At 41.2% G+C, this 144179-nt stretch overlaps 1 long non-coding RNA gene and 4 other non-coding genes across 5 annotated transcripts; 3 read left to right on the top strand and 2 right to left on the bottom strand.

Annotated features, from left to right (window-relative positions):
- Positions 1–40485: 40485 nt before the first annotated feature.
- Positions 40486–101602, top strand: LOC141633297 (uncharacterized). Its single transcript, XR_012538078.1, has 3 exons — positions 40486–40572; positions 41008–41156; positions 101520–101602. It is a non-coding gene; the product is annotated as an uncharacterized LOC141633297 (long non-coding RNA).
- On the top strand, positions 81372–81480 carry LOC141635386 (small nucleolar RNA R71). Its single transcript, XR_012540079.1, has one exon. It is a non-coding gene; the product is annotated as a small nucleolar RNA R71 (small nucleolar RNA).
- Positions 89794–89897, bottom strand: LOC141636395 (small nucleolar RNA R71). Its single transcript, XR_012541011.1, has one exon. It is a non-coding gene; the product is annotated as a small nucleolar RNA R71 (small nucleolar RNA).
- A 10677-nt stretch (positions 101603–112279) lies between the features above and the next one.
- On the top strand, positions 112280–112386 carry LOC141636299 (small nucleolar RNA R71). Its single transcript, XR_012540920.1, has one exon. It is a non-coding gene; the product is annotated as a small nucleolar RNA R71 (small nucleolar RNA).
- A 27659-nt stretch (positions 112387–140045) lies between these two features.
- Positions 140046–140152, bottom strand: LOC141636824 (small nucleolar RNA R71). The gene has a single exon (XR_012541406.1). It is a non-coding gene; the product is annotated as a small nucleolar RNA R71 (small nucleolar RNA).
- Between the last annotated feature and the right edge of the window lie 4027 nt (positions 140153–144179).

Genomic DNA, 144179 nt, shown 5'->3' with positions numbered 1-144179 from the left:
GTGCCCAAACTTACCAAATAAAACACGGGAGCGCGCACTCCGTGCTATTAAAACAAGAGATGTGACCACTAGTCCCTTAGAATAAACTTAAGATGTGAGTCCAACTATCAATACAAGCTCAAAAATACTCACACCAAAGACTCTCATAAGTCAACCAAAATTCCAGTCAAAGTTGCAATCAACTCTAGAGACAGAAGTCTCAAAAAGTCAAAGACAAAAAAAATATGATCTCTAATAGATACAACTCCAGGGATAAAAGTCTAAAAAAAAAGTCAAAGAAAAAAAATTATGATCTCAAATAGATACAATATCAAAAGTCTTAAAGCTTTCCAAAATTTCACAAGACAAAACAATTCCAGTCAAGTTGCAATTCAAATTTCAGAGAAGTCAATTTCCATTACTCAGATGAGTCAATCCACAGTTACATCGTCTCCATTCCTCTTGGGACGATCCTTTCATTCATTTAGGTGAGTGAGTGAGGCACACAGGTCTCCAGTGTCTTCTAACACCATAAAACCTTCTACTCCACTCCATTTATCACCCTCATTTAGCATCTAAGACTTCGGGGGATGTACACTAAGTTTATACGGTCATATAATTATTTTGTTTCTATGGTATTAGTTTTGCGTAAATGGTAGAGCTTGTTACTTTAAAAAGGGCAGAACTCGTCAAAGTATAACTCAAATTAACAAGTCAAATAAAAATGAAACATATTCTCCACATTAGAGAATTTGTTAGAAGTTACTTCTAGAGTAACAGTGTCCAGTCTATGTCCAGTCTTTCTACTTGGATCACATTTGGGTCAGACCCCATCTTTTTCAAAATATTTTCAAAAAATAAAAATAAAAAACTTTTTCAATACTCATTTTAAATGTTTTCAGAAAATAACATTTTTTTGCGTCATATCTAGGGCATGCATTTGCATTTTATGTGTCATATATTGTCACTAACTGCTCCGGTTGACTACTTTGTCGTTTATCTTCCAGATTCATCTAAAGTGGGGGCTTTCTCATAAAGTCTCATCTTCTCGTAAAATAAAATTTTGCGAATTTCAAAATCAATGATTGTCAAAAATTCAAGTCTAATCTTTTTGCGAAATAAAATTTTGCAATTTTCAAATCCTTTGGTCTGCAGGCCCTGACATGCATTTTAAGTTCTTAAAATAAATTTTTTTGAACTTGTCCTTTTTGCGAAATAAAATTTTGCAATTTTCAAACTTATCGGTCGGCAGGCTCTAACACGCATCTAAGTTTGTAAAATAAAATTTTACGATCTTATTCATCCTTTTCCAAAATAAAATTTTGAAATTCATCTTGGTCGGCAGGCCCTGACATGCATTTTGAGTTCTTAAAATAAAATTTTCTGCACTTGCCTTTTTGCGAAATAAAATTTTGCAAATCCTAGTTTGTAAAATCAAATTTTACATTCTAATCCCTTTTCAAAATAAAATTTTGAATTCCTCGGTCGGCGGACCCTGACACGCATTCGAGCTTGTGAAATCAAATTTTGCAGGTTCACTTTTAAGCGAAACCAAGTTTTGCTTTACCAGATTCCAGTCCAGCTAAACAAAGTTTGGCTATTCCAGATTCCAGAACAGCTAAGCCAAGCTTGGCTATACCAGATTCCAGACCGGCGAAACAAAATTTTGCCATGCCAGTTTCCAGATTGGTGAAACAAAGTTTTACCAACTCCATTCCAGTTTGACAAAACGAAGTTTTGTCATGCCAATTCCAGACCAGCTGAACAAAGTTTGGCTATACCAGTTCCAGACCGGTGAAACAAAGTTTCACTATGCCAGTTTCAAACCAACAAACCAAAGTTTCGTTGCGCCAGTTCCAGTTTCATTCCAGATTAGTAAAACAAAGTTTTGATAAGCAGTTCCAGTTTCCACCTACTCCAGACAGGTAATATAAGAGGCCCAGGTACGTTTCTTATCCTTTATCTGTCCCGACCGGACTACTTTGACCTTCGTCTTACTCAGACTCGGTCAAAGTGCGGGCTTCTGTAGACACCTCAAAATGTCTACCAGCCTTTGAACACCCGATGATGAGGCCCTTATTTAATTCGGAATGAAACTTACTTGATTTGATATAAGGTTATTTATGCTGAATATTGTCCCTAAAACAACCATTTTATCACCCGGTCCAATTCGACCACTTACTACATTCATAGCCCATTTGCTTAATTTTAATAACTTTTCAATCGACATATTAACGGCACAAAACTGTAAATATTCTTGAAAAATTATATATTTTACGGGTTATTATGTTAAAGACGACATCTAATAAAGCTAAATGGATAAGTAAATCCATGAATTACGCCCGCCTATAACATTGCATGGCTAGTAGTCAACTTTACATTATGAATAACCCAATTAAGCATATAGGCCGAAGACGAGAATATCAAACAAATCCTATTGACTAATTCATGGACATGGATTAGGATAGTGGAATTTGTTGACAATATCAAGAGTTGTTAATATGAATATTAGTGGCAAAAATACCACTTGTATTACAATTCCAACAGTAAACAATTTGGCAAAAGATAGGACGTCCGGACGAAAATTCGATCTTACCAAAATTTCGGTTCTCGTCAAATACTCTTGTCTTAACTAGTATAAATACTCCCCTCTATACTCTTATTCAACACAGAAAATTCATAAAAATATACTACCTTTTAAGAAATACTATTCCATACAAAATACTACCTTCCCATCATACTTTCACAATACATACATCCATCCTATTTTGAGCATAAAGACGCCCTAAAGTCAGTTCGAGTAAGCTAATTGTCGAAATGCCGTATCCAGGTAGGCCTGAGGGTGTCAAATTTATTCTTTACTTCTTATATTGTCATAATTTAGCTTTCGTTGTTTGTAAATAATTTGTATAAAATTGTTTTAAAAATGTTTTCTTTTATTAAAATCGTCAAATATATAATATTACAAATAAATAGTAGAGGCCGTCAGTTTGATGGGCGATCCGGGTGCCTAACACCTTCCCTGATCGTACCTTTACCCCCGAATCCGCAATCTTTGGTTCAAGCCGGAGTGACGGATCAGTCCCCATTCCAGGGATCAAAAGGGCCTTTTCCGTTAACTTTGTTTTTGTATGTTTTTTTTTATAAAACCTACTGGCGACTACATATTATTTACTAATTTTAAAAAGGAGATTTTTTCTGGGATCTCACAATGGCACGTGTGAATCATGTCTCATTGGCAAAATGACTCGAATTTCCTTCAAAGGTGTTGTAATGCATACTAGTGACCTATTAGGACTCATACATACTGATGTTTGTGGACCTATGTCAATTACCGCTAGAGATGGCTATAGATATTTTATCACTTTCACGGACGATTTGAGTAGATACGGATATGTCTACTTAATGAAGCATAAAAGTGAGTCCTTTGAGAAATTCAAGGAATACCAGAACAGGGTTAAAAACCAACTGGGTAGAAAGGTTAAGCACTCCGTTTAGATCGGGGTGGCAAATATCTTTCAAATGAGTTTGATCAACACCTTAAAGACTGTGGAATCGTTCTACAGTAAATCCACCTGGAACACCTCAATTAAATGGTGTATCCGAACGTAGAAATCGAACCTTACTTGATGTGGTTTGATCCATGATGAGTCACACGGTAGTGCCCGATTCATTATGGGGTTTTGCTCTTTTGTCAGCTGCTCTTATACTTAACCGAAGTCCGACTAAAGCTGTTGACAAGACTCCATATGAAATGTGGAAGGGAACGGTCCCTAATTTGTCCTTTATTCGGGTTTGGGGCTGCGAGGCTTATGTCAAGTGGAGACACGAGGATAAGCTCGGCCCGCGATCGGTCAAGACATACTTTATAGGTTATCCAAAAGGAATGTTTGGTCATTACTTCTATTTGCCTACCGAACATCGAGTTTTTGTTGCGGCTAGTGCGACGTTCTTAGAGAAAGAATTTCTCGAGAACAAGACAAGTAATAGAACCTTCGAGCGGTCGGAGATTCCAGAACCAACAACCGAGGAACAGATGGAGGAAGTTATTCCTCCAACTGATGATACGGTTAATATTCCTGAGGAACCTAGGAGGTCGTAGAGTCTCTAATCCTCCGGACAGATACATTGGTATGGTCGAGGAGAATGACGTTTTACTCCTAGAGAGTAATGAACCCGCTACCTATAAAGGTGCTATGGCCTGTTCCGACTCAAAGCTATGGCTCGAAGCCATGCAATCCGAGATGGACTCCATGTATGAGAATGACGTATGGGATCTTGTTGATTTACCTAATAAGGTAAAACCTCTACAGTGCAAATGGCTTTACAAAATAAAGCATTCTGTAGACGCGCAACCAGATACCTATAAGGCACGACTAGTGGCAAAAGGTTTCACTCAAGTGCACGGATTGCATTATGATGAAATTTTTGCACCTGTAGTCATGTTACGTTCCATGCGGATAATATTAGCGATTGCCGCATTTCATGACTATGAAATTTGGCAAATGGATGTGAAAACCGCCTTCTTAAACGGTTACTTGGAGGAAGAGTTGTACATGGTGCAACCCGAAGGTTTCATAGATCCTGAACATCCTAAGAAAGTATGCAAGCTTAAACGCTCCATTTATGGACTTACGCAAGCTTCTCGGAGTTGGAATCATCGTTTCGATCAAGTCGAGTGGGAGCAAGATTTTATTCTTGATATTGTATGTCGATGACATACTCTTGTTTGGGAATGACATTCCTCTCCTATCTTCGGTTAAACAATGGTTGAAGAACCATTTCCAGATGAAAGATCTGGGTGAGGCACAACGTATTTTGGGAATCCGTATCTACCGAGATAGATCACGATGGACGTTATCAGTTAGTCAGGAGTCTTATTTGGATAAGATTCTTGAGAAGTTCAGCATGACCAACTCCAAGAAGGGGAACCTTCCAATGACGTCTGGGATTCAGTTGAGCAAGTCTCAGTCACCCACGACGCCTGAAGGGATTGAGCACATTAGTCGTGTTTCTTATGCATCTGCAATAGGATCAATCATGTATGCCATGATATGCACACGTCCAGACGTGGCATATGCATTGAGTATGACGAGTCGGTACCAAAAGACTCCAGGTGACACACACTGGATAGCTGTTAAAAACATCCTCAAGTACCTACGGAGGACTAAGGATGGGGTATTGACTTATAGAGTAGATACTAAGCTATGCGCAATCTATTACGCAGATGCTAGCTTCCAAACGGATCGAGATGACTCAAAATCTCAGTCCGGGTTCGTCTTTACTCTTAATGGTGCTGCGGTCAGCTAGAAGAGTTCCAAACAGAGTGTTGTAGCAGATTCTACCACTGAATCCGAGTACTATGCCACTTCGGCGGCAGCAAAGGAAGCGATATGGATGCGTCAATTCTTACAAGGACTTACAGTAGTTCCTAGTTCGAATGACCCGATCACCATCTATTGTGACAATAGAGGTGCCATCTTCCAGGCTAAGGAGCCAAAGTCTAGCAGCAAATCTAGACATGTACATCGGAGGCTCACCTGATCCGTGATTACGTGGAGCAAGAAGATATAATGATTGACAAGATTGCGACGGTTGATAACAACGCGGATCCTCTCACTAAACCGTTGAATTATGATAAGCATGTAGGGCATGTTATTTCCATGGGAATTAAACGTGTTCCTGAGTTGTAGTAGTTGATTATGGATTCGATACATTATCTTTTTCATATACTATTTATAACTTCATCGTTTTATATATAATATTTTGTTTTTCATGTGGATTGTACTGACAACATTGATCGCCACAAAGTGAACTGATTTACATTATATTTGTTTTGGTCCGTAATCGCCAATGTGAGCTGATAACTCCGGCTATTATATTGTGCAGTCGATTGATGGTGGGTTCAACGAGCCATAAGTCAAACGGTTGACTGATCGATCACAGATGCGAGATTATGACGATACCTCGTAGGACAAATTTTTGTGACAACGTAATGGAGTCCTAAATGTTTAAAAACATTCGGTGCCAAGTCGTGAATAGGACATCCATTGTGTTCCTAGAGTCGATTCTTTTGACTATCGACTGTCTCTTGAGATTAAGGCAGTTTTTGGGTGACTTTGGTTTCTTTCTCACGGTCTGTCGTAACTGGAGGCTAAGTAGATTTTTTCTGGGTCATTTCATACTGTGCTTACATCTGCAGGATTCGAGTTGAGGAAAATATCCAACCTTTATCAGGTATAGTTATTTCTCAGGGCCACTCGAGGAGTAGTAACTGAAATGCATGGCCATGCTCGAATGATGATTCGTTTATCAGTTAAGTTACTCTCTAGTCGGGGAAACCACTCTTGATACATATCACTTGTAAAATACGACCTTTGTGAATACAGATTTTGCAAATTGTTTTACATTGAGTGGGAGAAATTTTAGGATATGAGAATCGGTTATCGCACATACACTTGTGAGGATAAGTGGGAGTTTGTTGGAGCTTGTGTCCTCCACAAATTAGTGTGAAAACATTTGTAAATCTCTTAAAGGTTCACAAGGGTATACTTCGTATTTTATCAGTTGATTAACGATTACCTAATAACGGTTGGCTTGCTAGAAAGTTTGACGTTATTATCATACAGATGGCGGCGATCAACTGGTCCCTAAAAGTCACACCTAAAGGATGTGTTTGAGAGATGTGGTTATGGAAATGTAATCACATTGATGCCTTATATGACTAAACAGTTAGTCAATGTGTTGATGAGACAATTATTTAATGTCGATTAAATAATATTAGCTGAGACAATTAATCACAAATTCGTAAAATTGAATATAATATGTTATATTTAATTAATGTATATAATGTTAGCTTGGACGAATTAATATGTTAATTCGTAATTAAATGTAATCGGTTATATTTAATCAGCGAATGATAACTATACGATATTGTCATTATTGACCCGTATTAATAAAACGGAATAATATTAATGACAATTTATATTTAACACATTTTATACATTTTTAAAATAACCGAAAATAAGGATTTTTATCCTCATTTTCGGTAGTTGCCAAAACCGAAATAAGGAAATAATACTCCTTATTAATTCGGTATATGGGCCGAAAATAGGAAGAAAAAAATAACCCTATTGCTCTTCCTCTTTCACGGTTTAAGAGGGAGGAGAGGGAGTAATTTTCTAACCTAATTCTAACCTATTCTTGCCTCTCATCTAAAAACACAAAAACGAAAAACCCTAAGCAATTTTACAGAAATTGAGGGGTCCATTCTAGCAACAAGTTAAGGGCATATCTTATATCATCTTGGGTGCAACTGATAGGCGAATATCATTGCGATATTGTTCTTAGGCCGATTTTGCTAGGACCAAAGGTTATTCCTTAATTCTCTACCTTTTGTTTATGTAATTCATTTTATGACTCGCATTCGTCATTATAATTCGTTATAATCCTTAAAATTAAAGGGATGCATACAAATAAATCCCACAGTTCGCAACATACCATCAACCATAGAATAGCCCACCTCATTCCATAGTATTATCGAATACCAACAACACCAGCGCCGCTAACTTCGTCTTACTTCCATACCGCTCACTAGCAAATCCAATACCAACCCAATCCACCAAGCGAGATGTTACATTATACCACCCTTAAAAGAACTTCGTCCTCGAAGTTTACTCACACTCATAAATGTCAACACCAAAACCATCAACACTATCGCAACCATACTTACCTACAACCTTAGTCCATAACCATACATATAAAATACATACTACTACAAACATAACCTTTACTTTTTATAATATCAACCCCAAGTCCATCCTCATTTTAAACCAAGACTAAAACTTCCAAATACACTACAAGATGCATAACCATCAAACTTCCTCTGTCGCATTCTACCACTCTTAAGATAAACGTTACATCCTCGTAACCCAACTAGTACTATATCCTTAGCTATTTCTTCCCATTATCACCATTTCATGTCACCGATCACTGACTACAACCTCAACACGGATAACCATTCTCATATCCAAGGCTCTGTTTCTCTAACAGTTCTATACCTCTACCCACTCCGCACACCACCTAACATATACCACAAAACCCTCAGCATAACCACTACCTCAACTCTTCCACATTACCGCACAACCATATTCTTCCCTATTCACGTACCTAACCCTACAACATCACCCACGATCTATATGCTAATACTAGACTGACATTTAGTTTTAGAAGTTCGTCTCCCAAGTATCCCGCCTGCTCTACCACAACCGATGACGACATCGCAACACCGCCACCAACAGCCGTACCGCAGCATGAAAGTAACCGCATCGCAACACGGAGTACCGTGACCGAATCGTATCCGGGAATACAATAACCACATTAGTAATAAACAGTGTCCCGACACTACGATCATCTCGCGACTCATCCAACCACGCAACATGTTACACGGAATAACCAGTAAAACAACTTTATGAATATCGTACCATACCACTACCCATGAGGTCAGAACCTCACACAATTACTTACACATATCATAGACCCATAATCAAATCTAACTAGCTAATCCTGATCATGTAAGTTACCACTAGATAATGGATATCTCTCGCCCGAGCTTAACTCAAATGCCCTTCATAACATATCCTCCCATCCCCACAATTATCACCACCCGGTAAACGTAACCATATCATAAGTACCCAACTACTAGCAAACGCCTCCTATATCTACATCTTATACTCCTTCACAACCATACATACCAATCAGGCCTCCACAAAATCAACCTCTTTAGAACGACTAACTTTCCTATTTAACATCATCCTTAACCACTAGTGATAATACTACGACACCACCATCTTTCATATAACTACTCTCTTACCATCACCTCTAAATGTAATAATTCATTTCCTCTCTTTGGTTATCATCCCAAATAACGAACATTAAATCCATCAAAAAAATAACCTCAACAACTATTCAAAATTTATCCTTGATTATATCGTCACCTAGATCACTACCATAGTCTCATACCATGCAAATGCTCTATCAACTTCTTACTCCTTTTATTACTCAAAACTCATGACTAACAAGTCATCCTAAAATTTATAAATATTCCTTAACTCGCACCCTCATGATAGTATCACACAACTCCCTGATTCCTAACTTTCGTATCCCCTAATTCTTGTGAACATTCACTCAACTTACCATCATCCTTCTCTTCCCATTACTTCAAAAAAAAATCAAATTCCATTAGCCTATATCATTATCTTTCATCCATTTCTTATCAACAATCCCTCTCATCATGCTTCTTATTCATACTCCCCTACCGATAGATCCACCCACTCAATGATTTCTCCTTAATTGATTGCATCTTCTTTTAATAATTCTAGAAAACAAAGATTCAATTCATCCCGTGGCCTCCCAAATTATTATACACAAGGCTCACCTTCTAGTAATATAAATCTACGTAACGACTACTACATACAATTACTAATTGCGGCATCCCTCGATCTAAGCTCACTAGGCACCAACCATTTCTATTTTTTTTTCACAACCTTCCATTACACATCTCCTCACCCAACATCGTCATAATCATCTCCCTCCACAAATCACTATATATCCCAAATTACAATAATTTTTACATCCCCCATTTCAAACTTTTCTTTCTCACATTCCTCGAATTTACATTACCACTCTCATCATCACTCGACCATATACGGTCATCACCACACCACTTAAGCCAACGACTAATTCACTCACCATAGCTCACAGAATGTGCTTTTTATCTCAATAACTCATCAAATTTGCTTATTCTTCCACTATCCATCACAATCACGTGTACCCATGCCCTTCCTACCAAACACATATCCTTTATAACCTGGTATTCTCCACATCATAGTATCTGGTAACTTATATATCAAGACCGTCACATATGTAAAACAATGCTTTCAGACCAAAGATATACGTTTGCACATAACCTACGACTCAAAACAAATGTAAGAACATAGCCGTTGACTCAAAACAACCGCCCAAAGAAGTACTCGGTTGAGTACATGACGTACTCGGTCGAGTACAGGACACTCGGTCGAGTAACTATACAGCTCGGCCGAGTTCTCGACTCCAGAAGCTGACCCAATTTATCAAAGAAAAATTATTCGACCGAATAACGGTTACTCGGCCGAATAGGCAAGTTAGTAGGCCGAGTAGACCCTACTCGGCCGACTTCCTGCAAAGTTCTCAATAACGTCCAGCTTTCATAAAACAGTCATATCTCACTCGTTACTTGGTCCTTGTGGGCGTGTGACCTATCGTTAGAATCTTAAGAAGATAAGCTATCACCTCAAACTCGAATCACAACAATATCATTCCTAAAACTCGTCTTATGACAGTTTAAGACAAGCCTTCCACAATCGGTCTTCATACAAATCAATTTTTCTTAACAAAACAACTTAAACATGAAAAAGGCAAACAATAGCAACTCAATACTTCTAAAAACAGGTACATAGGTGACCCTTTTATCATACCCCCATGTAAATTAAACACAACATTCATATACTACACATGCTAGAAGTCATGTTCCTCCTTTCTTACCACATTCATGCTCATACTTCCAAACTGAATAATACGCATCGCATCTCATCAAAATGAAATTAAAACCAAACATATCACAATCCGGTACTATGTACATTGTTCCTCCACTCACCCATGACAATCATATTACTCGTCAAAATCACCACATTAGTCCACGTACCCATATTAAGACTACCACATAGAATTTCCACATCACTTCCAACAAAGATGCACAAACCCCACTCTATTCACACACACACACACACACACACACACACACACACACACACACACACACACACACACACACACACACACACACACACACACACACACACACACACACACACACACACAAACACAAACACGCAACGATCCCTTGGCACACCCCGTAATGACGACTTGAAGTTGTAAGGGCAATATTGCGGTTTCGAGACGCCTCTCAAACATTTGTGGTAGCTCCAAACAATTCTTAACCGGGTTCATTTTAATTAGACACCCTAAGTTCATTTAGTTCATTGGTTTTAGGTTCCAAACCGTCGCTCTGATACCACTTTGTAACACCCCCACATATCAAGGCGCCTTACCAAGGACTACGCTAGTATATAAAGGTGCTACCATCTCGGTTGCCCGAGGTAAAGTATATCACAAGTGACCATAAAAGACCAAAATTAAAAGTTCAAATGTTTAAGTGTATACAACCGGAAAACTAAAACCAAAGTACTACAACTCGCAAAACCATAATATCCAAAACTATAACAATTGTCAGCGGAAGACTAAAGACTCCAAAATAAGTGGTGACTCCAACCCAGCTAGATCCCGCGAGCTATCCATAGAAGTACCTGCTAATCAACTGCTCACCATCCCCAAATGGATCACCACAGTTTTTTAAAATATGAACGGGGTCATTCAACTGATTAACCAAAATAAGAATGCAACAAAACAACATCCAAGCAACTTATTACACATTCCTCCAAACTCCAAAAGTAACCAGTAACCGACTACACACCAAAGTGTATAGCCCTCCTAGTTTCCCATCACAATAGGAGACCCTCACCCCAGTGGGGGACCGCAGCCTTGCCCACATAAGACCCGCTCATCGCAACGAGTAATAACCCATGTACATTAATGTGCACATCCCCCTTGTGACGGGAACCACAAGGGGTGAATCAAGAGCGTGAAGCCATTCCTGATGATGACTCCACTCAGCCAAGGACGCACCTCAAGAACCACAGACAATCAAACAACTAAGCCAAATCATCCAATATATCACAATCACTATCGATCACCCTTGGCTTAGAAAATGATTAAGATGATTAGAGGAGTTTAGAATGTCGTTAGCTTTTGTAAAATAATGTTTTAGAAACTGATTAGAAACTACTCAACACGCTATTTATACTTCTCTTATCATTTTAATTAAACCGAGGAATTAACGTGTCAGACCAAGTACTCGGTCGAGTACCTGATGTACTCGACCGAGAACGCCCTACTTGGCCGAGTATCTTACTACTCGACCGAGTGCACCTGGATAGTAACCTGAACAGAAAACACCCGATACCCGACTCGGCCGAGTTCCCCCTATTCGACCGAGTAGACTAAACTCAGAAAACCGTGGTGTTATAGACTATGCATGAAGTCATCAATTCGGGTTGTCGCCGGCGTGGGCATCGGTACGCGTCTCAAGGTGAGTTTGTGAATAATTGTTATCTTTTAATAGATATTGAATAGCTTAGTGATAAAGTACGGTTGTTAATTGTAGGATTCGATGTGGAATCTTGCTTGGCGTAATATGATGGACGCATTTTCATGGAATAACAAAAAGGTAGGGTATCTCTACTCAGTCGATTGTGTAATTAATTTGAGATTGTTGTGATTGATTGATTAATTGATTAATATGTTGGATTAGATTGATATTGCTTGAATAACATTTGATTGGTATTGTTGTGATGCGACCATGTTAGGGAGATGATTCCAACCCCATGTTCGCCTCTTATGGCTTCCATCACTAGCGGGATATGCACATTAATGATCTGGGTGAGCTCGTTGCAATGAGCGGGGCTTAGGTGGGAACTGCTGCGATCCCCAGCTAGCGGTGAGGGTTACCTGTTGCGATGGGTAATCTGGCAGGACTACACGTTTAGGTGTGTAGTCGGTTATTGATTGCTATTGGAATTGGAGGATGGCTACATCGGTCTGATTGTGTTTGTGTATTGATTGTATTTTTGTATTCTCTTATCTTGGTTATGCAGTTCACTGACCCCGTTTATTATTTTCAAAACTATGATGATCCATTCGGGGATGGTGAGGAGTTGGTTTAGCAGGTTTTGGTTAATATATTGCTAGCGGGATATGGAGGAGATCGAGTCTTCACGCAGTCTAGCTAGTTGCCGCTGACACTTATGCTTAGTACTTCTCTTAGTTGTTTCGGAGTTGTTTCCTTTCGTTATGATTGTATAAACTATAAGGTTACATTTAATAAAGGTTCTATTATTGTGTATTTGATATACTTACCTCGGGAAACCGAGATGGTAATGTCCTTACTTATTGGGGAAGGTCTTGTCAAGGCTCCTTGGTAAGTAGGGGTGTTACATCCGCTTGATGCTTGGTCGTTAAATGTCTCCATTTAGCTCCGAAATGCTCCATTTATACAAAGTTGCCGCTTTTTCCTATGAATGGCACAAAGCCTTATAGAATAGCAAATAGGAAGTTAAAGATATACGAAACGACCCTAATTGTTACAAAAAGCATGTGAAATGAGGCTAGTTACGGAACTAAAAGTGCATAAATATGAACCACATTACCTTGACCAACAATTCCTGAAAATTCTTTAAGGAAAATTCAGCCACATGATTGATATTCTCAATATCACTAATATTGTTTGTATTCAACTTTTTAAACCTCTGCTTCAGCATCTTCAATTTCTGTACCACCTGATACATAGGTGATTCAACAATGGGTATATGCCAAATTTTCTTCACACTATCATCAAACTCTTCCACTAAAGCCCACATGTTGAAATACTAGCGGGCGAAGGGTCCAAACCAAACCCCACATGTTGAAATACTTAAAAGGAGCCCCTCTCCTGGGTCCCTCAGGTTGGAAGTAAATTACACAAGGACAATGGTCAAAGAGCGAGTCCTTCAAGTAGGAAGTTTGCATAGCATTCAGGAAAGGAGGTTAGCCATTCTCCATTGAATAAAACCCTATCAATCTTTTTTTTTTTTATTAAATGTGAGCTTTTCATTAAAAAAATTAAGAGAATATAGTCAATCATTACATCTTTCATACATTTTCCTACATGCAAAGGCTATAAAAAATTACAAAGCCAAAGCGTAATAGCCATTATTTAACACTTCGTGCAATCGGTCGTATAATCAGCTGCTTCATCCGAGCATCCAACAATTTTTGCACCTCTTTGACAACCACTTCAGGTCTTCTAATCATCAAATTCAATCGACAAGTATTTCTCTCAAACCAAATGCTATACCAGGCTGCCACTTTTGCCATTCTACAAATTTTAATCTGCAACTTTGAATAATGGTTGTTGCTGCCATCGAGCTTTAGATGCAGCCAATCTTCCACGTTTGCTACAATTTGAGAACTGTACTCATAATCTGCAAATAAATGAGCATGCATTTCCTCTTCCTTTTCACACAGAACACACAAATTACTGCTGTTAGTTCTTGTTATCACTGGCTTAGGGGACCACACCCCCTTGTCCAGTGGTATAAAGTTGTTTGGGATAGATGGAATGTTCCTAAGCAGGCTTTTATTGGCTGACTGATTCAGAAGGAAGCACTTAATACTAGAGCTAAATTTTTTTATCTGGGATTAAGTGAGAATGATCTTGTGTGCTATGTGAAATGGGAGTGGAATCTCATGGTCATCTTTTTGCAGATTGTGTATACAACTCCCAGATTATAGAAGGAGTTGAGCAGTGGCTTCAGTTGAAGCTAGCAGCTCAGAACAGTAGATGCTCAAAACTGAAGAAGAAAACTTGCAGAATGGTAACACTCGTTGTTGGTACAATATATGGCTTGAAAGGAATAGATGTCGATTAGAATTAAATTTGAGGAAGCCTATGCTGATTGTTAATGAAGTGAAGAGGCAGGCGCAGGGAAGAATGACGCAGATGATTACTCAACCTGTTTTGAGTACTGATAGAAGATGGCTAAATTATCTGAATATTGATATTATATGATGTACTTGTTTTAATCATTTTGAGAACTCGTAAAATGTAAAACTCATGCTGATGTGTATAGTTTGTTTAATGGAATGAAAAATGCTCACATTTTACCCAAAAAAAAAAGGCATTCGTACTGTTCCGGGTGTAATTCCGGAGCAGGATTTGTGACCACGTAAGCTTGTAGAATGACGTCTTTGCTTGTCTCTTCCTTTCGCTCTCTCCTGTAAAGATGAACAAACTGAGGGCTCGGCTTGGTACCGAGCGTACTCACTCCGACGCTCAAGTCAGTAAACTTAAAGAGATTAAGTTGTGTGTTAACTTGGCCAAGTATATTGTAGAGAGATAAGGGAGTTTATACCAGATTTTCGGTTAGTTTTGGATCCTTTTCTCAATGAGAGAAGTGGAGTATTTATAGACTTTCACCTTTTGTCACGTAGTGGCCAAGGGGCCAAGTGGTTAGCAGGTGGAAAGACTGTTCTACCCTCGGCCGAGGGACCCATGGCAGGTCGGCTGGCCTGGTTGACTCCATGCCGAGGGGACTGGATGTGAGTACGCGGATATGCCTCTCGGTCGGCAAGTTGCCGAGACCGAGACCCAAGTGACAGGCCGACAGGCTGCATCGGTTAGGCTGTCTAATACATTGACTTGCTGTCTTTTGGCTTTGACCTTGCTCGATATGTTGACTCGGTCAGTGGGTGCAGAATATGCCCCATCAATTTGCCCCCAGCGTAGTCTATGCCGTGGTATGGACCTTCGATGAGTGTTAAGCGTATTCTGCGCATGTTGAGCTTCTTCCTCGGCTGTTTTTTCCTCGGCTTGGTTCTGTTCAGGCCGTACCATATCCCCCCTCCACATGGTTGTGTAATGGACATCCAATGTGGAAAAGAAAAATGGCGCTGGCCGAGACCAAGGTTGAGAGTGCCGTGTGCTTTTGATTGCCCCCGGCCGGTGCTGCCAAGCTTAGTTGATCAGCTGGCCGTTAGCAAGTAGATACCAAGGAGCGTATCGAATAAGATTTGTTACCGTATGTCGATTGACATTCCGTGGCTGCATGCTTGACACGTGGCTTGGTGCTGATTGGTGGACGGTTCATGGGCTTTGCTCTGATTGGTCCACTGAATGGGTTTTGCTCTATAAATAGAGCAGTTATCCCCTCATTTTGGCCATCAAACTTCATTTTCTCAAAAAAATTCCTCTCTCTTAGCTTTTTCGAAGAAATTTCTCTCTAGTCTTCAAAGCGTTACTCGGCGTAACACTTTCTTCCAAGGTAAACAAACAAATTTTTCCCAACTTTTTACTTGTTTAAATAATTGTTGTCACCATGTCTTCTGCTGATGCTATGCCTAGTACCTTTGCGCCGGGGGGCGAACCGTCGCATCCTGATGAGCAGGAGCCACTAGTTGTCACCCCGATAGGGTTCGGGGGCCCCAAGTCTCCTTCTCCTGAAATTGATGAGAGATTTTTGGAGGGTATTGATGATGATGATGACGAAGAGAGGCCGCGTTATTCGTGGCACGGCTGATAAGTGCCTAATGTATAGTCTTTTTGGCCTATTTTAGCACGTATTTCTATGCATTTATCTACTATTTTTATAGTATTTTGCCCCGAATTGGCTACTTTGGTGTATTTTGTCCTTTTTATAGGAATGATCGCGAAAGTGGTGGAACCATGCTCCTTTTCGTCCTTTTTGCATGCATTTAGAGGAGACGGGATTGTCCCAGAGTGAGATGTTGCACCTGGAAGCGTCGTTGCACGCATTACGAGGCACTTGGGTGAAGACGTGAGCTGAATTAAAGATCCAAGTGGTCTATCGAGCTGTTTGGTGGTCGATCGAGTTGTCCCTAAGCTCCCCAAGGCTCGATCGAGCTATTCCTTACTCGATCGAGTAAGATGCACATGATCTAGGCCTCGATCGAGTGACCTGTTGGTCGATCGAGGGCCTTCTGTTGAGACATTGGTCGATCAAGTGGTGTTGCCTACTCGATCGAGAGGATTTCGACTTCGTGGGCTTAATCAGTCCATGTTTTATTTCCGCATAAACACTTAGGGGTTTTGGCTATTTAACCTATGTTTTACTAGGTTATTAGATCCATTATTACTATTCCTTTTACTATCTCTTTTACTATCCTTCACATTAGAACTACTGCTACCTTCCTACGTTACTTTTTCTCCTTCTACTGTTGCTTGCATTTTGGGATTATTTTCACTCGGACTCAGTTGTTCTTTACGCCGGAATCGCTTAGATTGTAATCTCCTTTTTTCTCTTAATAATAATTAACCTTTTGTTGCATTGTTTTCTTGTTTTGTTATCATTCTTTCTGCCCTAATTTATATTATTGCATTTTATTGTTTTTCGTCATGTCTTCTGCTGGAATCTTGTTTGCTGCTAGTTTCATTAATAATATGAGTAGCTAAACCCTTTCATGTTGGGATTAGGGGATCTGCGGTAGAATAATGACGACGCAGTGAATGAATTAGACGAATTGACATAAGAGACTCTGTCACTATAGCAATATAACTGTAATTCTCGACCTAGTTGAGTGCACGCTTCTATGTCACCCATTAATCTAGCTACAATTAATCCTGGATCGAAAGATTGGACTAAATAGGCCTGCTATAAACAGTAGACTACCCTAATGAGGACGAAAGCTAAGTTAGTGGTATTTTAGGGTGGGAAGTGGACCGAAAGGACCTTCTAATATCCGTCTCGCATTAGTTAAATCGAGTCATTTACTTGCTAAGTTGTTGTACTACCGTAGTGAACCGAGTTCCCGACATGTCCCCCTCTTATTGATAGTTTTAAATCATTTTTCACCTTATCCTGTTCTTCTCTTTATTTCTCTTCCTTCAACTCCGTAGTTAGAACCAAAAATTCAATCAACCCCAATTGTTACTATAGGATTAGAAATAGATAGTCAGTAGTTGCATTACCTCCCGAGGATTCGATACTCGATTGCCTCTACTACATTTTTAGTTGAGACCGTTAGGTTTATTTTTGACAGTCTGCGCGACGAGGACGTGTCAAATTTTGGCGCCGTTCTTGGGAGGCAATTGTTTAATTTACTAGTTTGTTTATCTTTAATTCTTCTTTTAGTTTAAGGAACATCGTTCCTTAGACTATTCTCATATCTTGTCTGTAGTTTCGTCTTATGCGCAGGTCGCAAGGTGGGCCACTACTACCTTTTGATCCCGAGATTGAGAGATCTCTGCGCGTAAAACGGAGACTATTTCAAGAGCAACAGGCCGAGGAAGAGCCTAGTTCTCGTGGTAACTTTTACGAGAACAAGCTTTTCGAAGACAATCCACCATCTTCTCCAGTTTCCAATTCATCACTTGAGTCTGTCACTTTCCCAGAATTTCCCGAAATGGCTGAGGAAGCAACCATTGCTAGTCACTCCGAGCCCACGGTGACAATCTCTATAAAGGGTTCGAATCACGGAGATGCCGGGAAGTTCGAGCCTAAGCCTTCTTACATTAGCATGGTCGAGAAAAATCGGTTCGGGGAGCCGCGAAGGAAGATGCGGCTCAAAGATATGGAGACCTTCATTGATTACTGCTGCTCCATACCCCCTCCAGTGGCGTGACACCGATCGAGATCAAAGAAACTATGTTCATCTTCTCACTCCGCGATGCTGCAAGGGAGTGGTATAGGGATTTGGACCGAGCTGCTCACGGCATAACAGATTGGAATTCGCTAGAATTAGCGTTTTATAAGAAGTATTTCTCTGCTTCGAGAACCATAGCCATCAGAGCTCAGATAACAAGTTTCAAACAAGGGCCCGACGAGAATTTCCACGAGGCATGGCTTCGATTTAAGAAACTGGTGCGGACCATACCGCATCACGGTTTCGAAAAGTGGAGCCTGTGTAACCATTTTTACAATGGTTTATATGATGATCAGAGGGCTATACTAGATGCGGCAGCCAACGGTCGATTTTCTGACAACTTGGGGCCGACGAAGGGATGGAAAATCATAGATGATTTAGCCACTCACGAAATGAATACGGGAATTCAAGGGGAAACCAAAGGAGAGCCGTTGAATCTTCTTCGATGGCCGCATTAGAAGCCCTTACCGCTAGGTTCGACAAGTATGAACTAGGGGGAGCTCTCAAGCCAGGGATGTACCAGGTTAATGCTATGACGACGGGTCCTTTCGTGCTGTACAAGGTGCGGGGTAGATGGACATGTCGCTGATTATTGTCCTAGTCCTTATGAGAAATGTCTTTGCCTTTCAACACTACCGGCAAAACAACACTCATTACGAGCCGAATATCCACCCCAATTTGAGGTGGAGTAACCGAGAACAACGTACTCAATCCCACCGCCCCTCCAAATCGGTCCGCAACAACCATACATCCCTCCACATCAGAAGCAACAAGGCTATCAGAAGCCTCCGTCCTTTAACCCTCCTAACCACGGTTCATCTTCAAGTGGGGTGAGTGAAATGGGCGAGTTAAAGTCTATGATGCAAGCCATTACAAAGCGACTTCATGCGAGTGATCAACTAAGAAGCACAAGTGATCAACAGCGAGACGCGTCCATAAAGGCACTTGAGACTCAAGTTGCCCAACTCGCCGCGAATCAATCCTCGAGGAAGCCGGGTCATTTACCGACTCAAAATGAGAAGAACCCAAACGAGACGGTACATTTGATAGAGTTGAGAAGCGGTCTTTCTTATGAAGGACCGAAAGGAAGAAATCGGACACGAAATAGTCAGAATCGATGATGAACGAATGTTACTCGTTAAGAAAAAGGGCTCACGACGAAGCGATTACTCGATCGATGAAATCGGTGTTCGATCGAGTGGGAATGGTGAAGAATACAATTCGATCGAGTAGTCTTTCTACTCGATCGAGTGAACTGAAGTCGAAGATGGTCGATCGAGTGGGAATGTTGCTCGATCGACAAGTTGCTTGAAGAAGGTGCTCGATCGAGTGAACACATTGCTCGATCGAGTGATATTGATGATGGGAAGCTTATTCGAGAGCCTGCTAGTGCTCGTTTAAGCGAGGAATTACCGAAAGGCCTCGTTCGAGAGGTAAGAAGCGCCAAAGGATACTTGAACTTGCTCGGAAGACACTTTAGAAGCGAGAAATAAGGGACTCGAGATTCCAATTCATCGTTCCCTTCCCGAGGCGGCTGCAGAATACCAAGATTAATCAACAGTTTGGCAAATTTGTTGAGCTTTTGAAGAGTTTGGAAGTTTCCGTGCCGTTCACTGAATTGCTGACCAAGGTACCCTCTTATTTAAAATTTATGAAAGAGATTTTAGCACGTAAGAGGACCATTAATGATAATGAGACCGTAGCTTTGGTCGAGATGGGGTCAACCCTATCTCAAAATAAGCTACCTCTAAAGCAATCAGACCGGGTAGTTTTTCGATCCCTTGTCACATAGGAATGCAATTGATTGATAATGCGCTATGCGATTTAGGCGCTAGCGTAAGTGTTTTACCATTGTCTCTAGCTAGGAGACTTGGTGTGACAAAACTGAGTTGCACCAACATGACTGTCCAGATGGCCGACCGTAGTTTATCACGGCCACTAGGTGTAGCGGAAGACGTACCTGTTCGGATCGGGAAGTTCTTTATTCCCGTCGATTTTGTCGTCTTAGATATCCCCGAAGATGTGCACACCCCTATCATTTTAGGGAGACCATTTTTGTCCACTGCCCGTGCAGTGATAGATGTCGGGGGGAAGACTTTGACCTTCCAGGTAGGGGATGAGGAGCTGACTTTTCATCAGTCCAAGTTCCGGAGGGCTCCCATGCAAGCTCAGCCTTGCAATGCCCTTTCTTCTGTTGACCCTATTATTGACACTCCAGATGAAAATTTGGAGAATATTGCTGTTATTGCTAACCCTCCGCCTCATACTGAGAGCAAAAAGGAGAAAAAATCGTCTGTTTCCCTTACTGCAGGTACAGATGAAGGCAAGGAAGGAGTTGTCAAAGGACGTGGTACAACCATTATCAATGGAACTGGAGCAAAGGATGCCAAGGAAGATGACAGAGGGGCGAGGACGAAGACAGTTCGCACCTACATAGATGGGAACTACATTCCTCCTACTGTCGCAAACAGTAATTCAAGCTCATGGAAATCAAAGAGGACGGTCAGTATCGCTGAAGTGACGTCCTCCAGTCAGAAGCCCACGAAGGGGCTACTGAGAGCTGATGGGAATTAAACGGGGAAATGCCCCGTGTAACAAAGTGTAATAGATATTCGTTTGAATTTCTTTTGAATTTATTTATTACGCTTTTAATTAGGACAATTAGTTTAGACATTTTTTTAGCGTGATGAGACTATAGACCGTGTTTCTGCATTTTTGGTATTTTGGGATGTGTTTGGACGTGTTTTATGCAGGTTTGGGAAATGTCACGCATTTCGAGGAAATAAAGACGGAAATTCGAAGAAGTCTACACGAGGAAGTCCTCGATCGAGTACTTTTTGTACTCGATCGAGTGAAAAATGGTTCGATCGAGCTCGCTGGTTACTCGATCGAGGAAGGCCACAGAGGAATTGATCGATCGAGAGGACTGTTACTCGATCGAGCAAAAGGGACAGCAAAAGTCCTCGATCGAGTGATTAAAACCACTCGATCGAGTGAGATGAACAGGGACAACGGGAGTTTTCTTTCTTAACCTCTTTATTTCCCTAATCTTATTTCATTTCACTTATATTTCCGTCTAACCCCTCTCTAATGTGCGATTGATTTATCCCCAAATCCCCAATTTTTGCCCAAAATCATCAAATCCACCACCTACATTCTATCACTAGCACTTAATTCTTCAATAGCCCCTTATATTCACCCTCTTTTGTGCTCGTTTTTGCGGATTTTAAGAGGGATTAGGGTTTGCGGTTTTTCAATCGAAAATCCGCCTTGGTTGATTGTTTCTTTTGAAGTTTAATTGCTTTGTAGGTTAATCATCATCAAGTAAGTGTTTTCTTTCACACTCTTTGCATATTTTCTTCATTTAATTCAAATTTCTTTGAGGTGATTGAATTAGGGTTCGAAAATTCCTTGTCTAGTCGAATTTATTCGATTTAATTGTGTTTAATTGCCCTTGATTAGCTTGTTGATGATATTTTCGCAATTCCTCCCTGTTTCTACATATTAAATTCGAATTTCGCGCGATTTCCGCGATTAGGGTCCCCAATGAGTCGAATGTGTCGATTGTCAGGACGGTTTTCATTGCCTTGCTTGCTTAACTTCATCCATGCTTACTTAACGCAGTTGTTGTTAAGCTGCCGTTACCGTCCCCTATCGCCTTTATATGCTGTGAATTATTAGGAATCTCGCGCTGTGAGTGGTTATTCTCGACTGCCCAGAGTCATACATGCCACCATTTCTGGTTTTCATCTTTGTAGATAGCCCTTTTGCGATCAACGCTTTATCATATTATAACCACTCACTTGCTTTTTCGAAATTTTTGAGGAATTGTTTGGTTTTGATTCTTTGTCGTCGATTGTTTCGACCAATAGGGCCATCCTTTTTGCTGTCACATGTTGGTTAGCGGTTGTTTTAGCCACGGTTAGCAGCATCTTCTCTTATTCGTGCCCTTTGATACCTTGCAGGATGGACGCGAGTTCTTTGCCTTCTACTAGTACGTCCTCCAGCTCGTCCGTGAGCGAGTCAGTGGTCCCTGCTTTGTTGCCACTAGCTCCGCCTTGGTCACCACTGCAGCACCAGTTCTACTTGTCTCAATTTCTTTGGGACAGTTTACTCATGGCTAGCTCGGCCGAGCTCGATTCGAGCTACACCCCACCACTCCTCACAGGGCCTTTCTCCTTCTTTGGGATCATGGACGCACTCCTCGTCTCCCGCGGCCTGGTATCTTTGCCACCGAGGCCACATCAGCAGGCTAGCCAGTTAGCCATCACTTCCAGCCCTTCTGAGGCTGTTGCTACGGGAGAGGGCACTCTCACACCTTTACCGAAGATGCCCACGGTACGTTTCACTTTTGACGCTCACCGGAAACGGTTAATTGCTTTACTTCGTTGCCCTCTCTCCCCCACCCGTTTCCTTGCGCAGACTGACCTAGAGACCTTAGGCATTTATGAGGAGGTCTGTAGTTTGTTGAACGGGACGGGTATGTCGGGTCTGATTACCATGCATGAGGCTACTATTCGTACCCTTACGTACGAATTCTTTAGCTCCTATTCCTTCGACACCGAGTCTTATGATGCTGACCACTCCAGTTCCTGCATTTCCTTTCGACTCCGCAATGAGTCGCACCACTGGACTTTGGCCAAGTTTGGCCAAGTTTTAGGCCTAGTTAGTGACGGTCCCACCGCCCCACCTCGAGACCTCCTTCAGCCACTCTGGGCTGCTCTTTCTCACACTCCCTTCCACTCACGGAAGGGAGCTCACATTCACTTACCTGCGCCCCGTTACTACTTGCGTGCATTAGGAGAGACCATTTTTGGGCGCCCTGAGTCCAATAACGTGACCAACACTGAGCTAGCGATTCTCGCGGGGTACCTCAACATTGACTACGGTACCCCGTTTGTTCTCAACATTGCCTATCTGGTAGCTCAGCATTGGAACGGAATTGGGACTCGGGTCAAGACCGCTGTTGTCTGTGGCGGGCTAGTGACTAGGATTGCCCGCCACCTTTACCCCACTGACCCTTCACTTGCTGCACCCGATAGGGATGCTTCTTACCTTGACCTGGGTGCCATGGCTGACTTCGCCTGGTTCCCAAAGGCGAAGGGGAGTGCGAGGACGTGGAAGATTTGTGGTTCCACGTCTGTTACCTTGCCGTGCTCTACCCTTCCGCCACTTTTACCGCTCCCTACTGCTGCTGAGGGAGCGAGGCCACCTCCACCTACCTACCACCTTACCTTCACCCCTCCTTCTTCTTCTAGGAAGAGGAAGCGGGAGGCCGGAGCATCCTCTAGCTCTCAGGCTCCGACCCAGGCCCAGGCTGGACCAACTCCCACGCCTCAGCCTACACACACACAGCCTACACCTCCACCTTCACTCACTCCACCTCCCTCTGACCCGGCCTTTCCGGCCAACTTTGTCTGCCCTCCTGTTTTAGAGGCGCCCGAGGTCATGGACCAAGGGCGTCGTGATGCCGTGCTTTCGGATATGTGCGGGTACATTGCGAGATGAGACGGGATATGGCTTTGGCTGTATTCCCGCTCTACGAGTTCCATATCCGAGCCCGGCGACCGATTCCAGAGGGGTGGCCGCATCCTTCCTTCTACCGATACCCAGCGGACGGGTACCCTCCACTTTCTTCTGACTCGGAGGAGGAGCCGGAGGAGACAATGTAGCACGAGAGGTGCGATTCTGAGCGAGCGGCGGCACGAGCTGCCGAGAGAGGAGCGAGTGACCCTCCGTTCGTGCCCGGTCCGGAGGATCGGCTGGAGATGACGACGAGTCTCCCCCTTGTTTGTTGCTGGTTTGGGAGACCGTTTTGTTGAGTCGGAGTACGAGAGACGGCGGTGCCGACGACGAGAGTAGCTCTTGGTCTACTCACTTCCCCGATTTTATGGCTGGTTTGGGGAAGTTCGTGTTTTGTATGTTCTCTTACTCTTTTTATTTCGTCTCCTTTATTTTTATTTTATTGGTTGTATACTCCCATCCCCCATTTTTCTGCTGGTGTATGTTGGAGGACAACGAGGGCGTTGTCCGTTTTGGTTTGGGGAGGGTATTGCATCCTTTTGAGTCTGCATCTGCATTTGTTTTGCATTCACGTTTAATTTTTCAGTTTGCATTTGTTGTTTATTTTCAAAAAAATCAAAAATCCAAAAAATTAGAAAATTTCAAAAAAAAACTCAAAAATATTCACGTTTAATTTTGCATATAGGTTGAGTCGGAACGGTAGATTTCCGTGATGAAATTGCACTTAACTTGTCATACCACTTGAGCCTTGCACTTTATTGATGGTTTTTAGCTTTGTCAATACGCATATCTACGAATTTCTGTTCAAATAATAGCTGACTGTTTAGACTTGACCTAATAAACTGGCAAACTACTTAAAAATTCTGAGTTTTAGAGCTATAACTGGTGCCATTCATGACCAGTTCATTAGGAATTTTGAGAGTAGTACTCCTTGCATAGCATGTTCGTCTCATTTGCACATTTATGACATTCAATTTCTCGTCAAATGCACATATTCGGGTCTGCGGTTGGTGTCACATGCAGGGAGGGTCTTGCAAATTCCCCCTTCTTTACATCTTTCACCCATTTAGCTCCACATTGACCAAAACTTGCCTTTTTGACCCATTAGCCACATTCCAAACTGAGCCTGCCTAGTCAAGCTAGTTAGTCTGTCCTTTTGTGGTATGTTTTCCGTTGCAGTTTGGTCCGTAATCCCCGTTTGGAGTTGGTGTTTGTATTAAGGAAGGAGGAAGAGAAAAAAAAAAAGTATTGAAAAAAGAAAAAAAAAAGGACAGAGAAACGTGAAAGAAAAGAAAAAAAAAAAAAAAAAAAAAAAAAGAGAAAAATGAAAAAAAAAAAACATGATGAGATTCACGTACAAAAAGAAGAAAGAAATAGAGATTGTGTAAAAAGTTGTCCCCTCTTGTCAGAGTTGAGAAGATGTTTGAAGACGTACAATCGACAAGAGGGTTGGTTGTTCCAGTTAGTTGTCTCAGACGGTGTTTAAAAAAGGGAACTTTGTGACCGTCTAGCTCCTCCACTCTTATTCTATATTTTTTTTGAGGAGATTGTGCTTTCAGTCTAGTGAGTTTTGTGCCAAGTGAAGGGCACCTGTGTTAGTCTTTCAGTCAGTTTGAGATCCGGATGGTTTATTATGGTCCTGTTAGGAACAAGCTTGACGCTTTTACCTCCACATTTCCATAACTTGTTTTGCCTTTTCTCACCTGAACCTCACTATTCCCATATTAATTGCAAATCCTCGGCTGTGACGGACATTATTTGGTTGGAGTGTGTGCATTAGTACTTGAATTGTCTTTCATTTTTGTTGCATGCATGCTATGTAGGTCGCAGTTAGGCGAGTGACTGTCTTTTCTTCTCTCTTTTACATATTACATTTGCCCTTTGCTTCATGAGAGAAGAGTGACCACGTGAGAGTCGATTTTGTTGGTCTTGCAAGGTCGATAGGTCGACTTTATTTATGAACGACTTATAATTCGTTTGCATATTGTTGCCTAGCTTTAACTATTGATTTACATTGCATTAAATTGGTTCAAGTAGACAAGTTAAGCTAGCTCTGAGTTATCATTTCCGTTCCATTAGTTTTGTTTTGAGCTTACTCGAGGGCGAGTAAAGGTTTGGTTTGGGGAGATTTGATACGTGCCTAATGTATAGTCTTTTTGGCCTATTTTAGCACGTATTTCTATGCATTTATCTACTATTTTTATAGTATTTTGCCCCGAATTGGCTACTTTGGTGTATTTTGTCCTTTTTATAGGAATGATCGCGAAAGTGGTGGAACCATGCTCCTTTTCGTCCTTTTTGCATGCATTTAGAGGAGACGGGATTGTCCTAGAGTGAGATGTTGCACCTGGAAGCGTCGTTGCACGCATTACGAGGCACTTGGGTGAAGACGTGAGCTGAATTGAAGATCCAAGTGGTCTATCGAGCTGTTTGGTGGTCGATCGAGTGGTCCCTAAGCTCCCCAAGGCTCGATCGAGCTATTCCTTACTCGATCGAGTAAGATGCACATGATCTAGGCCTCGATCGAGTGACCTGTTGGTCGATCGAGGGCCTTCTGTTGAGACATTGGTCGATCGAGTGGTGTTGCCTACTCGATCGAGAGGATTTCGACTTCGTGGGCTTAATCAGTCCATGTTTTATTTCCGCATAAACACTTAGGGGTTTTGGCTATTTAACCTATGTTTTACTAGGTTATTAGATCCATTATTACTATTCCTTTTACTATCTCTTTTACTATCCTTCACATTAGAACTACTGCTACCTTCCTACGTTACTTTTTCTCCTTTTACTGTTGCTTGCATTTTGGGATTATTTTCACTCGGACTCAGTTGTTCTTTACGCCGGAATCGCTTAGATTGTAATCTCCTTTTTTCTCTTAATAATAATTAACCTTTTGTTGCATTGTTTTCTTGTTTTGTTATCATTCTTTCTGCCCTAATTTATATTATTGCATTTTATTGTTTTTCGTCATGTCTTCTGCTGGAATCTTGTTTGCTGCTAGTTTCATTAATAATATGAGTAGCTAAACCCTTTCATGTTGGGATTAGGGGATCTGCGGTAGAATAATGACGACGCAGTGAATGAATTAGACGAATTGACATAAGAGACTCTGTCACTATAGCAATATAACTGTAATTCTCGACCTAGTTGAGTGCACGCTTCTATGTCACCCATTAATCTGGCTACAATTAATCCTGGATCGAAAGATTGGACTAAATAGGCCTGCTATAAACAGTAGACTACCCTAATGAGGACGAAAGCTAAGTTAGTGGTATTTTAGGGTGGGAAGTGGACCGAAAGGACCTTCTAATATCCGTCTCGCATTAGTTCGTCTGAGTCATTTACTGCTAAGTTGTTGTACTACCGTAGTGAACCGAGTTCCCGACATGTCCCCCTCTTATTGATAGTTTTAAATCATTTTTCCTGCTTATCTGTTCTTCTCTTTATTTCTCTTCCTTCAACTCCGTAGTTAGAACCAAAAATTCAATCAACCCCAATTGTTACTATAGGATTAGAAATAGATAGCTGTAGTTGCATTACCTCCCTGAGGATTCGATACTCGACTGCCTCTACTACATTTTTAGTTGAGACCGTTAGGTTTATTTTTGACAGGTACGCGACAGACGTGTCAACGGCGATGCCTGCTCGATCAATCCTGATCGTGTTTGGACGAATAAGTTCGCTAGTTGTTCTGGTCCTGATCTTTTTGAAGACCATTACTCCTTCGGCAGGGGGTATAGAATTGTTGTCCCTGAGGGTGATCGGGCAGTCTGTTGCCCTCCCGAAGGCTGTATCGGCGTGTACACCAGACATCTGGAGTATGGGCTCCTATTTCCTCTTAATGAACACATCGCCGCCATAATCAAAGCCATGAACGTCGCCGTGGCACAACTGCCTCCGTTGGCCATTAGGACTATTATTAGCTTCGTGTGGCTTTGTCTCTTTAAGGGGGAGGCCCCAACGGTTAACCTGTTCCGCCGGCTTCATCATCTTCGGCAGACTACCCTAAGCGACTCGAGGTGGTACAGCATATAATCCGAGCCGGGTTACGTCACCATTTCCAAGCTGACATCTTGCAAGGACTGGAAGGGGCGGTGGGTATATGTTGAGGTGCCGGAGGACTATCCACTGCCCCGGTCCTTTCAGAGCCGCGTCAACTTGTGGTGTGAGAATTAGGGGGAGCATGATAGATATGTCTCCCGGAATAAGCTTAAGATGGACGCCAAGAAGGTCTATCTTAAGGAGGACGAAGAGCGGGCAATGAGCGTGTTCGAGGCTGAGAAGGATGGCACGCTGAAGGGATGGATGCCCCCGACGCAGATCGTCCTTCAAGACGAGCTGTTTTGCCACGTCGGCCTCATACCGGCCCTCGGCCAGGGTGAGTGAGGTCGGTGTGAGGCCCACTTTTGCTTTTTATGCTTTTGTATTTGCCCCGGTTTACTTCTTTTACTTAACTCTTGCTTTGTTTCTTGCAGATCGATTCAGCCAGGATCTCTCCGTCTCTATCCTAAAAAGGTTGGGACTCGACCAGGGCGGGAGAGTTGTTGAGCTGCATCCTAAGGCCGCGCCACGTGATCGCAGACCGGCCCCGCACGAGCTTATAGAGCAGGCGATGAAGGCAATAGATGTGGCGGCGGCTCGAGCGGAGATCGGCGGTAACGTGCCGCGCCGAAGACCAAAAACAACGTCTACGGTGGCAACGGCGTCAACTCTAGCTCAATCTTCAATCCCCGTAGTCCAAAAGGAGCAGGTGGTCGTCGATGTCGAAGAGGAGGTCACCGTTGTGGAGGGTCCTCCTCCTTCAAATAAGAGGAAGGAAAAGACGCCCGCTTCTTTCTTTATTCGAGGCGAGGGGAAAGAGAAGGGGTCAGCCGGCCCTCTGCCCAAGAAGGCTAGGACCGGTACGGATCTAACCCATGGCTCGGATTTAGCAGGTTCCCTAGGCGTCCCTGATGACAGGCTTTCTGATATGTCGATGAATGTTGACATGGATGCTTTGTCTGGATTTTTTGTAGATCAGTCGCCGCCTGCTGTCGTTCTCACGAACGGCGATTGGAGAAGCAGCCTGTGCAGACGGGTGATAGAAATGTCACCGTCGACTCCTCATCCCAGAAGGTTTCCCCCGCTCAGCTTACGGCGGAAGGCATAAGGTTGTCCAAGAGGCTGGTGAAGTGGGCTGAACTAGCCGGCGCTCATATTATGGAGCAAGAAAAGGTCATGGCTCGAGCTGCCCCTGCGCTTGAACGGCTTAGGCTCGAGCTTGCCGCTGCTAAGAAGGAGGCCGAGAGGTCGAAGGAGGACTTCCAGGCCGCCATGAAGGACTTCCTCGCTGAGCAAAAGCTTAGGGAGGACGCTGAGAAGGCGGTCCTAGCCGAGAGAGCCAAGGTTGAGGCTGCGGAGGCTGACGCTGCTAAGCTGCAGGAAGAGAGAGACAAGCTTCGGGGTGGTTATAATACCATGGTTGAGCAGAGGGAGAGATGAAAGTCCCTGCATCTGGCCGAAGCGAAGGAGCATAAGAACACAAAGGCTATCCTTGTTCAAAGGGAGAAGGACATTGAGACGCTGAAAACCGTCATCATCCCTGACATGTGTGCCCAGTACCGGGACCAGGCTGAAGATGCTATCAGGGATGCAATTAAAGAGCTCGTTCCTGAAGGCTCCTTCCCGTGGCAAGATTTTGACCGGCTTCTGGATGAGAAGGCCGCTGCTGCGGAGGCCAAGGCCGCGGATGAGGCGAAGGCGGCGAAGGCCGCTCGGGAGAGGTCTGCGGAGAAGGCGGCCGGGATGCTAAGGTGAAGGAGGCCGAGAGGAGGCCGAGAGGGCAAAGGCAAGTGAAGCCGCAAGCTTTCCTCTGGGCCGCCCACCGTTGGTGATCTTCTCTGCTGGTGGCGAGCAAAGAATAAGCATAGGGAGACGGGCGGTCGTCACCAAATTCACCCGGCCCTTCTGACAGCTTCAGCTGTTCGGTGGCCAACTATTGAGCCTTTCCTCCCTGCCATCCTTTTGGCGCTTCAAGTCTTATGTTTGTAACCTTTTGTTGTACCTTCTTTTTTTTTATAAACTTTGGTAGGTTGTTTTTAGGCTATCCCTATGATGACGGCCGTCTACTTTGTTTTGCCTTGTACACATTTTTCAATAAATTTTGTTTATTTGCCTCCGGCTTGGCCGAGGCTTTGATCTCATTCTCCATTGAGTTGTCTTCTTACGTTTTTAACATATTGAGCGCTTTTTCGTTTTTACCTTCGGCCTGGCCGAGGCACTTAGATTGCGTATCTCAACTGTACTTCAACGTTTTTAAACATGTTGGCATGTCGGTCGCTTGCTCCTCCACTCCCGGTCTTAGCTGAGGCGGTCATATTTACGCTTCCCAACTGCCGTTGTGAACATGTTAGCGTATCGGTCGTTGTTCCCCGTCACTCCCGGCTTTGGCCGAGGCAATCGAGGTTACGGCTCGACAGCGTTCGTATCTATAGACATATTGATCGCTTCCTCTGCCACTCCCGGATTGGCCGGGCGGCGATCGAGTTGCGTTCTCAATCAGTACTCATACGTTCTTAAGCATGTTGGTCGCTTTCGCAGTATCAATCGCATTTGTAGTGATTTGCCGGTGGCGTCTACTAAGCATGTTGGTCGCTTTCGCGAGTATCAATCGCCATTGCGGTGATTGCCGGCTTTGGCGTGGCGTCTACCTTGGTACGACTACGGAGGGGACTCTTCATTTTGATGGAAAACTTGGATCACTCTTCATTAGATATAATCACGCGTTGGGGTGCCCACAACGGTCTCGGACACCTCCGCCGCTATATGAAGTATTTTCTAAGGTTGTCTGTGTTCCAGTGGCTCATTAGAGGCACTCCCTCCATGTCTGTCAGCCGGTATGTCCCCGACCTCATTTCTTCAACCACTTTGTAGGGTCCTTCCCAGTTGGCCGTCATTTTACCATGGATGTTCCCTTTGTTTGTTGCGGCCGACTTTCTTAGGACTAGATCTCCTACTCTTAAGTCCCTTTTGTGGACCCTACGGTTGTATGCTCTTCTCATTCGGTTTTGATATACTGCCAAGTTGAGTCGTGCCGTATCTCGACTTTCTTCGACCAGGTCTAGGGAGGCTCTCAGGCCTTCCTCATTTTCGACTGGGTCAAAGGTTTGCGTTCTAAATGTCGGCACCGCTGCTTCAATTGGCAGGACGGCCTCAGACCCATAGACTAGGTGGAATGGGCTGTACCCTGTTGCTTCTTTTTCCGTGGTTCGAAGTGACCACAGGACGCCGGGTAGTTCATCAGCCCATCTTCCCTTAAGATCTTCAACCTTCTTTTTCAACCCGTTCAATATTGTTTTATTAGCTGCCTCCGCCTGCCCGTTGCTCTGAGGGTGGCAGACGAAGGAGTATGCGAATTTGATACCGAGCTCTTCCAGCCAATTCATCACCATGTCACTCCAAAACTCTCGGCCGTGGTCAAATACCATGACTTGGGGTAACCCAAAACGAGTTATGATGTTCTCCCAAATCACCTTTCTTACGGCCGCCGTGGTCTTGGCAGGTACCGCGACAGCCTCGACTCTTTTGGTGAAGTAGTCAACGACGACAATCAGGTACTTTATTCCTCCGGAAGCCGTCAGAAATGGTCCTAGTAAGTCCATCCCCCATTGTGCAAATGGTAGGGGACTAAGTACCGGTTGAAGGTCTCGGGAAGGTGCATGTATTACCGGAGCATGCATCTGACAATTCTTGCACTTCTTGGTTTTGGCCCTGGAATCTTTCAGCATGGTAGGCCAGAAGTAGCCGGCTCGGAGAGCTTTGTGGGCTAGCGTTCTCGCCCCCATGTGGTGTCCGCAGATGCCTTCGTGAATCTCTGTCAGTATAAGCTCCGCGTCGGCTGGGCCGACACATTTCAAGAGTGGTCTTATTACGGACCTTCTGTATAATTCTCCTTCGAACACCAAGTACCTTGCGGCGATCCTTCTTATCTTCTGAGAGAGACTGCGGTCCTCCGGTAACTCTTTTGTTAGTTTGTATTTCATTATCGGAGTCATCCACGTCGTCTCGGCTTCGATGTCGCCCACCATGCCGACGGTCTCAGTGATGCTTTCAGCATTTCTGATATCCACCAGAACAGTTTGGCTGACATTCTTGATGCTTGAACTGGCAAGTTTTGAGAGAGCGTCGGCTCGGTTGTTCTCAGACCTGGGGATGCACTGTATTTGGAAAGATTTCAATTTTGCGGTGTCGGCTTTTACCCTTTCCAGGTACCTCACCATCACGTCGTCTCGAGCCTCATACTCTCCTCTGATTTGATTAGTCACTAAGAGTGAATCTGTCTTTAACACACTATGCTCTGCCCCGACAGCAGCTCTAGCTAACTGGACTCCAGTTATCACCGCCTCATATTCGGATTCTTTGTTTGAGGCCGAGAAGGTAAACTTCAAGGCGTACTCAAACTCGTCCCCGTTAGGGCTGGTGATAAGGATGCCGGCTCCTGAGCTGTTCGCCGTGGAGGACCCGTCGGTATACACTTCCCATACGCCGGGATGTGATTCTTCTTGATATGTGCACTCGGCTAGGAAGTCTGCAAGCGCTTGCCCCTTTATCGAAGGCCTCGGCTTGTACTGAATGCCAAAGCCGGAGAGCTCCACCGCCCATTTGATAAGTCTGCCGGATTTTTCGAATTTTTCCAACGCTTTCTCCAATGGCTGGTCGGTTAAGTCCGTCACGGGATGTGCGTCGAAGTAGGGTTTTAACTTCCTTGCGGCAACGATGACGGCGAGGGCTGCTTTTACGATAAGTGGATAGTTTCTTTCGGCGGCCAACAGTGTATGGCTGATAAAGTAGATTGGGTGTTGCTGCTTGTTTTCTTCCCTGACGATTACGGCACTGACCGTGGCCGAGGTAACTGCTAAGTATAGATATAGCGTCTCCCCCAGCGTCGGCCTGGACAGGGTCGGGAGAGTTAGAAGGTGGGCTTTCAGTTGCTTGAAAGCCGTGCTCTGTTCCTCCCCCCAGCTAAAGTCTTTATTCCCTTTTAGCACTTTAAAGAACGGAGTGCTCTTGTCGGCCGACCGAGAGATGAAGCGGGCGAGGGCCGCCATCCTACCGGTCAGCATCATAACCTCTTTTCGATTTCTCGGCTCCAGCAGGTCTAGTATTGCTTGGACTTTCTCTGGATTGGCATCAATTCCCCTGGCGCTGACAAGCACGCCGAGGAACTTGCCGGCCCGGACACCGAAGTTGCATTTCATTGGGTTAAGCTTCATCTTATATTTCCTTAGTGAACAAAATGTCTCGCTCAAATCGGCCAAGTGCTCGCTGTCAGACTTGCTTTTTACAATAGCATCGTCGACGTAAGCCTCGATGTTTCGCCCTTTTTGATCTTGAAACACTTTGTCCACCAGCCTAGTGTAAGTTGCGCCAGCGTTCTTCAAACCGAACGGCATCATTTTATACATGTAAGTGCCGTTATCGGTGATGAATGTGCACTTAGGCATGTCTTCTTTGGCCATGAATACCTGATGATACCCTGAGAAGGCGCGTCTAGCAAGCTTAACATAGTGTAGCCTGCCGTTGCGTCAATTAAACTATCTATTCGAGGCAAGGGATAACAATCTTTAGGGCACACTTTATTAAGATTGGTAAAATAAACACACATCCTCCACGCCCCTGATGATTTCCTCACCATAACTACATTGGCTAGCCACTCAGGGTAAGTACAAGGCATGATAAAGCCCGCCGCTAATAGTTTGTCTACTTCAGCTTTGATGGCCTCATCCTTCTCGGCCGAGGAGTTCCTCATCTTCTGCTTGACAAGGCGAGCGGTGGAGAGTACGTTCAGCTTGTGAACGATCACCTCCCGGCTCACGCCTGGTGTCACGGTCCGCTACTTTTGCCGGACCGTGGCGCGCACCTTTGCCCGTCTCAAGGCAAGATGCAAGCGACAAGGATCTTCGTACTAGTGAGGGATCGCCCACTAGCACGATACTCGGGTCTCAGGGTGTGAGTCGGGATCCTAGTGTCGATCCCACAAACACGGCTTGTTAGTAAAGTGAAGGCTAAGAGTCGTTCACAACAAAGCAACAACAAGCAATACGAAGGCACAAGGTAGGAAGTAGATTTTCATTCACTATTACTCCCTAAAGAGGGAAATTTGATATTTACATCCTGGTAGCAGGAAACATTGATTTTACAAGTTTAGTTCAGAATGGCGATATACCTATTTATGGAAACCTATTCTAAAACTACTAAGAAAATACTTACTACAAATATACAAGGGAAATGAAATTACATAAGCATAAATAAATCTAAGGGTTCAAGTGTGCGGATCGTCACACTCTCCCCCACCTAATCTGTTGCCGCCCTCGGCAACACAAAAAATCTTGAATGGTGCTTCAGTGAGACATCCTCGATGAGCTCTGACTGTTCATGTAGTGTTGGGGATTAGCTTGTACAACTCGGCTTGAATGTGCGCTTCGTCCCAAACAATGACTGGCCTCTTCGTCCCCTCAAGGATAGGCTGGAGTTCCTTGACATAGAAGCTGCCGAACATCATGTTCTCCAAGTTCACCACGTGCTCCTTGTCTCTCGGGAACGTCCACTTTGCCGCTGCTTGAAAAGTCCCCTCTCGGGATTCCTTCATGTTTTGGCCCCAATGGACCTTCATCTTGTCTCTCGTCACTTCAGCACCTGCATTCAAGGGAATGTGAGATCTCCAGGACGCCGAATCAGCATTTCGGCGCGGCCCCCTGATGGTACGAGGCCTTCTCTCTTGAGTCGACTGACCCGCAAACCAGGACGTAGATTCAGCACATCGACGCGGCCCCCTGATGGTACGAGGTCTGATCTCCTGGGTCGACTGACCCGCAAACCATGACGTCGATTCAGCACATCGACGCGGCCCCCTGATGGTATGAGGCCTACTTCTTTGGGCATCTCGGCCCTCATCATCTACTCTACGGTGAGGGGGTATACTCTTCTTTCGTCCCCCAGGCCACTTAGCATCGTAGTTAGCCTGGGTATTGTTCGCCCTCGGCTCCACCGAACCTTTAGGCATTCTCCAAGGTCGCATCCCTTGTTTCGGCGTCGGTATCACCCTCATAGCCGAAATTCGAGGCTGCCCCTTGTCTTCGTCGCTGTCTACCGTTTTCACTATGATAGACCCCATTAGTAGCATTGATCCGTCACTCGGTTTCAATACTACCAAGGCTTTCTGAAAGAACTGCATCCCGAGTACTAACTTGAAGTCATCCAGCGGAACGGTGGTGAAGTCGAGCTCCCCTGCCCACTCACCCACTTGGACCGCGACCTTCTTAGCCACTCCTTGGACGCGTCTCATTTTCGCATTGACCGGCTTCAGGCAGCTGTTAGCATCCCGCAGAACTAGCCCCAACCGATCCGCTTCCTCTTTCGTAACAAAGTTATGGGAGGCGCCCGAGTCTATCAAGGCTCGTGCTTGCTTCCCATTCACCATCTAGTCCACGTACATGAGCCCGTTGGATTTCTTGGCAGAGGAATCTTTGTATTTCCCCATCGCGCTGATCCGTTGGAGTGAGCCCATCCGTGGTTGGTCTTCACCATCACTCGAGTCTTCGTTACACTCTTGGTGATAGTCGGCCAACGCCCCATCAAGACGTTCTTGAGCCCCTTTCGGCATCTGCTAGAACATGGCATTGAACTCCGCTTTGTTCGGACAATCGGCCATCTTGTAAGGACCCTTGCACACAAAACACGCGAACGGTCTCTTCGTAGTAGAAGCAATAGAGTTTCCCGCCTTCGAAGACGAGCTTGAGGGCGAGTTTGTAGTGCTCGCCGATTGGGCTTGACTTCCTTGTGAGCGGAACCGAACCGACTCCCCAATGAAATGGCGCTGTTTTGTGGCCTTTGTCCATTGTACCCACTTTGTGACACACCAGTATTCCCCGTTGGTGCCACAACTTTTGGCGCCTCTCGCTCCCCGTGAAAGTCGAGCAGGCGTTCCGCAACCGATATGGCCGAAGACAGAGTTTTGGGATTCTGCCTCATGACCTCCTGTTGTGCCCACCTCTTCAACCCATCAATGAATTCGAATGTCCTGTCCGTCTCGGACATTTCGGTAATCTCGAGCATGCACGCTGAGAATTCCCTCACATATTCCCGGATTGATTTGGTGTGCTTGATTTCCTTCAACTTCTTCCGAGCAACAAACTCCGTGTTCTCGGGGTAGAAGTGATCCTTCAAGATCCTCTTGAAGTCGTCCCACGATGTCACCGTAATCGTGCCCGCATCGATTTCCTTGTACCTAGCCCTCCACCACATCTTGGCATCGTCGACTAGATACATGCTTGCCGTGACAACTTCCGCGTCTTCGTCGAGCCCACTTACTCGGAAGTATTGCTCCATATCGAAGATAAAGTTATCCACCGCTTTCGAATCCCTCGCCCCATCGTAGGCACGAGGTGGAGGTGCCTTCACCTTATGGCTCCCCACAGATTTCCCGTCATTGGCCACCGCTTTCACGAGCGTGGCGCAAGTGTTCTCTAACATCTCGACCTTTGAATGCAGATGATTGATCTCTTCCTCGCGATCGTTGGGGATCGCACCAATGATCACTTGGATGCGGGTATCCATCCCGTCCACCTTCGTCTCAAGGTCACAAACCGTCTTTTGCAACTCCTCGAGGCTCGCGGCCATCCGCATAACGATGTCCTCGAGTTTGGGAAGCTTGACGTCGATTGCGTCCTCTAAGGCATCCACTCGGTCCTCGATTGTTTCGCCCATTTTCTCGATCTCGATGAACAAATGCGGCGTGCAGAAACCCGTCCGAAGACCGGGCTCTGATACCAAATGTCACGGTCCGCTACTTTTGCCGGACCGTGGCGCGCACCTTTGCCCGTCTCAAGCAAGATGCAAGCGACAAGGATCTTCGTACTAGTGAGGGATCGCCCACTAGCACGATACTCGGGTCTCGGGGTGTGAGTCGGGATCCTAGTGTCGATCCCACAATCACGGCTTGTTAGTAAAGTGAAGGCTAAGAGTCGTTCACAACAAAACAACAACAAGCAATACGAAGGCACAAGGTAGGAAGTAGATTTTCATTCACTAGTACTCCCTAAAGAGGGAAATTTGATATTTACATCCTGGTAGCAGGAAACATTGATTTTACAAGTTTAGTTCAGAATAGCGATATACCTATTTATGGAAACCTATTCTAAAACTACTAAGAAAATACTTACTACAAATGTACAAGGGAAATGAAATTACATAAGCATAAAGAAATCTAAGGGTTCAAGTGTGCGGATCGTCACACCTGGCATCTCGGCGGCTGAGTATGCGAAGACATCTTTATTCTTCCTCAGCAGGTCTAGGAGATCGGCTCTGAATTTCGGGTCCAGGCCGACACCGAAGCGATTCGGTGCGCCCTGGGTCAATTTCCACTTCCTCGGTCTCGGCTCCTTCGACCATGCCGACGTTGGTGTGCATCGGATCACCCTCCTGCTGTAAGGATGGGCTCTTCCCTTTCTCTGATTTTTTCGCCACTTTGAGGGATTGCAAGTTGCACCCCCTGGCAGATACTTGGACATTGACTATTTCGTCTCTATCGTCCTTTGAGACGAGCTTTTGCGCTTCCCCTGTCCGAGACATACATCAATGTCGGGGCCGGATGGACGTCACCGCATCGGCCTCGCTCAAAGTGACTCGGCCTATGAGAACATTGTAGGCGGACGAACCATCAATGACCACGAACTCGGATAAAACATTCTTGGCGCATCGGCTTGGCCAAACATCACCGGCATCGATTGACCCCGGGGGTACCAGGCCGGCCGGAGAAGTCAGTATAGCGGGTTGGTGCGGGGGCTCGGGTCTTCAATCTTCGACCGAGATTGAGAAAGCACTCCCTGAACATGATGTTTGTGTAGGCGCCTGTGTCAATCAGGCACCTTTTGACCAAGTGGTTGGCTATGTCTAGGTGGACTACAAGCGGGTCGTTGTGCGGAGCGACGACTCCCTCGTAGTCCTTCTTTCCAATGGTTATATCGGGGATGGTGGAAGCGGGGATCGCTGTTTTAGGCACAAAGTTGATGGCTTGGTATAACTCATTTAGGTGCCGTTTGTGCCCATTAGCTGACCCACCGTTCTCGTTTTCCCCGATGACAACCTGGATTACTCCCATCCGTTGGAAAACTGATTTTCTATTCGCCCCGTCGGAGCTTGTTTCTGGGCCTCCAGCTACATACTTACTGAGGGCCCCCTTTCGGATTAGCTCCTCGATGGCGTTCCTCAGATGCCGACAGTTATCGGTCTTATGGCCGGCTTGGCCATGGTAATCGCAAAATTGGCTAAGGTCGTCGTCCCCCCTCGCCTTGGGGGGCCTTGCCCATTTCTGCCCTTCATTCTTGCTTAGGGCAAAGACCTCGGCCGGTGATTTGACCAGGGGGGTGAGACTGCTGTACCGCTTCTGGGTGTATGGTCCCGAACTCCCCCCGGCGCCCGCCGAGTTCTGTTTCCTATTAAATCTCTCAGGCCGTGACCTATTCACGTCACGACGACCTTCATCAACGTTGTCCCGGCTGCTCTTCCTCTCTGGGTGCCCAGATTCACTGTGGCCTACCCAGGTCTTGTGATAGTCCTCCACCTTTACGGCTCGATCGGCCATTTTTCTGGCGGTGTCTAGGTTGAGGTCCTCCCCCTTGATCAGCTCGTTTTTGAACTCGCCTTTTGGGAGGCCTTTCATCAGTGCGAAGGCCGCCAGTTCGGTGTTCGGCTCCCGGATCTGCTCAACTTTTGCGTCGAACCTCTTCACGTAGTTCCGGAGGGACTCGTCCTCCCCCTGTCGGATAGTGAGGAGATCTGATGTCTCCACGGCCCTTCTCTTGTTGCAAGCGTACTGGGCTATGAAATTGTCTCTCAGGTCGGCATAGCAGTATACCGAGCCGTTAGGTAGCCCCTTGTACCAATTCTGGGCCATCCCATGCAGGGTTGTTGGGAAGACTCGACACCATACCTCATCAGGCTGCTCCCATTCCGACATGTACGACTCGAAAGCCTTGGCATGGTCGGTTGGGTCGCTATCCCCTTTGTATGATAGGGGCGGCAGCTTTAGTTTAGTCGGCACAGAGACTTCGAGGACATAGGCACTGAGGGGCTGTCTGACCGCGTGTCATAGCTCCTCGCAACCTTAGTCCGGCTTCTCTCCGTCTGGCGGGAAGGGCTTCTTGTTGTCCGACTTTGGAGAGTCGGACTTCTTTCATTTCTTCGGGGCGGGCCTCGTTGTTGCCGCGGCGACGCTGTCCTCCCGCGAGTGGGGGAAGGACTTTGGTCTGCCACTGGCACCACGGGCTCCGCCGGCGTCCTAGCATGCCCAGCTCCTTGTAATACTCCGGTCAAGTTGTTCGGAGTCACTTTATGGGCCCTGGTCACCTGTGAAGGCGCTGCCGCCCCTGTCGTCGTGACAAGGGGTAACCGGCGTACCACCCATCAGGTCCAGGAATAGCTTCAATTTGGCCGCATCGACCACATGTCCCATGACAGTGACTTGGCCGGTCAGCAGCGGTGTTTCTGGCTCTCTTGGCATCCCGTACTTCACCGGCTCAATGACTCGGCCGGTGGGGGACTGCCCGATCTCAGAATTAGGGAACGCGTCATCCTGGTAGAATGCAGTTTCGTCACTCACAATTATTTCTTGTTGTTTTGACATCTTCTTAGCTCTTTGAATGGTTTTGTTTTGTTTTATTTTTTTTTTTTTGTAAGGGAGATGACTAGCTTTTAGTATCTATTCCCACAGACGGCGCCAATTGTTCCGGGTGTAATTCCGGAGCAGGATTTGTGACCACGTAAGCTTGTAGAATGACGTCTTTGCTTGTCTCTTCTTTTCGCTCTCTCCTGTAAAGATGAACAAACTGAGGGCTCGGCTTGGTACCGAGCGTACTCACTCCGACGCTCAAGTCAGTAAACTTAAAGAGATTAAGTCGTGTGTTAACTTGGCCAAGTATATTGTAGAGAGATAAGGGGATTTATACCAGATTTTCGGTTAGTTTTGGGATCATTTTCTCAATGAGAGAAGTGGAGTATTTATAGACTTTCACCTTTTGTCACGTAGTGGCCAAGTGGTTAGCAGGTGGAAAGACTGTTCTACCCTCGGCCGAGGGACCCATGGCAGGCCGGCTGGCATAGTTGACTCCATGCCGAGAGGACTGGATGTGAGTACGCGGATATGCCTCTCGGCCGGCTAGTTGCTGAGACCGAGACCCAAGTGACAGGCCGACAGGCTGCGTCGGTTAGGCTGTCTAATACGTTGACTTGCTGTCTTTTGGCTTTGACCTTACTTGATATGTTGACTCGGTCAGCGGGTGCAGAATATGCCCCATCACGTACTTTTTTCATCAATAGATTTTGTACGGAGGAAATGAAAGCGTTGTCGTGTTTCTATTCGTTCTTCAATGCAGAAGTATGCCAAATATGTTGGCATGAAGAGGACTTTTCGCCTTGGAGTAAGAGGCACTGCTCGTAATATGATTAAAATTCTGGAAAGAGCTCGTAAGTTGCTCTTTTTTTTTGAAGGTTGAGTAGTAAATGTCTGTTTCGATCTCTTTTTCCCCCTGATCAATTGGCAAAAAACATCTTCAAACCTCAGCTAAGATAACCTGGCAGATAATATAATTGGGAGGAGGTTCATAGCCCTTTGCATTTCTTGCAGCCGAAGAAGTATTTATCATTAAGAGTGTGACTCACAGAGATTTCAATGAGATGATAAAGGTGATACCACATTTTATTGACTTCGTATGATTGTTCTATCGATGCTGTACTATTAATGTGCCGCCTTCTTGCCTTGTGTTGATGGTTGAATTGAATGAACGTGATTTGGACAGCTTATTGATATTCTAGTAATGAACTACATGAATGACAACACCTATTTTATTTGTATACTTATCTTTTTGAATCCTTCACTCTTTGCTTATGGTATGTTAGTGTAAGAATTATATCTCCTATTATGAAAACAACACTATCAAAGCCTTACTCACAAAATGATTTGGAATCGGCTGATGTGTTGAAAAAGAAATTAAGACCCGTATATAGAAAATGTGTGTTAAGATTAACAGCTAATGTAGCTGATGTGTTTTGAAGAAGAACATCAAAACCGTAGTATCAATATTGTTTATATTAACCTTTCGAGCCTTTTCTTTTCGGCAGAGTATCGCAAATCGTGTTTATCTGTTCCAGGGAATTGTATTGCGGAGAGGGGCCAAAGGAACTGAGATGAAATCTATAGAATTAGCAGTTTCAATGTGCGACATTGTCGACATATATGGTGTCACAGTTGACCCTGGATATAAGGAATGGTAAGCTTTTTTCAGCTTATATTCTGTACCCGATCTACTTGGAACTGTCGTGTGTATGTGATTGAAACTTGTGGGACGTAACTACTTTCCTCATTCCTCTAAATACCATAGGAGAGTGACTAAAAGGATTTAGGTTCTCTTTGATTGGATTGAAATCTCAATGGAAACCAATTCTCAGTTCACTGTTCACTTGAGAATGTCTTTTCAAAGGAAGATAGAATTCCGAATAAATTATTATTTCCTTTGCTGTATTGAAATATAATGCAAATGGAGAGAGGAGAGAGTATCAGAACAGGTAAAATGGCATTTACAAGTTTGGAAGGGAATATGATTGTTTTTAGAAGACATTTGATACCCCCATATTCCCTGGTATTTCTCCTTTGCACAAACCCACATGAGAAAAAGTTGGGAAATCATTTCTTGGAAAACGATTCAAATGGCTTTAGAATTGATAAACGATGAACAAGAATGATTGAAAGGAGAATTGTATTCTTAATGAAAAAACTCAACAGGTTGTACAACGTATATATAGTCTATGCTAATATTTACCCTAGCTATATTCAAGGCAACTAACATCGATATACAAGGAAGAAAATTATCACAATCTTTGACCCCAAGAAAGATATACAACCGAAGATATATATCGAATAATATGGATAAGATATTATTCGATATGGACTCTCTAATACTCCCCCTCAAGTTGGGCCACTTGGTAAACCAAGTCCCAACTTGTACTGTAAATGATCAAACGCCTCACCACCAAGAGCCTTAGTGAAAAGGTCAGCTACTTGTTCTTTGCTTCGGACGTGAAAGGTACTAATGGTGCGATTGATCAAGTGTTGTCGAATGAAATGGCAATCAATTTCAATGTGTTTGGTTCGATCATGAAAAACTGGATTTTTGGCAATATGAATGGCTGCTTGATTGTCGCAAAATAAATTCATCGGCTCCAAATGAAAGACACCTAAGGAAGCGAGGAAAGATTTTAACCAAATCAATTCACTTGTCGCTCCAGCCATGGCTCTGTATTCTGCCTCTGCGGTCGACTTAGCTACGGTGACTTGCTTTTTGGCTTTCCATGACACTGGTGACCCCCCAAGTGCCACGAAATATCCGCTCAGTGACCTCCGAGTTAATGGACAACTGGCGTAGTCGGAGTCACAGTACCCATTGAGCTGTAATCGTGCATCTTTACGCAAAATAATTCCCTTGCTGGGATTCATTTTAATGTAACGTACTACCCTTAGCGCCGCATCCCAATGCTCTTTACGTGGTTCGTTGACAAATTGCGATAAAGTATGCACGGCATAGACCAGGTCGGGCGTGTAATAGTGAGATAAACAAGCCTGCCAATTAACTGTCGGTACTTCATGATGTCATTCAGTACATCTCCTCGAGCTAAGGCCAGTCTGTGATGTTGCGGCATGGGTATGTGAACGGGCTTTGCTCCTTGTAATCCCGTTTCTTCTATTATACCCAACGCATACTTTCGTTGGTTAAGAAACAATCCTTGTGAACCATGTGCAACCTCAATGCCCAGAAAATATCGTAATTTTCCGAGGTCTTTAATTCCAAAATTTCTGTTGAGAAAATGCTTAAAAGGACCACAAGCTTTGCTATTGTTACTCACAACTATCATATCATCCACATATACTAGGACTCCAATGAAAATGCCATTCCTATTATATGTAAATAATGAATAGTCGGCTAACGATTGTACGAAGCCGTACCTTTTTAGGGAAGATGTCAGCTTTGCGAACCAATTTCTAGAGGCTTGTTTGAGCCCATAAATCGATTTGAGTAACCTGCAAACTTTATTGTCTCCTTTTTCGAAACCTTGGGGAACTTTCATATAGACTTCTTCGTCTAATTCTCCGTGCAAGAACGCATTATTAACATCCAATTGCTCGATATTCCAACCTTTAATCACTGCCACAGCCAATAGACATCGGACACTGGTCATCTTAGCCACTGGTGCAAATGTCTCGTGATAGTCGACCCCTTCCACTTGTGTGAAACCTTGTGCCACGAGCCTTGCCTTGTACCGTTCAATGGTTCCATCAGCTTTATATTTGATTTTGTATATCCACCGACACCCGATGGGTCTCTTTCCTGCCGGTAGAGATACAACCTTCCAAGTGCCATTTCGTTCTAATGCTTCAATCTCTTTGTTCATTGCTTCTTGCCATTTCGGGTTGTTAGCACCTTCACGATAATTATTCGGTTCGCGCTCTTTATCAATGGCTGCTAAATAAGCCCTGTGTGAAGAAGAAAAACAATTGGTAATAACGTAATTGGCTATCGGATAACGAGTACCTGACTTGGTGGACTTCGACTGAACTGGATGAGCAGTTGTGACGGGTGTTATTACTCTCGTGGATTTGCAAACATAATCTTTTCTCCATGCCGGCTCGAATTTTGTTCGAGCGCCTCTTCCCATTTGTTCTTCCTCTGTTTCTTGCAGCTCTTCATCCACGGTTTCAACGTGGAGCTCTTCTACAACAGTGGAGTCGCGTGTTTCACTGTCAGTGCTCGACTCTTGCTGCAAGATTTCTTCATTTCTCCCCCTTTCTTCATGGGTACCTGTTTCTGCCGAATTCCCTTCCTCTATTTCCAAAACAATTGGCTCCTGGTGTTCTACATATGGTGCATCAATAGGTGCGTGCAACTCATTTGTGTTGGTAATCTTGGCAAATGGAAATTCGTTTTCGAAGAAATTCACATCACGGGAAACAAACATTCTCTTTTCTTTGAGGTCATACACCTTCCAACCTTTCTTGCTATGTGGGTACCCCAAAAAAATACATCTCTTTCCCCTTTCCCCAAACTTGTCTCGAGGTTTGTCCTTGCTATGGGCATAACAAAGGCATCCCAAAATTTTAAGATTATTTAAATCGGGTTTGCATTTGTATAAAATTTCATACGGTGTTTTACCTCGAAGTAAGGGTGTCGGTGTCCTATTTATTAAATAGGCAGCTGTTAAGGCGCATTCTCCCCAAAAATGGATTGGTAAGTCGGCTTGGAAACGTAAGGCCCGTGCTTTTTCAAGAATGTGTCGATGTTTCCTCTCGACCCGTCCGTTTTGTTGAGGCGTATCCACATTGCTAGTTTGGAAAAGTATTCCATTTTCCTCGTAATAATATTTCATCGACCCTGACAACAACTCCGTCCCATTATCACTTTGAATGATTTTAACATGAGTATTAAACTGGGTTTTAACCATTTGACAAAAAATTCGCATCAACTCTCCTGCCTCACTCTTTTCTTTCATGAGATACACCCACACAGCCCTACTATGGTCATCCACGATGGTCAAAAAATAATGTGCACGGGATAAACTCGCCACTCGGTATGGCCCCCAAAGGTCACAATGGATTAATCCAAACAAAATATTGCATCGTTTATTATTAAGAGAAAAGGGTGAACGAGTTTGTTTTGCCCGACAACACGGGTCGCAAACATTGCTAGAATTCCAGTTCAAATTATAACCAACTAAAGCAGAAAATTGAGACAATACGCTACTTGATGGATGACCCAGACGTTTATGCCAAAGTTGAGTGTCCTTGGCCACACTCGTCTTTCTCACCAACTCCGTTTTCTTCGGTCTGTAGTAATATACCCCGTCACAGTGCTCACCCCGTCCAATCTCCGTCTTCGTAGTCCGGTCCTGCATAATACAATAGTCGGGATGAAACGTTATTAGACAATCGTTTTCTTGAATGAGTTGTTTTACTGATATAAGGTCACATGTTAATGAGGGCACAAATAGGACATCCTTTAGCACGAAATTTGAGTTCAATCGCACTTCACCATGTTCTGTGGCTTCAATTTTCTTACCATCAGGGAGACCAACCAGAGAGGGTGGCTCGGTCCAAGTATTTTGGAGACAATCACGTTTTCCCGTCATATGGTGTGACGCCCCACTGTCAATTAACCATTCATTAATTAATATAGCATTCATACCTGCATGTTTTTCACTACCTTCCGGGCTTGCACTTAACAGGATGCGTATTTTATCTATCTCATCCTTGGTGAAGGGCACATTACCCTTCTCTGTTTCCTTCGACCCAGAAGCATTCCCAACAGCATTGGCCTGAAAATTGGTGTACTGTCCGCGTCCTCTTCCTCGGCCGCGACTGTTTCCTCTTCGTCCTCGTCCCCGTTCACGCGCTTTCACCACTTCATAGCCGTGTTTGTCATAGCAATCTGCTTCAACATGATAAAATTTCCCACAATGGGTGCACTGTGGCGGTGGTGGTACCTCTTCTCCATCTGTATCTTTCTTAGAAAAGGCTCCTCTTCCTCTGCCAACGCCATAGTTGTTCACTGCCATTGCTGCCTCATTTCGTTCCTCCTTAATTTTTGTTATACTGGTATGTCTTTCTTCCCTCAAGACCAATGCATATGCTCTGGTGAGGGTCGTGATGGGGTCCTCCATCAGTAAATTGGTCCGAAGTCCGCCGTATAAGGTCGTATCCAAACCCATCAAAAACTGATGGACTTTTTCTTCCTCGCGTTCTTTAAGTATCATTGCTCCTGCTCCGCAAGTACATTTGGGTATTTTGCTATAATTAGCGAGTTCGTCCCATATAGTCTTCAATCTAGTGTAATACTCGACTACTGACTGTCGACCTTGCTTGCAGTCATTAAGATCTCCCTTCAACTGATGTACTCGAGGAGCATTTCCGGCGGAATATCGACCTCTTAACTCTTCCCATATCTCAGCCACCGTCACGGTGAACGTGATGCTAGGGTGTAGTTTCGGGTCTATAACATTCCTTAGCCACGCTTTCACCATTGCGTTACATTGTCGCCAAGCCAACAATTCAAGAGTGTCTTCTCCATTGTCTTCAGGCTTTTTGACCTCCCCTTCGACGAGCCCTAATTTATTTTTCGCATCAAGTCCATTTTTAACTGCGTCAGCCCATAATTCGTAGTTGTCGCCGTTAAAAATAGTTTGCGTAAGCATTAAATTAGGATTATCCGATGGATGAAGGTAGAGAGGCGAAGTAACAGGAATGGTACGTTGTTCATTCCCTTTGCTGTTACCTATGGATTTTGAATCCGGTCCTGTCATTTGATATTGTGATTGTGTGTGTGTTTTTTTTTTTTTTTTTTTTGTATTATTTTGTGCGGAAGATATTAACCTGCTCACGATACCATGATAAACGATGAACAAGAATGATTGAAAGGAGAATTGTATTCTTAATGAAAAAACTCAACAGGTTGTACAACGTATATATAGTCTATGCTAATATTTACCCTAGCTATATTCAAGGCAACTAACATCGATATACAAGGAAGAAAATTATCACAATCTTTGACCCCAAGAAAGATATACAACCGAAGATATATATCGAATAATATGGATAAGATATTATTCGATATGGACTCTCTAATAAGAATGCTGGACAATTACTGCATGTTTTGTTTTCTGAGTGCGGTCATAAACGATTAAGTAGCTACTCTACTATTGAAGGGAACACTACATTTGGGCGTTTTCTTTTAACATTTTACTCCATCCGTCTCTATCATTTCTTTACCTTTTAGTAAAATACCCCTCACAAAGAATAAAAAAGGTAAGCAAATGAATGGGACGGAGGGAGTAACTTTTAGCGTCCTTTTTAAGATAAAAGAACTAGGTAGTATGTCTAGTAGTATGTAGCTCCTTCCCAAGTATAACCATAAAAGTAGAAACGTAGGATATGATCTTAAATGTGTGTTTTGACTGTTTCTGTCTTTTGTGGGATACCATTATAAACAAAGCATGGTTGTCTCTTAAATTAAAATCAGATACTTTTTTACTCCATTTTCATTAAGACACAGTGCTTTACTTAGTTGCTAATCGCAGGTCTTACTTTCCGCTAGTCACCCTTAATTGTTGTGCAGTGCTCCACACTCTCTAATGATATGATTTAACATTCTGCGTCTCCGTAGAAGTAGATGGTTTCTTTTGCTATAGCAGTATCCACCTGAATCTTAATTGCCCCCTAATCACCCATCAGCACTAGGTCTATACATGAGTTAGATGACCCTTTGAGCTAGCCTTTCGATCATGTTTGATCAATTTTGAGGAAACGAGGAGATAGCTAACTAAAGAGTTTAAATTAATCACAATGTGGAGTTCTCAAATGTTTTCCGTGGAGTAACCAAAGTCACTAGAATTTCCTGTGTCGTGGCATGCACAAAAATGTTATTCAGTACTGTTCTACTAAACGAAATGTGAAAAGATTTGTTCTCAGGGCTATGATGCTCGGATTTGGATACGAGGATCCGAGGTTCGGATCCTTGAAATCTAAAAATCAAGGACTCGGGTACTTGTTTTAGAAAGATCCAACTTTGAATTTGGACTCAGGTATTCTTCTTGAATTACTAGAAAATTTAATAATATTTTTTTTTTGACAACTGTAAATGAAAGTTCTACAGTCTCATGGCTTGACGAGCCAGGCCATGCGCTAAGATATTAAGATGTCTTGGAATAAAAATAAAAGACAGACAATGAAAAAAGGTAGAAATGCTCCGCATATCCTCTAAAAGAGCCGCAATTAGGTGGTCAGCCTTATCCACCCCTACAAGTTCATAGATAAGCTGTAAGCAATCCGTCGAGATCTGCACATGAAGATGCCCCCCCCAAAGAAGCCCAAAAGAGAACATCCCGCACCCCCAGCGCCTCCGCTTGCATTGCTGATTCCGCTCTAGTTCGCATTTGCCAACGTCTCAGTTCCCAACCCGTCCAATCATAAGCCACCCATCCAAAAGCCGCCGCATAATTCCGGTTCCAACTAGCATCCACTTTAACGCGGATAGTGTCACAGTGGTCTGGGTTACCTACCATCTGGAAAGGAAAACCATCCTTAATCGCAGACTGAATGTTGTCAAGGGCAACATCACGTGACCCTCTTGGATCAGGCTTGAGCCGTGCCCCATCATCAGGATTAAAGAGGATGTGAACTTTTCCCCTAATCAAATTAAATAAGAACCCGGATATAACCTGCGAATTCAGAGTTATACCATCAAACTTAACCCTATTTCGAAGATTCCACAAACCCCACATAACTGCCATGAACATTATCATCCGCTTCTTTCCTCCTTTCCCTCTAGATAGGTAACTAACCCAGACAATAATCCATTCACTGATGCTGAGTAACCCTGCATTTTCAACCCTTATACCTAAGTCCGAGCCCGCCCAAATCCTGCCTGCAGTGGCACAATCTCGAAAAATGTGCTCAACTGTTTCCAGTTGTCCTTGATTCATCCTGCACATTCCACAAGTGACACCCACGTCCAGATTTCGCTTTTGTATTTCCTGTCCCACTGGAAGTGTGCTCGATAAGATCCTCCAGATAAGGATTTTCCAGCCATTTAGGATTAGGAGATGCCATAGTTGTTTTCTGCAGAAATCCTTTCCCCTTTCTCCCATCCTAGCTTTATCTTTCTGGGAACCATTCCGACCGATGTAATATTCAAAAGCCAACCCGTACCCACTCTTAACTGTGTAAACCCCATCCCTCGTGGGAGGCCATAAAACCTTATCCACCATCTGCACGTTTCGAATAGGAATTGCCAAAATCTTGTCCGTATATTCCTCCTTGAAAAGTGACCGAACATAGGTTTCATTCCAACCCCCATTTGGCAGTAAAAGATGGCGTACCTGCAGGTTAGCCAAGTGAACGTCATTAATACCAAGCCAGCAGTCTCTTGGTTCGGGGCATACACCCCCGACCCACCGGTCTATCCATACGTTTAAAGTTGAGTTTCGCCCTGGCTTCCAGCCCATATGCACCTTAACCAATTGAAGTCCATAAAGAATACTGCGGACACCCCACGACGCACCAGTTCCCTTAATGTGAACACTGCTATTAGTAAAAGTGTTCATTCCAAACAATTTGTGTCGAAAGATCTTGCTAAACAGGGAGGTGTCTCCAGATACTAATCTCCAACCATGCTTGGCCAACAAAGCTTGATTCAAACACGCAACATTACGTATCCCAAGGCCTCTAGCACTCTTAGGGAAACTCGGGAAATTTTTACTACACCAGTGAATATTCTTCCCTAGCTTACATCCCGTCCACCAAAATTGTGCCAAAAGAGAGTTAATCTTTTTTGCCACACTTAACGGAATCTTAAAGACCGATAGAAAGTAATTAGAGAGATTTGATAGGACTAATGAAATTAGAGTAAGTTTTCCCACTGGTGATAGGAAAATTTCATTCCACGAAGAGATACGCTTAGTAATGTGCTCCACCAAAGATTTAAAAATACCTTTTTTGATTCCTGAAACTCTGCCGGAATACCAAGATATTTCCTAATTCCTTTATTTGCCCTGAACTGAAAGACCTTTAAAATATTCTGAGCCTTAGCCAAGGTAGTGTTCGGGCTGAAGATGATACCTGATTTTGTCGGATTTATTTTTTGCCCTGAAGCCTCACAATATTCATGAATAATGCACATGAGATTATCAGCCGTTTTACCCTTGTCCTTGAAAAAGAAAACCGAGTCATCAGCAAAAAACAGGTGTGTAATTGGACGTACTCCCCGGCATAGTTGAAAGCCATGAATCCGTCCCAAACCATGGGCATCATCAATATTCGCTGCAAGGACCTCCATGCATAAGATGAAAAGATAAGGTGACAGCGGATCTCCTTGTCTCAACCCACATAACGGTCGAAATTGAGGTAGCGGCTTTCCATTAAAGAGGGTTTCATAACTTACTGTAGTAACACAATTCATAATAAGCCTTACCAACTTCTGGGGGAAGCCAAATTTTAGTAACACCGATTCCAGAAAATCCCATATTATCCTATCATAGGCATTACTCATATCCGCTTTAAACGCACATCTTCCATGTTTTCCCCTTTTAAACCTCGATATATTGTGAATCGCCTCATGCGCCAATAAAATATTATCACTAATGATTCTACCTGGCAGAAAAGCATTTTGTGATACACTTACTAGGGAACCCATAAATTTTGCCATTCGATTTGCAATACATTTGGTAACAACTCGCATCATCACATTACACAAACTTATAGGGCGATAATCCGAGACCCCTTCTGGCGTATCAGTTTTTGGAATAAAGGTAATAAAGGTTCTATTAGTCTCCCTCAAAACCCTACCAGAGTTCAATATGGAAAGTACCGCATTGGTAAACTCACCTTTAATTAGCGACCAACATTTTTGGTAGAAGCAAGCTAGTATACCATCCGGACCCGGAGCTTTAAAAGCCCCCATTTGGAAAACAGTCCCCCTAACCTCTTTAGCTGTGAAAAGTCTGCCTAACCTGTCTCCTTCATCCTGTGTCACCACCCGTTTGACATGCTTGAGGATATTAACAAACACCGATCCATCCCGTACGTCCGCACCATGCCCCGATGCCAAATAAAGATCCATGAAAGAGTGTTGAAATTCACCACTAACCAAATCATCTTCATAACGCCATTGACCATATTTTCCTTTTATCCCGGACCCAATTAAAGTAGAACTTAGTACATGTGTCCCCATCCACAGTCCACTTTAATTTTGCTATTTGCTTCCAAAAAATCGCAGCGGCTTTGGCAAATTCCTTCATATTTTGAGACTTAAATCAATACTCCCTCTCTCACTCCATTCAACTCCACTGTACATGTTTACTTTATCACGTTTGTCAACGCGATTTTTATGCGGTAAATATCTTTAACTACGTATTTGCAAAAATTATAAAAGTTATATAATTTTAATGTAATCTTAAAGACGAATCAAATAAGATTCCACATGAATATATTTTAACTTATGTATTAAAAAAAATTGAAGTTGAATGTCCGTTTGTGAATAGTGTGCAAAAGAGAAATATGCAAACTGGAGTTGAATGGAGGGAGTAGAAAAGAACGTTGAAAAGTATAAAGCATAAATTTGGTATTGGTATTACCCACTGGCCCCACCTCCCCATAGGAAAAGAAGAAAGGACAGTAAAAGTAAGGTAAGGTAGAGTAATTAAAACTTATTAAACAAGAAATTTCTGATGAGTTTAAACTTAGGTTTACAAAAAAGCAACTTTGTAATTTCGACAAAAAATGAAGATTTTAAGTCTATTAATGGCTTAATTACAGATGAAGATAACAAATTTCTTACCAGTAATATTACTATGGAAGAGGTTAAACAAACTGTGTTTAGTTTAGCTGCTGATAAATGTCCAGGTCCCGATGGATTTCCAGCCGAGTTCTTTCAAAAATATTGGGATATCGTAGGAAATTCTGTTACTAAAGCAGTTTTAGCATTTTTCCACACTAATAAATTACTAAAAGAAATAAATCACACTTTTGTAGCATTGATTCCCAAATTGATAATCCTCAAACAGCAAATCACTTTCGCCCTATTAGCCTCTGTTCAACAATTTATAAAATTATTTCAAAAATAATGGTTAATTGTCTCCGAAGTGTCTTGCATAAGATTATACATCCTTTTCAAGGTGCTTTTACACCTAATCGCTTTATTCAAGATAATATTCTTTTAGCACACAAGATTTTAAACTCGTTTATACGCAAAAAAGGCAAAGAAGATTGGATTGCGATTAAACTTAATATGGAAAAAGCATACGACCGACTAGAATGGAACTTTATTGAGGAAACTTTTTAGCAAATGGGTTTTAATGCTAAGTGGATTTCCTGGATTACGAAATGTATAAAAACTGCTTCTTTCTCGGTGTTAGTAAATGGATTACTAGGAGACCTCTTTAGACCCACTTGAGGTATTCGATTGGGAGACCCCCTTTCCCCGTATATATTTATTATGTGCGCCGAAATCTTAGCAAGATCACTACAGAAAAAATAGTGATCTTAGTTCTAGTAATATTGGTATTAGAATTGGGGCTGGGGTGGAGAAAATTCCATTTCTTACTTTTGCGGATGACACTATCATTTTTGCTAAAGCTTCTAATCAGAGTTGTAGAACTATTAAGTCTATATTAGACAAATTTTGCACGATATCAGGACAGTCTGTTAATTTTGACAAATCTACTTTTCAATGCACTAGAAATATTGATCGTTCTCTTCGTGAATTGATACCATCGTTTCAGTACCAAAAATAAATACCTAAGTACTACTAACAGAAGTCAGCGGTAAGTAGGGTCGATCTCCACAAGGAGGCGGTCACTATCTACTTGTCAACTCGGTCTGTCTACGGTCACAGTTGGGGGTTTTTAATTGTTTGAACTAAACTAAGGGGGATTAAAGTGAGAAAAGAGTAGAGAGATTAACAGTAAAAGAAGAGAACTAGGATTGTCGGGTAATCAATGAATGTCAGATAATACTTGCAGCTAAGGTCACAGATCGATCAATTGTATCAGTCTAAGGGGCAACGAATATCTCCTTCCGGTCTCAATTCGCCCTAAAATACTAGTAGCTTAGCTTCTGCCCTTGTTGGAAATTATTAATCTCGTTAATTTACATATTCATATATGAATCAATTTATTTAGTCATAAAATAAATTCTAGAATAGTCAATTTATTATCTATCACGTTTTAAGTGAACTAAAGCGGTGAACTACGATAATTGTAATTGACACGGTCGATAAACACGATTAAAATGCATGTTTAGTTATGGCGATTTAGCGATGCATGCAACATATATAAATAAAATGCAAAGCATAAAAATAAAATCCTAGTATGGCCTTCCTAAAATAGTAAATCTAATAAACTATTACAAATTCGGAAACTAACTCCCTTGGTCCCTTTAACTTCGGTCTTGGCACGCATTTGAAGGCAACACTTTCTTTAGTGGATCGCCTTCTTGAGTGACACCGTCTTCAAGGTACTCCGGAATAAATAAATTACATAATTAATTACATAATTTCCTATTATACATTTGTAATTAAAATAAAATAAATCTATTAAATTACAAAACGGTGATACGAGACCACAATAAATTACAACCGAATCGATATTCCCATACATTTCAGGTAATATCAATAAAAATTAAGGCCATACTAAGTAAAATTACATAATTCAAAAATTACATAAAATTAAAATATGACAATCATAAATAAAATGCAGCATTATAATATGTATGAACATGCCCAATTTAATGCTAAATCGTCTTTAAGGAGCCAATATCATATATTAATCGGTTTTTACGGATTTGCGTGATTCAAACTTTTAAAATCACAATAATTACATAAAATCATATTTATATACTAGTTAATTACCCTAACCAACTTAGGACTCAAAATTAGTCTCCACTAACATATTGACAATAATTAACTTATATTTCTTAAAATTGTTCATAAATGGACTCAAAAATACAATATTATGTCATACACTTCAAATTAAATCATAAAAAATTCAAATAAATTTCAAATTTCAAATTTTAAACTCATGAACATTCTGGAAAAATACCATGACACTCATAATGTTAAAAAACTTAGGTTAAAATTTTTTTTAAATTTATCGAGAAAAACAATGTTGCGGTTTATCGGATTTATCAATTATAACCATAAAAATATGAGAAAAATTATTTTTATCAACTTTTCACTTTTAGATCTGAAATATATGATAAAATGCAACATTTGGCATTTTTCTATAGTCATGAAGTATGTTTTAGCATTTTTACTAATTAAAGTCACCATTTATGTGATTTTACATCAAAAATTCATAAATCATGCATAAAGACTTCATTATAGCCAAATATTTTACACACATCTTGTAAAATTTCATGTGACAACATACTAAATTTCCATGACCAGATTCGAAATATAACTCATATTAACCTATTTTCTCATTTAAATTCGAATTTAAAATGAAAAAACCATATTTCGAGTATAACAACTCATACAATTATGATCATTTACAGGCCATCAATATATAATATATGTGAAAACATATCCAAAAACCACTGGAAAAATTGAAGCTTAGCTATTTTTCGTCCAAAAATGACATTTTTATCATAAAAATCACATTTTAATGCCATTATTATTAAAAATGAACAATAAAATCCATAAATTAAACCAAAATATCCTAAAATATTTTACGACCAGAAACTTTAATATGCATAATAAATTTCGTGATATATCATAATAAACACAAATTTATAAGTTTTATTTGTTAATCGTATAACTCGGAAAAACTATAACCGATTTGCATGCAAACAACCTAAGGCTCATGATACCGCTTGTTGGAAAATATTAATCTCATTAATTTACATATTCATATATGAATCAATTTATTTAGTCATAAAATAAATTCTAGATCTTATGCATGCAAACATAAATTAAAAGAGAAGAAATCATCAACCCTTACTATGATAATTTCGGTTTTATAGGCACCAACAAGATTTCCTTCTTGTTAGTTCTTGAGCTTTCCAATAATGGATGAACAAGATTCAAGTTTAGAATCTCTCCCAAAAGCATATACCCAAGGAAATCTCTTAATAACTAATATTATTTTATACTAGAAATAATATAAGTCTTACTATAAAATTGACACAAAATTATAATTTAGCTCTTGAAAAATCGGTTCAAGAGGGAGTAATTATGTGAGTTTATTTCTCTAGAATTTTCACAAATTGTAGAGAGTATATAATTTCTTACACTAGAAATATTTGATAAGAGTGAATGATTAAATTGTAGAGGAAAAACCTCTTGGCATCACTAGAGAAAACCGGTTGGAGGAGGGAGATTTTTAAGCCCAATGCATGCAAATTTGCTCTTCTCAAAAGCTATAGGGTTGCATGGCTAGTAGTTAGCTTTCATCATTGTGTTTTCCACTTAAAACAATTTACACAATTTTTCACTAACTCCCTTCAATATTTTGGTACATATTTATAAAATGGGAGGTCCATTTTATTTCGTCATTTGTCAAATGTGACATATTTGACATGTTACTTGACATGTGTAATTGTAATGTATTTTTAACATATTAAAAATCAACATACTCATAAAATATATCATATACAATATCGACTAGTAATTCGTAACTACTTGTACCAAAATGGTTTATCGAATATAAATCACAACATCTTGTATTTATAATAAATCATTCATTCAATCTCAATTGTTTCGTAAACAATAATTTTATCCAAGTAATAAAACAATTCGATTACTTAGACCGTATCCAATTTAATCGAATTATAATAATATACGTTAATCTTACTCACAAATCATCCGTCAATTTTGAGTAATTTAATTAACTCGTATCGGCATAAGATTAATTAAATAATCAATTAAGAGTATTTCCCTATAGGTATGACCTAAGGGGATCAACTGATCACCACCGTCGCACGACAATAATGTCAAACTCTAGTCGACCAATCATTACCGATATGTGTGGACCAGTTGACAGTAAAAAAATTACATCCCACATGTATTCTTAAAATGAGATTTAAACATGTGATCATCATGATCGACAGTTGTGATCGCATTATTGTCGGAGGACACTTATTCCAACAGCTCTCACTAAAGCATCCTATTGTTCACTGCGGGTCTCACCCCTTCCAACCTTCCAGTCTAGGTTAAGGCTTACCAAGATTAATTAAGCTAAATGCATCGATTCAAGTAGCTAGTTACAGTTAATTGCAGTGATTAACAACAAAGATATAATAACAACGAAAGATCTGTAGCTAATTAGCAACTAACAATAAATCATCGAATCCCCTAATCCTAGAAGGAGATTTAGCTATGCATAATAATGAACAAAGCAAGAACAAGAGATGAAGAAGAAACAAAACATCGCAAATTAAAGAGAATTAAAGAGAGTAAAGGGGGAATTACAACTTAAGATCCGGAAAAATAGAGAGAAGCAGCGTCCAACAGAGAAAAGGGAGCAAAAAGGTGAAAAGAAGAGAGTTTATACCTAATGACGTCTTTCCTATTTATAGGAAAGACAATTATTAACCTAAACGATATTAAAACCTTGCAGCAGATAGAAAAGTACTCGATCGAGTGGTTTAAAACCTCTCGATCGAGTAAAATATAGCAAAACCTCTCGATCGAGTAGAAAACCTACTCGATCGAACACTATCTAAAATAAGCTATTCGATCGAGGACTTTAAACTACTCGATCGAACACTATCTACTCGATCGAGTAGTTTCCAGCGCATAATTCTCACTTCGCACACTAAACTTCAAACGGCTGTAATTTCTTCGTTACTTGGGCAAATAGAGCATTTCTGGTGGCGTTGGAAAGCTAAGAGGACAAGCTTTCAACTCCAATTAGAATCACCTGAAAAGAAGTTGTATAACTCGAGATATGGCTCTTCAAAGTTGGCACTAGTAATTTGAAGTTCTTCCTTTGCTCGCCTAGCTTCCTTACTTCTTTGCGCATCACAATTAGTAGTTTCCAAGCTCCGACTCAACTCATCTCCTAAATGCATGCATAGGCACATGTTTTAGGCTTTATTATGATCCTTTCCGGTTCATACCTGCAAATAATACAAGACAAACCAAAGTAGACTATTCGGGGGACATTTGTAGCTAAACACCACTAAATATGCATGGAGATGCGTGCAAATGAAGTACAAAAAGTCTATATAATATGCCCGCATCAAACTTCCCCAAACCAAACCTTTGCTTGTCCCCAAGCAAACTATATGCGAAACTAATGGAACAGAAAAGAAAATTCAGAGCTAGCTACAAATTGTCCACTTAAACCAATTTAATGCAGCAAACTAACACTCATAGTGAAACAGTCAGATGCAAACGAGTTGTAGGATGTTTATAATAAAGCTGAACCGTCGACCTTGCAAGACATTTAATGATGGACTCTCACAAGTCACTCTTCTTTCATGAAGCAAAGGGTAAGCAATTAAATGTAAGAGAGAAAGAATAAGAAGTCGCTCACCTAGACTACGACCCACATAAACATGCATGCAACTAATATGATAGACAATTCTAGCTACCGTACACATACATTCCAACTAAACAAGGTCCGTCACATTCGAGGGCTTACAAATGATATGGGAAAGTGAGGTTACAGGTGAGAAAGGGCAAAACAAATTATGGAAATGTGGAGGTAAAGCGTCAAGCTAGCACCTAAACAAGACCGTTGGAAACTATCCAATTCTGAACTGACTAGAAATCGAACACAAGTGCCCTTCTTTGGCACAAATCTCACTACCCAATACACTATCTCCTCAAAAAGATATGTGATGGGTGATGTCGTCGGGTCACATCCAATCAAACACATTTATAATACTCAACAAACAACTAGTTAGCGGTAAGTCGAGGTCGATCCATGGGACATCAGTTACTCAAATTATTCAATCTAATTAAGGTTATGCTTGGGGTTGTCACAATTATAATGGGTTGATGATTCTAATCTAATAGATGCAATAAACAAGCAACAAAAGGAAAGATGTAAACAATTGATTAAAAATGCTAGGATAACATGGGTTCATAAGGGATTCATGGGAGTTGATCATACAAACATGTTTCCTACTAGATGCAAGCAATTATTGTTGTGATGGATTGAGTTGGTTTATATCTTACAATCCTTGGGAGGTTTGGGTCTCGGAGCCAAATCGATTAGATTGTACAACACCTACAAGTCGACTTAGTCTTCCCTACTCAACAACATGCATGGTCTAATGAGACTCGAGTTGGATTATGTCTTACAAGTCTCATTGAAAAGATAAGTGATGGTTGTAAATGCAAGGATTCATAGGCTTAGCATTTCATCAAACATAACATGTGCATGAGTTGAGATCAAAACAAGCAAGCAAATAAACCATGAAAGCATATTAATTTAAGCATGAATCATTCCCCATGTTGGTTTCCCCTAATTACCCATTAATCCTAGCTAAGTAACTACTCACTCATGATCAAGTTTAACATGTTAATAAGGTTGTCAATCATACTAACAAAGCCAAACATGATGAACAAGTAAGAAAGATTAACAATAATTAAAACAAGGATTAAGAGAATTATACCTATGGAGATTCCAATAATAATAATGCAAAGAATAATAGAAGAACTTGATGATTGATGGAAGGTTGTCAATCTCCCAATAAACCCAATAATCTTCTAATTACCCAATAATAAACTTGAATTACTTAATAATAAACTTGAACAATGATTAAGAAAAGATTAATGTGTAATTTGTGGAAAGATTAAAGAGTAAACTATTCTAATCTACTCCTAATGTAATCTAAAGAAGGATTGAATTAACCTCATGAAAACTTGATTCTATTCTAATAAAACTTGATGGTTTGATTATTACAAATGGGGTATATATAGTGGGGATTCACTAGGTTAACTAAGGCTAAATTAGTAATTACACTTTTTAGATTTGAGCAGGGAGACGCCGGTATTTTTCGAAGGAAGGACATCTTTCTTTGAAGCTTGAAGAAACGGATTTGTGCTGGACTGGAATCCGTGCGTCTTAGGCACGGGACGGGCGGATTCGGTGGTCTGGGCCCGGGCGTCTTGGGGAGAAGACGGACGGATTCTGGAGATTCTGCCCGGGCGTCTTTGGGGGAAGACGGGCGTCTTCTGAGAAGACGGGCGGATTCCTGAGAAGACGGGCGGGTTCTCTTCCAGTGAATTTTCTTGTTTTTCCCAGCAAGAAGACGGGCGTCTTGAGGGGAAGACGGGCGTCTTGGCGAACAGCTTCTTTGTTTGAGCTCGGATTGTAAAATGGACGTCATTTTCTCATCCGGACTCCTATTAGAGTGATTCAAAAGCCTAGATCACTTGTTTTTTCGACGCCGTTCCATCTAGTATACTTTCAGAGCCAAAGGAGCAACCCTTGGTTCGGTTTTCGAGCGATTTCTTCTTGTAATGCCTTCCCTCTCGTTATTCTTACTTTTAACCCTTTGATCCTTCTATATACACTTTATTCCTACGTCTTTGGTCATCATTCTTGCCTCCTCTTCATACTAGTTCATCTAATATCATCAATAAGCTTCCAAATATGCACGAAAGACGGGAATTTCCGCCTTATTATCTCCTTTTCTACAAAACATATGAAGTACGATAGAAAAGCAAATAGGAAGGTTTTGACGGATAAAATGGCCATGAAATGCTATAATAGTATGCAAAATAGGCTCAATTAGGGGACTAAATGTGCGAAAATAATGGTCACGTCAAATATCTCCAAACCGAACCTTTACTCGTCCCGAGTGAAGAGGTGACAAAAACTAGACCTTTATTTAAACTAACCTACTAATATAGCCGATGTGAGACAATTAGCGGGTCTCACTCCGCCCTTTCAACTCACAACAAGACAACCATGAGGTAGGATGCCTTCTTGCAAGGCAAGGTGGGTCTTGCCAAAATGGCGACACATCCAAACATTAAAGCACACAAAATCAAGTAATGGATGCATCTACAAAAGAATAGCCACTTTCCTCATCTAAGTGGCGGAAATTATCTACAAGGGAAGCAATTCAAGGGTACACACTCCTTCATAGATGCAATTTCTTCAAACTACTAAGCCTAGAAGGATACCAATAAATCACCTCCAAGTTGTGTCAAGCTAGGGTACCTTTGTCCTCAATCGTTAAATGCTTTTGTCAAGAATTGACTCCCTATGGTGTTAGAAACACTGGAGGATCGCGGAATTCCCCCTCTTGCCTAGACAAGAAGAAGGGTCGTCCCCTCTCTACCATGCACAAAATGGATACGATGGATAAAGGGATCAATAGATATTTGAGTTTCATTTTGGGAGTTTGCTTTTGTTTTTGTTTTCCCCCCCAATTTCATGTGGCATTTGCCATTTGAGAACACTTTCTTTTTGCCATTTCTTTTGATTTTTGGCATTTCAACACTTGACAACTTTCAACTTTTTGCATTTTCTTTTTGAACATTTTGAAAGTCACCCCATATGTAGTGAGGGTGCCTTATATTTGAAGCTTTAGGAGTTCTATTTTTGCTCCTCTTTTCATTTGATGCATTTTTTTTTGCAAACTTTCTTTCACTTTTCATTTCTTTAAACTCAAATTGATTTCTTTTTGTGCCCATTCCCTTTGATGACAAAAATGTGGTAGAACATGGATGATGGATGCATGGTTTCAAGGGTCACCTTGGAATAAACGGTAGCCAAGGAGTTATCACACCACAAGGTACTCTTGACTAGGCCTTAATCCATGGGTCAAAGGATACTAGCATGATACATCGTAGGGTGTTTTGCAAGTATTCTAACAAGCAAAGTCTTAAGAAGAAAAAGCATCTACTAGGGCCTATATACACTTGTCAAGCTTCCCAAGTAGACGGTTTCGCAAAATTTTTCTAACATGAAACTACATGCCATGATGCAACTAGAATATAAACATCCTAATGCAAATGATTCTACCAAATAATATGCCATATAATCTAAATGCAAGTCCTAAATTCACATTGTTTATACCGCATCAATCAAAATAAAGCCACATAGTCATTAACATAAAGAGGAAAAAAGAGATTGGAACGATCATACCATGCGGTCTTCAATATCCTCATGTCTCGGATGTGGCATAGTCAATCAATGTGAACAAGGATGGACAAACACAATATATACAAGACAATATATACAAAACTACACTACAAAGGAAATGAACATGTTTTTGATTTTTCAAATTTTCAAATTTTTATGGATTTTGTTTTTATGAAATTAAAAGACATATTTTTGTGATTTTTTAGAAATTTTTCAAATTTTATGCATTTTTGGAATATAAATTCCCATCCCCCACTTTATTTTGGACATTGTCCTCAATGTACATGTAGGAGTAGGAATAAAAAGGAAATACATGTTTTTGACTTTTTTTATTTTTTGAAATAAAGTATAAATGCAATGATATGATATGAATGAATGCATGCTCTTACTAAATGCAATTCTATATGACATATATAACAAATGAATGCAATCTGAACTATATTATATGATGCATGATTTAGTAAACTATGGTCACCTATGATCAAACCTCCCCAAACCGATTTAAACACTATTTCTAGTGTAGAAATGAATAGGTTTGGCCATTAGTGCCTATGCATGACTTCTAATCTATATGCAAATAACTACATGAATCATGTGAGATAAATACAATGCTAACTAATCTAATCATGTGAGATATATCATAATGCAAACTATACTAAATGCATATATACAAATTAATGGTTATTGAGGAACTCCATTAAACCAAAGATTATTAATTAACAATTTCATGGAAAATCATCACTAGCACTCAAAGCACGTAGAAGTCGGTCAAATTCTTGGGAGTGAGAAATAAATAGGCATGGATAACAACACAAGATTATGCAATGAAATAATGCCCAAGTAAGAGATCGAACAAGCATATCAAGAGCATCATGACAAAAATCATAAGAGAAATGATGGATGGTAGGTGATACCGTCGTTTTGTATCAAAATTAAATTTATAATTCCAAACTAAAACTATAGCTAGTGATAGTAAGGGTCGAACCACAGAGAGACAAGATCAATTCTATTTGCTTATTTCAGTCTATAAAAGTAACAATTAATGGGGGGTTTTGAAATTGGTTGACTAATTTGACTAATTGCTAAAATAAGAATTTCTCAACAAGATAAAAAGAAGATCGGGAACTTCGGTTTACCATGGCTAAGATCAGGTCAGTAAAGTAGCAGAGGTCCTATAATACGGTCTCAGGGAGTATGAGCAAGCCTTTCGATCAATGCTCAAAATTACCTTACGGTATTCTAATTCCCAAGAATTTCTCAAAGCTTTCGCTCAAAGGAAATTCCAATCTAATGATAATTTTAATTACTAATCTTTCAATCTAGTAAAAAGGTTTATCAAAAGACAACAAGATCGATACGGAGGAATTCATGCTAACAAAGCAATCCTAATTTACGCCATGGCTCACCTCGTTCCCAATCAATGAAATTAGCTATGCATAATCAAAACTAAAACAATTGCAAAATTGTTAACAAGGAACAAGTTTGACATGATTGAATTGAATTTAAGACAAAAGGTAAGAACTTAATTGCTAAAATTAAATTGGTAAAAACAAGAATTGAAATAACAACAAATTAAAGAAGGAAGAAATTGCATAAAAAACTTACTACTTAAAATGATGAACAAAGTAATTGAATTCGGGATTCGTCGTCCCTCTTTCTTGCCTCTAGACTAGATCTAAACTGAGTTCTTGAATAATGAAAAGCATAACCTAAAAGTGTAGTTGTGTTCTACTGATAAGCGATGCCAAAAGTTAATTAGAAATTGGGCTTTTAAAAGTCTAACACGAAGAATTAAACGCACTCATGAGATCAATCGATCGATCAAGAGCATGGTCGATCGACCAATCAATTCGTAATGTGAGCTTATCTTTGAACTTCAACGGTCGATCGACTGTATAGCATGGTCGATCGACTGGACTGAGCTGTGTAGTGGCTTCTTTCTCTCTTCAAATCAGCTGTTCACTCCAATGCACGCATCCCAAGGTGAGTGAATCCGAACTCCCTTCTTCCAAGTTTCCCTGAAGTTGCCTCCGAAGGATGGTTTAGGCTTGATTTAGCTCACTTCCACTAATTCCTACAATAAATCATAGAAAATGCAAAGTAAACCGTTTCGGGAGGAATAGTAGCTTTAAGCTAGCTAATATGCATGGAAATACGTGCCAAAACTGCAAATAAAGTGTATAGAATATGCACGTATCAAATCTCCCCAAACCAAACCTTGCTTGTCCCCAAGCAAGCACTATGACCCATATAAAAACCTAATGGAAAGGAGCATATCTCAAAGCTAACTACAAGTCAATGCCAAACCGTTTAATGCACATAGTCAACTACCGCAAAGCTCAAATCAAGTGAACAAACTTATGCATATCATGGAATTAAATCGAGCATTCAACCTTGCAAGACTCATAAATTCGGACTCTCCCGGGTTACTCTTCCCTCAGCAAGGCAAATGGCAAGAATATATGTAGAAGAGAGGGAAGAAAATTACAGACTCTCACCTAGACTGCGATCGACAAAACATGTTTGCTTGACTAGTATGAATAATGATTCTAGCTACCGTACACACGCATAACCACCGTCAAGGACTATTACATGCCGAACTATTGCACGATTTGGATATGTGAGGCTAAGTGGGAAGGAAAGGGCAAAACAAGTATGGAAATGTGAAGGTAAGAGCCAAGCAAAGACCTAACAAACCATCATAAACCGTATCCCGTTCCTTCAACTTGAAATATAAACCATGCCTTTAAAAGATTAGGCAACACAAAATCCCAAAACAAACACCTCCACTTCATGAAATAAGCACATGAGGTGTGTTCTTAATTCAGCCAAATTATTATATATTTTTTCAAATTCCTTTTTCTCTCCTTTGTTTTTTTTTTCATTTCATTTTCTGAGCTGGTGGTCGATCGACCATTGATGGCAGTCGATCGACCACCCTGTACATTCCAGAGCTCTCTGCCCAGGTGAACTTCCTCTCCTTTTTTTTCTTTTTCTGAATTTTTCTTTCTCTCTTTTTTTTTCAGGCTGACACATCTCCTTCACTTCTCAAAAATACTCACTCCATCAGTACAAAACGAACCAAACCCGCTATAAATCAGAAAAATCCTCTACTACTTCCTAGCTTGGCACAATGGTAGGCTAAGTATGGGATGTAGTTAAGGGCAACTGGCAGATATGGCTTATAGTGGAGTTAATGGGGCAAAATGAGAAAGGGGGAGATGCAATAGTTCTCAAAACATGTAATACCGACCACAAACTGATGCGTATAGGCAATAAGCAATCAGAACTCATACACGTGCAAAACATGAAATGACGGGAGTTCTACTCTCAATCCTAAATTAACCGGTCATGAATGTCACCAGTTATAGGCTCTATATCTCAGAAAGTATAAGTAGTTTGCCAAAAGTAATGAGTGAAGTCTCATAACCCGAAGTAAATTCCACAACAAAATTTGAGAAATCACTTTTAATTCTCGCTAAGCAGCTGTGAAAAGGCAAGGAATGACATATTTGACTAATAGTGCAATATCATCATTAATAAACTCCAATCCGACTCGACTATATGAAAAAGTAAACGTGATATTTTTTAATTTTATGTGAATTTTTCGATTTTTTCTTTGTTTTTGTAAATTTTTTTTTTTTTTTGAACTGAAAAACAAATGCAAACAGAAATGCACTAAACATGTGACTGAAATGCAATAAAAAACAAATGCAGATGCAAAAGACATATGCAAATACCCTCCCCAAACCAAAACGCACAATGCCCTCATTGTGCTCAGCAGCAAATCACCAGCAGAAATAGGGAAGAATAAAAGCACAACAAAATAAAAGGGAAACTAATAAAAAAAAAAGATAGGAAACTCACAAAAGACGACCTCCCCAAACCAGCCAAAAACGGGGAGGTCACAAGCATCTAATCGCCACCGTCGTACTCTTCACCACTAGACTCTCCGGACCCCGAGCCGCTCTCCTCCTCCTCCTCAGCAGCAGCGGCAGTAGTAGTAGTGGTAGGAGGTCTCCTGGCAGGCTGAGGGTAACCGCCCACCGGAGGGACAAAGAAGGACGGGTGAGTCCAGGCACCCTGTGGGAGCATCCCTCCCCGGGCGTACTCCTCGTAAAATGGGTACAGGGCCAAGGCCGTGTCAAGTCGGTGCTGGTCAAAGGTCCTACACAAGTCACTCAACACACGTGACATCCCCCTTTGGTCCATGACTGGAGGGATAACAGTAGGTGGAGGGGGACGGAAAGTGACCGGGAAGCCGGTGGGAGCAGGAGTGGAGGAAGAGGGTGCCTGTGAAGAGGAGGCACGAGCTCTCCTCGAAGTGCTAGCAGTAGCAGTACCCGCCCCAATAAGGAGCCTGTAACTAGGCAAGGGCGGGCGAGCTGCCCCCGAAACAGTGGTGAGGGGTAGGATAGGAGGGTAGCCTAGGACAGGGATGGGGTCGCAGATGAAAGAATCAATCTTCCACCGACTCCTACTATCGACCCACTTCACGGACTGTGCGTAGGCAAGATCCATGAAGCGTAGGTCAGGGTCTATAGGGGCCTCCTTTCGAGGGAAAAGTAGAACAAGACGGTTGGCGATACGCGTCACCAACCCGCCACAAGCAATAGTGGCCAAAGTACCCTCACTTACAGTCTGAAAGTGAGCGGCAGTCAAATAAGCTATATTATAAATACGGGCTACCCGACTTTCAATGTTCAGATAGCCCGCTAAGATTGACAATTCAATAGTATTCACATTATTCGACTCCTTACGGCCGAAAATGGTATTACCCATTAGCCGTAGAAAATAACGAAGAGGGGGCAAGTGGACGGAAGTGCCCGTCCTCTTAGGCCCGTATAAGTCACTGATACATGACCACATGACTCGGTGAATATCAGAAGTTTCCGAGGTTTTACCCTCGAAATAAAGACCCAAAAATCTAGCAAAGTCAGCTAATGTCAGGGAGTAGTTGACATTGAATAGCCGAAAAGAGATGCAAGCACTATTCTTATTTTCCTCAAAAGAAGCCGAGTTAAAAGCATAAGACAAAAAGAACTCGAGGGTCAAAATGTAATACGTGAACTCAGCCATGTCCACTAGACCCGTCATTCCTGTCCCATTTAGCAGGGACACAACAGACTCAAAACAGCCTAATTTCTCTAAAGTAGGCTTGTGTAGAAAACGGGTGGCAGTAACAGTCATTTTCGCAGAAAAAAGAGCAAACTTAGCACGCTGAGTAGAAGTGGAAAAGATAACCTGTGGATAGTCAGGTAGACTATCCGTGGTGTCCTCAATCATCAGCGGCGGACCCCGAGGTCGTTTGGCAGCTCCCTGACTCGACTTCCCTTCGTACATTTGCTGCTTTCCTTTTGTCATCTTTGTTACCTGCAAACAACAAATTAGCTACAAGCTTCCCATAACAATGTCAATTTATGAAAACCCGAAACAAAATCAGAAATTGAAAATCAAATTAGGGTTTCGAAATTTTTGGGGAAAACGGAATTAAACACCTCCTAGTTGCTAATTTGTTTCGAAAATCAAGGGCGATAGGGTAAAACAAGCAATTAAAGCATAAAAACGTCAAGAAATTAATCCCCAAAATCGATTATCCCAAATCGATTTTTCCTTCTGAAAGGCACGATGCTCTAAAATTTGGCATGAAACCGCAGTAAAAATCTAAAATCAAGCATGGAAATAAGATTGGAGACATACCTTGAAGATTTAAGCAAGAAAAAACGGGAAGAAAGGATGGATTAACACGAAAATCGCAGAAAAGGGGAAGAAATAGGGTTTGCTTTTGATTTTTTTGATTTTGTGAAAGTGTAAAAATGAATGAAGAATGAAGCAAACTTCCCTATTAAATTGCGTTCTGAACCCGCGCTGTGGTCGATCGACCACTTGACTCGGTCAATCGACCAGTCTTCCTCAAACATCCCCTCTGCCTTTTCACGTGGTGGTCGATCGACTACATGACCCAGTCGATCGACCAATCTCTCTTATACAGTGGCTTCTGCTTTTCCTTCATCAGTCGATCGACTGATTACCTTAGTCGATCGACCGAGGACGCTGGCAATTAAACTCAAATTCGTCAAAAATTCATTTTGCCAACATAATTTCCCGTCTTTCTCTCACAAACATTCAGTAAACCACTTACGCACTTTGCATAAAATAAATTCCTGCAAAAATTATCAAAGGCGCACATATTTTCCAAACCAAGAAATTGCAAATTAAAAGAAAATAAATAATACAAAAAACTCAAAATGCAAATTAAATGAAATAACAAAATAAAATTCCTAATTACAATTAATTACAACCCGGGTTGCCTCCCGGTTAGCGCTGGTTTAAGAGGTCCCGCACGACCTTTTTACCTCACTTTGCATCATCCGATAACGGGTCGAAGTACAATACCTCGAATTTCCCAACAAATTCATCTGATCCGTGATAATGCTTCACATATTGGCCATTAACTTTGAACTTTTCTCCAACAGAGGTCTCCAATTCAACTGATCCGAATTTTATAACTGCTGTGACCGTATAGGGGCCAGTCCACCTGGATTTCAGTTACCAGGAAATTAACGGATACGAGCGTTAAAAAGAAGTAACTTATCGCCAATATGGAACTCGCGCTTGATGATTCTCTTATCGTGCCAGCGCTTTGTTTTCTCTTTGTAGATCCTAGCATTATCGTAGGCCAGTAGCCTAAATTCCTCCAACTCATTCAGCTGTGTCATGCGTTTCTCACGAGAGAGGTTAGGATCTAAATTCAAATCACAAATAGCCCACCAAGACTTACGCTCTAACTCAACAGGTAAATGACATGTCTTACCATAAATCAATCGGTATGGTGACATCCCGATTGGCGTCTTAAACGCGGTTCTATAAGCCCATAAGACATCATCTAACTTAAGACTCCAATCTTTCCGTGATTTAGAAACAACTTTAGCTAAGACTTCTTTCAGTTCCCTGTTAGAAATCTCAACCTGACCACTAGTTTGGGGATGATACCCCAAACCTCGACGATGTTGGACACCGAATTTAGTCAATAAAGCACTAAGTTGTTTCTCTTTAAAATGCATTCCCCCATCGGTAATGACAACCCGAGGGACACCAAAACGAGGGAAAATAATCTTTTTAAACAGTTTAATCACGGCTTTTGCATCGCAATGGGGAGTAGCAATAGCTTCCACCCATTTGGACACATAATCTATAGCTACGAGGATATATTTATTACCTTGACTGCTCGGAAAATGTCCTTGATAATCAATGCCCCAGACATCGAAAATCTCAACCTCAAGAATGCCTACCTGTGGCATCTCATGTCTCTTGGAAATATTTCCCGATCTTTGACAAGCGTCGCACTCAGCAACAAAATTGCGACTATCTGCATGCAAAGTTGGCCAATAGAAACCAGATTGGAGTACCTTAGCTACAGTCCTAAACGGACCATGGTGACCACCATAAGCAGAAGAGTGGCAAGCTTCTAGGATATCCTTCACCTCCCATTGAGGCACGCATCTCCGGATGAGACCGTCTGCGCATTCCTTGAAAACATAAGGATCATCCCAAAAGTATTGTCTAGCATCATAAGCAAACCGTTTCTTCTGCTGCCATGAAAGCTTGGGTGGTATCCTACCTGTCACAGCAAAGTTAGCAAAATCAGCAAACCACGGAGGTGGATAAGACCCTGAAGTAGTAATGGCCAACAGACTCTCATCAGGAAAAGAATCATTAATAGGTAACGAATCCTCCCTTTCTGTCAGCTGTAGGCGAGATAAATGGTCAGCCACCACATTCTCTGCCCCTTTCTTATCTTTGATCTCTAAATCAAACTCCTGCAAAAGGAGTATCCACCTCAAAAGCCTCGGCTTCGCATCCTTCTTGAGAAAGAGAGTCTTCAGTGCTGCATGGTCAGTATAAACAGTAACCTTAGAACCTAACAAATAAGACCGAAATTTGTCTAAGGCAAAAACTACAGTTAAAAACTCCTTCTCAGTGGTATAATAATTGACTTGAGCCTCATCCAGAGTTCAGCTCGCATAGTATATGGCATTGAAATATTTATTCTTCCGCTGTCCCAAAACTGCACCGATCGCATAATCGCTGGCATCAAACATAATCTCAAATGGGAGATCCCAATCAAGCTGCTGAATGATAGGTGTAGAAACTAGAGCCTCCTTTAACCTGTTAAAAGCTGAAAGGCACTCATCAGTAAACTCAAAGACAGCATCCTTAAGGAGCAATTGTGTAAGCGGTTTAGCAATTTTTGAAAAATCCTTAATGAAACGCCGATAGAAACCAGCGTGACCAAGGAAACTCCTCACTCCTTTAACATTAACAGGAGGAGGCAATTGCTCAATCACTTGCACTTTTGCTTTGTCAACATGTATACTGTTTTAGCAGGATTTTCCTGGAGGGATCCGGCCTGATTAGAGAATAACTTGGGTATCTAGCTCTATAAGTTTGGAATATTGTAAATGAATAACAGGACAAAATCAAGTATAAAGAATAATATTTATATTATTTAGATAAGCTGAATACAAATTTGTTTTAGTAATTGTGTACTCGAAAAGTAATGAGAAATAAGTAGCGAAGTGGTTTTACACTAAGGAATAATGAATGAATAATACAATTGCCAGATTACAATATTTATAGTTATACAAATATAAACGTTACATTGATCTTCAACGTCTTCCTCTTTTGTTGGAGCTGTTACCAGATTAATAGGGCACATTCCCTATTAGTTCGGTTGACTCGGATCGTTCTCCTTTGATTATTTCTTCAACTCATTCTCCTCTTGTATGTCCAGGTTCATTGGTAATATAGCTTCGTGGTTTGACTTGGTCTTCCTTGAGAATATGAGATGAACATTAATCTTGTTGTAATCGTTTTGCTGCTTTTCAGCTTAATCCAGCCTGTCTAGGTGTATTGCCAGGCTATTCTGTGCTTACCATCAGGCCTTTCTTCTGGGACTAGATAGCTTATTCATCCTGTAATATTTTTCATCTATCCGACAGGTGGTTAGAATTGTCCGGTCTCTGTCACGCCTAATCAGCCTTGTAAGGTCGGGCCGGGCTACGATCGAAAGCCAGGCTAATCTGGGCCTAACAATTGCCCCTTGACATTTTACCCATGCTGGATCAGGTCAGGGGTGAGATGTCAACTTTACCGGGTTAAACAATAAAAAGAATCATATTTACTCAATGACTCTTAGACTCCTAGTTACCGTTGAACACTTATAACGGCTAATTTGTGTGATGTCATGCTGAGAGTTTTGTGTTTTCTAGGGTTTTTACACCGTTATACACCTTCTATAAATACGGTATTTGGGATGAGGTTGTTCTTCACCAAATTTCTTCCACTTTCTTGGCTAAACTTTCTTCTCCGAAATTCTCCCTATTTCCCAGAGTCTTGCTCCGCTAACTTATAATTTTTCCCAAATTAAAATTCATCACAATAAATTAAATAGTAAAGGATATGGGAGCCAAAAAGCGTCCTGCACCCCAGAAAGCTGCTGCACCCCAGAAGGCTGCTGCTGAGTTTGAACCCACAGACGTCCAGGAAGAAGAGGTGATGGAAATTGACCCTCCTGCTCGTGCTGTGGCTTTTAAATATCAGGATTCTATTTTCACTGCCCTTCAATCTCTGGATTCTTCTTTTCTTGAGGAAAACCTATTGAAAACAAACTATGATAGGGTTTTAAGGGAGAAGAAAATAATTCCTGAATCGACTGAGGTATGGATCCCTGAGTCTTGTCCAGTAAGAGCTAACTGGGTGTCACCTGGTTGGTTCTGTATTTTTGAATGGGCGTTCAAGGCAGGTTGTAAGTTACCTTTTACTCCTTTAATGATTGATACCATTCGTGCTATGGAAGTATCACCTTTTCAGATTATGCCAATGGTTTGGAAACTTGTTCATTCCATTGAAAATCTATGTGCTAAATAGAATCTTGTAATTACTATTAACGATATCAAGGCAATATATCATATGAAAAACCCTGTTGATGGTCGTTTTAATTTGAGAATCAAGTCGAAAATGTCTCCATTAATTACTAACCTGGACTCTGGAGATGATAAAAGCTGGGCAAAGACTTTCATGTTTGTCCGGACTGAGAGCCTGGGGTCAAGCTTTGATTACCTGAGATATCCCCCTCTGGAAAGTGGTAGGTTTTCTGTACTGTCAATTTGCAATATATATTATACTAAATTAGGATGTTTTGGGTTTTCACCTTTGTATTTGACAATTTTCGCAGCCCCTGATTGGAACTCTGATCCCCTCGATGAGGAAGCTATTTCCAGGATAGAGGCTTTCCTCGCTATTCCTGAGGAAGAGAGGGCCTGGCCTGCTAGTCTGGGCAGGGAATTATTGCCCCGGTATATGAAGACTAAGCTGAGTGTTGTCAGGGTACCTAAAGGCAAGCCTAGTTCCACTGCTCTTTCCTGTATGTTTTCTGCATGTTTCTGTGTTTGATTATTGTCTTGTTATGACTTCTCTTCTCGTATTCATGTGCATTCTTTATATATTCAGTGTTCAGGTCTTCTGCTAGACTGGCCAGCTTTACTGCAAAAGATTTAAAGGCTGGGGTGGCTAGGATTGCTGAACAGTCCAAGAGCCAGGAGGCTAGTAGGAGTGACAAGACGCTTGACATCCTGGTTTCTGATGTCCAGCCCCCTCAAGATCCACCCATGGTAGTATCACCGGAGGTAGTCCAGGCTCCCAAAAGGAGGAGGGAAGATGTCATCCCTGAAGAGGAGGAGGAGGAGAAAGAGAAAGAGAAGGAGCATATTCAGGCTCAACCGATCAGGAGTATTAGGCAGGTGTCTGCTAGGATTGATGATATGGATGCTGCCCGGGCACGGATAGATGAATTTTCTGCCAAGATGGGTAGCCAGCTTTTATCTGCTAATACTCTTGAGTCTTCTACCAGGGTGGTCTCTATCTTGACTTCTCTTGTGACAAAGGCTGCTGAACTTGCTTCTCAAGCTAAGGAGGTTAGCTATAAAGAGATGTTTTATTTGTTGTGTGTTTTTTGTGTAACTTTTATATTTGGCTGATTGATTTTATTTTTTGTACGGATTGGATGTTGGGTTGGCTACCGCTTGTCATCTCAGGAATGCCCAGGCAAGAGTTATAGTCTGTAAGGGAGGAATTGGCTGCTGAGAAGCAGGCTATGCAAGATCAGCTGAAGAAAAATGAGGAGCTTGGCGCTGAGAAGGAACTAGTGGAGGCGCGGCTTGCTGATGCTGCTCAGTATTTCTTTGGGAAAGGCCGGGTTGATGCTATGAGGGATCCGGATTCTGATCGGGCTAATTAGGACCCGGACCGTGATGAGGCAGCTTTGGACGCCTAGTATCCTGATTTGGCCAATATGGGTCAAGAAGATGAGGCGGATTCTCCTCCTTCCAAGGGAAAATCTAGTGATCAGGAAATGATGGATGGTTTTGAGTCGGTTACTGGTGAGAAGCCTACTTAGTTTGGAGTTTTTTCTTTTTGTTTTGGCCCATCCAGGGGGATGTTCCTAGAATGAATATTTATGTATTTTTTGGCTTATCCAGGAGGAATGTCCCTGGAATGGATAATTAGTTTTGTGGCGAGGCCAGTTATTTTTGGGTAAATAAATATTTGGTCTTTGTTGGTTCCTTTTTGTGTTTTGATAAGGCATTTGTAGTATTGCATGTCTTACTTGATCAGGCCAGTTATTTGACTGGATCGGGCCAGTTTTATGTGCTGGATCTGGCCAGTTTATTGTATTATGGGTGGGGTTGTTGCCTGTCTGGAGGGCTTACGTCCCTTGCCTGTCTGGAGGGCTTATGACCCATCTATGTTATACAATCCAGGAATAGATTTTCCAGGTTTGTATGTTAAGTTGAGCTCAGTATTTTAAGGCCTATTTTGCAACTGAAAATTGGGTATCAGTTGGATATTGGTGGGGTAACCCCCAATCTTTAAGATTTGTTTTAAATAAAATGCAGTATGTAAAACAAGTATTGAAGATTCTACTTTGTAAAAATAAGTATAAGAATATTGGCAAGTATTTGGGCACATAATAGAAGAGATTATATAAGGCATTTATTCATATAATGGCAAGTATCATACATTTAATTTCACATCAGGTCAGGCAAGAAGTGTGAACACGAAAATTGTACCTGTACCGGGAGATATATTCCAAGCTCTTGGGATCATTTCGCCGTCCAGAGTTTGTAATCTATAAGCTCCCTGGCCGACTATTGAGTCAATTAGGTAGGGACCTTCCCAGGTTGGGGCCAATTTTCCAGCATTCTTTTCTTTTGTGTTTTGGAAGACTTTCCTGAGGACAAGGTCTCCTACCCTCAATACCCTGGCTTTGACAGTCTTGTTGTAGCTCTTTGCAACTCTTTGCTGATATGCTGCCAATCTAATACTGGTTGCATCTCTTAGCTCTTCCGTTAAGTCCAGGCTGTCCTCCATTAGAGGTATATTGCTTGTTATTGTGTTCAGGCTGCATCTGGCTGATGGAATTTCGACCTCGGCTGGGATTATCGCTTCACATCCATAGACCAAGGAGTAGGGGTTTGGCCTGTGGATGTTTTAGGCGTGGTTCTATCAGCCCGAGAGGACCAGGGGAGCTCTTGACCCATCTGCCTTTCCTTCTTTCTAGTTTCTTCTTTATGCACTGGTGATTACTACTTTGTTCTTTGGATTACGCCGACCGTTAGCTTTTGGATATCCAGGCGTGGAGGTTACCAGGTTGATGTTCCATTGAGCACAGAAGGCTGCTGTTCTTTTTCCCACGAATTGCGTGCCATTGTCACATATTATTTCAGAGGGGATGCCATATCTACATATGATGTTGTGTTTGATGAATGCTATACCATCCTTTTCCTTGACTTGCCTGTATGAATCAACTTCTATCCATTTGGAGAAGTAATCAGTCATGGCTAGCATGAAAACTTTTTGTCCGGGTGCTTGGGGTAGTTTCCCTACTATATCCATCCCCCATTTCATAAATGGCCAGGGTGCGGATATGGAATGTAGTTCCTCAGATGGCTGATGGATACATGGTCCGTGAATCTGACAAGCTTTACATTTAGAGCTAAATTCCAGGCAATCGGCCCTCAAGGTGGGCCAATAATAGCCTGTTTTGAGTACTTTGCTTGGCAGGCTTCTTCCACCTTTATGATTTCCACAGTATCCTTCATGGATTTCTGAAAATATCTGCTCAGCTTCTTGTGGCTCCAGGCATCTGAGGTATGGCCCAGCCTGCGATTTATTAAAAAGCACGTTGTTAATAATGGTATATGAAGCATCTTTTATTTTTAGTGCTCTGGCATCTTGTTTATGTAGGGGAAGGATTCCCTGTTTATTTATTGCAGGTTCCAATAAATGTACGATGGGTATTTTGTCGAAGTCAAGGGAGCTAAAGTTGGATCCTAGGCCGGCTAAGGCATCGGCCTGGGTATTCAAGTCCCTGGGAATTCGGTCAATATTAAAATTGCGGAATTTTTCTTTTTAAATTTGAACAATTTCCAAATAGAGTATCATTTTTGAGTCTTTTGCAGTATATACTCCGTTTACTTGGTTGGAAATAAGAAGGGAATCAGTACGTACCTTTAGGTTTTGCACACCAAGGTTAATACATACCTTTAATCCAGCTATTAGGGCTTCATATTCTGCCTCATTGTTGGTAGCCTCAAATGCACAGCTTATAGCCTATACTATCTTATCCCCCTGTGGCGATTTTAGTACTACCCCCAGGCCTGTGCCTCTCATATTGGCTGCACCATCGACAAATAGGGTCCATTCTAGGTCTGTTTGGTCGCTGGTCAGTTTATTTACCTCTTTTATCAGGCCGGGTTCTAGGGTCGGACTAAAATCAGCCACAAAGTCTGCTAGTGCCTGTGACTTAATTGCTGTCCTTGGTTCAAATGTTATGTTGTATGTGCTTAGTTGGACTAACCATTTGCACATTCGTCCGGACAATTCTGGTTTCCTAAGTACAGACTTGATAGGAAGATTGGTTCTGACTATTATAGGGTGGCTTTCAAAGTATGGTCTTAATTTTGTGCAACACATAATTAAAGCTAAAACATATTTTTCAAGCAGGCCATACCTGATCTCTGCATCCAGTAGACTTTTACTTACGTAATAGACAGGGTGTTGTTGTCCGTCTGCTTCTTTGACCAAGACTCGCACCGACAAAGAGCGGTTTACGTGCTCGACAAGTATCTTGTCGGGGGTTCATCTTTGACTGGTTTTGCCAGCAAGGGAGGAGAGGATAGATATGTTTTCAGGTCTTCAAAGGCAGCCTGATGATCAGGGGTCCATTGAAAGTCCTTGTTCTTCCTTAGCAGGTTATAGAATGATTTGCACCTCTCTGATGATCTTGAAATGAATCTGTTCAGGGCCGCTATTCTTCCAGTCAGCTTTTGTATGTCTTTGACCGTCTTTGGTGGTTCTAGCTCCAGGATAGCTTTGATCTGTTCAGGGTTGGCTTCTATTCCTCTTTTTGTCACCATATAGCCCAAGAATTTGCCTGCTGAGACTCCAAAGTGGCATTTTTGTGGGTTGAGCTTCATATTGAATTTCTCCAGTATTTGAAAGGCTACTTCCAAGTCTTTGACGTGGTCTTCTCCCTTTTTTGACTTGACTACCATGTCATCTATGTGGACTTCCATGGTATCTCCTATTTGGTCTTTGAACATCATGTTGACTAGCCTTTGATAGGTTGCTCCTGCATTCTTCAATCCAAAGGGCATAGCAGTATAACAATATATTCCTCTCTCAGTGATGAAAGCCGTGCTCTCCTGATCTGCAGGGTGCATCTTTATTTGATTGAATCCGCTGGAGGCATCCATGAATGTTAACATCTCGTGGCCTGCAGTGGCATCCACCATTGCATCGATGTGTGGCAGGGGAAATGGATCTTTTGGGCATGCTTTGTTTAGGTCGGTGTAGTCTACACAGACTCTCCATTTGCCGTTTTTCTTTTGGATGACTACTACATTTGCAAGCCGGTCGGGGTACATTACTTCCCACGATCATTTCCATGTCCAGTAGCTTATCAACCTCTTGGTTGATGATTTCATGTATCTCTGCAGATATTTTCTCCTCTTTTTTTTTGTGGCTTAAATGATTTGTCAATATTCAACTTATGAGTTATAATATCAGCATCTATACCCGTCATATCAAAATGCGACCAAGCAAAACAGGACATTTTAGTTTTAAGAAAGCTGACTGATCGGGTCGGGTCCCAGTCCGTGCATCGGACCCTACAAGTACCTTCTGTCGGGAACTCGAATCCAAAATAACCTCTCCTGTTTCCATCTCTGTGTTTGTGCAATATATTCTTCCCGACAGTGACTTTAATTGCTATGCAAGGGACTTTCCCGACTTTGAAGGTTTCAAAGCCTGGGTGTAGCATTCCTGAGCCGTCCTCTGTTCTCCCCTGATGGTGGTTATCCCCCATTCTGTTGGAATTTTCACACATTGATGGTATGTTGATGGGATTGCTTTGACATTGTGGATCCATGGTCTGCCCAGGATTACGTTATATGAGGATAGGCAATCCATTACTCCAAATCTTTCATATGAAGCCACGCCTTCCACATAGGTTGGCAGGCTGATTTCTCCCAGGGTGTTCTTTGTTTCTCCGCTGAATCCAACCTGGACGCTGGATTTTTTGATGATCTTCCCTTCATCTATCTTCATAGCTCTTAGGACGTCAAGCATCACCAGGTTGATTGAGCTGCCTCCGTCTATCAAGATTCTTGATACCTTAGCTGTGCCAATTTGCATGGTGATTACCAAGCTATCATGGTGTAGATCTGATATTCCCTGCAGGTCCGAGTCATCAAAAGTAATAGCTGGTAATGACTTGGGCCTGGAAGGGGGCTGAAGTCTGGATTCCCTGGATATTCTTTTGGCAGCTGAGCTGGTCAGACCACAGATTTCTGATCCTCCATTTATGAACTTAACTTCATAGATGGGGGGAGGAGGAGGAGGATCTCTGCCGTTCCCTGAATCTCTCTTGCTTTGTCCTTCATCTTTGTTCTTTGGCTGCTGGATTAAGTCCTTCAAAAAGCCTTTCTTTAGGAGATATGCCACCTGTTTCCTGAGTTGTATGCATTCTTCTGTGGTGTGCCCGATGTCCTGATGGAAGTCACACCATCTTTTTAGGTCTTTCCTAGGGTTGTCTGATTTCTTGGGCCATCTGACTGTATCTCCCAGGTCTTCCAGGCGTTTGATTAATCCTGCAGTAATAATAGAGAAGTTATATTCAGGAATAGTTGGTAGGTTAGAAAGGTTACCTTTGTGTTCATGTGCCATGTTGACTTCAGATCTTTCAGGCCTGGAATAGGGTGCTGATCTGAGGTTGCCTCCTTTCTGGTAGGAGCTTTTCCTGTTAGTATGTCCATAGCCTTGCTTTCCTCCGGATGAGTTCGTTCTGAAGTTGAGATCTTCTTCCAATCTGACATGCTCTAAGGTGATGGATTGAACAGTGGCAAAGGTTGGGCATACTTTCTTGGTCAAGTCTGCATAGATGTCGCTGTCAAGCAGGACTCCTTGCCTGAAGGCTTCTACCGCTGTTTCTTCATCACACCTGGGAATGGCCACCTTCTCTTTGACAAATCTGGCCAGGAATTCTTTGAGAGATTCTTCAGGTAGTTGCTTTACCCTGAACAGGTTACTGGGTCTTTTGGCCATGTCTCTGCTGCTTGCGAATTGTTGGTTAAAGGCATTGATCATTTCTGCAAAATTCTTGATACCTCCATTTGGGAGATTAATGAACCATTGTAATGCTGCTTCGGTCAGGGTTGTACCAAAGCCTTTACACATGCAGACCTGCCTGAGTTCACTGGGTATTGAGGCAGCCAACATCTTCTGTTTGAATATAGCAACGTGATTTTGTGAATCAGAGGTTCCATCATAAGTTCTCATGGATAGGACGGTGAATTTCTTGAGGAGGTCAATCTTTGCAATTTCATCTACAAAGGGTGAGTCAGCAAAGCTGTCAATTTCTACCTCAGCCAAAGGGTCTGGTACTCCGGGTATATTTTCTATTTTGTTGTGGAGTTTTTGGATTTCTGAAGCATAACCATCATTATTCTCGCTTGATTTTGTTTGTTTCATCATTGGAAATGGTTGGGGTACCGGATAATGTATCTTTCTCCGGGTTCCAAAATTGGAAAAGTCAATGTTTTTGATAATGGATGAGAATGGGGTTCCTGGTTCGAATCGGTCTTAGAGCCCGGCCTGATTTTCCAATTTTTTCCTCGGGCTAGACTCGGACTCCTTGACCTAATGATTTACCTCGCTTGGGCCTTCTCTTGGATTGTCTCCAATTCTTTGATTTTGGCCGAGAGCAGCTTTGCTAGTTGTTGTTCTGGGGTGAGTTCCACCATTTTTGTGTGTGAATATTAAATGAAAAATGATAAAGGGAATTTTTATTGGTTGAAGAACTAGATGCCCCACGGTGGCGCCAATTGTTTTAGCAGGATTTTCCGGAGGATCCGCCCGATTAGAGAATAACTTGGGTATCTAGCTCTATAAGTTTGGACTATTGTAAATGAATAACAGGACAAAATCAAGTATAAAGAATAATATTTATATTATTTAGATAAGCTGAATACAAATTTGTTTTAGTAATTGTGTACTCGAAAAGTAATGAGAAATAAGTAGCGAAGTGGTTTTACACTAAGGAATAATGAAGGAATAATACAATTGCCAGATTATAATATTTATAGTTATACAAATATAAACGTTACATTGATCTTCAACGTCTTCCTCTTTTGTTGGGGCTGTTACCGGATTAATAGGGCACATTTCCTATTAGTTCGGTTGACTCGTTCTCCTTTGATTATTTCTTCAACTCATTATCCTCTTGTATGTCCAGGTTCATTGGTAATATAGCTTCGTGGTTAGACTTGGTCTTCCTTGAGAATAGGACATGAACATTAATCTTGTTGTAATCGTTTTGCTGCTTTTCAGATTAATCCAGCCTGTCTAGGTGTATTGCCAGGCTATTCTGTGCTTACCATATGGCCTTTCTTCTGGGACTAGATAGCTTATTCATCCTGTAATATTTTTCATCTATCTGACAGTGGTTAGAATTGTCCGGTCTCTGTCTGCCCTAATCAGCCTTGTAAGGTCAGGCCAGGCTACAGTCAGGCCAGGCTAATCTGGGCCTAACATATACCTTTATCAGAAATCAGATGCCCTAACACAACTCCCTCATTGACCATAAACTGACACATTTCCCAATTTAAAACAAGATTAACATCAATACAACGCTGCATGACTTTATCAAGGTTAGCTAAACAACGATCAAAGTCACTGCCATAAACTGAGAAATCATCCATAAATACCTCCATAATGTTCTCTATGTAATCAGAAAAAATCCCCATCATGCACCTCTGAAAGGTAGCTGGGGCGTTACACAATCCGAAAGGCATTCTACGGTATGCAAAAACACCCTGTGGACAGGTAAAAGTGGTCTTACTCTGATCATCTTGATGAATAGGGATCTGAAAGAACCCTGAATATCCGTCTAGAAAACAGAAGAATTTGTTAGATGCAAGTCTTTCAGTCATTTGGTCAACAAAAGGGAGGGGGAAGTGGTCTTTCTTGGTGGCGGCATTCAACTGTCTATAATCAATGCACATCCGCCACCCTGTCACAACTCATGTCGGTATTAATTCATTTTTATCATTTTTAACCACGGTAGTCCCTCCTTTCTTCGGAACTACCTGAACTGGGCTAACCCACTTGGAGTTGCCAACTGTATAAATAATACCTGCATCGAGTAGTTTCATCACCTCAGCCATAACAACTTCCTGCATCTTCGGGTTCAATTTGCGTTGGCCCTGTCTGTAAGGCTTGTGGCCTTCTTCCAGCTCTATCCTGTGCATACAAACATCAGGGCTGATGCCCTTAATGTCATCGAAAGAGTAACCTAGAGCCTTCCTGTTTTTCTTAAGCACACACATCAAAGCAGACAGCTGGTCATCATTAAGCTTAGCACTAACAATAGCTGGGTACTGCTCTGTATCATCTAGAAAAACATACTTAAGATTGGGAGGAAGTGGCTTACGCTCAAGAGCATCTCATCTTCTTCCTCTATGAGCTCGTAGCTTTCCATTGAGGCTACCAAAGCATCTGGCTCCTCAGCATTCTCCGCTGTATTACCTGCACAGTCATCTGAACGAGTCAGATCACCTAAGGGATCCTTGGCTAAGGATTCCTTCTAGTTATAATTAACAGCCCTGTCAACAATATCAATGGAGTAACATGCATCATCATCAACAGGTTCAGTCGCCTTGTGAGCAAGACTGAATTCAATGGTGTCATCCCCTACCTCTAAGATTATTGTTCCGCGTTTGACATCTATTACAGCTCCAGCTGTATGTAAAAATGGTCTACCTAAAATAATAGGTATCTGATTGTCCTCAGCAATGTCCAAAACAATGAAATCGACAGGAATAAAAAACTTACCCACTCGAACGGGTACATCCTCTAGAACTCCTATAGGTCTCTGAGTCGATCTATTTGCCATTTGAACGGTGATATCGGTCACCTTAAGTCTACCAATATTTAACCTTTCGCAAACAGAATACGGCATGACACTGACACTGGCCCCTAAATCAGAAAGGGCCTTTCCGATTTCGTGGTTACCTATAGTGCAAGGAATTGAAAAACTACCCGGGTCCTTTAATTTGGGTGGTATATTAATTTGCGAAAGAGCATTGCATTCTTCCACAAAAGCAACATTACCATCATCACGAAAATTTCTCTTACGATTTAAAATGTCTTTCATAAATTTAGCGTAAGAGGGTACCTGGGTAATTAGATCAGTGAAAGGAATTGTTACCTCGAGATTCTGGACCATCTCCAAAAACTTACCAAACTTGCGCTCCAACTTGGTATTCTTTAAACGCTCCGGATACGGGACTGCAACACTGGCCGTAGGATCAGTAACCTTCGGCTTTCGTAAGTTTAAAACCTCCGTCAAATCATCAATAAGTGTAGAATCATGCAAATTAGTTGACGGAATTGCTTCCTGCACTGAAGACCCGGTCGATCGACTGATAGGAGTGGTCGATCGACCAATCTGGCTGGGTGTGAACAGTTCCTGGACAGAAACTTCTTCGTCAGGAATCTCAGTTGATCGACCATTGGTGTCAGTCGATCGACTTCTTATGCTGGGCGTGAATGGTTTCTGATCAGAAACATTTCCATCTGACATCCCAGTCGATCGACTGCTGTTGTTGGTCGATCGACTGGTGGTACTGGCAAATAAGCTTGTTTATTCACCAGAAATTAAACTAGCTTCTTCATCATCTCCCAAGTCTCCTCTTGGCTTGTCGGGACCTTCATAAGAGAGGCCACTTTTGAGATTAATGGCATTAATCGTTTCAATTGGCCCTTCACATTTGCTCGAAGAATTGGCGACTTCCTTAGCCTCTATATTCTCCAACTGCTTCACAAAATTCTTTGAGGACTCAATCCCGGCTGCTTCTATATTCGCCACTTGAACTAAAAGAGTTTGGACCATTTCTCTCAACTCCGCGGTCTCATCTGGATTATGAACAGGAATTTCAACTCTATCCTTGGAAGCTTCAGAGGCCTCGAGCTTCTCGAGACGGGCAGTAATAGAAGTAATGAGTGTCACAACGGCACTCATTTCATCACTTTGCTTTCGTGATTTTCCACGTGAACTCCCAAACTCAGCTCTATAGACTGCCATCTCCTCAATAGTATTCCAACCTTTATTCTGACCGGTATTGTTTTGGAACCTACCATTCGCAGCTGCGTCCAGGATGACCTTGTAATCATCATATAATGCATTGTAGAATAAGTTGCAAAGATACCACTGTTGGAAACCATGGTGAGGGACAGCTCGGACCAAACTTTTGAAACGTCCCCATGCTTCACAAAAGCCCTCATCAGCTCCTTGCTGGAAATTTGTAATTTTACTCCTCAAGGCATCAGTCTTTGAAAGTGGGAAGTACTTCTTGTAGAAGGCTAATGCTAGAGATGTTCAATCTGTGACTCCAGCTGCTACCCTATCAAGGTAGCGGTACCAATCTCGCGCCGAATCCTTCAAGGAGTATAAAAACATTACCCCCTTTACTTCATCCTGAGTCACCCCAGCCGGTATAGGTATGGAACAGCAGTAGTCTGTGAAAATTTCCATATACTTTAAGGGGTCCTCATCTGGTAGACCAGCAAACTGATTTCGCTCCACTAAATCGATATAAGAGGAACGAAACTCGAACTGACCAGTAGTAGGGGTAGGTAACACGTGCCCCTTTGGAAGGTGGTGCTCCTTTGGCTAAAGATTATCATATATCGTAGCCATATTCGAAAAACTGAGAGTACTCAAACCTTCCTCTCAAAAACCTGTCTTCTAATTGTGCAAAAGCAAAACTAGAAGCAAAGGTAAGCAACGGCCTCAAGGAACCAAAGTTCCTTGAGATAAGAAAAATAAACTAAAAATAAAGCAAACAGAATTATACCGTCTCCCCGGCAACGGCGCCATAATTTGATACCGTCGTTTTATATCAAAACTAAATTTATAATTCCAAACTAAAACTATAGCTAGTGATAGTAAGGGTCGAACCACAGAGAGACAAGATCAATTCTATTTGCTTATTTCAGTCTATTAAAGTAACAATTAATGGGGGGTTTTGAAATTGGTTGACTAAATTGACTAATTGCTAAAATAAGAATTTCTCAACAAGATAAAAAGAAGATCGGGAACTTCGGTTCACCATGGCTAAGATCAGGTCAGTAAAGTAGCAGAGGTCCTATAATACGGTCTCAGGGAGTATGAGCAAGCCTTTCGATCAATGCTCAAAATTACCTTACGGTCTTCTAATTCCCAAGAATTTTTCAAAGCTTTCGCTCAAAGGAAATTCCAATCTAATGATAATTTTAATTACTAATCTTTCAATCTAGTAAAAAGGTTTATCAAAAGACAACAAGATCGATACGGAGGAATTCATACTAACAAAGCAATCCTAATTTACGCCATGGCTCACCTCGTTCCCAATCAATGAAATTAGCTATGCATAATCAAAACTAAAACAATTGTAAAATTGATAACAAGGAACAAGTTTGACATGATTGAATTGAATTTAAGACAAAAGGTAAGAACTTAATTGCTGAAATTAAATTGGTAAAAACAAGAATTGAAATAACAAGAAATTAAAGAAGGAAGAAATTGCATAAAAAACTTACTAATTAAAATGATGAACAAAGTAATTGAATTCGGGATTCGTCGTCCCTCTTTCTTGCCTCTAGACTAGATCTAAACGGAGTTCTTGAATAATGAAAAGCATAACCTAAAAGTGTAGCTGCGTTCTACTGATAAGCGATGCCAAAAGTTAATTACAAATTGGGCTTTTAAAAGTCTAACACGAAAAATTAAACGCAGCAGCTCATGATCGTCGATCGATCAAGAGCATGGTCGATCGACTGGGCAATTCAGAACAGTATCTTCTACTGAACTTCAACGGTCGATCGACTGTATAGCATGGTCGATCGACTGGACTGAGCTGTGTAGTGGCTTCTTTCTTTCTTCAAATCAGCTCTTCATTCCAATGCACGCATCCCAAGGTGAGTGAATCCGAACTCCCTTCTTCCAAGTTTCCCTAAAGTTGCCTCCGGAGGACGGTTTAGGCTTGATTTAGCTCACTTCCACTCATTCCTACAATAAATCATAGAAAATGCAAAGTAAACCGTTTCGGGAGGAATAGTAGCTTTAAGCTAGCTAATATGCGTGGAAATACGTGCGAAAACTGCAAATAAAGTGTATAGAATATGCACGTATCAGTAGGAACATGAAATGGGTAGTTGGTTGGCAATTCACTCAACTCATCCTCCAAATAGTCAAAATCACCACATTCAATGGAAGTACTCTCATTATCATCCATGGTGACTTTAAGGGTGTCTATTTGGGGTTCCCAAATGTCCTCATCATATTCCTCATCCCAACAAGGTCCATAATCAAAGGGGTTGTTATAGCAAGGCTCACCAAGCTCAACACAATTGTCTCCCTCAAATATGTCATCCTCAAAGGGTGAGTTTTCACTCAAGTTACATGGAGGTTGATTTCATTGAAACACAAGAGGAGTAGGATGACGGCATCCAAGCATTAGTTTCACAATCAAGAATGTACTCCTCCTCATCATCACTCTCCTCATCTAGCACTCCATCTTCCCAAGGTGGGGTAATTTTGTGGACAAAGTAGGTTGGCTCAAGGTTATAGGAAGGTTTCTCATCCTCACAAATCTCATTTTCATCATAGTTTTCCTCAATGAATTTTTGAAATGTGGTGTTTATCGCTTCCATACCTTCCTTGGCACTTTCAAAGATGTCATGAATAGTTTGCTTGAGACAATGAATGGTCATGAACTCAACAAATTCCCAAAATTCCTCACAACTCATCTCACATATCCTACCACCACTCAAGTGAAATGCCAAGTTGCGGGTTTCAAGGTTCATGCCATCATAAACAACACAACATGCTTCATAATTTGAAAGAGTAAAACCATGATGCCATGCAAGAGTCATATAATCTTCAAATCTTGCAACATATTTATCAAATGATTCATTTTCATATTGCCAAAAAGTGAATGTAGACATGTTGAGCATGTGAAATAGAACAAGTACAACAAAACTCAAGAAAAAGAAGCACAACTAAAACTAGACAAAAGAACAATTCAAATAAACAACACCGTCCCCGGCAACGCCGCCATTTTGATGGGTGATGTCGTCGGGTCACATCCAATCAAACACATTTATAATACTCAACAAACAACTAGTTAGCGGTAAGTCGAGGTCGATCCATGGGACGATGTGCTTTGGGTTCTAAGTCTATCTATCTCGATTTATGCTAGTGTCACAATTGATGGGGTTTGTAGTTGTATTCTAAACTAATGCAAACGATAAAGTAAAACAAGCAATAAAAGGAAAGGTGTAAGCAAATGATTAAAAGTGCTAGGATATCATGGGGTCATAGGAGATTCATGGTGTTGATCATACAAACATGTTTACAATCATAAGCAAGCAATTAATGTTGTGGAGGAACCGAGTTGGTTTATGTCTTACGGTTCATAGGAAGAGTTGGGTCCCGGAGCCGAATCGATTAGATTGTACAACACCTACAAGTCGACTTACTTTCCTCCTATTTAACTTCTATGCATGGTCTAACAATACTCGAGTTGGTTTATATCTTACAAGTCAAGTTGAGTAGATAAGAGATGGTTGTAAATGCAAGGATTCATAGGCTTAGCATTTCATCAAACATAACATGTGCATAAAGTTGACATCACAACAAGCAAGCAATTTGATTATGAAAACATATTAGATTAAGCATGAATCAATCCCATGTTGGTTTCCCCTAATTACCCACTAATCCTAGCTAAAAGACTACTCACTCATCATCATGGGAAACATGTCATTAGTGGTGTCAATCATCACAACAAGTATAAACATGATAATAGAATGAAGAAATGAACAATAAAGACTAAAGAGTAAAGGAATTATACCAAACTTGAGATGATCCAAACAATAAAGCAAAGAATAATAGAAGAAACTTGATTGATTGATGAAGGGTTGTCAATCCTCCAATAATAACCCAATAATCTTCAATTACCCAAAAGTAACAAACTTGAACAATAATTAAGGAGAGATTAATGTGAGATTTGTGGAAAGATTAAAGAGTAATCTATTCTAATCTACTCCTAATCTAATCTAAAGAAGGATTTTCTACTCTAAAAACTTGATAAAAAGGATCCCCCCTTTGATTATTTACAAGTGGGGTATATATAGTGGGGATTCACTAGGTTAACTAAGGCTAAATTAGTAATTACACTTTTTAGATTTGAGCAGGGAGACGCCGGTATTTTTCAAAGGAAGGGCATCTTTCTTTGAAGCTTGAAGAAATGGATTTGTGCTGGACTGGAATCCGTGCGTCTTAGGCACGGGACGGGCGGATTCGGTGGTCTGGGCCCGGGCGTCTTGGGGAGAAGACGGACGGATTCTGGAGATTCTGCCTGGGCGTCTTTGGGGGAAGACGGGCGTCTTCTGAGAAGACGGGCGGGTTCTCTTCCAGTGAATTTTCTTGTCTTTCCCAGCCAGAAGACGGGCGTCTTGTGGGGAAGACGGTCGTCTTGAGGGGAAGAGGGACGTCTTGGCGAACAACTTCTTTGTTTGAGCTCGGATTGTAAAACGGACGTCATTTTTTCATCCGGACTCCTATTGGAGTGATTCAAAAGCCTAGATTACTTGTTTTTTCGACGCCGTTCCATCTAGCATACTTTCAGAGCCAAAGGAGCAACCCTTGGTTCGGTTGTCGAGCGATTTCTTCTTGTAATGCCTTCCCTCTCGTCATTCTTACTTTTAACCCTTTGATCCTTCTATATACACTTTATTCCTACGTCTTTGGTCATCATTCTTGCCTCCTCTTCATACTAGTCCATCTAATATCATCAATAAGCTTCCAAATATGCACGAAAGACGGGAATTTCCGCCTTATTATCTCCTTTTCTACAAAACATATGAAATGCGATAGAAAAGCAAATAGGAAGGTTTTGACGGATAAAATGGCCATGAAATGCTATAATAGTATGCAAAATAGGCTCAATTAGGGGACTAAATGTGCGCAAATAATGGTCACATCAATATGAATAAAACAGAGGAGCAAGACCGTCACAAGAAATGAAATAAGCTCAGACGGTCTCTTTCTTTCACATTCCAATTTTTTTTCTTTTTCTTTCTTTCTTTTTCTTCTCCTGTTCATGTGTGTTTTCTTTTTTTTTCTTTTTTTTTCTTTATCCACGTTTCCTTCTCATTCTTTCTTTTTCTACCAACTCCGTGCAAATATGAAAATGAGCCAAAGTCGCAAAAGGATAAATATACCACAAAAATTACACTAAACTAGCTTGACAAGGCAGGCTCAATTTGGATGTAGTTAAGGGTCAACAGGCAAATTTGGCTAAATGTGGAGTTTAATGGGTAAAAATGAAAGGAAAAGGGGAATGTAAGCACCTCCCTGCATGTGACACCAACCACTAATCCGAATGTATGTAGGCAAAAAGCAATTGAATTTCATATATATGCAAATTAATAAACATGTTATGCAAGGAGTATACTACTCAGAATCCTACATGAAACTGGTCATAAATGATACCAGTTTATTGAGCGCTAAAACTTAGAATTTATAAGTAGTTTGCCAAAATTTCAGGTAAAGTCTATTTGTTCAGCTAAATTTTAACATTAACTCGTAGATATGCAATAAGACAATGCTAAAAGATATTAATTTATGAAGGCTTAAGCAAAAGGACAAATTATAGTACAATTTCATCATTGAAATATACCGTTCCGACTTAACCTATATGCTAAAATAAACATGAAATTTTTTGAATTTTTAATTTTTCTGAGATTTTTGATTTTTATAAAGATAAACAACAATGCATACAGAAATTAAACGTGACAACAGAAATGCAATAAAAACAACATGCAGACACAGATATGGATGCATAATCTCCCCAAACTAAACCGTACAATGCCCTCATTGTACCCAAAGAAAGGAAAAGAAAATGCAAACTAAAAAGAGCGAAGTTGCGGAAAACTCACAAAAATACGCGAAGTAGGAACCTCCCCAAACCAGCCAGCAACATAGGAGGTCACAAACAGCTTCAAAGTGGCGTCACGGGAAACGAATCAGAACGAATCAACTCGTGGTACTTCGATCGAGAAGATAGAATACTTGATTGAGTACAATCAGCTGCCAAAGTGTTCGATCGAAGGAAGTAGAGCACTCGATCGAGAAGACCAATTATTAAACACGCAACAAAAACTGAAATGTTCGAAAAATAACTAAAAATTAAAACTCCGGGTTGCCTCCCGGGTAGCGTTAGTTTCAGACAGGTCCCAGCTCGACTTTCTCTTTTCTTCAACAATCATTCTAATTGACCCTAGTCAAAACAGCTCAAAGCACGCAGCAGCCGATCAAATAACTGCGCATGTGCTACACAAAATTGTAAGAAGCACCATAATAAAGAAAGAGCATATGAAAGCAATATAAAGTACCGTCTCAGCCAAACAAATTTTCGATGACAAATACTGATACGTGCATTTTATATGTCTTTTTAGTCTTATTTTGCATGTATTTCTATGCACTTTTATACTGTTTTGTATTGCAAAATGCCCGGAATTGGCTACTTTGGTTTGTTTGTCTGTTTTGCAGAAATGAACCCGAAAGTGGTGAAACCGTACTCTTTTCGTCCTGTTTTGCATGCATTTTGAGGAGACGGGAATGTTAGAGCGAGACTTATGCATTGGGATGCGTGAAAGATGGTCAACGGAGTAGCCAACGACGAGTTTGAAGCTGACTTGGAGGAAGAACACCCGATCGAGGAGCATTTTGGTTCGATCGAGTTGTTTTATCTGCTGAAGAGGTCGATCGAGTACTTTACTTCACTCGATCGAAATGCTGTTTTAGAGGTTTCCTCGATCGAGTAACTTTTCTGCTGGATCGATAGGATTGTCTGCTGAAGACCTCGATCGAGTGGTTTTATACTGCTCGATCGAGAGGTTTTGAGTTTTCACGGGTTTAAGTAACCCGTGTTGCCTTATTTCGTTGATGGACTTTGTTTTTATATTTAAGCATTTATAATTAGGTTAATAATTACGTTTTGAATCATCTTAGAACGCCACTCTTTACTCTTAATCTCTCCCTTAAACTTTTCTACTGTAACTTTTCTCCCGGATTTATTAGATTGGATCTTGGTTGTTCTTTATGCCGGAATTCTTGTGATTGTAATCTCTCTTCTCTGTATTAATCTTAATCTCGTTTTTATTGCTTTAATCTCTTGTTTCTCTTATCATTAATTTCTACCCTAATTTCATTTATGCATTGTTATTGTTATTTCATCGAGTTTTCTATTAGTTCATTCATCATTGTTATTATTGACATCGTTAACGATATGAGTAGCTAAATCCATTCATGTTGGGATTAGGGAGTCCATGGTAGGATTGTGACGATGTAACGAATTGACTAGATGATTTATTTGTGAGAATCTGTACCAATGGCAATTTAATTATAATACCGACTTAGTTGAATGCACGCTTCTAAGTTACCTTTTGATCTGGTTAAATTTATTCCTGGATCGGAAGATTGGACTAAATAGACCTAGTATGAACAGTAAACTACCCTGAAGAGGACGGAAGTTAAGTTAGTGGAAATCTAGGATAGAAAGTGGATCGGAAGGACCTTTCCTGTATCCGTCTCACAGTAAATTATCTAGGCTATTTGCAGTTGAATCGCTAGGCTACCATGGTGAACCAAAATCCTGACATGTTCACTCTAATTTGATCATCTTTTTTACATTTTATGTCCCTTATTGCTCTTTCTTTATTGCTCTTTCCCTCAAACATTTATTAGTTTAGTAAACCAAATTCAAACCCCCATTTAGTGACTTAAATAGATGGACCTTAACGGATATCTTGCCTCCCTTTGGAGATCGACCCGACTTCCCTAGCAATATTAGTTAGTGCCAGTTAGTTATTTTTGGCAGGTACACGACTAGCATGTCAAATTTTGGCGCCGTTACCGGGGAGGCAATAGCTCTATCTGTTCTTGTTTCATTTATTTTTATCCGTCTCAGGGAATTTTTATTCCTAGAGACATTTCTCATTCATCTCTTTCAGTGTTGTGTATGCCCAGGTCAAACAGGTCGAAGTTAGTTCCAGCTGATTCTGAGCCAGAAAGACTATTTCGGCATAGACTTCGTCTGCAAAGAGAACTTCGAAAGGAAGACTTGAGTACTTTCGAACCTGAGCTACAACATTTTCTATTTGCAGAAGACCAGTCTTTAGAAGATGATAATCTCATTTCTGCCAAAGAACCAATAAATATGCCGAACATTGCAAGTCACTCGGAGCCCAAAGCATCCTCTATTCCTAAAGGTTTCAACCTCCAAACTGAGGATGGTAACACTTTTGATATCCGACCGTCTTTATATAAATCTGGTGGAGAGAAACCTGTACAGGGGTGTGGCGGGTGAAGACCCAAGGAAACACATGGAGGTCTTTACTGATTACTGTTTTACTATTTCCGCTACAAAGGGAGTAACACAGGATAAGATAAAGGAAGTTCTCTTTCCTCTTTCTCTGACTGACTCAGCCCGAGAGTGGCTAACTGATCTTGACCGGACAACTGCTAGGATCACCAACTGGGAGACTCTCGCACTTGCCTTCTACAAAAGATACTTCCCTCCACAACGCACTAATCATTTGAGGGGTAAGATTACAAGTTTCAAGCAGGCACCTGATGAGACTTTCTATGAAGCTTGGTGTCGTTTCAAGAAGTTGGTGAGGTCTCTTCCTCATCACAGTTTTGATCAATGGTTATTGTGCAACCAATTTTATAATGGGTTGTATGATGACCATAGAGCTATTCTTGACACTCATCCAACAGAAGATTTCAGAAAAACATTGATGATGATAAGGGATGGGGCATTATTGAGGAGATGGCGACCCATTGTGTTGAATATGGGAACCCACGGGACGGTATTCGAACAATCCATTCAGTTGATAAGGCAGTTGTGGCTCAGCTGGAAGCCATGAATACCCGGTTTTATAGATTGGAGCTGCAATCTGCTGGGGAGCCACAGGCGGTTCATCTGTTGACTAGACAAGAAACTGTCATTTGTGAGAGATGTAGAGGCGATGACGGTCATACTGCTATTGACTGTCTTACTGAGAAAGAACAAGTCCTTGCTTTTCAACAATACAGGCAAGGAGAAGGTTCTTATTACAACAACCAAGGGGCAGTCCATCCCAATTTGAGGTGGATAAGTTAAAATGTCATTAATCCCACTCCTCCACCGCAGCAGCAACAACCATATGTCCCGCCTCATAAAGCTCAACAAGGCTTCCAAAAGCCTCCTTCTTTCCATCCACCGAATCAAGGCGCATCATCTTCATGTGGGGTAAGTGAGCTAGGTGAGCTACAGTCAATGCTCCAGCCGTTGACAAAGCAATGGCAACTAAGTGACCAACAGAAAAAAGCATCTATCAAGTCACTTGAAACTCAAGTTGCTCAGCTAGCCGCGAACCAGTCCACGAGGAAACAAGGTCATTTGCCATCTCAATCTGAGAAGATTCCACACGAGACGGTGAATTTGATTAATTTGAGAAGTGGTCGTTCTTATGAAGGGCCAAAATTATTTGTTGACAGGGATATTTCAGACCCGAGGAAGGATGTAAATGATGATGAGCAATCATCTGTTGCAGAAAGAGAGCTGACCACGAAGAAAATACTCGATCGACTGGTTTCAAGGGGTCGATCGAGTAGAATTGATGAAGAAAGTACTCGATCGAAGAGTAATTCTACTCGATCGAGTGAACAGGAAATTCAAGGCTTCAATCCAGGGGTCCAAACCACTCGATCGAGTGAAATTGTTGAAGAATCTGTTTGATCGAGTGGTAATTTAGCTCGATCGAACACTGTGCTATTAGACGAACTCGATCGAGAGCCTGCTATTGCTCGATCGAGTGATATTTCACCTGGAAGGACTCGATCGAGAGGCAAAAAGTCTCAATTGAGTGACAAAGAGCTTGAACCAGCTGAGACGTTGGAAGAGAGAAACTAAGGGCTCGAGATTCCTATTACCGTGCCCTTCCCGAGGCGATTACAGAGCACGAAAGCCAATCAACAGTTCGGTAAATTTGCCGAACTCCTGAAAAGCTTACAGGTCTCTGTTCCATTCGCCGAGTTGCTGACACAGGTACCCTCTTATTTAAAGTTTATGAAAGAAATTTTATCACGTAAAATGCACATTAATGATTATGAGACGGTAGATTTAACTAAGGTAGGGACTGCCCTAGTTCAAAATAAGTTGCCACCTAAACAGTCAGACCCGGGTAGTTTCTCAATTCTATGTTATATAGGTACCCATTTGATTGATAACGCGCTATGCGATCTTGGTTCTAGCGTGAGCATCTTACCTTTGTCACTCGCAAAGTGACTTGGTTTGAATAAATTTAATTGCACAAACATGACCGTACAGATGGCCGACCGTAGTATAACACGGCCGTTAGGTGTCATAGAGGACATACCTGTTAAAATCGGGAGATTCTTTATTCCCGTTGACTTCGTAGTGCTTAATATTCCCGAGGACACTGACACCCCCATTATTTTAGGGAGACCATTTTTATTCACTGCTCGTGCAGTGATTGATATCAGGGGCAAGACACTTACGTTTCAGGTAGGAGACAAGGAATTAATTTTCCATCAATCTAAGTCTCGTAGGGCTCACATACAAGCTCAACCTTGCAATGCTCTTTCCTCTACTGACTCCCATATTTACACTCCAGATGAAAATTTGGAATTTTGTGCTGCAATTATAACCCCTCAGCCTCAGACTGAGAGCAAAAAGGAGGAGAATTCGTCTGTTTTCCTTCCTGCAGGTACAGATGAAAAAGATGCAGGTACTGTCAAAGGTCACTGCTACTAGTTCCGCTCCTACTTCCGTCCCAGCCTCTGTTTTTGCTAGCTCTGCTGCTAGCTCAGCTTCTGTTTTGGTATCTGCTACTAGCTCGGCATCCGTGTCGGTTTCTGCTGCTTCTTCTGTTGCAGCCACAGCTAGTACCTCAGGTACGGTGACCACCCCTGCTGCGTGGTCACCCGCAGTCGCAGCTGCTTACCGGGTGGCTCTAGTACCTCGCTCTGTCAGAGAACGGACTTCTACCTCTGGTACTAGAGGCCGGGGTCGCGCACGAGCTAGAGCTACTGCTGGCCATTCTGCTGGCCGTGTTAACATCCGAGGGGATGATTCGCTCGACTCACAACCCGACTACCCTCAGGTAATCTTCATTAATGGTATTCATCGCACTAGATTCTTTACTTTGCTTAACTGTGACTTTCTTTCGACCAACTTTTTGTGCCGTCTGTCACTTGATCGACTTGGTATTTACGAGCCAGTTTGTGAGATTTTGAGAGGTACGGGGATGTCTGGACTTGTGACCATGAGTGCCTATACCTACAAGGAGCTGACTCTTGAGTTTTTCAACTCCTTTACCTTCTCTTATGGGGCACATGACGCTGACCCCACTTGTGCTTCCGTGTCTTTTCAGTTGATTAACCGGACTTTTCTTGGAATTTAGAGGAGTTTGGTACTAGGCTAGGACTTTCTTTTACGGGTCCTACTGCTGCCCCTAGAAAGGTTATCCGACAGTTGTGTAGGACCTTGGCACACACTACCGACGAGGAGCGAAAGCTCGCTCAGGTCCATGTTCCCCCTGCCCGTTACTTCCTGCGTGTGATGGGTAGTACTATTTTTGGCCGTAGAGAACCAAACAATGTGAACAACATTGAGCTTTCTATTCTGGACGGGTACCTGAACATTGACAGGGAGGGCCCCTTTGTCCTCAACATTGCTTACTTGACGGCCCAGTACTTTCACTCTGTGGGGGAGAAGACCACGGGCGCCATCGTCTGCGGTGGCATAGCCACTGTCCTTGCCCGTTTTCTCTTCCCCGTCTTCCCTCGTGACTTACAGTACATAGGCGTCGATAAGTACCTGGACCAGGCAGCTATGCTGTCTATAACTTGGCTTGCTTCTGACCAGCAGACTTGGAAGATAGGCGGTTCCTTGTCTGAGACCCTTCCTTGAACCACCCTACCTCGCCTCGTTCCCCTGCCCACTGTTAGGGGCAGGATACCACCACCAGTGCCCATGTACCACCTCGCACTTCGACCACCTCCTACTCTGTCCACTTCTAGGAAGCGGCGTAGACCTGAGACTGGAGAGGGGTCCACACCTTCTAGGGGTGGCCAGACTTCCACGGTCATTCCTACCCCGATGCCTACTCCTACTCCAGTGTCCGACCAGACACAGGCACAGCCGGTTTTTCCGGCTAATTTTGTATCTCCTCCACCCTTTGAGGCGTCTCCGGTCATGTACCAAGGGCACCGTGACAGTTTGTTGCTTGAGCTTGTAGAGAGGCAGGCTCGTATGGAGCGGGACATAGCTCTTACTTTGTTCCCTCTATACGAGTACCACATGAGGCGACAACGTCCTATTCCAGAGGGTTGGCCACACCCGTCCTTATACCGGTACCTAGCTGAGGGGTACCCTGAGTGAGCATGTGGCGAGGAGGAGGAGGAGGACCCAGCTGCGGCGGCAGCGAGAGCTCAGGCTGAGGAGAGGAGGAGGAGAGAGCAGCAGGTGGACCCGGACTACACTATGACGGTGGAGGACAATTCAGTGGAGGCTGACGAGTAGCTACTAGTCTACTCACTTCCCCGGTTTTCAGGCTGGTTTGGGGAAGTTCGTGTTTTATATTTACATTCTCGTTCTTTTATTTTCTTTTGTCTCCTTTTTATTTCTTGTTTTTCATTCATTTATTGGTTGTATTTTTTTCCCGTTCCCCAGTATATATCTGCTGGTTTATGCTGGAGGACAACGACGGCATTGTCCGTTTTGGTTTGGGGAGGGTAATGTATCTTGTTAAGTCTGCATTTGCATTTGTTTTTGCATTCACATTTCTATTTTATGCTTGCATTGTTTTAATTTAATTCAAAAATCATAAAAATCCAAAAAATAAAAAAAAATCAAAAATTAATAAAATATTCACGTTTACTTTTTCATATAGGTTGAGTCGGAACGGTTGATTTCCGTGATGATATTTCACTTTAACTTGTCATTTTACTTGAGCCTTGCACTTTCATTGATAGTTATTAGCTGAGTCTTTCGCATAATCTACGAAGTTTATGTTCAAATTTAGTTGGCCGTGTAGACTTGACCTGATAAATTGGCAACCTACTTTACAATTTCTGAGATTTAGAGCCTTATAACTGGTGACACTCATGACCGGTTTACATAGGAATTGAGAGTAATACTCCTTGCATAGCATGTTCATCTTTTTGCACATTTATGACATTCAATTTCTTGTCAACTGCATACATTCGTGTTTGTGGTCGGTGTCATATGCAGAGAGGTGCTTGCAAATTTTCCCTTTTCTTACATTTTTCACCCATTTAGCTCCACTTAAGCCAAATTTAGCCTTTTTGACCCATTAGCTACATCCAAAACTAAGCATGCCCAGTCAAGCTAGTCTAGTATATATTTTGTGGTATGTCGGTTTATATTGCGAGTTTGGCCCGTTTCCATTGTTAGAGTTGGTACAGGAATGAGAAAGGAAGAAAAAGATTTGAAAAAAAAATTGAAAAAAAAAGAAGGAAAACGTGTGAAAGGAAAAAAAAGAAAAAAAAGAGTTGAAACACACGTGAAGCAGAAAGAAAAAAAGAAAGAAAAGATTGAAAAATTTGATTTGGATTGTTTGTAATTAAGACGGTATTAAAAAAGGGAAGTTTATGACCGTCTCACTCCTCTGTTCTTATTCATATATTTTTGAGGAGATAGTGTATTTGGTTAGTGAGCTGTGTGCCAAATGAAGGGCACTTGTGTTTATTTTCAGTCAGTTGAGATTCGGACGGTCTTATATGGTCTTGTTTAGGAACTAGCTTGGAGCTTTTACCTCCACATTTCCATAATTTGTTTTGCCTTTTCTCACCTGAACCTCATTTTCCCATATCATTTGTAAGCCCTTGGCTGTGACGGGCATTGTTGGTTGGAATGTGTGCATAGTCCTTGAATCGTCTTTTATTTTTGTTGCATGCATGCTATGTAGGTCGCAGTTTAGGTGAGTGACTGTTTTCTTTCTCTCTTATACACATATACTTCACCCTTTGCTTCATAAGAGAAGAGTGACCACGTGAGAGTCCGATTTTATTGGTCTTGCAAGGTCGATAGGTCAACTTTATTTCTGGACAACTTATAAATCGTTTGCGTACTGACTGTTGTAGCTATGGCTGTTGATTTTTTTGCATTAAATTGGTTCAAGTAGACAAGTTATAACTAGCTCTGAGTTTTCATTTCTGTTCGATTAGTCTGCATTTAGTTTACTCGAGGAGGAGTAAAGGTTTGGTTTGGGGAGATTTGATACGTGCATTTTATATAGTCTTTTTACTCTTATTTTGCACGTATTTCTATAAACTTTTATACTGTTTTGTATTGCAATATGCCCCGAATTGGCTTCTTTGGTTTGTTTTGCCTGTTTTGCATAAATGAACCTGAAAGTGGTGAAACCGTACTTTTTTCGTCCTATTTTGCATGCATTTTGAGGAGACGGGAATGTTAGAGCGAGACTTATATGCATTGGGATGTGTGAAGAGTTGGAAGCTGACTTGGAGGAAGAACACCCGATCAAGGAGCATTTTGGTTCGATCGAGTGGTTTTATGTGCTGAAGAGGTCGATCGAGTACTTTACTTCACTCGATCGAAATGCTGTTTTAGAGGTTTCCTCGATCGAGTAACTTTTCTGCTCGATCCAGAGGATTGTCTACTGAAGAACTCGATCGAGTTTTTTTATACTGCTGGATCGAGAGGTTTTGAGTTTTCACGGGCTTAATTAACCCGTGTTGCCTTATTTCGTTGATGGACTTTGTTTTTATATTTAACCATTCATAATTAGGTTAATAATTACATTTTGACTCATCTTAGAATGCCACTCTTTACTCTTAATCTCTCCCTTAAACTTTTCTATTGTAACTTTGCTCTTAGATTTATTTGCTTGGATCTTGGTTGTTCTTTACGCCGGAATTCTTGTGATTGTAATCTCTCTTCTCTTTATTAATCTTAATCTCGTTTTTATTGATTTAATCTCTTGTTTCTCTTATCATTAATTTCTGCCCTAATTTCATTTATGCATTGTTATTGTTATTTCATCATGTTTTCTATTAGTTCATTCATCATTGTTATTATTGACATCGTTAACGATATGAGTAGCTAAATCCATTCATGTTGGAATTAGGGAATCCATGGTAGGATTGTGACGATGTAGCGTATAGACAAGATGATTTATTTGTGAGAATATGTACCCATGGCAATTTAATTATAATACCGACTTAGTTGAGTGCACGCTTCTAGGCTACCTTTTAATCTGGTTACATTTATTCCTAGATCGGAAGATTGGACTAAATAGACCTGCTATGAACAGTAGACTACCCTGGCGAGGACGAAAGTTAAGTTAGTGAAAATTTAGGATAGAAAGTGGACCGGAAGGACCTTTCCTGTATCCGTCTCACAATAAATTATCTAGGATATTTGTAGTTGAATCGCTAGACTACCATGGTGAACCGAAATCCTGACATGTTCTCTCTCAGTTGATCATCTTTATTACATTTTATGTCCCTTATGGCTCTTTCCTTATTGCTCTTTCCTTCAAACCTTGATTAGTTTAGTAAACCAAATTCAAACCCCCATTTAGTGACTTAAATAGACGGATCTTAACGGATATCTTTCCTCCCTGTGGAGATCGACCTGACTTCCCTAGCTATATTAGTTAGTGCCAGTTGGTTATTTTTGGTAGGTACACGACTAGCCTGTCAAATACGGTGAAACTTTATAAGCTTCTTTATCCAACTAGGAGGGGGTGGTGTATTGAAATATATAGCATAAGTCATACGAGGTAGTTTACTTTTAGTCATAGCAAAAATCATGAATTCATATTTAATTACCTCAGGTCGGTTGCTCCTAACGTCGGAATCACTGATAAAAGAACGTATTACCTCTTCCGTGCTAAAAGTGTTCTCTGACTCAGCTACCTTATCGTTACCCTCATTTGTGGGTTCTACCCCATAAATCGCAGCCTCCAATGCATCCAGCTCGGCTTTGAAAATGGGGGATTCACCATAACCGTTGTCTTCGTCCATATCGTCATCCAAAACGAACCAAGATGACATTTCATTGCTCTCCATGGCCAATATGGTCGATCGAGTAGAGATAGTACTCGATCGAAAACTTTTCTCTTGAATATCACTGGATCGAACACAAGAATCTGCTCGATCGAAAACTTCCTCATAAAAGCTGTTCGATCGAGTGGTATTTTCTGTTCGATCGAACACTTCCTCAGACATATCACTCGATCGATCACTATAATCAGTTCGATCGAGCATTTGTTGCTATTCAGTGTAGAAATCCTCGTATGAAGTTTCGTTTTCAGATAGACTTTCATACTCCGAGTCATATAAATCATCAGTATCGATAGGCAACTCGGGTCCTTCATGGGAAAGACCACTCTCTGCGTGCCTAAAGTCCGACTCAGAAGCTAACTGAGCTATTTCAGACTCAAGCTCATTAAATTGAGCGTAATTAAATCTATCATGTTCCTGCAATTGGAGTGCAAGCGCCTTCACCAATGATTTCAGTTTAGCAAACTCTTCTTTCTGTTTATCAGGAGGAGGAGTAGCTTGTTGTTGCGGTGGCCAAACAAATGGAGACTTTTGATAGCCTCGTTGATAAGGTAAATGTGGCGGAACAATTGCAGTGGGACGACTAGATTGTCTACGCTGCTTAAACGCATAGACCTCATCGTTCGCCGCCAAGCAATTAGTGGCATTGTGCCCAGCAGCACCACATCTCTCACAGTAAACCACCTGCTGCGCCATAGGATGGAACATAGGTGGAAGATCAAAGGTACTCAAGCCTTCCCTTTGACGATCTTTTATCTAGAACTGACTAGGTAGTACCTGTAGGACCTATCAAACCAACACTAAAAAAAAAAGACAGACAAAAAAAAGATAAGAACTGCCTCAAGAAATAAATCCCTTGAGGCTACAGACAGACAAAAATAAAACAAGCAGATAAAATAATTGCCTCCCCGGAAACGACGCCAAAATTTGATACCGTCGTTTCAGTACTAAAAAAAAATACCTAAGTACTACTAACAGAAGTCAGCGGTAAGTAGGGTCGATCTCCACAGGAGGCGGTCACTATCTACTTGTCAACTCGGTCTGTCTACGGTCCCAATTGGGGGTTTTTAATTGTTTGAACTAAACTAAGGGATATTAAAGTGAGAAAAGAGTAGAGAGATTAACAGTAAAAGAAGAGAACTAGGATTTTCGTGTCATCAATGAATGTCAGATAATTGCAGCTAAGGTCACAGATCAATCAATTGTATCAGTCAAAGGGGCAACAAATATCTCCTTCTGGTCACAATTCGCCCTAAAATACTATTAGCTTAGCTTCCGCCCTCACTAAAGCATCATATTGTTCATTGCGGGTCTCACCCCTTCCAACCTTCCGGTCTAGGTTAAGGCTTACCAAGATTAATTAAGCTAAATGCATCGATTCAAGTAGCTAGTTACAGTTAATTACAGTGATTAACAACAAAGACATGATCACAACAAAAGATCTGTAACCTAATTAGCAACTAACAATAAATCATCGAATCCCCTAAATCCTAGCTATGCATAATAATGAACAAAGCAAGAACAAGAGATGAAGAATAAACAAACATCGCAAATTAAAGATAATTAAATAGAGTAAAGAGAGTAAAGGGGGAATTACAACTTAAGATCCGGAAAAATAGAGAGAAGCAGCGTCCAACAGAGAAAAAGGAGCAAAAAGGTGAAAAGAAGAGAGTTTAGACATAATGACGTCTTTCCTATTTATAGGAAAGACAATTATTAATCTAAACGATATTAAAACCTTGCGGCAGATAGAAAAGTACTCGATCGAGTGGTTTAAAACCTCTCGATCGAGTAAAATATGGAAAAACCTCGTGATCGAGTAGAAAACCTACTCGATCGAACACTATCTAAAATAAGCTATTCGATCGAGGACTTTAAACTACTCGATCGAACACTATCTACTCGATCGTTTAGTTTCCAGCGCATAATTCCCGCTTCGCGCACTGAACTGCAAACGGCTACCATTTCGTCGTTACTTGGGCAAACAGAGCGTTTCCAGTGGCGTTGGAAAGCTAAGAGGACAAGCTTTCATCTCCAATTAGAATCACCTACAAATCAGTTGTAGAACTCGAGATATGGCTCTTCAAAGTAGGCACTAGTAATTTTAAGTACTTCCTTTGCTCGCCTAGCTTCCTTACTTTGTTGCGCATCACAATTAGTAGTTTCCAAGCTCCGACTCAACTCATCTCCTAAATGCATGCATAGGGACATGTTTTAGGCTTTATTATGCTCCTTTCCGGTTCATACCTGCAAATAATCTAAGACAAACCAAAGTAGACTATTCGGGGGGACATTTGTAGCTAAACACCACTGAATATGCATGGAGATGCGTGCAAATGAAGTACAAAAAGTCTATATAATATGCACGCATCATGAATCATTTCGAGGTATACTTCATATGAACGAGGAAGCTCATTTAGGTAAGTATTTAGGATATCCTGTTATTGACATCAGAGTGACTAAAAATACTTTTGAAGGTATTATTCAATCTTCTTGCACTCAATTATCGAAATGGAAAGCGAATTCATTATCGCAAACAGGTAGGCTAATTCTGGTCAATGCTAATTTAGCCGCGAAGGGAACTTTTCAAATGCAAAGCTTTCTCCTTCCTTCATCAATCCATAATAGATTAGATAAAATTAACAGAGATTTTCTCTGGAATAAGAATCCCTCCCACCGTTCCCCTAATTTGATTGGTTGGCATAAAGTGTGTTGACAAAGGTCGGTTGGTGGTCTTGGAATTAAATGTTCTGAAGTAGCTAACAAAGCTCTTCAGATGAAACTGTTATGGAAAATCTTAATGGATATGGAAAGTATATGGGTCAAAGTGATTACTAGAAAATACTTGAGAAATTGTTCACTCTTCGATCATAAGCCTAATTCAGCATCATATTGGCAATGGCGTAAACTTATGAGTCTTCAGACTCTGTTTAGAAAAGGGCTAAGATGGCAGGTAGGTGGTAATGGTAACAATATTAAATTTTGGTCTGATAATTGGGTTTGTCCACATCCTCTTACCAGCATTTTTGATGATGATATCAACCGTGATCTTAATTTTTTGGTTAAAGATTTCATAACCCCTGATAAGCAATGGGATGTCTGTAAACTATCCAATGTAGTGAATAATAATATTGTTAATCAGATTACTAACATCCCACTGCCACATAATGATATCCCAGATACCCTCCTTTGGGGGTTATCCGTGGATGGAAATTTCTCGACCAAAACAGCAACTTGGTTAGCGCAAGGTATATTCGATCATAGACTTGGCAAATGTGAATTTTACTGGATTTGGAAATTAGATATTCTTCCAAAGTTAAGATTTTTTCTTTCGAAAGCCTGTGTTGACGGTCTCCCAATGAAAAGTAGACTTCTTAAAAGTCATATCAATGTCCCACCTGATTGTGTTTTATGCAACCATCCGATTGAAAACAAAGATCATTTCTTTTGCGAATGTCTCTTGATTGGTTCTGTTATCCAAGACATGGATATTATTAGCTTTAAAATATTTTTGTCAAACTTTGATAATATTGCAAACCAAAGTTTTATAATGAAACTCAATTATCTCAAAGACTCTGTTCCAAAAGATGATTTCATTAAGATTATCTTTATCTCGTGGAATATATGCATGATTTCACAGAAATGACATTACTTTTAATAATGTTTATATTAATAACAGCAAACTTACTCTATTATGTAATAGTAGTATTAAGACATGGAATGAGACTACACACAAGGATCTCAACAGTCCTGATCAAGCCATATCAGTTAGAAAAACTATTAATAAAGAATAAATTTGGTGGGAGAAACTTAGAGAGGGTTTTCTAAAGCTAAATTTTGACGGATCAAAGATTGATGGGAATAAAGCTGCTTTAAGATTTTTTGGGATGAGACTAGACACAAGGATCTCAACAATCCTGATCAAGACATATCTGGTCCGGATCCGTGTCGGGTCGGGTCCACACGGATAAGGTGGGTGGGATGAAGAGTCTGAGCATCCTCTTGCCTACAGAGTTACGGTAACATCTATGCTATACTGATGCCTGCAGGCTATTTCGAGGACGTTCTAGATGCAAATTACATTATGAGTCCCCTGGAAAGTGGAAACTGTCTTTGTGGTGGTAATACACACGTAATACTGATACAGTGATACATGAATGAGGGATCTAATTAGCGATGATATTCTTGTTTCTGGTAGGACCAGATACTTCTCATAACCTAGGAAGGGACACAATCCATTTCAAGGAAGAGTATACTATCAGTTACTTGAGTGCCTAGGGGTATGGTTTATAATATTTTTTTCTGATACGACAAAACCCATCTCTTTATGGAAGTTTTCACTATGCTACTGGTCTTCATTTTTTCTAATACAGGTAATACGAATACATTCTCCGATGAGAGCTCAGAGAAATGAAGACTGGTCAAACATACCAAGTCAAGATGCAATCAAAAGGGCTCATAGCGCTGCAATCGTTTAAAATAAAGTGAGACCGGCCAGTTTGGTGATGTTGGGCAGTTCATAAATTACAAGTTCTGGGGTGAGAAAAGAAGTGACTTCAACGGGCCTGTCTCTGGTTCACCAGACATGAGTGAGGTTATAAAGAACTCAAACTACAGTAAGTGGGAGTCGATGCCTTTCGAAAGCTTAAGAAAAGAAAATCGAGAATACTACAAGCAAATGGAGTGAGTTTCATTGTATAAGTTTTTTTTTGACAACGATGAACGGGCATAAATAAAATAAAACGAGATTACATAGTAATCGACTACATAAAGACTAACTAAAATACAAACCGAGGGGCATCGTAGACCCCATAACTACTTGTCCAACGAACCAGGCTACACTTAGAAAAAGACCAAACGGAAGAAGACAGCTGACGTTTCTTAAATGGAGGATGATGGTAGGCATCGAAATGTACCTATAAACAAAAGCTAAATGCTCCATATAAACCAAAGACAAAGGGCTGGTCTTCAAATTAGTGTCAACCTGTACCCTTCTACTATGACCCTTGAAATGAACCATCCTGCGGCTACGAAGCTTGCTCGAATGCTCCCTAACCGTTACAAATCGAAATTGATCAATGGAAATATTGCTAATAATGGATGAGTCCAAAGTTAGTCTCTTTTTCTTATCAATTTGAAATATGACCTCCTCTTCAACCAGCTCAGCCCTTTCCGTAGACAGAAAATCAAATATCTGATTACGCATGTCAAGCAAAGGACTAGAAGGAGGAACTGCTGCTTCCCTTGAAATCTCTGTTGGAGTATGTGTCCTCGACAATAATGCGATCACATGTTTAAATCTCATAATAAGAATGCATGACAGAAAGTAATATTTTATTGTCAACTGATCCACATTAATCGGTAATGATTGGCTGGCTAGAGTTTGACATTACTGTCATATGACGGTGGTGATCAGTTGATCCCTTAAGGTCATACCTCTAGGGTAACACTCTTAATTGATTAATTAATTAATTGTATGTTGATACAAGTTAATTAATTCCTTAAAATTGAACGAATGATTTTGTGAGTGAGAATTCGTATCTTATTGTTATTCGATTAAATAATATTCGTTCTAAGTAATGTAAAATTGTTTTATTACTTAGGTTTTATTATTGTTTATGAAACAATTAAAATAAGAATGAATGATTTATTATAAATATAAGGTGTTGTGATTTATAATTCCATTTTGAGTACTTGTAATCATGAATTACTAGTTAATTTTTGTATGTGATTTATTTTGTTTATATAATGATTTTTAATAAGTTAAAAATGTATTATTAAATAACATGTCTAGTAACATGTCCAATATGTCACACTACACAAATTGACATATGCCAAACTTAAGATGGACCCTTTTATCTCATGGGTGCCGTGTTTATAAGGGGTATGGGAGGTTGGTTGTGTTTTGTTCATTTAATTAACAAAACACAATCATACCCTACTAATGATAGACTTGCAAGCCTAAATCTTGAGAAGAACAAACTTGAGCATGCATTGGGCCTTCTTCCCCATGCCATCCGGCCACCTAGAAAATAAGAAGAGTTTTCTCTTTTTATTTTGGTCATTCTTACTTAACAAAAATATGAGTAATTTATAAATTCTCTCTATTTTTGTTTAGAACACTTAAGAAGTAAAAACTCACAAAATCACTAATATCATCTTACCATTACTAGAAGTAGTAAACAATAATATTAGTATTATTTTAGGGCACATATACTAATTTCTAGTAACAAATTAGTATTTGTTTAAGAGGGTTATCTTGGTACAAATCCTTGAGGAGTAGATTCTAATATTGGATCTAAGTTCATCTTTAAAGCACTAGGATTTTCTTAAGAAGACTAATTTGGTAGGTGTCCAAATTAGTATAACCATTCGGCCCTCATAGTAAGTAGATCGTTTCTTCTTACTTTGTATTATTTTTTTATGCATTGGTGTTGTTGTAAAACTCGTCGTCAAAAGTTACTCAACCAAAACAATATTTATAACTTCATAAACTACTCTTAGTTTAGAGGCAAGTAAAAGTCGGATCCCAAGGGACGGGTATTGATGTAGGATTTTCAATTGTAAATGGTCGTGTCTTAGGGTGTCACAATTTAGAGTTGAGATGGGAGATCAATTAAAACTAATCAACAATAAAAACAAAGCAAGGTAGATAAAATGAAGGTGTAAACAATTGATTAAAAGCACTAGGGTATCATGGGTTCATAGGGGAATACATGGGAGTTGATCATACAAACATGTTCTCAAATTATAAGCAAGAAATTATTGTTGTGATGGGATTGAGTTAGTGTATATCTTACAATCCCTAAGAAGGTTTGGGTCCCGAAGCCGATTCGATTTGATTGTACAACACCTACAAGTCGACTTAATCCTCCCTATTCAACATTATGCATGGTCTAATGAGGCTCGAGTTGGTTTATGTCTTACAAGCCTCATTGAAAAGATAAGTGATGGGTCAAAAATGCAAGGATTCATAGGCTCGCATTTCATCAAACAAAACATGTGCATAAGTAGGAATCACAACAAGCAAGTAAATAAATTATATGAACATATTAGATTAAGCATGAATAATTTCCCATGTTGGTTTCCCCTAAATACCCATTAACCCTAGCTAAGGAAACTACTCACTCATGATCAAGTTTAACATGCTAACAAGGTTGTCAATCACATTAACAAGGCAAAACATGATGAATGAATGAAAATGATTAGCAATAATTAAAAGGATTAAGAGAATTATACCTATGGAGATTCCAAAATAATAATGCAAAGAATAATCGAAGTACTTGATGATTGATAAAAGGTTGTCAATCTCCCAATAAACCCAAATGATCTTCTAATTACCCAAAAATAAATGATGAACAATAGAGAAGTTAAGGAAAGATCAAGAAATGAGATTTGTGTTAAGACTAGATTAAGAGTTGATTACAAGATTAAGATGAGATTACTAATTGATTACAACTTGATTAAGAGAGTATTAAGATTGGTTTCTAATCTAGGTAGTACAAAGGAGTATTTATACTAAAGATTAGGTACAAAGATTAGGGTTACTAAGGGCTTAAATGACTATTAAGACCCTTAAGAAAAGTTGAGGAAGGGCTCCTCTTCAAGGAGATGTGCATCTCCGTTCTGCTAGTCCCGCATGGATATGCTCGTCCCGAGCGTCTGGGAAGCTGGCACGGTGGTTCCTGTAAGAAGATCCGAGCGGATCACTGAAGGGGACGCTCGGATTGTGAGGCTTAAAGATGAGCGTCTTGCTGTCGGGACCCTCGGATTGTTTGGCAGGGATACGCTCGGATTGCTTGCAATCCGCTCGGATCCTGGGTCAGACACTTCTATTTTCTTCAATCCTCAACAATCCGCGGGGATCTTGTTGGGGATGCAAGGATCCTTTCATCATTACCCAATCTACTTTATTATCTACATAGGCCTTATAGTATCGTCTTACCTTTGATGCTTGGTCATTAGATGCGATCAATTTAGCTCCATTTCACCATGAAAATGCAAGGTTTTCACTCCTCTCCTACCAAGGAAATAAAACCTCAAAGAATATGCAAAGTGGTAAAATAAGGATAGTAAATGACCCAATTATGCACTATAAAGCATAGGAACGAGGCTAATTCGAGGACTAAATGTGCTCAAATATGAGTCACGTCAAACATCCCCAAACCAAACCTTTGCTCGTCCCGAGTAAAGAGATGACAAAAACTAGGACCTTTATTCAAACTAACCTACTAATATATCCGATGTGAGACAATTAGTGGGTCTCACTCAGCCCCTTCAACTCACAACAAGACAACCATGAGGTAGGGTACCTTCTTGCAAGGTAAGGTGGGGCTTGCCAAAATGGCGACACATCCAAGCATTAAAGCAGAAAAAACAAGTAATGGATGCATCTCCAAAAATGAATAGCCACTTTTCTCATCTAAGTGGCGGAAATTATCTATAGTGGAAGCAATCTAAGGGTACACATTCCATCATAGATACGGTTTCCTCAAACTAATAAGCCTAGAAGGATACCAATAAATCACCTCCAAGTTGTGTCAAGCTAGGGTACCTTTGTCCTCAATTGTTAAATGCTTTCGTCAAGAGTAGTCTCCCTATGGTGTTAGAAACATTGGAGGATCGCGGAATTCCCCTTCTTGCCTAGACAAGAAGAAGGGTCGTCCTCTCTCTACCATGCACAAAAGTGGATACGATGGAAAAGGGATCAATAGTATTTGAGTTTCATATGGGAGTTTGCTTTTTGTTGTTGTTTTTCCTCCCAATTTCATGTGGCATTTTACATTTAGAGAACATTTCTTTTGCCATTTCTTTGATGTTTGGCATTTTCAACACTTGACAATTTCAACTTTTTGCATTTCTTTTTGAACATTTTCAACGCTACCCATTTGTAGTGAGGGTGCTTGTATTTGAAGCATAGGAGTTTTCATTTTTGTTACTTCTCTTTTCTTTTGATGCAATTGCAAACTTTTTCTTTTCATTTCAATTCTTGACCTCAAATTTGAACAATTTTTTTGCCCATTACATTTGATGACAAAATGTGGTAGAACATGGATGATGGTTTCATTGTTTCAAGGGTAACCTTGGAATAAACGGTAGCCAAGGAGTTATCACACCACAAGGTACTCTTGACTAGGCCTTAATCCATGGGTCAAAGAATACTAGCATGACACATCCTAGGGTGTTTTACAATTATTCTAACAAGCAAAGTCTCAAGAAGAAAAAAGTATCTACAAGGGCGTTATATACACTTGTCAAGATTCCCAAATAGACGGTTTCACAAAATTTTTCCTAAATGCAACTATATGCCATGATCCAACTAACATTTATACATCCTAATGCATATGCTTCTTCTAACTAGTATGTCATATAATCTAAATGCAATCCTATAATCACATTGTTTGTACCGCATCAATCAAAATAAAGCCACATAGTCATTAACATAAAGAGGAGAAAGGAGATTGGAAATATCATACCATGCGGTCTCCAATATCCTCATGTCTCGGATGTGGCGTAGTCGATCAATATGAAAAAGGATGAACAAACACAATATATACAAGATTACACTATGAAGGAAATGAACATGTTTTTAGGTTTTTCAAATTTTCAAATTTTTATGGTTTTTATGATTATGAAATAAAAAGACATGTTTTTGTATTTCTCAAATTTTTTCCAATTTTTATCATTTTTGTTTAGAAAGTCATGTTAGAATTTCCCATCCCCACACTAGTATGGGCATTGTCTTCAATGACCAATACGATAGGAAATTATGCAAGCTATATGAAAATGCATGATTTCTAAATGCGAACTATATGACATATAAACAAGTGATGCAACTACACTATATTATATGATGCATGCATTTTTGTTTGGTTGGAGAGCATAATTTAAATTAACTCCCAATGCATATGCATAAACTTCCCCAAACCAAAATAGACATTATTTCTAATGTCAAAAATTAGGGGAGTTCATGCATAAGGATGCTATGCATGAAACTACAATTGTTATTTTGGATTTTACATTGTGGGAACAATGAAAATACTCATGATCAAGAATAGAAATATATGAAAACAAGAGAAATGAGCAAAGCTAAAGGAGGTGTAGAAAACTCACAAAGTATCGTGGCATCCTCCCAAGAGCTTGCTAATCCTCAATCATCGCCCATGGCGGTGTCACTCCCATCTCCATCATCATATCCGACTTCCCCACTAGCATCGTCATCCTCATCTACCTCCATAGACCCGGAGGTTTCACCACTTTCACCTGAGCTCTCTTCTTCTTCCTCACTACCCTCGTCTTCTTCACCTTCTTCATTCTCTTCATTTCCTTCTTCTTTTCCACTACTCTCAACAACAACCTCCTCTTCACCCAAGCTAACACCCCTAGAAGCACTAGGAAAGAAAACTTCCCTATCCGCCCAACTAGGCAACGGACAAGATGGGTCAAGACGTCCTTTCAAGCTAGGTGTAAGAGGGGCGGATATTGAGCTCTATATGCATTGACTCGGTCTTCATGGGCTTGCTTATGCATTTCTTGCATCAAAAGAGTCAAGTAATCATTCCCCACTGTAACATTTTTGGGTCGAAACTCATGGTAGGTGAACGGGTAGGGTGGAGTGATAATAAAGAAGGAGGGCTCGACAATGGCCACCATATGGTATTGCATTATGGACTCAGCTTCCTCGGAGAGTGGGAGAAGATAGTGTGGGCTACGGACATTGAGCTGGAAAATTTTGTTCGGTAGAATGAAGGACTTGGCATCTTTTGTAAGCCACTGAAATTTGTTGTCAAGTGTGTCATTCTTGACCCAATAGAATTTGTAAACCATAGTGGCTAGATCAATGAGGTGGTCTCCCTTAACCGGCTTATAAGTGTCATCTTTGTTGAATTTTCGGTTGAAGTGTTTTGCCAACCAAGTTACCAATCACCCATTTACTATAAAGGACGCGCCTTCCTTGGCATGATCGATATTAAGCCACCTTTCGATCAAAAGTTGAAGAATATTGTACTTCTTTGTGAACTTTCTATCAACATTCAAGGTTGACTCAGGATAGATAAAATCAAGTTCGGTGAAGTGGTTTGTTCCCTTCCTAGCAATAATAGTATTCCTAACAACCTTGTGCCATACCCTTAGGCCCGGATGGTGGACATAAAGGGCACGACAATCATGGTAAGACGTAAACTTTCTTCCGGTAATAGCCTTCCACAAAGGGGCGGGATCATATTTTGTCGAGGGTTTCTTCACATAAGTCGAGTAATTATGAAGACTGAAAACTTTGCCAAACTCATTAAAGGACATCTTCCTATCCGCATTCTCAAGGCGGAATTCAATGTTCGTTCGAGTCTCCACCTTTGTAACTTTTAATGAACTTAGAAATTCCAAGGTGAGGGAAGGGTAGGTCAACTCTTGCATATTAAACAATGTAAGTAACCCCATAGACTCAAAGAAGTTCTTGGTCCTTTCAAGGACACCCAATTTGGTCAAGGCATCTTGGAAAATAAACTTGGTGGGTATAATCGATTTCTTAGCAAGAGACACAAAAATTTTCCTATGAGAATCTGATGTGAAAGTTACCTCCGGATATTTCTAGTTGCTCAATAACCGGTATAGAAGTAGTAGCTTCCATCATAGGAATAGGAGCTTCTTGAGTTTCCTCTCTTGCTTGATGTATCACCAAAGCCTTTGAAGCTTGAAGTGCTTGTTGCCTTTTGGAAAGTTTTGGTTTTGTAGGTGCCTTGCTTCCACCTTTGGTCCTAGCCATTGTTCTTCTCCTTGTATGTATCAACAACTAAAAATTTACTTGAATTCTTTTGTAATCCTCAAGCTTCAATAAATCCCAAATCGATTTAGGATTTTCGAAATTTGCCTTTAACCCTAGAAAATCGATTCAATTTTGAGGATTTGAATGTTTGAATGGCTTTTTGTTGATATAGGAGTGATTTTTTTGAGTTTTGAGGGAGTTTAGAATTGATTTGGGTGAATTTGGTTGAGAAAATTGATTTTTATGGATGGAGGGATTGAGGGTTTTGAGGGTTTTGGAGGTGTGTTTGTGTTTTGAATGGGTGAAATGAAATGGGAAAGGGGGGTTTTAATCCCGTAATTTTGAGTTCCAGCAGGGGAGACGAGCGTCTGCAGGTCCGGAAGCTCGGATTCTCTGTCATCCTGTTTTAGAAACGAAAAACCGTGCTGAGACGACCGTCTTCTACAGGAGACGAGCGTCTTTCTGAAGGGAGACGAGCGGATTCTTTTGAGGACACTCGGATTCTTGGTCAGGGAGAAATCCCAGATTGTAATAGAAGCGGGACGAGCGGATCCTTACTGAGACGAGCGGATTGTTTGAGACGAGCGGATTCCTTTAGGAGACGCTCAGATCTTTCATCTAGGACGAGCGGATTGCTGTCGGGCCGCACGATCGGATTGTCCCTGTACCTCACGGATTCAGTTCCACCCGTGGGTATTCATATGATCCATGTCATTTACTCTTCATTCCTTTGGTCTTCATTGTGGGGGCACTACGAAGGCTTGGATAGCCTAGGAAATTGCTATCCCCACACTATGTCAAAACACTACACATCAATAAACATATAAGTCTCTCCCTCACTTTCTCTCAAAATGAAAATCTTGATCAAAGCATAAAAATACAAATCCAAAATTGACAAAAAATGCAATACAATAAGTAAAATGCAAGTTAAGGGGTTAGAATATTTACAAATGGTGGTTTAGGGAGGACTCCACCAAACTCTCATTCATGTATGAGATGTCAAGGGGGCATAGCCAAGGTGTTGTTGACGTTGCTTAACACCTTGAAGAAGTAGTCGAAGGCTTGTTCATTATCATTATAAAGATCTTCAATAGACCTTTGCATATGTTTTTTCTTCATTGTGGTGACTTGAGTTAACATGGTCACCAAAGCCTTAGTCTTGGGTCATAGCATTACCAATATAAGGGTTGACTAACCCTTCAAACTCATCATCCCATAAACCGCATACTTCATTAGCATGTTCCCCGATAGTATCATGTGTTGATGAAAACAACTCCTCTTCTTTCTTGTCATTATGGCCAATGAGGCCTTCTTCTTCTCTTGTAATGAGTGGTGGTGAGCTATTCAAGCTCTCATTCTTGTTGAAACATTCTTGCTCATTGGATGGAGCATCTTGGAGATTACCCACTTTCTTCTCCCATATGGGTGGTGATTCTTTACCCATAGCTTGTTCTTTGCATTGAGATGACAACTTCTTCCTATCACTTTCTCCGCTATAATGATCAACCATGAAACATGGCTCATGTAAGCGGGGAGCTCTCATTGTCTTGTCAAGGTTAAAAGTGATTGTTTCATCTCCCACTTCAAGTGTGAGCTCTCAATGTTTCACGTCAATCACCGCTCCCGCGGTGTGTAAGAAAGGTTTTCCTAAAATGATAGGAATGTTGGAGTCTTCCTCCATGTCAACAATAACAAAGTCCACCGGGATGAAGAACTTGCCAATTCTTACCGGCACATCCTCCCATACCCCTAAAGGTGTCTTCGTTGATCGATCCACCATTTGAAGTGTGATATTAGTGCACTTGAGCTCTCCCATTCCTAGCCTTTTTCACACCGAGTACGGCATGACACTCACATTTGCCCCAATGTCACATAGAGCTTTGTTGATTGTAGTGTCGCCAATGGTGCATGTTATAGAGAAACTTCCTGGATCCTTTAGTTTTGGAGGTGAACTTCCTTGTAGGATGGCGCTACACACCTTGGTGAATGCAATAGTCTCTAGCTTTCGGATGGATTTATTTTTTGTAAGAATATCTTTCATGTATTTCGCATAGGCCGGAACATGATTGATTAATTCCGTAAATGGAATTGAGACTTCCAAGTTCTTCAAAATCTCCATAAACTTTCCAAGTTGTTCATCGAACTTGGGCTTAGCTTGATGACTTGGAAATGGAAGCCGAATCACAATAGGCTCTTTCTCCTTAGCCTTCTCTTCATTCTTCTTTGAAACTTCTTGAATGGTGGTGGGTTCTTCTTCTTTCTTAGAGTCTTCAACTCTTTCCTTGTCTTCATCAATGGGCCTCTTCGGCCCTTCATACCATGTACCACTCCTCAAATGGATGGCACTCACAGACTCATGTCTTGGGGGGTTACCTTGAGGTGGTAATTGCCCCTTTTATCTTTGAGAACTAGAAGATGCTAATTGAGACATTTGGGTCTCTAACATCTTCGTGTGAGCTAGTATGTTGTTAATGGTGATGTCTTTTGCTTGGCTATTCTTTTGCATTTGAGTGAAAAACTCTTGTTGGTTCTTTTGCATTTGGAGGACCTCTTTTTGAACATCAAAACGTTGGTCATTTGTTTTATTCTATGGAGGTTGATTTTGATAACTTTGGTTTTGATTGTAAAAGGGTCTTTGAGCTTGGTTTCTCATTAGAGGTGAGGTGTATGTTTGAAGGTTTTGAACAGTTTGACTTTTGTATGAAAGATTGGGGTGGAATTTGGTGTTTTCATTGTAATAATTGGAATAAGGGGTACCACTTTTGTATGCTTGGAAAGCATTCACTTGTTCACTTTTTCCCCTACATTCACTTTGGTCATGTCCCAAAGTTCCACAACTCTCACATACTCCACTTGGAATTGATGATGATGCCACCATAACATTAACATGTTGCTTGGGTGATTTGGAGGCCTCTTCAAGTTTATCCATGGCCTTCTCAAACTTCAAATTAATAGTGTCAATATGAGCACTAAGTTGAGCACCCAATTGAGTAATGAAGCCCACCTCATGTTTTCCTTCTCTAGTAGCCTTCCGAGGTCTACTATATTGTGAGTTATGGACCGCCATTTCTTCAATATTGTTCCATGTTTGATCGTCATCAACTTCGGTAAACATACTATTTGATCCCATATTGAGAATGTTCCGGGAGTCTTCATATAGACCATTCCAAAATTATTGTACAAGGACCCACACGCTAAGTCCATGGTGTGGACATGATCGAAAAGTGTCCTTGAATCTCTCTCATGCTTCATACAAAAATTCCTCGTCCCTTTGTTTGAACCCGGTGGTTTGGGCTCTCAACATGTTAGTCTTTTTCGGAGGATAGAATTTCTTGTAGAAAGCAAGTGCCAATTTCTTCTAAGAGTCAATACCAAGAGTAGCCTTATCTAGGCTCTTTAACCATTGTTTTGCAGAACCAATCAAAGAAAAAGTAAATAAGACCCATCGAATTTGGTCTTGAGTAACTCCGGTTTGAGAAATCACATCAGAATAGTCACAAAAAGTCTCCATATGAGAATGAGGGTCTTCACTAGGAATCCCCCCAAATTGACTTCTCTCAACTAGTTGTATGAATGCGGATTTGGCAATTAAATTACCGGTTAAATGTTGTGGTGTAGGAGTACCATTTGGTAGGTTCTCCTCGGTTGGTATGGAATGTGATGAAAATTTAGGCACTGTGGATTGATTTTGTGGTTGGTTTTGTGTTGGGTTATCCTCTCCTTCTCTTGCAAAAAGGTTGGTAAACTCAATATTATTTGGTTGAATGTCCACAATCTCTCCAATACCTCTCAAAGTATTTCTAGCAAGTCTTCTATTGTTGGTCAAAGTTCTTTCAATTTCAAGATCAATGGGTAACAAGTTACCTTGTGATCTCCTAGACATGCAAAATATCAAACAACTCGAAAACAATTAGAACAAATCTTCAGGAGTTTAACTTTCCCAAGTTAAAGAAAGACACAACTAAAAACAATTTAAAGAAAATCAAATCAAGTTAACACCGTCCCCGGCAACGGCGCCATTTTTGGTGTTGTTGTAAAACTCGGCTTCAAAAGTTACTCAACCAAAACAATATTTATAATTTCACAAACTACTCTTAGTAAAGAGGCAAGTAAAGGTCGGATCCCAAGGAACGGGTATTGATGTAGGATTTTCAATTGTAAATGGTCGTGTCTTAGGGTGTCACAATTTGGGGTTGAGATAGGAGATCAATTAAAACTAATCAACAATAAAAACAAAGCAAGGTAGATAAAATGAAGGTGTAAACCATTGATTAAAAGCACTAGGGTATCATGGGTTCATAGGGGAATACATGGGAGTTGATCATACAAACATGTTCTCAAATTATAAGCAAGCAATTATTATTGTGATGGGATCGAGTTAGTGTATATCTTACAATTCCTAAGAGGTTTTGGGCACCGGAGCCGAATCGATTTGATTGTACAACACCTACAAGTCGACTTAATCCTCCCTATTCAAAATTATGCATGGTCTAATGAGGCTCGAGTTGGTTTATGTCTTACAAGCCTCATTGAAAAGATAAGTGATGGGTAAAAAATGCAAGGATTCATAGGCTCGCATTTCATCAAACATAACATGTGCATAAGTTGGAATCACAACAAGCAAGTAAATAAATTATGTGAACATATTAGATTAAGCATGAATCATTCCCCAAGTTGGTTTCCCCTAATTACCCATTAACCCTAGCTAAGGAAACTACTCACTCATGATCAAGTTTAACATGCTAACAAGGTTGTCAATCACATTAACAAGGCAAAGCATGATGAATGAATGAAAATAATTAGCAATAATTAAAAGGATTAAGAGAATTATACCTATGTAGATTCCAAAATAATAATGTAAAGAATAATAGAAGTACTTGATTATTGATGGAAGGTTGTCAATCTCCCAATAAACCCAAATGATCTTCGAATTACCCAAAAATAAATGATGAACAATAGAGAAATTAAGGAAAGATCAAGAAATGAGATTTGTATTAAGACTAGATTAAGAGTTGATTACAAGATTAAGATAGGATTACTAATTGATTACAACTTGATTAAGAGAGTATTAAGATTGCTTTCTAATCTAGGTAGTACAAAGGGGTATTTATACTAAAGATTAGGTACAAACATTAGTGTTACTAAGGGCTTAAATGACTATTAAGACCCTTAAGAAAAGTTGAGGAAGTGCTCCTCTCCAAGGAGATGCGCATCTCCATTTTGCTAGTCCCGCATGGATATGCTCATCCCAAGCGTCTAGGAAGTTGTCACGGTGGTTCCTGTAAGAAGATCCGAGCGGATCAGTGAGGGGGACGCTCGGATTGTGAGGCTTCGAGACGAGCATCTCGCTGTCGGGATGCTCGGATTGCTGGGCAGGGAGACGCTCAGATTGCTTGCAATCCGCTCGGATCCTGGGTCAGACACTTCTCTTTTCTTCAATCCTCAACAATCGGCGGGGATCTTGTTGGGGATGCAAGGATCCTTTCATCATTGCCCAATCTACTTTATTATCTACATAGGCCTTCTAGTATCGTCTTCCCTTTGATGCTTGGTCATTAGATGCGATCAATTTAGCTCTATTTCGCCATGAAAATGCAAGGTTTGCACTCTTCTCCTACCAAGGAAACAAAACCTCAAAGGATATGCAAAGTGGGAAACTAAAGATAGTAAATGACTCAATTATGCACTATAAAGTATAGGAACGAAGCTAATTCGAGGACAAAATGTGCTCAAATATGAGTCACATCATGCATGCATAAGATATAGTTAGTTTATGACTAAACTAAATTTAAATAGTTATTAGAAATGTCTAATAAGAGGTTTATGAATCCTTCAATTGGTATCAGAACCATGGTTGTTGCATGCATAATCGATTTATAGTTTTTTCAAGTTATATGTAACTTAAATAAAACTAATATTTTGTGATTTATGAAGATAAAGGCCACAAAATTTTTGCATGATTAACATTCTGGTCCTAAATTGATTTTAGGTCATTTTGATGATTTATGGTATTTTATTGCTCATTAATTTAATTTTTAGTATTTTTATTACATTTTAATTAGTAAAATGACTTTTAAAATACTAAAATTAGTTAGACTATGAGTCTGACCTTGAAATTTTTACACAACCTCGCATTCATATTTTACTTATTGTATGTAAAATTTTGTATAAAAGTGTCATATATTGCATGATTTATGATTTTTACATGATAAAAATGGATTAAATTGAGGTATTTTGGTTAAAATTAGTTAGACTTCGTTTCTGCCCATGAAATTTTAGTATGTTGTTATATGCAATATTTAAACACTGTATGTAAATTTTGAGTTAAAATGGTTTTATTGTCATGATTTATGATTTTTAGATGTAAAAATCACATAAATAGTGACTATTTTAGCAAAAGTAGCTAAAATGAATTTTATGGCATAAATTTTTTTCTCAATGTTATATATATGATATGAATATCAGATCTAAATTTGCATGACAAATTTCATTTAATTTTGGTGATTATTGATTTTTATATAATAAAATTGATAAATAGCAACATTAATGGTCATAATTGTAAATTCGATTTTTTGGGGTTGAAAATTTGTAATTTCTAGGTTCTAGAAATTTATATAGAATATTCAAAAATTTAATTTTGATTTTTCATAATTTTTATGTTTAATTTGGAATTAAAAGGTTAAAGTTATGTATTATGCGATTTATTTGTGAAATAAATTACAAATATTCTATGGGCAAATTTTATTAAAATTTTGGAATGTTGGGAATTTTCCAGAATTTATTTTGAATTTTTCGAATTTTTATGACTTATTGGGAATTATTTCTTTATTTTATGATTAAAAGATGTTTAATGAGCAATAATAGAATATCAAGTTGAATTATTGTCAAACATTTTAGTGAAGACTAAATTTTTGAGTCCTAAACAAGTTGGGGTAATTAACTTGGACATAGCTTTGATTTATGTAGTACTGTGTGATTTTAATAAGTTAATAATCGCAACTATCCATAAAACCGGAACAAATATATACGATATTAGCTTAAATTGGGCGATTTGGCATATCACATGGCATGTATCATACATGTTTTAATGCTGAATTTTTAGTATGAATGTCATGTTTTATTTTATGTAATTTTGAATTATGTAATTTGTACTTAGTATGACCTTAGTTTTTAATTGATATTTCCCGAAATGAATGGGGATATTGATTCGGTTGTAATAATTTGTGATTCGTATAACTTTTATTTTATTTTATTTTTTCTTTTTATAATGTATAAAGTAGAAAAGCTATGTAATTTATTTATCCCGGAGTTCCTTGAAGACGGTGCCATTCGGGAAGGCGTTCCGACAAAGACGGTGTTGCCTTGAAGTGCGTGCCAAATGAAGTTCAAGGGACCAAGGAGTTGATTTCCGAATTTGTAAATAGTTTATTAAATTTATTATTTGAGGAAGGCCATAGTAGGATTTTATTGCTTTGCTTTGCATTTATTTTATATGTTTTCAAGCATAGCCAAATTGCCATAACTTCACATGCATATCATTTTTTATCGAGTCATCGAACGTGTCAATTATAATTATCGTAGTTCACCGCTTTAGTTCACTTAAAACGAGATAGATAATAAATTGACAAGACCTCTCACTAAATAATAATTGAGAATTAGCCTTACCAAACAGTAGAACCATGAGTCCCAATTTTATAAGGAAGTAGGCTCGGCTCACCGGGGTGCTAAACTTGTTACGTTGGGTAAGTGGGTAGTAAATTGTTATTACATCAAAATTTGGATTGAGCTCAACGGAAGTATTCCCGACCGTAGCCGCATGTGTTCCGGGCTTAAGATAAATATTAAAGTAATTTTATCGACCGAGAGTTCTAGTAGTAGAATCGATTAAAGAGTTAATCCACCGAATTCTATTGATTAGGGATGAATCGGCTCACCGTGCCCTAGTTAATATGAATTTGGATCTCGGGATCATTTATAATAGTTGGGTAGAGGTCACTATATAAATGCTTTAAACTTGTTTAAAATGTTTACAAGTATTATTAAAACGATAAATGTTTATTAATTCCTTCACTTCCTATTTTGTAGTCAAAATTGTTTTCTCAATTCCAATGACAACTCCAAATTCATCCGCCAACACTAGCTCGACCACTCTCACCAATGTTTCTTGGCTCTGATCCTTCATGGATCGATGTAAATTAGAAAACAATGGGTCCAACTTCGCCGATTGGGACGCTCAACTCCGTTTGGCCGCGGAGGGTGACGACAAGCTTCGTTACCTCACCGAGGCCTCTCCCGCAATACCTACCGCAAGGTCTACCGTTGCCGCTAGGCAAGCCTATGAGACTTACCAAAAGGAGTCGGCCGCGATCAAACATGTGTTAATCTTCTCTATGGAGGCCGAACTCCAAAGGAGTGCTATAAAGATTAGCACTGCATATGAGATCTATACGAAGCTTGTGACCATGTTTTCACAAGCTCCAAGGATCATACAATATGAAGCGGCATCCGCATTTTTCGATCTCAATATTAAGGAGGGCCAAAAAGTTAACCCTCATGTGCTCAAGTTGATGGAGCATGTTGAGACTTTAAAAATGCAAAAGGTAGAAATTCCCGAGGAACTAATCATTGACCGAATTCTTCATTCCTTGAACAAGGATAAGGCATATGTACAATTCAGGGTGAATTTTAATATGGAAAACTTGAAAGTTTCCCTCGATGAATTGCACAAAATGCTTGTGCAAGCCGAGCGGGACATGGGGCTAAATTTTAGCACCACCAAAGATGTGCTCAACTTTAATCAAAAGAGCAAAGGGAAATTTAAGAAAAGTGGCAATAAGGGAAAGAAGCTAACTCCCAACAAGGGCAAAGGAAAGGCTTTTGAAGCTAGCTCCTCTAAGTCAAAAAAGGGTGCCTCCTCCGAGGACAAATGCCACTATTGTAATGGTGTTGGGCATTGGAAGATGAATTGTCCAAAGTATTTTGGCGATATCAAAGCTGGAAAGATTGTTCGAGTTGGTAAATAACTATCCCTATCTTTTATGTTTCGATCTCAACTTTATTATTTAGATACAAGTTGTGATGAATACCCTTTTTATTGTACTTAGGGCATCCAAGCATGGATAAAGGCAAAGACAAACAATCCTAAAAGATCTTGAGGGAAGCTATATGTAGCCGCCCATGGTGCTACATCTATGGAAGCTTGGACTTATTTTGTTTTGTCTTTATTATCATGTTGTATTTGAAATTTTAGACCTCCTTTTAATTTCCTCGTGTGACTTGGAAATTTGGTTGTTTCCTTTAAACAATGGTTGTATTTAGGATATTGGGGACTTGGTTTACAACCCACGTCACTCCATTTATCTTATCATTTGTTCTAAAATTTGTCATCATACACTACTTGCATCAAGAAGCATAAAATTTTATCGACTTAAATTGATCAAATAGACAAATATAATGATTGAATCATTATATGTCCATAAGCTATGAATTCTATTCTCCTTATGCCATTGTGACTAAAAGGTCACAAATTATTTATGTAAGATCAATTATAAATTTATGATTGGGTTATCGAACTCATACTAGGGAACGTTACCAACCCTATTTGATACACCTATCAAATTTGAATCGACTAGTCTAAATTATCTTTTCAATATGTCTCAAATAGATCACTACAAATTGACATGTGAAATGTTTTCCTCCTTCACCATCATTGTTTGTGGCTCATAACCTATCTTTGGAGAAATTAAGTGAATTTTTCCTAAAGATAGAGTCGGAGTGAATTTAGCCACAAACCTTGACTAGATGGAATCTACGTGAGGAGACCAAAAGAACATGTTATTAGGTATGGGATCTACGTGAGGAGACCAAAAGAAGATGTTCTTAGGTATGGGATCTACGTGAGAAGACCAAAAGAAGATGTTCTTAGGTTAGACTCTTGACGTGAGGAGACTCATGAAAACTTGAGACTTATGAAAAGACAAAAGAATATGTTCTTGGAAAATAAGATTTTGATCTATGAAGTGGATATACCTAGATATTTTAAAATTCGACATTTTACTTAAGAGCTTTATGAAACCAAAATGGTATCTATGCAAGTAAATGGATTTATTTGGGATTGTTGAGACCAATCCAGAGTAAATAGAAATTTATCATTAAGAGTTACATAGAGAGGCATATCGATGTCTACACAAGCTATGTTAATTAGTAACTGTTTAGGTATTTTTACCCAAATCGATTAATTAGGGTCAATGTAGTCTATATTCGTTGGTCGATTGTATGATGATTTGTATGTCAATAAGTAAACGGAAAAAATAAGGTACGTAATGTAAATTGACACGTAAGATTTTGGTGACGCGGAAAACCTAATGTGGGAACAACCGCGGGAGGGGCGGTACCCTACCAAGTACTGCACTATATGAATTGGAGGATGAATACAATTGTGATGCGTAGCTAATCCTGCTGGCCCTAGGCGTCAGGCCTGCAAGATCCAGAATGAGCGTATATTATTTGCTGAGATATGATCTTGATTATTGTTTGTATGAATGAATACAGATGTGTTGAATGAGTTGTCTTGGATGTTCTCTTTGATTTGCTTATAGGGTAAGAACCCTAGACATGTCCTACCTCGAATATGGAAAAGGAATATTATTTCCATAAGGACTTCTTTCCTAACCCGAACTCTCTTACCAATTCTCCCCAATCTCCCTAACTTCTCCCCGACTTCTCCCTAACTTCTCCATAACACTCCTTTCCTTAACGCGGGCACCTTCTATGACGGGCTCTTGAGCCTTCTCAAGAACATCTCCCCTTTTCCTGACCGCGGACTCCCTTTCTCCTTACCACTTCTTTTGTAATCTTTATCTTATCAAATGGGCCTCTTCTATTATGCTATTTTTAGCCCAAACAGTTTGCCCCAAATTTCTTGCGAAGTACGCTTTCAAGTATCGAGCAAGGAATTTTACGTAACCAAATGCTAAACCCTACGCCGTCTTTTCTCTTCTTCCCATGCATCATTTCCAGCCGCCCTACTCCTCTTTCTCCGCACCCAACTCCCTATCTCCTCTTTATAACTCCAACGTCCCTCTTCACTCTCATTAACCACTTCAAATTATTCCAAAAACTCATCTCTCTTAAACCCTCAATCTTCCTTCCCCTTTATTCTCCACCGGCTTCACTGTTTCCCCTCCCCGTCTCCATCACCAGGTAATCCACCTTCTTCTCTCCTTTTAATATTCATTTTCTCTCTCCACTATGGGTAAAACTCGGCAGTCTTCGTCAACCCCTACACCCTTCGACCGTAATCTTGACCCTACTTTCCCTTCTCGAGGACTTTTCAAACACCCACATGATTGTGACTCCGTCCTAACTCCGGCCGACATTCCGACGATCAAGAACCTGCTTGGGCTTGGTGATGGGGTGGATATCGCCATCCCTGAACCAGGACAGAAAGCTGACGCCCTCCGTCTAGGGTGGGTTTGCTTCTACTTATATCCGTTTAGATATGGCCTCCGTTTCCCTTTCCCTAAACTCATTCAAGATTTTATCTTCACAAACAATTTCGCCATGGCACAAATCTCTGCCGCCATTTGGAGAGTTCTTCTCTATTCTCTGCCGCTGGTAAGAGTAATGGCAAATCTGTCACCTTGGGCGATCTGGCCCATATGTACAACATCAGGTCCCTGGGCAGGGGTCAATTCTCCTTCCGGGGCCGTGGAGAGGCTCCCTTCAAACATGTGTCAAAATCTCGCGATGAGAAATGGTTTGAGGACTTCTTCTACGTGAGGAAGGACTCCATCCAGCCTCCTGCCGATTATATTTTCGAGAAATGGGTTCTGACTTCGAGTAAGTAGCTTTCCTGTTACCTGATTTGTTTTATCTCGCTGCTTACTAGCTTACTTCATCGCCTTCGTGTAGGCCCATGTGACCTCACCCGTATCGGCGCCAAGATCCCTGCCTGCAGCAAGCTGTTCAGCATTTCTGAGTCTGAGAGAAAGTTCCCAGACCTGCTTCCTGGTTTTTCACCTGCTTCTTCCTCCAATCCTCCTCAATCAGCCCACAGTATGTCTTCTGGTAAGGTTTCTGTAACCACTTTTATTTGCATGCCGTTTCTGCGGACGTTTTAAGCATTCTGTCGCCTGAGGCTATGCGTGCTTGCAGGTTCAAAAGGTTATCAACTGGAACTCATCCTCCAAAGTGCTAAAAGAAAGAGACCCTCTGCCAGCCCTGATGTGGCCTCTGCCTCCAAGAGTAGTGCTTCGGCTGCCTCTTTTCAGACTCCTCCCACAGTTTCCAGTTCGGCTGCACGCGTGCCCCTGGAGGTTAATCCGTTATCTCGCCATCCGCCTACTCCCCCTGCCAGTCCTCGTGCTTCGTCTAGTGGGGGCATCATTGCTCATTTCCCAGAAGGCTTTGGGAAGGTGGACAAGGTGCCCTACTGGCCGGAGATCGATTAGCTGCTCTTTCCTCCTGTAGAGGAAACGTTTTCGGAGTTTACCCTAGAGGAGATGGCTGAAAATGACGTGCACAATGCCTTCATGGTAAATATTCCACTTTCTACCCGCCTGTTTGTTTGTTTACTCGGATTTTGCCTCCCGATTTCCTTGCTGACTCTTGATTTGCTCTGTCCCAGACCCTCCAGTCTGCACTCTATAATAGGAAGATGATCAACATAATGCAGACGACCAGCCGTGCTACCAGTGCCAAGAATCAGGAGCTGAAGGAGAATGTCGCGGATCTGGCGCAGCAGCGGGTTGATCTGAAGGAGAGTGTGGTGGAGCTGACGGCTGAGCTTGCTGTCACCAAGAAAAAGTTGAAGGAGGGGGCTGATCAGCTGGCTCGAACCCAGGCCGTGTGCAGCACTTTTTCTGACTCCCTCAAGCGCTCTGATGAGAAGATCAGTGAGCTGATTTCCCTGGCCACCAATGTTGTTGCATATGCTACCTGGCGAGGAAAGATCAGTGGGATGCGTGCTGCCCTTGAGGTGGCTCCCACCCACAGACCATAGAGGAAGAGGAGAAGCGGTGGAGATGCTCTACCCCGCTCAACCCGATCCGAGTATCTTGATGCCCGAGGTTGGTGAGGTGAATTCTCTGCGTTGGTTGGCCGAGCAGGCTGCGGGGTGATCTTTGAATGTCCCGGGATCTTTCTGATGGAGCTCAGGGAGCTATGGCGGCTGAGGATGCTCAAGCTGAAGCGGTACCTGAAATGAGAGGTCAGCAGGCAGAGGGGATGCCAGAGGTTGAGGTCATTACTGTGACCGATAATTAAATTTTTATGTTTTGATAAACTTTTTTGGCAGTCTGGCCCAGAGGTGGCAGACTTTGTAAATTTTAAACTTGTTCTTGTGTTTGCTCCGCCAGGGTGGCGGTTTAAACTTCGGGCCGCATTTTGGCCATATTTTGAAATGCCCCTTGTCATAGTTTGGCAAGTTTTTAGCTTACATATCGTGTGTTTGTTGTTTATCTTCCCTGTTTTTAGGAAGTTTATGCCGTGTCAGTCTGTTTGACTGATTTAGGTGAGTCATGTCACCCTGAAAAGGATAACGTTATGACTCAGCTAGCTGCCATGTCAGCCTGATGGCTGATTTAGGCGTATGCCGCAATGTAAGGAGGAGTGGCCGTGTCAACCTAGGAGGCTGATTTAGACCAGCCTGGTCAGCCTGAAAAGACTGACCCAGACCAAGCTAGCTGCTGTGTCAGCCGAATGGCTGATTTAGGCGTATGCCGCAGTTTTTGGACTACTTAACCTTGTTCATGACGAAAGGTGTGTTCATCTCGTTTAATGCCAACAGGGGCCTCATTGAGGCAAGTTTATCGTCATTCTAGGACCAGATGGAGACGCTGCAGGATTCTTGTAGCGCAGATATCCCTACGCTCCATGTTCGTTTTTGCATGCATGCCGGGGCCTTGATTAAGTGCGATTAGTGCGAGCTACGTCCAGGGGGTGGTATCAGGGGTAGCTGGATAAGCGTATTCAGCTGTCAGCCAGGCTCCCTTTCGTATGTTCCACAGTCCGCCTAGTGAGGGTGCTCCTTTTGGAGAAAATAGGTTGGGCATGTTGGAGTTCCGTGTGCCTTGTCACCCCGCGTTGGTAGTTGACAGTCCTGCTAGACATCCTTTCAAAGTACCATAGATACCAGAATTCAAAATGGTGTCCTTAGAGAAGCCTAAAAATAAGAAAATCTATTAAAATGATGTGAAGTACCTGTCGCCATCTCATGGGGTACCAGAGCAATTGTGGTCCCAGGACGCTGCCAGACCACACCATCCAATAGTAGTTTAAAGTTTCAAAAAATAACTTAAAGATACCAGAAATAAGAGTGAAATTGGCAGTATGCCTACTACCGAATTTTTATTTTATCTTTAAAAATGATTTGGCTTCTCATAGTACATTATTCTGAAAGCTGGAGTCTACTTATTATTAAAAGTAATATCTCTTCAGGTGAAGTATGTTCCATGGGCGTTGTATGATTTGACCGTCCATAGTCATCAGTCTGTATGCACCATGGCCAACAACTTCTTCTACCTGGTATGGTCCTTCCCATTTGTAGGCGAATTTGCCTGCTTTTCGATTTTTGGTGTTTTGAAACACCTCTCGGACACATTCTTGTTGTAACTCATGGCCACTGACTCTTTGTAGGCAGCCAGATGGATTTTTGCGCTTGCTCGCAGCTCTTCAATTGTGTCCAGGCTTCTGTTCATCTCTGCATTATTCAGTTCCCTCGTCATATTTTCATACCTGTGAGTGGGAATTAGAACTTCTGATGGAATGACCGCTTCTGCGTCAAACACCAGGCTGAAGGGTGTTTGACTTGTTGCTACCTTTGGCGTCGTTCTGTCAGACCATAACACTAGTGGCAACTCATCTGCCCTCTTTCCTCCTAACTCCTGTAACCTCCTTCTCAGATTGTCCATAATAATTTTATTCTTTGGATTCGACTTTTCCATTGGACTTTGGAGTCCTAGGTGCCGACTTTTTTAAAGGTGATATTCCACCTGGCACATAATCCTCGGTATCGTTGGAGATGAATTGTGAGCCATTGTCACATATGATTTCTGATGGGATACCAAATCTGCAAACGATGTTTCGTTTTATGAATGAAATGACTTGTTTGTCTTTTACCTCCGTGAATGCTTCTGCCTCTATCCACTTGGAGAAGTAATCTGTCATTGCTAGCATCCAGGTTATGTTTCATGTGGCCCGTGGTAGAGGGCCTACTATGTCCATGCCACATGCCATGAATGGCCAAGGAGAGATGATAGGGTGCAGAGGCTCCGCTGGCTGGTGGATCATGGGCGCTGAGCGCTGGCAGGCATCACATTTTCGTGCATACTCTGCTGCATCTACTTTCATTGAAGGCTAATAATATCTCTGTCTGAGTGCTTTATTTGCCAGACTCCTGCCCCCTGCATGGTTTCCACATTCGCCACTGTGGAGAGCATGTAACACAGTCTGCGCTTCTTCCTTGTCCAGGCACCGTAGGTAGGGGCCTGCTAGCGATTTTCTGAATAATATATCATCAATAAGTATGAATCTGGAGGCCTTTATTCTAAAAGATCTTACTTCCTTCTTATCATCTGGTAGCTTGTTATGGCGCAGCCAGTCTAGGTAAGGTGTGCGCCCGATCGTCTGTGGATCGGCTACAGTGGTCGCGCGTCGCCGTTTGACCGAGAGCTCTCACCTTCCTCTCAGAATCGCTGGATTTCCTTTTCGCTTTGTGGATCCTCCAGTTCACCCCTGTCTATTCTGTCTTCCTTCTGGATAGAGGGTTCCAGCATATGTGCTATTGGAATGCTGGATAGCTCCGTTGGCTTGAATGTTGCCCCCAGGGTCGCTAGGGCGTCTGCTTCTACGTTTTGATATCTGGGGACCTGTTTAAGCTTGCAAGATTCAAATTTTTGTTTTAATTCCTTTGCTACTTTTAGGTACGCTATCATCTTCGAATCTCTAGCTATAAACTCATCATTCACGTGGTTGACTATTAACAGGGAGTCACTGGATATGAGCAGGTGTCTGACCCCTGACTCTAGTGCTAGCTTCATTCCCAATATCAAGGCCTCGTATTCTGTTTCATTTTTGGTTGCCTTGAATTCACATCTTACAGCTTGCTCTATCAGATCTCCCTGTGGTGATCGCAAAATTAATCCTACACCTGCCCCCCTTTGGTTGGAGGCTTCGTCTATAGGCATCTGCCAGACTTCTGTCTGCTTGCTTCCTTCTAAAGTGAGGATCTCGATCTCGCGCGATTCGGATGGCCGGATCAAGTCGACACGAAGTCGGCCAAAGGCTCTGCGATTTGATTGCTGTTCTAGGGTCGTATTGGATGTCGTATCCACTGAGGTGTACAGACCATTTAGACATTCTTCCTGATAGCTCAGGCCTCCTCATGATAGCTTTTAGCGGGTAGTTTGTCACAACATGTATGATGTGTGACTCAAAATAGGGACGCAGTTTGCGAGATGCTACTACCAATGCTAGTACTAACTTTTCAAGAGATGTGTACCTGGTCTCTGCCGGCAGCAGAGACTTGCTTACGTAGTACACTGGCTTCTGCTCCTTTTCTTGCTCTCTGACCAGGACAGCACTCACTGCTACTTCTGTGACAGCTAGGTATAGGAATAATGGTTCACCTGGCTTTGGTTTTGACAGCAGTGGCGGGCTGCTGAGATAGTGCTTCAGGTCTCTGAAGGCTTGCTCGTGTTCAGCGGTCCACTCAAACTTCTGGCTTTTCCTTAGCACGTCGTAAAATAGCCTGCATTTGTCTGAAGATCTTGAAATGAACCTGTTCAGGGCTGCTACCTTTCCAGCTAGTCTTTGAACATCCTTAGGTTTCTCGGGTGATTCCAGCTGTAAGACAGCTTTGATCTGCTCGATGCTGGCTTCTATTCCTCTCTGAGTTACAATATAGCCCAAGAATTTGCCAGAAGATACCCCGAAGGTGCATTTAGATGGGTTTAATTTCATCTTGTATTCCCTGAGGGTGCTGAATGTTTCTGCCAGATGCCGCATATGATCTTTGGCTTTTTCTGATTTCACCACCATGTCATCAATGTACACCTCCATGGTTCTTCCTATTTGCTCTTTGAACATGCGGTTAACCAACCTTTGATATGTGGAGCCTGCGTTCTTTAGGCCGAACGCAGGATCCATCTTGATCTGATTGTATCCACTCCATGCATCCAGAAATGTTAGCATCTCGTGTCTAGCTGTTGCATCTACCATTGCATCAATATGAGGCAGCGGGAATGGATCTTTAGGACATGCTTTGTTGAGATCAGTGAACTCCACACATACTCTCCACTTCCCATTTTTTTAAGCACCACCACTACATTAGACAACCATTCTGGGTATTTCACTTCTCTTATCTTCTTTCTTTGCCCAAAGCAGTGTCTACTTCCTGGTTGATTACCTTATTTCTCTCTCGCAAACTTTCTCCTTCTCTCTTTGGATGGGTTTACACTTTGGGTCCACGCTAAGCTTGTGTGTTATGATGTATGGATCTATGCCTATCATATCATCGTGTGACCATGCAAAGCAATCCATGTTATCTTGTAAGAACTTGACTAGCTGCTGTCGTAAGCTTCCTGTACATCCTGCTCCAATGAGCACGGTTCTCTCTGGGTGCAGCTTGTCCAGGTTAATCTGATCCAGCTCTTCTGTTGGGGGCTCGATGTATTCGTCCTAGATAGGCTGCTTCTGTAATTGATATGCGGGAGGGCTGGCAGTGCACTTGAGTGCCTTCTTGTATCAGCCTCTAGCTTCCTCCTGATCTCCTCTTATCATTTCTACTCCCCATGGGGTGGGGAACTTTATGCACTAGTGATATGTTGAAGGGACTGCTTTCATCTGGTGCAGCCATGGTCTTCCTAGGATGACGTTGTAAGTAGAGGGGCCATCTATAACCAGGTACCTGACTTGCTTGTTGACTCCTCCAACATAGGTGGGGATGATTATCTCACCTAGCGAGCTGGCTGTTTCTCCGCTAAAGCCTACTAGCGGGATAGTCTTCATCTGTAAATCCTTCTCGCTGAATCCCATGTTCTCTATGGTTTTCAGCATGATTAAGTTGACCGAGCTTCCTGTATCTACCAAGACCTTTCTTACTAAGCAATTGGCCATTGACAAGGTGATAATAAGTGCATCATGGTGTTCTCGTTCATCGTATGTATCTCCTTCATCAAAGCTTATTGCTGGCAGGTCGCTGTGAGAAATTCTACAAGAGTTGGCTGGCCTGTCTCCTTTGGTCTCGGTGGCATGTCTCTTGGCTGCTGAGTATGTCAGGCCGCTTATGTCTGAGCCGCCTATTATCACGTTTATAATTTTAGTGCATGTGGGTGGGTCTGACGGCTTGGCGGAACCTACCTTATCCTGCTGCTTGCCCCCACGTGGTAACAGGTGGCTCAGCTACCCTTGTTCGTACAGGCGCTTGATCTCTCTTCTCAATGTATAGCAATCCTCAGTGTTGTGTCCAATATCACGATGGAATTCACACTTCTTCTTGCTATCCTTTCTCCACGCTTGCTCTCCTACTGGTGGGTTGGGCCACCTGACTCCATCTCCCATCTCTCTGAGCGCCTTCAAGATTCCTCCGATACCTGTAGTGAATCCATACTCTGCCAGGGTGGGGAGTAGCCGGTTTTCCTCGATTCTGTTGACTCCCCTCCCATATGGTCTGTATCTCTCGTCATTCTTGTTGGTGGTTTGCTTTCTTCCTGATTTCTCCACGGCTGAAGTACTAGAAATACTTGGCGCGCTCTATAAGCTGGCTGTGGCTAGGATATCTTCCTCCAGTCTGATCGCGGCAGCTGCTTTCTCCTGCACTGCTTCGAAACTATGGCAAGGATGCATAGTCAGCTCCTTGTATAGGTCAGAGTCGTGATGGAGGCCTCTTCTGAAGGCTTCTATTACTGTTGAGATATCACATTCTCGTACTGCTACCTTCTCATTGTTAAATCTGGTATTGTATTCTCCAATGCTCTCTCCTGCCCCCCGGACGATTCTCCGCACAGGTCTCCCGCGTGCTTCGTGATTTCTGCTTGCGAATCGTTGAGTAAATGCGTTTACCGTTTAGCAAATGTAGATATCGACCTGTTGGGCATGTGCTTACAAACCATCGAAGTGCTTGGTCTGTTAGGGTGGACCCGAATCCTTTGCACAGCAGGCTTCCTTAACTTGTCCTATGGTCATTACCGTCATCATTTTCTCGTTTATACTTGGCCGATATGATCAAAGGGGTCTCATTGTGCCGTCGAAGAGAGGCATATTTGGGTTTGTGAATCCCTTTGGCATGGCTGTGATGGATATAGTGTCCACGAATGGTGAGTCGGCATAACTGTCTAGAGCTGCTTTCTCGAGTGGGGGTGGTAGCCCTGGAACCCTGCTCAACATCTCCTTTAGTTCCAAGTACTGGTGATTAGTTATATTGGCTGAATCTGGGGTCCGCCTGTCAGCTGTCTGCATAATTCCTCCTGATCCGGGCTCTTGAAGATTCTGATAAGTTCCGGCTGCCAGGGGGTTGTGGCAACGATTGTCCCCTGCTGCCAGTTCACTTGCTGGTTTGACTCGGATCCTGCTACAGGTGTCGATCGATTCTTTGCAGATCACTGACGGGAGGCCACCTGTTTGTATCCCTACCCAGCTGGTTGGCTGCCAGCTATCTGGTGTGAGGTATCCTAACCCTTGTGGGTTTATCCTTCCATCTGACGGTGTCGTAGCCAAATCCAATCTTGTAATTATTTCACCGGTATCCGCTGCCGCCTTTCTTGCTCCTTGTGTCGGATCTACCAAAGGAAATCTTCCTTCACCCGTCCCTGCTCGCCGAGTGCTTGGATTCTTTGCTTTAGGAGATCAATATATGCCCCGTAGCTATCTGTCTCTCCTTCTTACCTCGGCATCTGCTCTCCTTTGGTCTTCTCTCATGTTTTCCATAGCTTTAAGATTTTCCACGCCGGCGAGCGGATTTGCGTGGGACCAAGGCGGAGTGACGCCCGAGCTTGATGTTCCTTTGTCGTGATCCGGTCTGGGCCGAGACAACAGGGGTCCTGGGAGGTAGAGAGGCTTTTGTTGTCGGTATGATTCTTGGGGTGTGCCCGGGAGCCTGCGTGGCCACTGTCGATGTTGGACTTTGGGTAGACGATGGTGGTGGCGATGGCTGCCTGCTCCCTGACATGGCTTCAGATACTTGCTTTTCCATTGTATATCTAGAATATCAACGATTGACGACCACAATGCCCCACGGTGGGCGCCAAACTGTTTAGGTATTTTTACCCAAATCGATTAATTAGGGTCAATGTAGTCTATATTCGTTGGTCGATTGTATGATGATGTGTATGTCAATAAATAAACGGAAAAAAATAAGGTACGTAATGTAAATTGACACGTAAGATTTTGGTGACGCGGAAAACCCACTGTGGGAACAACCGCGGGAGGGGCGGTACCCTGCCAAGTATTGCACTATATGAATTGGAGGATGATTACAATTGTGATGCGTAGCTAATCCTGCTGGCCTTAGGCGTCAGGCCTGCAAGATCCAGAATGAGCGTATATTATTTACTGAGATATGATCTTGATTATTGTTTGTATGAATGAATACGGATGTGTTGAATCAGTTGTCTTGGATGTCCTCTTTGATTTGCTTATAGGGTAAGAACCCTAGACATGTCCTACCTCGAATATGGAAAGGGAATATTATTTCCATAAGGAATTCTTTCCTAACCCGAACTCTTTTACCAATTCTCCCAAATCTCCCGAACTTCTCCCTGACTTCTCTCTAACTTCTCCCTAACACTCCTTTCCTTAACGCGGGCACCTTCTATGACGGGCTCTTGATCCTTCTCAAGCACATCTCCCCTTTTCCTGACCGCAGACTCCCTTTCTCCTTACCACTTCTTTTGTAATCTTTATCTTATCAAATGGGCCTCTTCTATTATGCTATTTTTAGCCCAAACAGTAACTAAGAAAAAGATTCAAATCATTGCTATACCTCATTATGAAAATAAGTAAAGTATTAAAACCACTTTCTAAATGTGTATTTAGAAAGGGATATGTGAATGACATATATGTATGGTTTTAACTAATACTTAGAAAAGCAATGACCATTCCAAATCATGTGCTGTTTCGAAAAAGTTTTCGAAAACGAAACATGTGCACACATGGAATTAAGTGGGAGTCAGTGACATTCATGTTTAGACATGAAGTTGAGTGGGAGAAATCATCCTTCATGAATTGCATAACATATTACTCATTGAGAATGATGTGCAAATACTGTCTTTTATAAAGAAGTATTTAGGTTTTTAATTCTGGGTGAAATTAGACATTATTCAAATCTATTATAACATGGGATGTTGGATTGGCACTTAGATATGTATCTTATGTTGATAATGATCCTTCATCTTAAAGATATCAACAAGTTAAGTAGGTAATTCATATCGATGAATATAGAATTACCATGAGAGAGTCATGGTTATTTACTAAACCTAAGAACTGTTGTCTACATGAAATCGATTACTAATATTTCCGCCATTAGAAAAATCATGTCTGCCATAATGCACATGTCTTAGATGAATCACATGATTGGAGCATGATATCTCAATAACAAGTTAAACCATATGAGAGTCATTGGTAAGCCTTAAGGAACCGTCATAAATTCTCAACGAGAACTAATGGTTTGTTCTGAAGTTTGGAAGAATACTAAGTTGTTTGTTAAAGTATACACAAACTCAAGTTTCCTAACTCATTAGGATTTGTGAAAATTCTAGGCTGATTTTATTGAACTAAGGAGAAAATGACTAGAAAGGGTATTTTATTGTTAAACATTGCAAAATTCTACAATATGAACCTAAGTACGTTGTGATTAGGTGGTGTGCTTCGATGACTATGAGTAGTATCGTCCACCAAAATCCACATCACAGGTTATGTAATAACAATGAGAGCTTCTTTCAAGTTAAAGAACCTGAGTCTACTATGAAGTCTAGACATGTACTTAGTAAAGTTCATGCTATGAGCGATAAAATGAAATTGAAGGAAATCGCAATTCATAAAGTTTGAACTCTTAGACACATGGTATGTTCACAAGCTAAACTTTTATTGCATTAGGCAAGCGTATAAATACACTTATGATTATAACACGTAGAGTAGTAATATGGTATTGACTACTCGTATGTGATAATCACATTTATCGTTTGAGTTATCGTTAACTCATCTTGTACTTTGTTACATCCAAATGGGTTGTTGAGACAATATTGAACCCCATTAAAGTGAATTAGATTAACATAGTATTCGCCCATAGTTACTTATATGAGGTGACATCTCGAAATGACTGGAATGTGATGCGATTTATGGCAAGTTCAAGAGCCATAAAGTCCTAAGAGATGACTAGTCGGTCACATAGATAGACTGTATGGGACACTCTGTCGGGCTTATGACCGCTTATAGAGTTCTTGAAATTTTTATAGCCTGGTCGTGGCGAGAGCTACTATAGTATTCTTATGAGTCGATTCTATGACTAAAGACTGTTCGCCTAAGGTGCACAGTTTCAGAGTAACTTTGATTTATGTTCTAGGACCTTCGTAATTGGGGTCAAAAGGGCATATTTTGGGTTATGATAAGCTCTAGCTACCCAAGGGAAGAGTGCAATAGGAATTGTCCATCCCTGTCAGGGTTATCTTATATCTCAAGGCCACTCGAGGAGTAATAACAGGAAATGCGTGGCCACGCTCGGAAGGTATCTACGGTAGATAATTCCGGTCAGACAGTTATGCTCCAGATCGAAGAAACCACTCATGATATGATCAAATGCAAGTACGACCTGCAAGACACCTTGCATTGAGTGGGAGATAGTAATAGGACAAGAGAATTGGTGACGCACACTTGTCGCGGACAAGTGGGAGATTGTTGGAGTTTGTGTCCTCGACAATAATGCGATCATATGTTTAAATCTCATAATAAGAATGCATGAGGGAAAGTAATATTTTATTGTCAACTGATCCACATTAATCGGTAATGATTGGCTGGCTAGAGTTTGACATTACTGTCGTATGACGGTGGTGATTAGTTGATCCCTCAAAGTCATACCTCTAGGGTAACACTCTTAATTGATTAATTAATTAATTGTATGCTGATACAAGTTAATTAATTCCTTAAAATTAAAAGAATGATTTTGTGAGTGAGAATTCATATCTAATTGTAATTCGATTAAATAAGATTTGTTCTAAGTAATGTAAAATTGTTTTATTACTTAGGTTTTATTATTGTTTATGAAACAATAAAATAAGAATGAATGATTTATTATAAATACAAGTTGTTGTGATTTATAATTCCATTTTGAGTACTTGTAATCATGAATTACTAGTTAATTTTTGTGTGTGATTTATTTTGTTTATATAATGATTTTTAATTAGTTAAAAATGCATTATTAAATAACATGTCTAGTAACATGTCCAATATGTCACACTACACAAATTGACATATGACAAACTTAAAATGGACCCTTTTATCTCATGGGTGCCGTGTAAATAAGGGGTATGGGAGGTTGGTTGTGTTTTGTTCATTTAATTAACAAAACAAAATCATACCCTACTAATGATAGACATGCAAGCCTAAATCTTGAGAAGAACAAACTTGAGCATGCATTGGGCCTTCTTCCCCATGCCACCTTCTCTTCTTATTTTGGTCATTCTTACTTAACAAAAATATGAGTAATTTGTAAATTCTCTCTATTTTTGTTTTGAACACTTAATAAGTAAAAACTCACAAAATCACTAATATCATCTTACCTTTACTAGAAGTACTAAATAATAATATTAGTATTATTTTAGGGCACATATTCTAATATCTCGTAACAAATTAGTATTTGTTTAAGAGGGTTATCTTGGTACGAATCCTTAAGGATTAGATTCTAATATTGGATCTAAGTTCATCTTTGGAGCACTAAGGTTTTCTTAAGAAGACTAATTTGGAAGGTGTCCAAATTAGTATAACCATTCGGCCCTCATAGTAAGTAGATCGTTTCTTCTTACTTTGTATTATTTTGTTATACATGCATAAGATCTAGTTAGTTTATGACTAAACTAAATTTATATAGTTACTAGAAATGTCTAGTAAGACGTTTATGAATCCTTCCATCTCTTCATGGGGAGTTTCCGTCTGGGCTTCCTTATTAGGAAGAAGGTTGTGAACACAAACTGCCATCGTGGTTAGAAGCTTATGCTGGTGGACTTGAATTTCTTTGCCTTGAAGAAGTTTTTGATAAGAACTTTCATCTATTTTAAGGTGGGAAACACCTCCACCTTTCTTGTTAAATTTGAGAAAATGATCACCATGATTTTTAATTGGAGCAAGGAGTAAGGTCGACATTCATGTCGGTGTCGGAACAAGCGTCATTACTATCATTGCTGCTACTACCCAAATCCATATGAACTATTGGCTGTGTAACAAGGAGTGATTTCTTACCTTTCCTACTCTTGCTAAGAGGATCAAATTGGTAGGCGCTTGTACTACCCAAATCCAAACTATTCGGTGGCAAGGAACCAGAGCTGCTAGCACACGTGTTGTTTGGTGGACAAATTTCTACCATAGGTACATCATGTGACACACTGGTTTCTTGATGTTCAAGTGAAGAACCAAGGCCTTCCCATCCCGAGTATTATTAGCATCAAAAGAATCCACCACTATTCGCTTACCATTTTGGTTGACAACGGGTAGAGTTTTTGTAACACCCCCATACACCAGGGTGCCTTACCAAGACCACCTAATGCATGTAAGTGCTACCATCTCGGTTACCCGAGGCTATGTATATCAAATTGACCATAAAAGAACATACTTAAATAAATGAGTTTAAGTGATTACATAACCAAAATCCCAAAACTGTAAAGTAAATAAATCTGTTCCAAAATATCAAACCAACTCAAAAGAAATATAAGTTCAAGACACATCGGAAGACTCTAATGACACGTGGTGACTCCATCCCAGCTATCCCTCACGCAATCCATCTCATACCTGCTCAATAACTGCTCACCATCCCCGAATGGATCACCACAGTTTTTAAAACAATTAACGGGGTCAGTTACTGATTACACAATACAAGATAAGCAAGATCACAATACATACGATCATCCAACTCCATCACCTCTCCACACACCTGACTACACACTAAAGTGTGTAGCTCTGCCAGATTATCCATCGCAACAGATATTCCACACCTCTAGTGGGTGACCGCAGCCGTTCCCAACAAATTCCCGCTTATCAACTCCCCCTTGTTACGGGAACCATAAGGGGCAAATCAAGGGAGTGAAGCCACTCTCGCAAGTGACTCCACTCAGCCAAGGACGCGCCTCGCGAACCACAGACAAACACATCCAACTAACTATACAACAACAATTACCAATTACAATACCAATATGATAAAGATCAACAACATCACAACCATCACCAATCAACTATCAAATATAATGTAATCAATTACCGAGTAGGGAAACCTTACCTGGAAAGGCAAATCACGAAGATCGTCACAATCAGCTATTCAAAACTGCTCCTCTACGAAACCACCTCCGATAATCGAACAATCATATAATTACTATCTAACAATCACCATACTCCCAAAATCCCCAAAAATACCCAATTAGGGTTTCAACCAAAAACAATAAAATGACATAAAAATCATACTAGAATCTTACCCACGATGCGACGGTCTCAACGGCGTAAAGAACACAATGATCCGACGACTCTAGCCCTTAGGATTTGATAGCAATGGGAGGAAGGGAAGTTACGTAGTTTTTCGCTTGTGTAAATAGTTTTAAAAAAAAGTGTAAAGTAAAAAGGAATTGATAAAATAACTTTATATAACCTCCTCACGTTGCTATCAAAACCCAGCGAAATAACCCGTAAAACCGATTTACTCGATCGAGTGCTCCCTACTCGATTGAGTGACGCCTACTCGATCGAGTACCCATCAGACAAGTACACTGTTTCGAAACCAAAACTCACTTACTTGACAGAGTAAGCCTTAATCGATAGCATACCCAACAGTACAGAAACCATAGTATTACAGTCTTCCCTCCTTAAAAATGAACTTCGTCCCCGAAGTTCAAACCCATACTCCAAAACAAACATACTAACTCAACTACGACACAACAACGCAACAAAAACTTAAAACAAAACCCCAACCACAACTCATACCGACTCAAAACAACCACTAACTGTACAAAAACTAGCATAAAACCATTCCAAAACCTTATGCGATCATCTCATATCCCCTTAAAAGAAACATAGTTACGTCCCCGTAACCACACATACCTAATCAAAAAGAGCCGGATACCGCTCCTTCATAGCCTCTTCCGCCCCCTAAGTAGCTTCCTCAACCTCATGATTAGGCCATAGGACCTTAACAACGCCGTTTCCCCGGACCTAGTTTTCCGAACCATGCGATCAAGAATCTGTTTTGGCACCTCAGGATAAGACAAGAATTCATCCAATTCGATGTTCTCCACCTCTAGCGCATGGGAAGGATCACTCACATACTTCCGTAACTGAGACACGTGGAACACATTATGCACCCGATCCAAAGTTGGTGGTAACGCTAACCGATAAAAAACCTCTCCCACACGATCCAAAATCTCATATGGTCCTATGAACTTCTGGCTCAACTTCACTTTCATACCAAACCTCATAACCCCACGCATAGGAGGTACTTTCAGAAGAACCTTATCCCCAACCTGAAACTCTATGTCACGGCATTGTAAGTCTGCATAACTCTTTTGTCGATCCTGGGCCGCTTTCATCTTTTGTCTAGTCACCTTAACATGTTCTATCATCTATTGTACCATCTGTGGTCCTAAAACCACTACCTCAGCTCTATCATCCCAGCAAATCGGACTCCTAAACCTACTCCCATACAAAGCCTCAAACGGTGCCATCCCAATACTCGTATGGTAGCTGTTGTTGTAAGAAAACTCGATTAAATCCAACTTATATTCCCAACTACCACCAAACTCCATCACACAAGCTCGCAACATATTCTCCCAAGTCTTAATAGTTCTCTATGTTTGTTCATATGTTGCCGGATGAAAAGAAGTACTCATCTTTAAGGTAGTTCCCATTATCTCCTGCAACTCTTGCCAAAACCGAGAAATAAACCTCGCTTCTTGATCTGACACAATGTCCTTAGGAACTCCATGTAACCTCACCGCATGTTTCCTGTACCCATTAGCTAACTGAACCTTACTCCATGTATGTTTCATTCGAATAAAGTGAGCTGACTTAGTCAGACGATCCACTATCACCTATATCATGTTATTAGCCTGCTAACTCCTCCGTAAACCCACTATAAAGTCCATGGAGATAGATTCCCATTTCCATTGAGGTACCTCAAGAGATTGAATCTTACCTTGTGGTTGTTGCTGCTCTCCCTTAACCCTCTGACATGTCAAACATCGAGCCACGAACTCAGCTGTTTCTCTTTTCATCCCAGGCCACCAGAAAGTCCTTTTCAAATCTCTATACAGCTTGTCACCACCAGGATGTACTGAATACGGTGTGCAATGAGCCTATGTCTTGATCACCTTTTTGAACTCCTCATCTCTTGGCACACACCATCTGCCATTAAACCGAACACTTCCATGTTTATGAATACAGAATTGAGACACTGTCTATTTCTCCACTCCAGCTCTCCACTCCTGAATCCTAGGATCAAGAGCCTACTTAATTCTGGCGAATATCATCATAAAGATCTAGCTCCACTGTCAACTCTCCTCTACCATCCCATTTTTTGTATCACATGTATCCCCATCATACCCACCTCATCTCTCAACCTCATCAAAGACATAGTTGTGCATAGAGAATGCACACTCTTCCTGCTCAACGCATCAGCCACAACGTTTGCTTTCCCTTTATGGTATATGATATCCATGTCATAGTCCCCTATAAGCTTCATCCACCTCCTCTGTCTCATGTTCAGCTCCTTTTGAGTAAAGATGTACTTTAAACTGTTGTGATATGAACACACCTTAATGGTAGCCCCATAAAGCTAGTGCCTCAAAATCATGAGATCAAACACAACTGCACCCAACTCCAAATCATGTGTCGGATAGTTCTCCTCATAAGGCTTCAATTGCCTAGAAGCATAGGCAATGACTTTCCCATTCTGCATCAACACACAATCTAACCCGTTCTTCGAAGCATCTGTATATACCTCAAAGTTCTCACACCCTTCAAGTAAAGCTAAGACTGGAGCTGTGGTCAAACGCTCCTTTAATGTTTGGAACGCCATCTCACAACTTTCATCCCAACGAAACCCGTTCTCTTTCCTCATCAATGCTGTCATAGGTTTGATGATCTTTGAAAAGTCTTTCAGGAACCGACGATAGTACCCTGCCAAACCCAAGAAACTCCTGATCTCCGTCACATTGTTCGGTGTTTCCCACTTAGACATTGCCTCTATCTTTCTTGGATCCACAGATACACCATCTTTAGAAATCACGTGCCCCAGAAAGGTAACTTCCTTGAGCCATAACTCACACTTATACAACTTTGCATACAGCTGATTGTCACGTAAAGTTTGTAACACCAACCTCAAGTGCTCCTCATGCTCCTCCTTAGTCTTGGAATATACTAAGATATCATCAATGAACACCACCACAAACCGATCTTAAAACTGACTGAAGACCCGGTTCATCAAATCCATACACACTGCCGGTGCATTAGACAACCCAAACGGCATCACCACATACTCAAAGTGAACATACCTTGTGATGCATGTCTTTTATATGATGTTTTACATCCTGTTTTACACGCATTTCAGAGCTCATTTTAGTAGTTTATGCTGTTATTCTCCCTATTTCCGTCTACTTTCTTGTTTTTGTACATTATTGCAGAAATGTGAAGAATTCAACGGAAATTGAACTAAATCCATCCCCGAGTATCCTGCATTGCATTTGACGTGAAGTATTCACTTAAGGAACGAGCTTGGTGCGCATTTCAAGGCCCAAAAGACAAATCCACAAGACTATAAAAGTCAAGTGCCAACTAAAGCAGTCGATCGACCAGTACCCTTAGTCGATCGACCAACCCACGGGATCCAGAAGCTACTGTACACTTCATCCCAGTCGATCGACCGGTCCCAGCAGTCGATCGACCACTCCGCTACTTCAGACGAGAATTAAAAGATCGAGGGAAAGCAAGCCCATTTTGTTTAGGTTTTGATAATAAAAGTTACGTTAGTTTGCTATATAACGTAACCTAGAACATCAGAATAGGGATCGAATTATTATCTAGTTTTACAATCAGTTTTAGAATATCAATAATTAGGGTTCGGAACATTGGTTTGCATCGGATTTTCGCTCGTACTTCTAATCATTCCGTTACAATTCCTCTGCAAATTCGGTATTCCTTCTGTTCTATTTCAGTTCATCTTTATTGCATTGATAGTATAGAAATTGTTAGTTAGATTCCGAAGCCAATTTTATCATTTTATGTTATTTATTTATCTTTCCGTATTAATCATGAATTCAGTAGATTTAATAGTCAATCTCATTGTTGTTATCATTCTTAGTATGAGTAGCTAATTTATTCGTGCTAGGATGTAGGGGAGTTATAGTGTAGGCGGCAATAGAATTAACATGGCCTGAAATCGCGTGTCAGTCGATCGACTGCCATACCTGGTCTATCGACTGACCACGTGAGGTTTACCTTCGTTTTTATTGATTTAAATGTTGTATTTGACGAATCGAATGCATGCGACTAGTTGAATGCTTAATATATGACTGACCCATTAGATCGAAAGATAGGGAAAGTTGTTAGATCACCAATTAAAATGACTAAACTATGCTGAGATCGAAAGATAGGTAAAGTTTAGATTATTAGTCACTTTTCAGGACGAGAGTCAGTATTAGTGATATTAAGGACTTATAGCGAGGTCGAAAGATGTTATCTGTAAAGAGTGAACCGAGAGGACCTCTTGTTTTCCCGCCTCATGTGTTTGATTTAGACCTACTTAGTATGCTGCCGCCGAAACTATAGTGAACAGACCATCCTAGTACCCCTTCTTTTATCTGTTTTATCCGTCTTTTTAGTTTATTGCCTTTAGCTGTAGACCAAATCAATTCAACCCCCACATTCGTTACCTTAGACTAGAATTAGACAATTACTAATTACATTCGCCTCCTTGTGGTTCGACCCTGTTACCACTAGCCTAGGTTAGTTTTAATAGGAAATATAAATTTTATTTTTGGTACTCACAACGACGGGTATCAAATTTTGGCGCCGTTGCCGGGGAGGCAATTGTTCTAATTTTTAGTTGTTTTATTTTAGTCTTTCTTAGTTTAAGGGACATCTGTTCCTTAAAATTTTCTTATATTCTTTTTGTAGTTTCTTCTTATGCGCAGGTCACAGGGTGGTGAACTAGTATCGTTCAATCCTGAGGTTGAGAAATCCTTGCGCGAGTTGAGACGATCATCAAGGGTGTTGGCGACAGAGGAAGAGCTGAGTACTCTGCCAAGTTACTATGAGAACGCTCTGTTCGAAGAAGATCCACCTACATCTCCTGCTTCTACTTCTTCAGCTGAGACAGTCACTTCTCCAGAAATTCCAGTCATGGCTGAAGAAGCAACTATAGCAAGTCATTCTGAGCCGACAGCTGAAAATCTTTACAAAGGGTTTGAATTACCTGGAACTGATAGGAAATTCGAACAGAAGCCTTCCTATATCAACTTAGTTCAGAGGAACCAGTTCGGGGGAGCTTCAAATGAAGATGCAGCCAAGCATATGGAGATATTTATCGATTACTGCTGCTCTATACCCCCGCTGACCGGTGTGACCCAGGACCAGATAAAGGAGACTATGTTTATATTCTCACTCGTGATGCTTTGCAAGGAGTGGTACGAGAGATCGGATCGAGCTGCTCATGGGATCACCGACTGGAATTCCTTAGCCCTGGCATTTTACAAGAAGTACTTCTCTGCCTCGAAGACTAATGCCATTAGAGCTCAGATCACGAGCTTTACACAAGGGCCGGATGAGAATTTTCATGAAGCATGGGTCCGTTTCAAGAAGCTGGTGCAAACCATACCGCACCATGGGTTCGAAAAATGGAGTCTTTGCAATCAGTTCTATAACAGGTTGTATGACAATCAGAGGGCTATCTTGGATGTTGTAGCCAATGGCCGATTTGCTGAGAATATGGGATAAACTATGGGGTGGAAGATCATTGATGACTTAGCCACCCATAAAGCCGAGTATGGGAATTCCAGGGGGAATTAAAGGAGGAGTGCTGAATCTCCTTCTGTAGCTGCACTTGAAGCTCTCACTGCGAGATTCGACAAGTATGAACTGGGAGGAGCTTCAAAAAGAGATATTTACCACGTGAATGATGTGTCAGACGGTCCTTTCGTCTACAGAAGGTGTGGAGCTGAGGGACATGTTTCAGAAAATTGTCCTAGTCCCTTTGAGTCTTGTGCTGCCTTTCAACATTATAGGCAGACAAACACCTACTATGAGCCTAATGTTCATCCCAACTTCAGGTGGAGTAGCCAGAATGTCCTAAATCCAACTCCACCTCCGCAGCAGCAACAGCAGCTGTAAGCCTATGTGCCCCCTCATCATAAGCAACAACAATATCAAAAACCTCCCTATGTGCCGCAGCAGCAACAACCTCAAAATTCTGACTTTGCTGAGTTGAAGAATATGTTGCAAAAGGAGTCCCAAGCTAGAGAGGCCGGAATGAAACTTTTAGAAAGCCAAATTGCTCAATTGGCTAGCAAGAGTACCACTCGAGCTCCGGGACACTTACCGACTCAAACTGACCAGAAAGAGACCCTAAATGCCATTACTTTAAGGATTGGGTCTACCCTGGAGGGGCCTGCTATGGTCGAGGATGCCCCTGCAAAAGATGAGGCGAAACCGAGTCAGAATAAAGTTGTAACGAATAATACCAAGAAAAAGGCGTCTACCAGGTATATCAGTCGATCGACTGATGTACCCTGTCGATCGACTGAAGTGCGGGTTATAGGAGCTTCTGGAACTATAGACCTCAGTCGATCGACGGAGCAAAATGGTCGATCGACTGAGGCCGCTGCTGATATTGAGCAATTTCGTCCTCCAATGCCCAATAATTTGAGAGACCACTTATTTCGGGGTACGACAACTCCGAAAGTATTGGGGCAAGACCCGAGTGCTGATGGGTCGGTCCCGGTTCCGAAGTACGACCCAATGTCAATCAACGGTTCATATTTGAGACGGTCTGAAGAGGGGTCAAGCTTCAATAAGGAGAAGGTCGTCGACTTCCAGCCTAAGTCCACGGATGCCGGTATGCGAGACTTAGAAGAGAGGGCTAAGTTACTTCTTTCAGCCCCTTATCCAGAGAGACTAGTGCCGACAAAGGAACAGGTATCTTTCAATAAATTTGAAAATGTTGTTCGTATTCTTAACGTACAAGTACCTTTCCTTGAATTAGTGAATCAAGTGCCCGCTTATATGAAGGTCATGAAGCAATTACTGTCTAAAAAGAGGTGACTTGAAACTGTGCATACTATCGCACTCACTAAAGAGTCATGTTCTTATTTGACTCACACTGCACCCCATAAGCTAGAGGACCCGGGTAGCTTTTCCGTTCCTTGTAATATAGGTACCTTCTCTATCGAGAAGGCATTATGTGACCTAGGAGCTAGTATTAGCGTCATGCCCTTGAGTCTAGCTAGAAAGTTAAAATTGAATAGGTTCGCAGTGACGAACATGACCGTTTAGATGGATGACCGATATGCGGTCCAGCCTATAGGAGTCCTGAAGGACATCCCTGTGCAAATAGGGAAGTTTTTCTTCCCTGTAGACTTTGTGGTCCTAGATATGCCTGAGGATGCCCACATACCTCTCATTCTAGGTAGGCCATTTCTGCACACCACTGGTGCAGTTATTGATGTTGGTTCTGGGACCCTGACCTTCAAAGTGGGGAAGCATTCTATTGTCTTCGCCCAGGCAGCTAGGAAGAGAAACTCCATATGGCCTGTCACCTATAATATGGTTTCTGAAAAGAAATCATACTTTGTGCTTCTTGATATGCCTGTCTCTATTCCTATTCCTGTTATAACACCTCCGCCCCAGACTCGGAGCAAGAAGGAGGAAGATTCTATTGTTTTAGACATTGCAGGAGCTGGTTTGGGGAAGGAAGAGCCGCGGGTTGCTCCAGCTGTGAAGGAGCAAGTCGTTTCAAGAGGCGGTCTTGGATGCCTGAGTTATGGCACTGATGAGGAGCTTGAAGATGAGCCAGCCAAAGTGAGACAGTCCGACTTAGACTTTGATGAGCCGGAAGAGGTCATTGATTGGGGAGATGACGAAGCTGTTGATCCGTCAAGCTCTACGGATGTTGAAGTTTAGGAAGGTGCAGCTGATAAGATGAGCAACGTTGAGGCTACCTCTTGTAGCCAGAAGCAGACGAAGTGGGCCATACCATGGGCGTTCTTGATCAACTACTAGTTGATCACGCGCTTTATAAAAAAACTTTCATTTTATTGCTTTTAAACATTCTTTTTATTGCTTTTGTGTACGCGAGACTTCGCATTTAATTATTTTGTTTAGGATTTTTAAGCACTTTAGACTTTACTTTGGGTTTTGCGCAATTTTGGGCGCGTATTATTGTGCACTTGCAGGTTTGTAGACCTCATTAGCTCAAGTAATTGAGCAAATACAAAGAAATCAGAAGTTACAGCAGTATTTCCAGTCGATCGACTGGTCTGTATAGTCGATCGACTGGTCTGCAGTTTCCAGGAGCTACTGTTCCTTTCACCTTGGTCGATCGACTGAGTGATGTGGTCGATCGACCGCCCTGCACTGCTGTACCTGTTCACGACCTTTCCCCTGCTGTGTTTGGTCGATTTGCGGACTTGAGGGAGTTTTCTACTCCACTTTATCTTCCATCAAATTATTTATTTCTTCTATTTTTTCTAACCTTGTGCACATAATTACCGCTTCATTATTGTCTTCTCGATTTTATGCGTGGGTTTTGTTTGTCTTTCAGGTACTTTTTGGTGGCACTGCTAGCTACTGAAACCTCCTAGCTCACGCTGGTTTGGGGAGGTTTCCTTTTGCTGCGCTTAAAGTCTTGTGAGTTCCCGATTTTCACTACCTGTCTTATTTACTTAATTTTCTCGCAAATTCCCGTTTTTCATTTTTCTTCATTACATGATTTTGCACAATGGGGACATTGTGCGATTTGGTTTGGGGAAGGGTTTTGCATTGCATTTCATTTGCTTGCATTCACGTTTACATTATTGCCTTGCATTGTTTATTTCATTTCATATATATACAAAAATTCCAAAAAAATTGAAAAATTTCAAAAATTTCAAAAAATGCACGTTTATTTTAGCATATAGGTTGAGTCGGAACGGTAGTATTTCAATGATGACATTGGATTTGCATCTGTTTTATGCCTAAGCCTTGCTAATTAACATGTTATTAGTAGAATCGTATAAATGCATATCTACGAGTGTTTGTTAATTATTTGCTGAACTTGAGACTTGACTTAGAATTTTGGCAAGCTACATCATATTTTCTAAGGTTTAGAGCTTATAACTGGTGACATCTATGACCAGTTTATCTAGGATTGTGAGTAGTACTCCTTATGAGACATGTTACATAAATTTGCATAAATATGAACTTGATCTGCTTAATACCTGTATGCATTCGGTTTGTGGTTTGTTGACATATGTGGTAGAGGTTTCCCTTTATTCGTTTTGCCCATAAGCTTCACACCGCCAAAAATAGCCTTTTTGTCCCATTACTACATCCTACATTTAGCATGTGCTTTGTCAAGCTAGTAGTCTATGTTGTTAGGATTGTTACTTAGTTTTTGGTAGCATTTGCTCTTATTGAGATTTAGTTGGATAAAAAGAATGAAGGAGGAAAGAAGTTCAAAGAAAAGAAAAAGGAAATATGATTCGAAAAAGAAAAAAAAAGAGTTATGTACTGTTCAAAGCGGTCGATCGACTTCCATCATTAGTCGATCGACTGAGTTCCGAAGAAGAATCAATTCGCATAATTCAAAATCCTTATCTTATGGCGATTTTTGCTCCCATGTTGCATTAGTATCTTATGGGGAGTTGGTTGATTACTGTTATA

Source organism: Silene latifolia, chromosome Y (genome assembly GCF_048544455.1).
Source record: "Silene latifolia isolate original U9 population chromosome Y, ASM4854445v1, whole genome shotgun sequence".
Classification (NCBI taxonomy): domain Eukaryota; kingdom Viridiplantae; phylum Streptophyta; class Magnoliopsida; order Caryophyllales; family Caryophyllaceae; genus Silene; species Silene latifolia.
Note: the sequence above shows the minus strand (reverse complement) of the source record. Positions and strands in the feature narration are given on the sequence as shown.